The 144,179-nt window shown below is 39.1% G+C and overlaps 3 protein-coding genes and 1 pseudogene across 5 annotated transcripts; 3 read left to right on the forward strand and 1 right to left on the reverse strand.

Annotated features, from left to right (window-relative positions):
- The first annotated feature begins 24,844 nt into the window (after window positions 1–24,844).
- On the forward strand, window positions 24,845–85,697 carry LOC120779507. Of its 3 annotated transcripts, XM_040111815.1 has the most exons (5): window positions 24,845–25,024; window positions 78,141–79,586; window positions 80,556–80,770; window positions 80,846–84,409; window positions 84,471–84,612. In XM_040111815.1, exons 2-5 carry the CDS (start codon window positions 78,412–78,414, stop codon window positions 84,509–84,511), a joined length of 4,995 nt encoding a protein of 1,664 aa, XP_039967749.1. In that variant the 5' UTR covers window positions 24,845–25,024; window positions 78,141–78,411; the 3' UTR covers window positions 84,512–84,612. The 3 variants fall into 3 exon arrangements, with proteins under 3 accessions (XP_039967749.1, XP_039967747.1, XP_039967748.1); XM_040111813.1 differs by having other exon boundaries at window positions 80,846–85,697; XM_040111814.1 differs by having other exon boundaries at window positions 24,845–24,973; window positions 80,846–85,697.
- Window positions 29,043–29,614, reverse strand: LOC120779763. Its single transcript, XM_040112144.1, has 3 exons — window positions 29,360–29,614; window positions 29,123–29,299; window positions 29,043–29,069 (listed from the first exon to the last, which is right to left on the reverse strand). The coding sequence occupies exons 1-3, from the start codon at window positions 29,567–29,569 to the stop codon at window positions 29,043–29,045; spliced, it is 414 nt and encodes a 137-aa protein (XP_039968078.1). The 5' UTR covers window positions 29,570–29,614.
- A 16,444-nt stretch (window positions 85,698–102,141) lies between the features above and the next one.
- On the forward strand, window positions 102,142–124,814 carry LOC120779508 (protein yellow). The gene is made up of 3 exons (XM_040111817.1): window positions 102,142–102,637; window positions 123,413–124,088; window positions 124,153–124,814. Exons 1-3 carry the CDS (start codon window positions 102,213–102,215, stop codon window positions 124,636–124,638), a joined length of 1,587 nt encoding a protein of 528 aa, XP_039967751.1. The 5' UTR covers window positions 102,142–102,212; the 3' UTR covers window positions 124,639–124,814.
- A 12,245-nt stretch (window positions 124,815–137,059) lies between these two features.
- On the forward strand, window positions 137,060–138,401 carry LOC120779660 (annotated as a pseudogene).
- The last annotated feature ends 5,778 nt before the right edge of the window (window positions 138,402–144,179 follow it).

Raw genomic sequence — 144,179 nt, forward strand, 5'->3', positions numbered from 1 at the left:
TCGACTTTTCCCATTCTGTGGAGGTACTTTTTGAAGTATCCGTGGCCGGATAACAGCTGGGTTGTGTAAAAGTCTACCTCTCCGGAATTTACGACTTGTCCATAAATCTAGGTCTTTTATCAGCCTGGCCGTCCATGTGCCACGACTTTCATTCTCCCATCTTTGTTGCCATGATGTTATCGTATCTTTCTTTATTTGTTGTATTGCGCCCGTGTTATTGCCGGGTGATTTCTTTAGCTCCCACAGCTTTTTCCTTTCATATGCCAGTAGATCGATTGGAGCATTGCCGCTTATAACTAATATTGCGTCGCCTGACACTGTTCTGTAGGCTGATGCAACTCTGAGGGCTGCGGTGCGGTACACTCTGGCCACTGCCTTACGCCGATTTTCCTTTTTAAGCGCGTCTGCCCAGATTTCGGCTACGTATAATAGGACGCTGATTGTCGTCGACATTAGGAGGTTTCTCTTTTCTTGCCTGGGGCCTCCTATGTTAGCCATTAATCGGCTCAGTTGAGACGTGATCTTCGCTGCCTTGCCTGCGGCGTGCTGGATTTGTACCCAGAAGGTTAGTCTGGGGTCCAGTCTTACGCCTAGTTAACTGCCTTTTTTGTCTTAAGAATATCCGCAAAGTCGTGTGCATGTTTATCTCGAGAGGTATGTGCTTGTTTGTTAGCAGCAGTAGTTCAGTTTTCTCCGCCAGCGAGCTGCAGGCTGTGTGTCGAGCCATGCTTGGTGTCCGTATCATGACCTGGTTCAGCTTTCTTCGCGCTTCTTCTGTATCCCTTGCTGTGATTACTGCTTAATGCAATGTCCACGTAATAGCCAATTAAATACGATTCACCTGGCATTTCTAGTTTTTAATATTTCGTCATAACTAATCGTTCCACAGGTCTGGGCCTAGAATGGATCTCTTGTGCTTCCCTGACGTCACTGCTATCTGTCGTGATCCCTCTCTAGTTTCGTACAGCAGTTTCCTGTTACTGAGGTAGCTCCGCACCACAGCCCTGACGTAGTCAGGTATCTTGAAGCTATTTTCGAGGGTATCGATCATATCTGCCCGTCTAGCGCGGTTGAAGGCATTTCGGACATCTAAAGTCGCCAGCAATACTATTATTTTGTATTTATGCCATCTGCGCTGTGCTGCTTCTACGCTTTCTATGACGCACTTTATGGCTCCTATGGTTGATCTGCCGGGTCTAAAGCCGTGTTGTCTAGGGGACAGTCCTCCAGCTTCGTTGATAGCCGCTTCAAGTCTGGGTTTAAGTAGGCTTTCGTACAGCTTTCCCGCTGTGTCAAGCATGCATAATGGACGGTATGCTGATGGCGAATTGGGGTCTCCTTTTCCCTTACTGATTAGCACCAGCGGTTGCTTTTTCCAGGGTTCAGGAAATATTCCGGCTTCAAGGCACGCGTTGTACATATTCAGTAGTACTCCTGGGCGTTCTGCAGCGATTATTTTGAGGACTTCTGCTGGGATCCCGTCTGGGATAGCCGGTGGCTACTTGCAGCTCTTCAAGGGTGAACTGGGGGATTTCCGCAGTGCTTAGAGTTTGTTCTGGATCACTGGCCCTTGTTTCGTGTGTGGGGAATAGTGCGTTCACTGGCTTTGCTCGAGCGCCGAGTTTTTTCATCACTATTTTGTACCCTAGCCCCCAGGGGTCTCTGTTTATATCCTCCCGTAGTTCCTCCCATTTTTTCTTTTTGCTGTCGTCGATGGCGTGCTTCAGCTCCTTTTTTGCTGCTGTGTATTGCTCGGCTTCTTGGGGTGCGGCTCCTCTGCGCCTGGATCTCGTGTAAGATCTGCGGAGGTGGAGGCATGTGCGTCTGAGTTCGGCGATGTTTTCAGTCCACCAGTAAACTGCTGCTTTACGTTTGCTGTGGGTAGCCTTGGGCATTGATTTTTGGCAGGCTTTGGCTATATTCGCATTGTGTGCTCGACTGTTTTTCTTGCTGTAAGGGAGGGGTCGCTAGATGGGTTCTGCTCGTCTATTGCGGCGATTAATTTCGATGTGTCTAGTTTCGAAATATTCCACTTTCGTGTTCCGTTATTTTTGCTGAGCTGTTGAGAGTTTCTTCCAGTGTCGATCATGAAAGAGATGTAGTGATGATCGTTGCCAGTGTAGTCCTCCAGGACTTTCCAATTATTTATTGAGCCTGCCATACGTTCTGTTGATAGGGTGATGTCTGGTGTGGTTTCCTCGCATCCCGGTCTTCTGAACGTGGTTGCACTTCCCCTATTGAGCGCTATTAGACCTAGCCGCGCAGCCATTTCTAGAATTCGCTTTCCTCTCGAGTTGGTGTTTGGCATACCCCACTCTACGGCTCTGGAGTTTAGGTCTCCGGCGATGATCAATTGGTCTTCTATAGCCCTGGCTGTGTCCTCTATATTGTCGAGCTTTTCTTGGAATTCCTGTGTACTATCGCTTGGCGTCAAGTAGCAGCTAATTACTGTAAAAATTTCGCACTTGACCCCTTACAGTGGTGGCGTTACTCCCTGGTGGTAGCCATATGGCGGCGGTTGAGCTGCTATCTTCTAGCCATGTGCCTCTCTCTTTCTTTTTGTATTGCTCGCTTATAATGATTATCTCGTAGTCATTCTCCATCATCATTTGCGAGAGTAGTGCGTCAGCGGCCTTGCATCTATGCATGTTGGCTTGTAGGATCTTCATCTGTTTCGGTAATTCCTATATACCGAGCATTTTGCGGAGCCCGGAATGTAATCGGCTTTTTCGTGTTTTGCCTCTTCGCAAAGGCAGCATGAAGAAGGCTTTGTGCACTCTTTTAATTTGTGCCCTGGTTGGCCACATTTAATGCAGACACCTTGTCCTCTTCTATCGGGCCCTTTGCAGTCCCAGGTTAAGTGCCCTGGTCCAAAGCACTGGAAGCACCTTTTGGGGGTTTCTTTTAGCCGCAGTCGGCAATAAACCCATCCAATTTTGATGCGGGCCTTTCGCATCAGTGTGTCTGCCCTATCTTGGTCCAGCGTTATGTATGCCCTTTCCTGCTCTCTTGTGTTAGGAGCTGTTATATTAATTAATAAGTCTTCAGTGGGGTCCTGTGGCGCTTCTTTGACAGCCACTGCAACTTCCTCTTTTGTGGTGAGCGAGTCGAGGTCTCTGATTTCTATGGTAGCCTTAGTTTTAAAGTCGGCGACAGTTGCAGTCTCTTTAAGAGTGGACTTAAGTGCCTCACAGAAGCTGGCCTTTGTGGACTGTCCCTTCTCTAGCTCTAGTAATAGGGCCCCGGCTCTTGTTTTGCGGATCCCCTTGATCTTGACCTCTGCTTCTTTAAGATCTACTTTTTTACGGATATTCTTGAGGACTTCGGCGTAGCTATTCCCTTCTGCTGGTTTTATTATAACGGCCTCTATTTGCCGTTTAGGCCTATTATTCCCTTTCTGACTTGCAGCCATGTTGTTGCTTTGTTGCCTCTTGTTTGCGTTTTTGGGCGCTTCTTCGCTCGTTCCTTCGTTTGCGTGGGTCTTTCTGGGTTTTTTAGGCAAAACTCTTTGCCACTGGCCGTCGTTTTCATGTCGTGGTCGCACTGTTTCTCGCGGCTCCACAGGGCTTGTCGCACGGGGCTTCGAGGCTGCTGACTCGGGGGTCGTGATGCGTCTGCTTAAATGTGCTCGCCTTTTTTCGTTTTCTGCGGTGAGCCAGTTTCTGCGGTAGCTCTTTATGACGTCGAAGAGTTCGTCTAGCTGTGCCGTTCCATTCTTGACATCCATGCTGACGTTCTTTTGTTTTGCCAACGCCAATTTCATTTTTTGCACTATACCTTTGCACTTTTCTAGGGATTCCTCTTCTGCCCGTCTCATTTGGGAGATGTACTCTTGTTTCGGCGAGTTTTGGGTTCCTTCTTTAGCGACACTTGGGGTGCTCTTCCCTTCTCCTTGTTTTGCCGGTGCTGCTTGTGTGACCGGTGTCTCCCTTGAGACTGTCTTTTCTCCATTTTTGTCTGCCTGTTTTGGAGTGGCGATGAGTACTGGGACCTGAGTACCCTACTGCTTCTACGGAAGGCTGTCCCGTATTCATCTTCTTGGCCATCTTTGTTCTGTTGTTCTTTTTGTTGTGGATTTTGTTGTTGTTGCGGTGTGTTCATTTTTTTCTATTGGGTCTCCGCTTCAAGCCGCTATCTCCGCACGTTGTAACAGTCGCCCTTAATGAACCCCGTGGTTATCTATGCAAGCAGGGAGGCCACGCGAGGGTTGACACAAGTCCTTATGGGAGCTTGTGTTCAGAGCCAGGTTCGGGCGCGAATCAGAAGCTCGTCTCAACTGATCCTGTACGGCCAAAGAAATTTTGGCGACGTGCATTGAACGTACTTGAAGACCTGCCATGGTTTTAACGAGACGGAGGTGAGAGCAGTATTAGCCTGCCAGCCATTTCGATAAGATGTCACTCCTATCTACTGAGGTGGCAGAATACTGCCCTCCCCAGCCCTTTGTCTATCTGTTCCGTATCGGTTTTCCAGTACACCATAATCAGAATTTTACTGGTTTCAATTCTGATGGGCTTTTGCCCAGGGTTTTTCGTCGTCTTCTGTTCCCTCGTCGCTTTGTTGCCTCCCTCCCTTGGGTAGGTTCTCCCTCGGTGCAGCCCCGGTGGGGGTTGTGGACGCTTATTTTAAGGCGGCATCTTCTCGCCTCTTCGCGGGAGGTTCATTGGGCGCGTGAAGCGTTTTGAGCCAAGTCCTCCTCTCCTGCAGCTCTTGGTCGGGGGCTGCGTATTACTATTCGCAGCTAATCTACTTAGCGTAGGCCGTTCGGTACTCTTCCACAAGAATGTGAAATGAAATAGATTCTGATCATCATAAAATTTCTAATCAAAATAGAGTTACTATTACAAAATTCAGTTTAAAAAAGAGAAATATATAATAAAGTCCCAATTTTATGATGATTGTGTCACCAATATAATTAAGCGCAAAAATCTATTAAAATACTTTATCTTTACGTGGAATCAACGGCAACTACAACGATACAAAATTTTCTCAAATTAAAGTTTAATTAAAATAAAAACAAGCAATAACAATTTGATCTCGCTTTAACTGGTGCTTGACTTACGCTAAGTATTGCTATGCGTTCGTTGCATTGGAGGTTTATCTCCACACACCGACTTATAGCACAGACGTCTGCTTGGAATATGCTCGGAAAATCTCCCGTAGGTATGGAGAGTTTGGTCTGAAAACTCTTGTGCTGTCATTTGAAGCTAAGTATGTATGTTTGGTTACCTGACCGATTATTAAGTGAAGCAGTATGATTTCTAGCAAAACTTCAAGTGCTGCCGTCGGGCATATGCGCATCTTTGAGGCCACCGCTCCATATGGATAATCGGGCGCACGGTCATGGGAACAACCATCTGACAATACGCACGCAGCCCCAGGATTTACCAGCTATTCGATTGCACACCATTAGTACTTTAATATGCTACTTCCACCGCAGAGTGGAATCCAGCATGAGATCAAAATATTTGACCATATTAGTCATCTCTACCTATTTTCCAGCAATGGTTAGGTTTCTGTGGCCGGGCAAGGAGCTATGTCTCGTAAACGGGACGATGGTTGTCTTAGAGGGACTGAAGTTCAGCTCAGCTCTACTGCACCAACCTTTAGCCATGTTTGAAACATTTTGTATTAAGTCACAGAGAGTGTCCTCGAATTTGCTCCTGGCTAAAATAACAATGTCGTCCGCACATCCCAGCGAATCCCACTGTTAGTTAGCAAAACAAATAGGTCGTCCACGACAAGACTCCATAACAGGAGGGATAGCACTCCACCCTGTGGACAGCCTCTTGTAGTGCCGAGACGAATCCTGGTATCCCCTATTGTGGTTTCAGCTATTCTGGCGTGCAGTACGGCCTCCTTTCATCTGCGCACCGATTTCTCCAATGCTCTTGCTACGCGCACGTGAGTGTTGCCAAATAAACTTTCGATGTCTAGGAATGAGCACAACACTACTTCCTTCCTTCTAGCGATCTCTGCCTGCACTCATGCAGGATGCAGTTTTCAGTGCTTTCGACCTTATTTCATAATGCACGATCTTTTCCTTACATTTTAGTAAGAATAAAGTTAGACTAATTGGCCCGAAGGATTTTGCCAGTGAATAGTTCTACCTTTCTACCCTGGTATAAAGATCACCTTCGCGGTTCTCCATGGTTCAGGAATATACGCCAGCGCAAGGCTATCTCTCATCAGCCGAACAAGGTATGGCAGTAGAGCCTGCTCTCCATGTTGCAAAATTTATGAAAATATTCCGTCCGCCCTCGGAGACTTGAATTTCGCGAATGAAGCTATAGCCCACTTCAGGTAAAGCGAATAAAATTCTAAACGCCTTATCAAGAATGATGGCAAACAAAAGCTATGTGCGTCCCTGCCGATAATTTATACTGGCGAACGTATTGACATTGATTATATGCGGCAGTAAGAGTAATCAGTGCTTCTCGAACAATATCCAGCGAGGCGACTGATGTAAAATCCAGGGTGACGAATTCGCCCAATTATACAAGTATAAGAGCCATCAATAGGAGCCGACTCAAAAGAAATGTGGCAGAAACAATGACAAACATCACCCAAAGAACGGTAGCCCCACAGAATGATACCAGACGCGCAATCATGGATATAAAGACGACATGAGGATCTGGACCTCTACCTAATCTAAATACTAGTCAGACGTGAATGCTTTAGAAGCTATCTATAAGGTTCCATCATGACATTTGTTTAAACTGTCCGACGTGTACAGTGTACATAGAAGACGCTTGTATTGTTTTCACTTTTTAAAGCTTAGTACGCAGCTCTTAAGAAACGTAAAAACTTCATATAAAAAAACGCTTAAGAAACGGTCAAGAAATTTTCCTGCGATAAATTTACTTGTGCTAGTATGCAGCTCTAAAGAAATCTAGTACTAATTTTTAATACTTTTTTTCGATAAAATGCGAATATGGCAAACCTGGTTTTGCGAAGAAACATCAAATCAACAATTGTTTCTTGAAGGAAATTCAAAGTAATCGTTAAATTCATCCCAAAATAGTTAAAACCACTATTATGAAGTATAGTTACTTTTGAAATGTTGTATAAAACTTACCAGTCATTAACAACATTCCTTAAATCGCAATGAAAATATTTATGTTATTACACAAATACATACATGCATATTACACACAAAGTTTATTTTCTTTGTTTACTCTCTCTTGCTCTTCTAATGTAGATCATTCACAATGCGTAACCAGCTGTCAAAATTACTTGAAGAAATAATAGGGGTATTCGCTTGCTCTTGCAAGATTGCAGATTGCAAATATCCTATACCGAAATATATAGAACAAGGGCACGAGAGCAGCCATTGCAGAAACTTGTGATATGTGAACGGCTGATTCGGTCAATTTATTGTGAATGACTATTAGGCATGACTATTGTGAATTGGCGCACCTTCTGCATACATTTTTAACAAAAAAAAAAACTGTAACAAATCTTTATAATGTAAATAGAAATTATAAAATCTGTTTAAAACTTACCTTTCTCAACAATTTAACAACTTAATATGTCTTTATATAAAATGACAGCTAAAAAAGGGTTGCAATTATATTTTTGCGTGACATTGCACGCAAATATACATGGGTTTTGGTCTGACATATTTTACAGCCATTCCAAATAATTTTCTGCGTGTGTTTATTGTTGTGCCGGTGCTCCAAAAGGAAATATATGCAATTCTTGCACCGTGCAAGGGTTTTGCAAGAGCAAGAGAATATCCCTAATGTATTTTTTTCTTGAGCAATTACTTGAGGGCTGGATACGAACCTTTAGCGAAAACATTTCAACTGGAATGCAACTTTCTTGTGTAGCCATACATGCACATATACAGTCAGAGGTCCTTTGGACTCTCGCTTATCCACGTTTCTCACTAACCCGCGTGCAATAAAATAACAACTTTATTTAGTTCCACGCAATAAAATAGTAAAATTTTGACAAGAAAAAAATATAAATAATAATGGTAGGAAGTTCCACGAAAGATAAAAATGAGTCATAACAGATGCAGATGTTAAATTTGAAATTTGTTTTGTCGTTTGTTACTGTATGTGTGTATCTTTTATGTATGTATGTATTTTTATTGTAGCTAGAGTTCCTCCTAAATAATATACATAAATAAATAAAGTTCGACTGTCGCTTTTAGATGTTTGGTACAGATAAGTAGCAGTCTCACTTAAAGTGGCCATACACGACACACATGTGCGTTCGATCGGTATGTGTTCGATTGCGGTTTACTCGTATATGCGCTGGTGCTCATACTGATCCAACTTCGCGAAAATGTTTGATTTTTTACGATCGGTGTGCACACATGTATGTCATGTATGGCGCTGTGTGCACACAAAACCTCATTTCTCTCTTGTCGCCGAATAGGAAAGATTTTCTTCTTCTTAATTGGCGTAGACACCGCTTACGCGATTATAGCCGAGTTAACAACAGCGCGCCAGTCGTTTCTTCTTTTCGCTGCCTGGCGCCAATTGGATATTCCAAGCGAAGCCAGGTCCTTCTCCACTTGGTCCTTCCAACGGAGTGGAGGTCTTCCTCTTCCTCTGCTTCCCCCGGCGGGTACTGCGTCGAATACTTTCAGAGCTGGAGTGTTATCATCCATCCGGACAACATGACCTAGCCAGCGTAGCCGCTGTCTTTTAATTCGCTGAACTATGTCAATGTCGTCATATATCTCGTTCAGCTCATCGTTCCATAGGATGCGATATTCGCCGTGGCCAATGCGCAAAGGACCATAAATCTTTCGCAGAATTTTTCTCTCGAAAACTCGTAACGTCGACTCATCGGTTGCTGTCATCGCCCAAGCCTCTGCACCATATAGCAGGACGGGAATTATGAGCGACTTATAGAGTTTAGCTTTTGTTCGTCGAGAGAGGACTTTACTTTTCAATTGCCTACTCAGTCCGAAGTAGCACCTGTTGGCAAGAGCAATCTTGCGTTGGATTTCCAGGCTGACATTATTGGTGGTGTTAATGCTGGTTTCTAAATAGACGAAATTATCTACAACTTCAAAGTTATGACTGTCAACAGTGACGTGAGAGCCAAGTTGCGACTGCGACGACTGTTTGTTCGATGACAGGAGATATTTCGTTTTGCCCTCGTTCACTACCAGACCCATTTTCTCTGCTTCCTTGTCCAGCCTAGAGAAAGCAGAACTAACGGCGCGGATGTTGAAGTCGATGATATCAATATCGTCGGCATACGCCAGCAGCTGTACACTCTTATAGAAGATGGTACCTTCTCTGTTTAGTTGTGCAGCTCGAACTATTTTCTCCAGGAGCAGGTTGAAGAGGTCGCACGATAGGGAGTCGCCTTGTCTGAAACCTCGTTTGGTATCGAACGGCTCGGAGAGGTCCTTCCCGATCCTGACGGAGCTTTTCGTGTTGTTCAACGTCAGTTTACACAGCCGTATTAGTTTTGCGGGGATACCAAATTCAGACATCGCGGCATAAAGGCAGCTCCTTTTCGTGCTGTCGAAAGCAGCTTTGAAATCGACGAAGAGGTGGTGTGTGTCAATTCTCCTTTCACGGGTCTTTTCCAAGATTTGGCGCATGGTGAATATCTGGTCGGTTGTTGATTTTCCAGGTCTGAAGCCACACTGATAAGGTCCAATCAGTTTGTTGACGGTGGGCTTTAATCTTTCACAAAATACGCTCTATGGAACCTTATATGCGATGTTGAGGAGGCTAATCCCACGGTAGTTGGCGCAGATTGTGGGGTCTCCTTTTTTATGGATTGGGCATAGCACACTTAAATTCCAATCGTTGGGCATGCTCTCGTCCGACCATATTTTACAAAGAAGCTGATGCATGCTCCCTATTAGTTCTTCGCCGCCGTGTTTGAATAGCTCGGCCGGTAGTCCGTCGGCCCCTGCCGCTTTGTTGTTCTTGAGGCGGGCAATTGCTGTTCGAACTTCTTCATGGTCGGGTAATGGAACGTCTGCTCCATCGTCATCGATTGGGGAATCGGGTTCTCCTTCTCCTGGTGTTGTGCGTTCACTGCCATTCAGCAGGCTGGAGAAGTGTTCCCTCCATAATTTAACTATGCTCTGGGCATCAGTGACTAGATCACCTTTGGGGGTTCTACAAGAGTATGCTCCGGTCTTGAAACCTTCTGTAAGCCGCCGCATTTTTTCGTAGAATTTTCGAGCATTGCCCCTGTCGGCCAGCTTATCAAGCTCTTCATACTCACGCATTTCGGCCTCTTTCTTCTTCTGTCTGCAAATGCGTCTCGCTTCCCTCTTCAACTCTCGGTATCTATCCCATCCCGCACGTGTAGTGGTCGATCGTAACGTTGCAAGGTAGGCAGCTTGTTTTCTCTCCGCTGCGACACGGCACTCCTCGTCGTACCAGCTGTTCTTTTGCTCTTTCCGAAAACCAATGGTTTCGGTTGCAGCTGTACGTAAGGAATTTGAAATGCCGTCCCACAGTTCCCTTATACCAAGTTGTTGACTAGTGCTCTCAGAGAGCAGGAGTGCAAGCCGAGTAGAAAATCGTTCGGCTGTCTGTTGTGATTGCAGCTTCTCGACGTCAAACTTTCCTTGTGTTTGTTGGCGTGCGTTTTTTGCTGCACAGAGGCGAGTGCGAATCTTAGCTGCAACAAGATAGTGGTCCGAGTCGATGTTAGGACCTCGGAGCGCACGCACATCTAAAACACTGGAGACGTGTCTTCCATCTATCACAAAATGATCGATCTGGTTGGTAGTTTTTCGATCCGGAGACAGCCAGGTAGCTTGATGAATCTTCTTATGCTGGAATCTAGTACTACAGATAACCATATTTCGGGCCCCGGCGAAGTCAATCAGCCTCAACCCATTTGGGGATGTTTCGTCGTGGAGGCTGAATTTACCGACCGTAGTGCCAAATATACCTTCTTTTGTGGTGGTTTGGGCACCGAAAGCAGAGCAAACGACGGTAGCACTCAAACTATCGAAACTGCAAAGGCTCGCGTGCGTCTGTATGACAGGAGCTATGCGCACCTGCCCGACAGCTGCACCTGAGGCCCTGCTGGAGCTCACCCTGCAACACCTACTAATTGGTCAAGTCGCCAAGTACACTCTGCTTCAAATGACAGCAGAGAGGAATAGCAAAGGTAAAATAATCTCGTCCCAACGCATGGAAGAGCTAAGTGGCATCATACCACTGGCTCCTCTTCCAAGGGACGGCATTAACAAAAAGCTGAACTTCACTAAGAAGTTTAAGATCACCCTCGGCAGCAAGGCCGAATGGAGCGACTCCGCTCTCGAGCTGCTACTCAGGGATAGCTCGATCAGGTCGTACACCGACGGCTCGAAAACGTCGGAGGGAATTGGCTTAGGGGTCGCAGGTCCACGCACGAAACTCTCCATACCTTTGGGTAAGTTTCCGAGCATATTCCAAGCGGAGGTATTTGCTATAAGTCGGTGCGTAGAGTTAAACCTCCAACGCGGCTATCGCAACGAACGTATAGCTATACTAAGCGATAGCCAAGCGGCACTCAAGGCGATCTCGTCATACGAGTTAAAATCGCTATTGGTGCAGGAGTGTATAGACCGGCTCAATAGTCTTGCAGAATGCAACCAGGTGCACCTTATTTGGGTGCCAGGTCACAGAGGCATCGCCGGTAATGAACTGGCCGATAAGCTTGCCCACTCTGCAGCATCCACTAGCATGGTAGGACCAGAACCTTTCACAGCGGTGGGTCCCCACACCCTAAAGGAACAGCTCCGCAATGATGAAGCAGTGGGTAGGGAGATACATTGGCAACACCTTCCAGGCTTGCGGCACGCAAAGTTGCTGATGAATGGCTATAACCTCAAAAGGTTTAAAATCATAATCAATCTCCCAAGAGATAAAGTCGGGCTACTGATCGCCTTCTACACCGGCCATTGCAAACTCAAGAAGCACTTATTCAACATGGGCCTAGCTTCTTGAGCGAATTGCCGGTTCTGCGATTTGGAACCCGAAACTCCAGTACACCTGCTAATGGATTGCACTGCAATCTGTAGACGCAGGACCAAGGCCCTTGGATCCATGTTTCTAAATAGGGATCACATCGCCTCAATAGCACCTAGCAGTATATTGGAATTCATCAATTTGCTGAGGCTAGCTGAGACCCTGTGAGTCAGGAGAGGGCACAATAGACCCTAGCTCGCGGTGCAATCCTCATTAATTTATCTAATCTAATCTAATCTTGCCTACCCTGGCGTTAAAGTCGCCAAGCACGATTGTGACATCGTGGCGGAGGCAACCCTCATAAGAACGCTCCAAGCACTCATAAAAGGCATTTTTGGTCACATCGTCCTTCTCTTCCGTCGGGGTGTGGGCGCAAATCAGCGATATGTTGAAGAACCTCGCTTTGATGCGGATTGTGGCTAGTACTCGGCGACGGAGTCTCTCTCCCACCACGAATTCCACACCAAACTTGTGCTCCTTTATATGGCCACTGTAGTAAATGCCACAAGGACCTACTCGTCTCTGTCCTTGTCCCGTCCATCGCATTTCTTGGACGGCGGTGATGTTGGCCTTTATTTTTACGAGGACATCAACCAGCTGGGCAGCGGCACCTTCCCAATTAAGGGACCGAGCATTCCAGGTGCATGCCCTCAATTCGTAGTCCTTATTTCGTTTGCCATGGTCGTCATCAAGAGGGGGGTCTCTCCTCCGAAGCTGCTGTTGCTTTGTCATTGGAGTATTTTTTTTACGTGGCGGGTCCCAAACCCAGCGCACAACCCTATGCAGGGAATGTTTCGCCTTCTCACTTAACTCGCTTTCAAACGGATGTTCTTAGGCTACCCAGAGGATACTTGGTCAAAGGCCGGAAGTCGTGAGCTGCTTGAGTCATATGTAAAAGAATCGTTTCTGGCCACTCCCAAGTGAATGGCGATCAGAGAACTTTCCTCATTTGCGTGAACTTCTACACATGACTCCATCCCACATTTATTACGATTGCATATTATTATATATTGGACTTTTAATATATGGCGAAACTACTTTAATTATATTTTGTGATTTTATGGTATATTAAAACAACGGAATTTTGATCTTTCAGTACATAATAAGGTGAATTAATCCTGTTAGTTCTCAATTAATAAATGTTTTTAATCCTTGGTAATTGCAAATGATTTCTACTATGCATCACATCGCAAAACATTTTATGAAATATATTTAAATTTCGCATTTTCTTCAATTTTTTATTTTTTTAATTTTTTATTAGCGATCTTGAACGGCGGCAACAAATCCCTCCGTTCACATATATTTATGGTATAATATCGATCTGGCCATTCCAGTCATTCCAAGTGCGAAACGCCAAAACCTAACCAATCCAGTCAAATGTTAAAGTTCGGTAGGTGAGCGGCTCTAACATTTCCAGTGACAGAAGAGTTGGGGATCTCTTCATCTCTGGTTTGAAGGACGAACGGAAATTGGATTTGTATGTCGTGTATATCGAAACGATTTCATACAGATCGAACGCACATGTGTTTTGTGTATGGCCCCTTTGACTGTGGTCCATGAGGGAAAACCGACTCGCTCTTACAGAGGCTTCTGTTTCTCGCTAAAAGAGGTGTTGGGGTCCTGGCTATTACTCTCCCTTATACAGTTCTCACTTACCCATGTTTGACTCAACTAATGGAAACCTAAATGCGCCAAAGCATGTAAACTTTTATTTTCGTTTACATATTCAGAACTCCGCCATATTAAACAGAACCATGCAAAATATAAAAATATTGACACTGTTGGTTAAAAATATTGAATTGGGTCACAATAATCTTAGAAAGCTGATTTTTTACGTTTAGTGTGTATATGACTTTTTTGAGGCACTGCAATCCTCATCTTTTTCCGAGACACGTTCGAATAATCGTAACTATTGCCGAATTTTTTTACATTTACTCAAAAAAATTTTTACAAAACATTTCTCGAATGTCACCATGAAAGATTTCGAAATTTATTTTTAATTTGTGTTTGACACAGTCAAAGAAAATGAGTAATTAGTTTTGAAATGCTAGTAGTTGTATATTTAAAGATACATTTTATTATATTTATATGAGAAGATATAACGTAACGCTACTAACCAGCTTTCCTGTAAATAAATACATATATCAGAGATAATGGGATGCCCAACTTATTCCAGTGTGAGAGCGCCTCAAAATAAGCGTTTTTTTATAACATTTTCCATTATGGCCAGATCGAACAAACTAAGAATTTTTGGGCATTTTAAATTAAAACACCCAACATTTATTACGATTGCAAATTATTATATATTGGACTTTTAATATATGACGAAACTACTTAAATCCTTTTTTATGATTTTATGGTACATTAAAACAACTGACTTTTGATCTTTCAATACTTAAGGTGAACTAAGCCTGTTAGTTCTCAATTATTAAATGTTTTTAATCATTTGTAATTGAAAATTTATTTTATTATGCATCAAATTACAAAACATTTTATGAAATATATTTAAATTTCGCATTTTCTTTGATTTTCATTGTTTTAAATTTTTATTAGCGATCTTGAACAGCGGCAACAAATTCCTCCGTTCACATATATTTTTGGTATAATTTCAATCTGGCCGTTCCAGTCATTCCAATTGCAAAACGTCAAAACCTACCCAATCCAGTCAACTGTCAAAGTTCGGTAGGTGAGCGGTTCTCACATTTCCAGTGACAGGAGAGTTATGGATCTCTTTATCTCTGGTAGGTAGGGTCGAGCTGATGTAGCGCATGTTTAGAGCAGGAATAATGGGATGCCAAACTCCTCTCTCACCGGAAGTGAGAGAACAATTGCTAAACGTCAAACCACCTAAACTTTGACAGTTGTTGACTGGATTGAGGAGGTTTTGACGTTTAGCAATTGGAAAAGAGGGACGACCAGATTAAAATCCCGCCAAATTATTATTCGAATGGAGACATTTTTCATTTTTTTGTCTCCATTTGTAACGGCCATTATTTCGAAGAATACCGAATGCGAAACAGCACGCAGATTGAAAGCTGTAAGTATATTTCAATTTTTATTAAATAAACTTGCATTTATTTATTACTTTTTTATTTATTTCACAGATAAAATGCCGAAAGCAACCAGCTATTGGAGAAAACGTGTTGTTGGCTGCAACGAGGGAGGAATATCATTTAGTTTTCCAAACAGTGGAACGGACCTCGAACGGTGAGTGAAAAACCGATGAAACACCTAAACATATTTTTGCTTGTGAGCGGCATTTTTCGGCAAAAAATGAGCCATGAAAAGCGATTGTGTTCGGGTGCCGTTCCCGATATAAATTTAAAAGTTGAGCCTACATTTGACGTCCCAAATTCCGAATTAAAAAATACAATTTTATTGGATATTTTGTCTCAAATGCAAAAAATGACATTGAAGATGGAATTTTAGAGCCTCTTCCATTTTTTGAGGAGGATGTATCTTTTAATTTTGATAAGGCCACGCAAACAGGTAGGGGTCTGACCGCAGGTACAGAAAGGTAGGAGAAATTGAGGGAAGAGTATAGGGTTTTGAAAATAAAGTACCCATGGTCGGCGATATGACAATTTTTTGAAAACGATAGCTTTGGGTGTATTTTTTCTATCGCCAGTTGCTTATCGGCACTTAAAGACCAATTAGATTTTCCATCCGAAAGTACTTTGGAAAACTTTGTTACAGACTGGCACCGTTTCCCAGGTTGCACCCAAAGTAGCATAAAATCGTTAGAGATTAGGAGTAGGGGATTCACTTTCGAACAAAAGTTCGTGTCGGTTTCATGTGATGAAATGTCACTGAAATGTCATTTGCAGTATGATAGGAAATTCGATAGGGTGATAGGTATTGAGGATTATGGCGATGAAAATCGCACTACTATATTAGCAACAACTGCAATGACTATAATAGTGCAAGGTATAGGTGGAGAGCCTTGGTCTCACCCATCGGCTTATTTTTTCGTAAAAGGTTCCTGCAAAGGGATGTCCTCAAGAAATACATTCTTGAAGCCATTACCCAACTGCAAAATATAGGACTAATTCCTTGCCATTTTGTTTGCGACCAGGGCACCAATTTTCAGAATTTCACTAATTTGTTAGGTGTTTCAGCGTCACGGCCTTTTTTTAATGTTAATGGCAAGGAAGTGTATTTTTTGTACGATAGCCCCCATTTGATAAAAAGTGAGTCGTAAACTGTTTACAAAATTTAAAAAATACGGTTTTCTTTAAAAATTGTCGGGTGTGTTGGTCAGATATTGTTCATTTTTATGAAACCGACTCTAAGTCGAGTTATCGGTGTGCGCAGCATAAATTAACCGATGCTCATATTTATCCAAATACCTTCCAAAAAATTGAAGGTTAAATTCGCGTCTCAAGTATTGAGTAATACGGTCGCTTCTGGTATGTTGTCCCTATATAGCTCGGGAGCCTTAAGCTCGAATAGTAGCAGCTTTATTAATACCGCGGAATTCGTTTCGTTTTTTAATAAATTATTTGATATTTTAAATAGCAGTTTCATTGAGGCTGTTGTACCCACTAAAAAAGTGTTTGTAGGTTCCCCTGAACAGTTAGATTTTTTAAATGAGGCAAAAAAAATTCTAAAAACTATTCGGGTCGTAGACGATTTAGAAAGCAACACAACCAATAATTTTAGTTTTATAAAGAGGTGGGTGTTAAATATTAACAGTTTAATACGATTGTGGCGATTTTTGTCACACTCAGGTTTTCCGTACTTGAAGACGAGACGACTATGTCAGGACAGTTTAGAACATTTTTTTGGGCAGATTCGAAGCAGAGGAGGTACTAGAGTAACGCCCTATATGTTCTCTAGTTTGTTTAGGAAATCGTGGGGCTTACGTTACGTAAACGTCGTAACAAAAGGAAACTGTGAGCTGCCTTTAGAACCTGATGCCATAGTAATTTCGGGACATAGGGAATAATAGGCCTAAACGGCAAACAGAGGCCGTTATAATAAAACCAGCAGAAGGGAATAGCTACGCCGAAGTCCTCAAGAATATCCGTAAAAAAGTAGATCTTAAAGAAGCAGAGGTCAAGATCAAGGGGATCCGCAAAACAAGAGCCGGGGCCCTATTACTAGAGCTAGAGAAGGGACAGTCCACAAAGGCCAGCTTCTGTGAGGCACTTAAGTCCACTCTTAAAGAGACTGCAACTGTCGCCGACTTTAAAACTAAGGCTACCATAGAAATCAGAGACCTCGACTCGCTCACCACAAAAGAGGAAGTTGCAGTGGCTGTCAAAGAAGCGCCACAGGACCCCACTGAAGACTTATTAATTAATATAACAGCTCCTAACACAAGAAAGCAGGTAAGGGCATACATAACGCTGGACCAAGATAGGGCAGACACACTGATGCGAAAGGCCCGCATCAAAATTGGATGGGTTTATTGCCGACTGCGGCTAAAAGAAACCCCCAAAAGGTGCTTCCAGTGCTTTGGACCAGGGCACTTAACCTGGGACTGCAAAGGGCCCGATAGAAGAGGACAAGGTGTCTGCATTAAATGTGGCCAACCAGGGCACAAATTAAAAGAGTGCACAAAGCCTTCTTCATGCTGCCTTTGCGAAGAGGCAAAACACGAAAAAGCCGATCACATTCCGGGCTCCGCAAAATGCTCGGTATATAGGAATTACCGAAACAGATGAAGATCCTACAAGCCAACATGCATAGATGCAAGGCCGCTGACGCACTACTCTCGCAAATGATGATGGAGAATGACTACGAGATAATCATTATAAGCGAGCAATACAAAAAGAAAGAGAGAGGCACATGGCTAGAAGATATGCCTCAACCGCCGCCATATGGCTACCACCAGGGAGTAACGCCACCACTGTAAGGGGTCAAGTGCGAAATTTTTACAGTAATTAGCTGCTACTTGACGCCAAGCGATAGTACACAGGAATTCCTGCAAGAAAAGCTCGACAATATAGAGGACACAGCCAGGGCTATAGAAGACCAATTGATCATCGCGCCGGAGACCTAAACTCCCAGAGCCGTAGAGTGGGGTATGCCAAACACCAACTCGAGAGGAAAGCGAATTCTAGAAATGGCTGCGCGGCTAGGTCTAATAGCGCTCAATAGGGGAAGTGCAACCACGTTCAGAAGACCGGGATGCGAGGAAACCACACCAGACATCACCCTATCAACAGAACGTATGGCAGGCTCAATAAATAATTGGAAAGTCCTGGAGGATTACACTGGCAGCGATCATCACTACATCTCTTTCATGATCGACACTGGAAGAAACTCTCAACAGCTCAGCAAAAATAACGGAACACGAAAGTGGAATATTTCGAAACTAGACACATCGAAATTAATCGCCGCAATAGACGAGCAGAACCCATCTAGCGACCCCTCCCTTACAGCAAGAAAAACAGTCGAGCACACAATGCAAATATAGCCAAAGCCTGCCAAAAATCAATGCCCAAGGCTACCCACAGCAAACGTAAAGCAGCAGTTTACTGGTGGACTGAAAACATCGCCGAACTCAGACGCACATGCCTCCACCTCCGCAGATCTTACACGAGATCCAGGCGCAGAGGAGCCGCACCCCAAGAAGCCGAGCAATACAAAGCAGCAAAAAAGGAGCTGAAGCACGCCATCGACGACAGCAAAAAGAAAAAATGGGAGGAACTACGGGAGGATATAAACAGAGACCCCTGGGGGCTAGGGTACAAAATAGTGATGAAAAAACTCGGCGCTCGAGCAAAGCCAGTGAACCACTATTCCCCACACACGAAACAAGGGCCAGTGATCCAGAACAAACTCTAAGCACTGCGGAAATCCCCCAGTTCACCCTTGAAGAGCTGCAAGTAGCCACCGGCTATCCCAGACGGGATCCCAGCAGAAGTCCTCAAAATAATCGCTGCAGAACGCCCAGGAGTACTACTGAATATGTACAACGCGTGCCTTGAAGCCGGAATATTTCCTGAACCCTGGAAAAAGCAACCGCTGGTGCTAATCAGTAAGGGAAAAGGAGACCCCAATTCGCCATCAGCATACCGTCCATTATGCATGCTTGACTTAATAGCGGAAAGCTGTACGAAAGCCTACTTAAACCCAGACTTGAAGCGGCTATCAACGAAGCTGGAGTGGACTGTCCCCTAGACAACACGGCTTTAGACCCGGCAGATCAACCATAGGAGCCATAAAGTGCGTCATAGAAAGCGTAGAAGCAGCACAGCGCAGATGGCATAAATACAAAATAATAGTATTGCTGGCGACTTTAGATGTCCGAAATGCCTTCAACCGCGCTAGACGGGCAGATATGATCGATACCCTCGAAAATAGCTTCAAGATACCTGACTACGTCAGGGCTGTGGTGCGGAGCTACCTCAGTAACAGGAAACTGCTGTACGAAACTAGAGAGGGATCACGACAGATAGCAGTGACGTCAGGGGCAGCACAAGGATCCATTCTAGGCCCAGACCTGTGGAACATTAGTTATGACGAAATATTAAAACTAGAAATGCCAGATGAATCGTATTTAATTGGCTATGCGGACGACATTGCAGCAGTAATCACAGCAAGGGATACAGAAGAAGCGCGAAGAAAGCTGAACCAGGTCATGATACGGACGCAAGCATGGCTCGACACACACAGCCTGCAGCTCGCTACGGAGAAAACTGAACTACTGCTGCTAACAAACAAGCACATACCTCTCGAGATAAACATGCACACGACTGCGGATATTCTTAAGACAAAAAAGGCAGTTAACTAGGCGTAAGACTGGACCCCAGACTAACCTTCTGGGTACAAATCCAGCACGCCGCAGGCAAGGCAGCGAAGATCACGTCTCAACTGAGCCGATTAATGGCTAACATAGGAGGCCCCAGGCAAGAAAAGAGAAACCTCCTAATGTCGACGACAATCAGCGTCCTATTATACGTAGCCGAAAAGCGCTTAAAAAGGAAAATCGGCGTAAGGCAGTGGCCAGAGTGTACCGCACCGCAGCCCTCAGAGTTGCATCAGCCTACAGAACAGTGTCAGGCGACGCAATATTAGTTATAAGCGGCAATGCTCCAATCGATCTACTGGCATATGAAAGGAAAAAGCTGTGGGAGCTAAAGAAATCACCCGGCAATAACACGGGCGCAATACAACAAATAAAGAAAGATACGATAACATCATGGCAACAAAGATGGGAGAATGAAAGTCGTGGCACATGGACGGCCAGGCTGATAAAAGACCTAGATTTATGGACAAGTCGTAAATTCGGAGAGGTAGACTTTTACACAACCCAGCTGTTATCCGGCCACGGATACTTCAAAAAGTACCTCCACAGAATGGGAAAAGTCGAAGAGCCGTCATGCCTATACAACGACGCGACAGAGGACGACGCTGAACACACATTCTTTAAATGTGAGCGCTGGCAAGGACAACGCACCGTAGTAGAAGACCTGGTCGGGCCAATAAACGCCGACAATGTAATCAGCGTCATGTTGGAGAGCGAAAGAAACTGGGGGATTATCCAGAAATACGCAGCAATCGTGCTACGCATCAAAACGCGGGACCTGGACGCAGGTGCGCAGATGTAAATCTCTCAATGAGAAAAATGGAACGCCACCCTGAAGTAATGAAAACGCGGTCCCAGGGTGGGCGACGGTTCCTTAGAGGGGGGGGGGTTTTAGTGACCAGCAAGTGGCACATACCGCTGCTGTGACGATAGCACCGATGATGCGGAAGGCATTTTCCACCTCCTCACCCGCAAAAAAAAAAAATGTATGTATGTATGTTTATTATATTTTTGCAGGTAATATTTTTCAACGTGTATCGGTTGATCTAAACTCCATTGACCCATTTGAAAGAAATGATGACTTGGAGATTCTCAACAACGACGGACTTGAGAATTTGGCAGGGTACATCTGCCACAAACTCGGTAAAGACAACCCCAAAATTTGTGCCAATTCAGAAAATTGTTCGTCTTATACTTGGGTGGATCACCTTTCTGAAGGAGGACTCTCAAAACCAACAGATATGTTGTGCTCCATCAACATGTGAGACCCTTTGCAAGCAGATATTTGACGATGTAAATGGTGTTGATTTGCATATACATATGTATGTACATATGTACAAATTACGCCCCAGAAGCATTTAGATTTAAGTAATTTTGTAAATTGTAGCTCGAAAGTAAAAGAATTGTTTTTCAGAGCTAGAATGTATTTTAGGATTCGTTCCTTAAATAAAAACTTAATTGAACATACATATGTATGTATGTATAGCAAAAAAAAGAAAATTATATAAGACAATAAATTGATACTTGGTCACAAAATATTCCATCTTTTTATTTGCATAAATGTATATGGTTGAAACAAACATGGCAAAGAGACAAAATTAAATAATGCAATGAAAACACAATTACATAAATGAATATGTAGGTAAATGTTCACTATAAAATATTCACTTATATTGATATCTGTTATTAATATTCACTTATATTGATGTTAACTTTTGATGATATTCATGTTTTTGTATGCCTGCAATACAAAATTTCTTCTAATTGCAAAGAAAAACAAACAACTGAAAATCAGCGTACGTTGGTCAACCGTGACGTAGACGCGCAGAACGAACAAAATTTGAACTCGTCATTGCGCAATCTTGTTTCTTTCATTCTTGGTTTTTCATAACATTTTCTATTATAGCCAGACCGAGCAAAATAAGAATTTTTGGGCATTTTAACTTAAGACACCCAATATTTATTACGATTGCAAATTATTATATATTGGACTTTTGATAGATGACGAAACTACTTAAATCCTTTTTTATGATTTTATGGAATATTAAAACAACTGACTTTTGATCTTTCAATACTTAATAAGGTGAATTAAGCCAGTTAGTTCTCAATTAATAAATGTTTTAATAATTTGTAATTGAAAATTAATTCTATTTTGCATCAAATTACAAAACGTTTCAAGAAATATATTTAAATTTCACATTTTCTTTGATTTTCATTGTTTTAAATTTTTATTAGCGATCTTGAACGGCGGCAACGAATTCCACCGGTCACATATATTTTTGGTATAATTTCAATCTGGCCGTTCCAGTCATTCCAATTGCAAAACGTCAAAACCAACCCAATCCAGTCAACTGTCAAAGTTCGGTAGGTGAGCGGTTCTCACATTTCCAGTGACAGGAGAGTTGGGGATCTCTTTATCTCTGACATATATTCCTGCAAACCACCTATCGGTCACATCACCGTTTAATCGCCCAAAAGCCAAAAATTTCTGTTAAAGTCTCAATGACTTTCTTAGTGCCAACTTATGTACTAAGCACATAGAGAGCGACAGACTTTTAGCCAGATCTGTCAAATATTAATATACACACGTTCTTAAGGACACAGTTATGTAGTCATGTAGCTGTCTCATTAACTGTGTTGTGCTTAAGAACGAGTACATGCAGAGAACGTATAATATAGAGAAGGTTCAGGGCGTGCCGATTGTCATCACGTTCCTCTTTTTGGAGGGGTTGAGTTTTCTATTAGTGGATTTCACCACAAAAATATTATTAGCGGATTTCACCAATATTTAACATGAAGGGGTCGAAAATAGCAGAATTGAGCATTTTCAGTGTTAAATGAGAAAAATAATGCCAATTTCAATGTTTAGAAATGTACGCGTACAGATTCGCATATTTACAATGCGCAAGCAACTATGGATATAATTTATGGATATTCTCCATATATTTGATAACAAAGCTCAAATGTATATAAGTATGTATGTACATACATACATATATATGTAAGTGCAATTTGACCCCTTTAATGATGAATTCCAGATTTAACTGTTGAAATGTATAATTAAGTAAATTTGTAATATTAGTTAAATATTTAACTAATATAATTATAATTAATATATGTTTTTTAAGTTATATATTTATATACATACATATGTATTTATTTACTTTTGACATTTGAGGTTTTGATAAAATCTTAAGTCATATGCATATATGTAATTATGTGTGCATGTAAACAGATTTGAAAAAACCATGCGCATAATGCTCACATATTCACATATTTATGTATGTAATTTTGTGTTCATGTAAACCAATTTGAAAGAATCATTCGCATAATGTTTGTACTTTTGTCTACAAACAACTTTGTATGTAAATATATACAACCATTGTTTCATACAAAAACTCCGTTGTCACGGACAACCAATGAGCTGTGCCGAAAAAAATAAACGAATGGCCGCCGATTGTCACCGCTTTCCTTGTCGCTGTACAGCTCCGCCAACAAACCAGCGTAAATATGTATGTTTGTGCGTGAGCTTGCATACATATCGACGCAGCTGCGTAAAAATATTACAGAATTACAAAATATTTTTACATTCTTTGACAAATACAGTCAATCCCGGTTATGTACCACAATCAAATATACAGAATTTTGTGGTTTGATAAAAATAAAAATGTAATATCGCACATAAGGTAGTGCGGATACTTAAGCGAGTGGTCCTTAAAACAATAACTTCTATGTATTTCAAAAAAACAAACCGTGAGATGCAGCAAGATATAGTATAGGCTGTTAAGAGTGATGAGGGAGGGATTTGATTTTCATTTAAGCGGAGTACTACTTAACCGGGATTGACTGTACACAAAAATCAGAAGAATATTGAATATTTTCTTTGAAAAATTTCTAGACTTGAAATTCGACAAATAAACTATGTTGTCTATTTTATTCTAAAATCTTTTAATACTTATATTTGCGGGGTTGTGACTTTTTCCATTTCCAACTTCAGAAATATATTCAATTTATGATTTTTAGCTTTTGAAATCGTCGCGAAAATACGCTTGTAGGCAAGGCATGCTCGGGGAGATGTAATGGCCTGCTTTTATGAATGAACCGAATATGCTTTTTGAAAGTACGTTTGCGTTCATGAAATTTTGTTGTTGTGTAATTTACTACAAATTTTGACGTCGAAATTCGGCTGCCATATCGGTTTTCGATGCTTTTTCAAACGATTGTTGTTTTTGTAGAACAATATTTGTAATTTTTGCGGGTGGACATATCCACATGTGAACGCATGTAAGTATGTATGTTGTGTATGCATTGTTTGTGTGGGAATGTCATACGCATGTACATGTGTAAATATACAGAAGCGCGCTTTTTATATTACTGATAAATGATAATATCTTGATTTGAAATTGATTTGTACTTGCATACATATCTCCAGGATAGATGCGTATGAAAGTTTTTAATGATAAGAGGTACGATTTCATATATTATTATGGTAATATATTATGTTTTTAGGATATTACGATAATATTTCATATATGTATATAGCATATAAATGTACATGCATACGAAATTATATAATATTATCAAAGATAAGGAATGTTTAAAAAGTAGCTCATTTGCCCATTAACTACAAATATTATCATGAAAATAGCATGATTTAATAATAATGTTATCAATTTTGCATGAATTCACAAAAATTCGCAAAATTATATTCATATCAATTGATATGATAGCATGTAAACGTATAAAAATATAAGTCAAAAGGCCAACATGCGTCTGTAAAAGCAATATATATTTCTGAGCATAATTTTCATTCAATGCTCAGCTCTGTTCACTCATTTCTGTTAAAATTTCTCCTGCCGAGCCAAAAGTGGTGAAATCCACTAATAGAAAATTCATGGCTCTTGACAGTTCACACGCTTGTCCGTAGTTGAACCTTCTCTATTTTATACATTCTCTGGTACATGTTAGTATTTGACAGATGTCGCGGAAAGTCTGTCGTGCTCTATGTGTTCGGCACTTGAGTAAACCATTTTCAACTGTAGAAAATAGAGTACAAATACAACCATGTATCGAAATGAAACAGTTTGGTATTTGGAATTGGGTTAAACTACTTCTACTTAGATACCACGAATTTAGTGCAAATGGGAAAATGAAAAGTGTCGTGGCGTTGTGTTTTGTTCGGGAACACACCTTCAGTATCGTTAATATTTTCAAGATTAAAGACGTCTTATATTAAAATTGCAACATCTAATATTAATAAGTAAAACGTTGGCAAATGCGAATTTAAAATTTATTAATTTATTTGGAATCGGTAATGATAATATGATCGAAATTGTTAAGTGTGTGTTATTACTCTCTAGATATGAATGCGTTTGTGGTTTTGGTTTATATGTAGATGCATTTATAAATATGTATATGTGTACATATTTATATAAATTCCATGCATGTAGCAGTTGCATGACTACGATTGGTATCTATTTAGTGAAAGTATTCGTTTGGCTGTATATTTCTGTTGTGCTTTCATATTTATGAATTGTGTTTGCTACAAATGAAATATATAAGTATGTTCTTATATGTGTAATTAATCGAAGACAATTTAAAAGTAGTTTATGTGAATTCTCGGGGAGTATTTACGTTTTGAATACAATTGTTAATAAAAATGGCATAAACACTAGTTATATATTGTCGTTGTTAATAAAAGAAACAAACGGAATATTGTAGAAAGTCGTTGAATAGGTAGCCATTTTGTAAAGTGTGCCGTTCCATTGCATTTCGATGGAAACGACATCAGTGCAATAGATACCTGTGAAGTGCATCTAGCGAAATGTGGGAAAGAAACGAAAGTGAATAGATTTGTTTTGTAGATTGCACGTGTATGAGTGTAAATTGAAATAATACATATAAATGAAATAACACATTTGGCAATTATGTCTCATATATTTATATATACATACTTAGTTTTAAAGTATATCATGTTTAAACATTTTTTCTTGTTTAGTTGTCTGTTCTAAGTCATAAATTTGCATATTGAATGCCTGGTATAGTCTGATTACTTTTTTATACATATGTATAAGAAAACAACCGTCTTTCCAGACAATATCGAGGCTTTTCGACAAGCCATTTAAATTTAAGCAATATGTCAAATACATTGCCATTGAGGTTGATATGAAATATTCATTCTTGAAATGACGTTGGGTAGGTAGGTTTGAGCTGATCTCATGGATAAGATGATACGAAACTCTTTGATTCGAGAGAGATCTGTCAAAACTCAAATTTTTTATAACATTTGCCAATGAAGCCTCTGTTGAAAAATATTAGGCTGGGATTTAGAATAGCATCCCCGGATTTCGGGAATAAAATGGGTGGGTAACATTTAGATTAGCATCCCCGGATTTCGGGGATAAAATGGGTGTCACTGGAAAGGTGGCGTTCTCCAGATCACGAAAATATATACATTTAGTTGCCGCTGACTTATAGTTTTTAAGATATGTATTTGTATTTAAAGTTAAAAAATTCACAACTTTTAACTTGATAATTTGTATATTGTGAATGACTTTTTCACTTATAGTATGCACTTTTCACTTAGTAACACTTCAATATAACGTTTCTGTAATTAATTTTTTTAATATTTGTTGTAAATAAAGCTTTATTTTAATTATTTTATTTTAGTCAAATTCTCGGCATTTGCACAATAAGAAAAGGGTTGCATACTAGCAAATAAATGGTATTGCCATATCTGCCTATTTGTCAACGAAAGAAAATAAGCAAAAACTTTATACCCCAAATACATAAATGAAAAACGCAAAAATTTTTAGCAATTTTTTATAAAAGAAAAAAAGTTGTAGAAAGAAGTTCTACGCGAAAGAATTCTGAACACCCCGGTGTTGGATCGATTGAAGGTACCGTTGGAAAGACGAAGTCCTCCTGATTAAAAAATATATGGGGTTATAGGTACCGCAAACGCTTAGTTTACGAGATATTTGACCTTAAAATTCAAAAATTCGAACATTTCAAGAAGCTATTTCACCACGTTAAACCCACTTTATTCACATTATTCTCTTCAAGTTAATTAAATTACACTATAATCTTTTAAATAAATCCACATTTTACACTTTTAGCAGGTTTTTTATTTAAAAAATCTTTATTTTAAAAATTACATTTTACACTCGTTTGAACCTCATTTGTTTACCAAAAATTACGAAGAAATGGAGCGCTGCCATGTGATGACAAGGCAATTCGCTGAAATTCCTCTTTTTCGCAAAAATTCCTCTATTCATGCATATGGATATTTTCTTTTTTAAATTTATTAAGCAAATAAGTAATATTATATACATACATGTATCGGGTGATTTTTTAAGAGCTTGATAACTTTTTTTTAAAAAAAAACGCATAAAATTTGCAAAATCTCATCGGTTCTTTATTTGAAACGTTAGATTGGTTCATGACATTTACTTTTTGAAGATAATTTCATTTAAATGTTGACCGCGGCTGCGTCTTGGGGTAGTCCATTCGGAAAGTCCCAATTTTGGGCAACTTTTTCGAGCATTTCGGCCGGAATAGCCCGAATTTCTTCGGAAAATGTTATCATGCAAAAGCTGGAATAGTTGCTGGCTTATTTCTGTAGACTTTAGACTTGACGTAGCCCACACAAAAAATAGTCTAAAGGCGTTAAATCGCATGATCTTGGTGGCCAACTTACGGGTCCATTTCTTGAGATGAATTGTTCTCCGAAGTTTTCCCTCAAAATGGCCATAGAATCGCGAGCTGTGTGGCATGTAGCGCCATCTTGTTGAAACCACATGTCAACCAAGTTCAGTTCTTCCATTTTTGGCAACAAAAAGTTTGTTAGCAAAAAAAAAGTTGTGTAAAAAAAAGTTATCAAGCTCTTAAAAAATCACCCGATATTAGTAATATTATATAATAATGTTACGTAATAAAGTGTAAGGTTACAGTACAGTACGAAAACTCAAATTTTGTTTCAATAGGGGTATTCTCTTGCTCTTGCAAAACCCGGTGCACGGTGCAAGAATTGCAGATTTACAACGGCACAACAACAAACACACGCAGAAAAATATTTGCAAGGGCTGTAAAATATGTCAGACCAAAACCTATGTATATTTGGGTGCAATGTCACGCAAAAATATAATTGCAACCCTGTTGTAGTTGCCATTTTACATAAAGACATATTACGTCGTTAAATTGTTGAGGAAGATAAGTTTTAAATGGATTTCATTATTTCTATTTAAATTTTAAAGATATGTTACAATTTTTTTTCTTAAAAATGTATGCAGAAGGTGCGCCAATTCACAATAGCCATGCTTAATAGTCATTCACAACAAATGGACCGAATTAGCCATTCATATATCACTAGATTCTGTAATGGGTGCTCTCGTGCTCTTGTAAATTTCGGTATAGTATTTTTGCAATCTGCAATCTTGCAAGAGCAAGAGAATACCCCTAATATGTATGAGTACATGATAACCGTAAAATATAACCACTTTATATCCAAAACTCATATTTTAAATATAATAATATATATATCGTCCCCTAAAATACAAACCAATGTATCATAAAAAATAAATTGAAATCGCTGACATATAATAACCAAAATGTATAAATTTTATAACGAAAACTTAAATTTTGTTTGAATATTGGATATAAATTGGTTATATTTTTTGGTTATCATGCACTCATATTGGGTAAATGTTCAGCAGAGCGGCTTTTCCGAAAACGTGCACCAATTTTCATCTTAAAATACTCGTTTTTAGTTCTACTTTACGAATATGTTAGGCGCGTCCTTTAAAAACAATATTTTCTTTGTTTTAAAAGAAAAACATCGTATTTCCCGAAATCAAAAATTCGCTTTTGCACTTTACACGCCTTTAGATGTTAAAAATACATTTTCTATCAATTATATACACGTAATTATTGATGTTCTTTAATTAATAAATTAGAGAAATGGTTTTTATTGTTATTTTTATAAAAATATGTAAAACTTCACAATCACTTCACTTTTCACTTCCGCGCCGCGCTCCAAAAAAAATAACAATGGCAACCCTTTTCTTATTGTGCAAATGCAGAGAATTGTAACTAAAATAAAATACAGTGCAATCGCGATTGAGGGAACTAATTCGTGCAAGGCCTGTTCCCTCAATCAAGACTGTTGCTTCAACTCAGATTAAGATTTTATACACTTTCTTTTATTATTTTTTCAAAAAAGTTAAATAGATTTTATTCTTGAGATCATCTTTGTACATTCACAAAATAAGAAAGCAAAACTTTATTCTGCTGAAAAAAAATTAACAATTTTTGTTTGCTTTTTTTTCGTTTTAAGGCATTGCTTGACAGCCTCCTCCCTAAAATTTTTAAGAACCATTATATTAGGAAGAGAATTAGTGTATTCTTCTGCCCACTCTATAGCCTTGTTAAAGACTGAAACGGCTTCTGAAGCGGTTATATTGCATTTTTCATTTGGTTCTTCGTCTTCTTCTGAACCTAAAACGGCAACGTCATCCACTATATTCAAGTCTTCAATAGGGTCATCCGTTGAAACCCAAGCAACCAAATCTGCTGTATTAAACGTAACCTGTGGAAAATATTTCTTTGTTAAATTTAGTACTTTTACATATAAAAAATGAGGGCTTACTTCTGGAACTATGCTCTCCAGCAAATTATTTATTTCCGCATACTCTGTTGATTGTTGCTGAATTGTATTTGAACGTAAGACACTCAAGGGGATGTCGTCATCTTCGCTACAGTTTGCTCCTTCTTCATTAAAAACATCATCTTTTAAAAGCGGATGCCAGCATTTTTCCACGACGACAGGGCTTAATTGTTCCCATGCATGTGCCAACATACAAACAGCGTCTTTTAAATTTAAATTCTTTAAATATTCATCTGTGTTCGCTTTTCCAAACGCTGATCTCAATAAATTTGTCTTGTAATGTAACTTTGCCAATCTAATTACATTTTGGTCCATCGGTTGGATCAATGGCGTGACGTTTGGTGGCATGAAGATAGTAAAAATTGATCCACAATTTGAAGTCTTCTACTCCAGGGTGACAAGGAGCATTGTCTAAAATCAAAACTGCTTTTAATGGCAGCCCTTGTTTTTGCAAGAAACGTGTAACCTGCAAAATGTTAAAAAAAATTTCAAGTGTTACAAAATTGACAAAAAGTTAGAACCATAAAATTACCTGTGGCACAAAAGCATGATGAAACCATTCTTTGAAAATTGATGCAGTCATCCAAGCATTTTTAGAGTTTTTATACTCGACCGGTAGCTCAAAATTTTTAAATGATCGCGGTTTTTTTGCCTTGCCAATTACCAACGGTTTTAACTTGTGCACTCCACTTGCGTTTGTGCATGCCAAAAATGTCACTCGAGCTTTTTCAATTTTTCTGCCAGGAGCAGTTTTTTCAGAAAAACTTACGTAAGTTTTATCGGGTAAGGTTTTCCAGAACAAACCGGATTCATCCGCATTGTAAATTTGGTCGTCGCATAAACTAAGCTCAGCCTTTAGTTTTTTAAGTCTATTTTTGAACTCTGGGACTCCATCGGGATTTGATGATAATTTTTCACCACAGACTTTTAACAGACGAATTCCAAATCTTTTTTTAAATCCATTGAAATTGCTTCAACCGCAACTTGCATTGAATCTGTTGCTTGATCCGTACATTTCTTTTCGAACAATTGCTTCGCCTTTCTCATAGATATGTAGGAACTGCCTATTGGCACATGCTTACTTCTTTGTTTAATAAAACCAATCATACAGCTTTTTTCCATTCGTGGATATTCTCCAGCCTTAAAGGACTTTCTTTTGCGGTGCATTTTGGATGCTGCTTTCAAAATCTTTGACTTATTGTTTTTTATTCGGGTTATTGTGGACTTGGCGACTTTATATTCTTTTGCTAATTGCGAACATCCCGCCCCTTTTGAAATTTTCTCCAAAATTTCGGTTTTTGTGTTAAAAGTTAAAAACAACTTCGTTTTCTTTGCCATTTTGGAAGCGCACGTGTCAAAAATTTCAAACCAACTGATTTGGTATACGCATTTAAACACAAACATTACACGACCGCATGCTTTTATTGCATAGAAAAAAGCAAAAAAAAAAAAAACGGTACAAAACATATGCATTGTTATTTATTTTTTGTTTTTGTTTAGTTGTTTTTGGTCCAGTTCCCTCAACTGAGTACTAATGAAACTGAAAAGTTCCCTCTACAGAGTAGTCAATGAAAAAAATTACGTGTTCCCTCTACCGAGGTGTTCCCTCAATCGCGATTGCACTGTAATTAAAATAAAGCTTTATTTACAAGAAATATTAAAAAAATTAGGGGAAACTTTAGTATACCATCCCACGATTTTAGCGTTAAAAGTGGTATGGTAGGATAGAGCTGATGCTCCTGATTAAGAATATAGATAATTATTGCCGCCGCAAACTTATAGTTTTCGAGATATTTGCATTTAAAGTTGAAAATTTTGCAAATTTTATCTTGCAATTTCTCGATTTCTCTTAATTATTTATTTCATATTATGCACTTTTTATGCACTTACACTTCACTACATTGATTCAACATATTTTTTCCAAAAATTATTTAGTTATTTGCTTAAAATAAGCATTTTATATTTTACACAATTTTCATTCCATGCACAATAACAAAAGTATCCCTATTGACAGATAATAAGTGTTGCCATAATTACACATTTATCAAACGAATAAAAATTAATATAAAAACTCAAATGCAGAAAACAAATACCATCTGTATTTAATTGCATCTGATAATTTAACAAAAGGATCATCATGATTACTTGCGATATTTTTCCTCCAAATATATTCAAATATTAAATTAGAAAAATCTTCGCTATTATTGTAATTGCCCTTTATGAAAAAACGTTTAATTACGCGCCACTGGGACTCGATGCGTTGAGTATGGGTCCCGTCCTCGGCGACGAACGGATTATCGGGGTCGCTGTGATTAACCCGTCGGTGCGTCCAGCAATCAGTACATATAACACTGCCTTTTGCCACGTGGTTCTCTATCAAAGGTATGAGCACCTCAGCAGACCTGACATTGCCTGGACATACCTCCAGCCTAAGGTCGTCACTCCCATCCTCAACCATTCCAAGAACCCAGTGCCCCTCGACTCTCCGCCCTAAAAGAAGAAAAAATATTTATTTATTTAATAATTTAACGCCAATCGGCATTATACAGCATATATATAGAAATATAATGTAAATTGATTTAGAGGGGAAATATAAAATTATAATATAATTATTGCATAGAGATTATAGTACAGCAAGTAAAAGAAAATTAAATTTGTCTTGACTAGGGGAATTTAAATAGACGACGTTTTATATCAGGGATGAATGCGTTGAGTGAGCCGTTGTAGAAATCCACTTCAGTATGCAACGAGTTGACGAGCAACGCGATGCGATTGTGTGGGCCGTTGAACACGTAGTTTTTTGAGGTTTTTATGGTTTTTAGCAGGCGGTTGCGTCTTAAAAAGATACCCGTCGGTGCCAACTCGAAACAGCTGGTGATGTCCGGAGCATCAATTAATCCGTTCACGACTTTAAAGAAGAACATTAGGAATTATAGAATTAAATTTACATAGTTTCGCCTGAATTCTTTCAACCCGGTTGATTGCCACCTCAGTGAAAGGGGACACAAATTACAGTACTGGGAGGACCAGCGAGGAAAAAAGACGCAGAATGGAGTTTGGATTCTTAAAGTCTTTACTTGTCCGAGTTATAAAGCCAAGTGCCTTGAAAGCATGATGTAAGATCTTGTCGATGTGCTTGCTGAATGTCAATATGTTGTCGATGAGTATGCCTAGGTCCTTTTCCTGTTCAACTACGTTTATTGCCTCATTACTTAGGTAGTAATTAGGTGGAGTGCATGAGTGCGATCGTGAAAATGAAATGACAGCGCACTTTTTGATATTCAGATCAAGTTTATTCTTGTGGCGCCAGGTCGAGAGTGCATCCATGTCACTTTGGAGAATAATAGTATCTTGTTCGCAAGATATGGCTCTGAATAACTTTAGGCTTTGCTAAAATCTTTGTAGATGGAATGAATTACTTTATCGTTGTTTAGAGATTCAAGCAGGTAATTGACGTAAATGAACAGGTTGGAGGTAGTGGATCTCCCACCGACGAATCCATGTTCTTTACTGGTGATGATGTTTGAGAAGAAAGCAGTCAGTTGAAGAAGAACCATTTTTTTAAAGAGTTTAGCAAGAGCAGATTGAATGCAAATTGGTCTTTAGTTGGAGATATATGCCTTTGGGCCGTCTTTATGAATAGGACACACAAACGAGATCTTGCAATCAATTAGGAAAGTACCATTGTGAAGCGAGAAACTAAAGATATGTGTGAGATGTTCACTGAGGCTGGTGGCACAATTTTTGAGAAAGATGTTTGGTAGGCCATCAGGACCAGCACCTTTCTTGATATTCAGAGACATTAGATATTTGCGGACTTCATTGATACTGACAGCAAACTCCTCTAAGATATTAATAGCTGCAGGCTCATTATTGGGTGATGAAGAGCTCTGGCATTGATCCTGAATGTATACACTTTTGAAGAACGATGCGAACATATTGCTGATCTCCAAGCCTGAGGTGGCTGTACAATTGTTCCAGGACATGGTTGATGGGAAATCGCTGCTGCATCTTCTTTTGTTCCTGACAAAATGCCAGAAAGCATCAGTGTCCTCTTGGACACGTAGTTCAACTTTGTTTATGTAGTTGTTGTAGCATTCAGCGCTGAGTTGCTTGCATTCACGCCTGAGCCCACTAAACTTAATATAGTTCGGACTAGTGTTGTGTTTCTTATAGGTAGCGTGAGCTTTTTTCTTGAGTAGCGTTTTATGTTTTAGTTCACTTGAAAACCAACGAGGAAAAAGATTGTCTTTCGGTATACCAGCAGGAACATGGGTTGAGATACCAACGTGTATTATGTCGTAGAGAACTTTGATTTTGCTGCCCATGGAGGACGATAAGTAAAGATTAGACCAATCTGTGTTTAGATAAAAATTGTTGAGATTGACATAGTCAGCATTCTAGAAGTCTAAGTAAGGTGACAATGTAGGCTTAAGACTCGGTTGAAGCTCAATTGATATACCCAAAGCTGGATGATACCGATCTATAATAGTAATTTCCTGGGTACGCTCAATATGTACGTGTAGGTCACTGAAACAAAGATCAAGTAAGTTATTATTGTCCATTAAGATTTTGTTGAATTGTATGCATTCCATTAGAGAGAAACCTTCATAAAGTAGATTTTCGCAATCTGAACGTGGTGAATTACCAGGAAGATTGAAATCTCCAGTGATAAGAAAGTTGGCGTCCCTGTGATTATCCTTCAAGTAGTAAAGCGTATCAAGATAAATCTGGTATACGTTGAGTGAAGCTCAGGGGCAATGTAAACACACCCCACGATGATATTACAGTTATTGCACTTAATTTTCACATATATTTGTTCTAGGCTATCATCGGGGATGTGGATGCACTCAGCATGGAAATATTTTTTTTTAATGCTATGAGGATACCACCACTGCGTTCGCTGATACTTGTTGAATTATTTCTATCTTGCCTGAAAATGTTAAATGTGTCGTCAATTACCTCCCCGTCGTGAATAGCTGGATGAAGTCATGTCTCAGAAATACAGAAGGTATCGATGCTGCTAGTTGACGTTGCCGTGATAAAATCTCTGAGCTTGGTTCGAAGACCTCTTACGTTCTGGTAATGGACTTGCAGACTATGTTGGGTTTCCCTTATCGATGATCGAGCGAAAATTTTTATCTACTAATTTAGGAACACCATTGACATACTTTATTGTCTTAGATGTATCACCATTTTTCGTTAAGGTATCTAACTGCGCCCGGAAGTTCTTGAGGTGGTTTAGGTGAGAGGGAGTGAGATCAGATTTAAAGATCACTTTATTAGATCCAGCAGCGGGTTCCAGCAGTTTAGATTTGAGTATTGCACGCGCTACAGTTGGAGATGGAGTTACAACGAGAAGTGGACGAGTGCGAACGCGCGATGGGTGGCCCAAACGACGAATCTTAAAATGGTCAACGTTACAAGTCAAGTCCCGAGGCAGAACTGAGAGGATATTAGCTCTGTCCTCTTCAAGACGGTCTTTACCGTCTGCTTTCGTTGATTCAGTGACTTTTAACAAGACGACGTTCGATTCACTTCTCTTACGTTCAGCGAATTCAGCGAAGGCATCTGCTGCTGGAGCAGGAACATTAGAGAAGGTTTTGAGCTTACCTTCAATAGTTCTCAGTCTGCTTTCAAGCCCAGTACATATGTCATTCGTATGCTTGTGCTTCTTGGTTAGGTTCGAGACATCCTTCCTGATGTCAACAATATTCTTTTCGATGGAGGACTTAAAACTATTAAATTTGCTATCGAACGAGGCATCAAGTTTAGAGTATTGAGCATCAAGCAGACTTTTTAGCTTACACATAGTTACATTATCATCATCGCTATCGGATTCAGGGTCGTCATCGGCGACAACACTAACCTCTAATTTACAGCGGTCACATTTCCATTGGAAGCCTTGCAACTTGATATTATTAGCTAGTTCAGTGAATTCAGGTCTAGTGAGCCCAGTGCATTTAGAATGAGTCCATATACGGCAACCAGTACATAATACACTTGCTGATTTAGCATGAACTATGGAATTGCATTTGCCACATATGTGCGTCGGCTTTGTGCTTCCTTTAGGAGGCATGTTGGGCATAAAAACTTGAAATTTCAGTAAATATCAGTTTACAGAGTATATTGTGGGTAGTTTTTTTTTCATTCGCATGAACTTTTTTACAATCACATTTCTTATTTGTAGGTCCTTAGTTAAAGGTCCTATAAGTTTTTGGTTGGTTTTGATATATATTTTATTCTTTGTAAAATTTTCTTTAATCTTTACGAAAAAATTGCGACTTTAAACACGTGTCTTTCCACTCAGCGTTGACACATATAAATATATATTAATTATATAAAAAAAAATATATTTTTATTATTACCTTTGTTGTATTTTCTCTTCCCAAATTTACTTTCATCTATTTGAACAGTTTTACCAGGGCCACCAATTTTACCTACCGCTACCTGATGGTAATACGACGGCTTCGCGGCAGTAATTATACCAGTCACATATAGTTGCGCTAGATAAAACTAGTTCCAACTGCGACCAATGAGATGCATATGCATACATTAGATAAAATACCTGCGGAAGTGGGATTTTCACATAGATAGATAGATAGATAAATTAAATAGGATTGCACCGCGACCTAGGGTCTATTGTGCCCTTTCTTGACTCACAGCGTCTCAGCTAGCCCCAGCAATTTGATGAACTCCAATATACTGCTAGGTGCTATTGAGGCGATGTGATCCCTATTTAGAAACATGGATCCAAGGGCCTTTTCCCTGCGCCTACAGATTGCCGTGCAATCCATTAGGTGTTCAGGAGTTTCGGGTTCCAAATCGCAGAACCGGCAATTTGCACAAGAAGCTAGGCCCATGTTGAATACGTGCTTCTTCAGTTTGCAATGGCCGGTGTAGAAGGCGATCAGTAGCCTGACTTTATTTCTTGGGAGATTGATTATGCATTTAAACCTTTTGAGGTTATAACCCTTCATCAGCAACTTTGTGTGCCGCAAGCCTGGAAGGTGTTGCCAATGTATCTCCCTACCCACTGCTACATCATTGTGGACCTGTTCCTTTATGGTGTGGGGACCCACCGCTATGAAAGGTTCCGGTCCTACCATGCTGGTGGATGCTGCAGAGCGGGCAAGCTCATCGGCCAGTTCATTACCGGCGATGCCTCTGTGGCCTGGCACCCAAATAAGGTGCACCTGGTTGCAATCTGCAAGACTGTTGAGCCGGTCTATACACTCCTGCACCAATAGCGATTTTAACTCGTATCACGAGATCGCCTTGAGTGCCGCTTGGCTATCGCTTAGTATAGCTATACGTTCGTTGCGATAGCCGCGTTGGAGGTTTAACTCTACGCACCGACTTATAGCAAATACCTCCGCTTGGAATATGCTCGGAAACTTACCCATAGGTATGGAGAGTCTTGTGCGAGCGGTCCTGCGACCCCTGCGCCAATTCTCCCCGACGTTTTCGAGCCGTCGGTGTACCACCTGATCGAGCTATCCCTGAATAGCAGCTCGAATGCGGAGTCACTCCATTCGGCCTTGCTGCCGAGGGTGATTTTAAACTTCTTAGTGAAGCTCAGCTGGCTCAACGGCTGTTAATGCCGTCCCTTGGAAGAGGAGCCAGTGGTATGATGCCACTTAGCTCTTCCATGCGTTGGGACGAGATTATTTTACCTTTGCCAGTCCCCTCTGCTGTCATTTGAAGCAGAGTGTACTTGGCGACTTGACCAATTAGTAGGTGTAGCAGGGTGAGCTCCAGCAGGGCCTCAAGTGCAGCTGTCGGGCAGGTGCGCATAGCTCCTGTCATACAGACGCACGCGAGCCTTTGCAGTTTCGATAGTTTGAGTGCTACCGTCGTTTGCTCTGCTTTCGGTGTCCAAACCACCGCCCCGTAAGTGACAATTGGACGCACTATCATAGTGTACAACCATCTGATGATCCTTGGTTTGCACCCCCAGGATCTACCAGCCAGCCGGTTGCACACCATCAGTGCCTTAGTAGCTTTGACCATGCAGGTCAATGTGCTGCTTCCATCTTAACGTGGAATCCAGCGTGAGACCTAGGTATTTGACCATGTTTGTCATCTCTATCTCCCTGCCTCCGAGTGTTAAGTTTCTCAGGCCAGGCAGAAACCTGCGCCTCGTAAATGGGACGATGGTCGTTTTCAAGGGGTTGATGTTTAGTCCAACACTGTTGCACCAACCCTTGGCTAGACCTAGCCCCCTTTGTACGATATCGCAGAGAGTACTCACAAATTTGCCTCTAGCTATGATAACAATGTCGTCCGCATATCCTTGACAGCGGATTCCATTGTTTGTTAGCAGCACCAGTAGTTCGTCCACGACTAGGCTCCACAACAGGGGGGATAGCACTCCTCCCTGTGGGCAGCTCTTTTTAGTACCGAGAGGGATAGTGGTACCTTCTGATGTGATTTCAGCTATTCTGGTGCGCAGTACAGCCTCTATCCACCTGCGCACTGTAGGTGCCACATTCCTTTTCTCCAGTGCCCTTGCCACCCTCCCGTGGGACGCATTGTCAAAGGCACCTTCGATGTCTAGGAAGGCGCATAGCGTCACCTCCCCCGTATCCAGCGAGCTCTGCATCTCCGAGGTTAGCTGGTACAGGGCGGTATTCGTCGATCTGCCCGCTCTGTACGCGTGCTGATTTGCATGCAGGGGTGCAGTTTCAAGAGCCTTCGATCTTATTTCCTAGTCTAGGATCTTTTCCATACTTTTCAGTAAGAAGGAGGTTAGACTAATCGGTCCAAAGGATTTAGCCAGCGAATAGTCTTTCCTTCCCACTTTCGGTATAAAGATCACTTTTGCTGTCCTCCAAGGTTCAGGGAAATACGCCAGCGCCAGACTATCTCTCATCAGCTGTACAAGGTGTGGCAGTAGGATCTGCTCACCTTGTTGCAGAAGCGCCGGAAAGATGCCGTCCGCACCCGGAGACTTGAATTTGGCGAACGAGGCCGTGGCCCACCTGACTGAGTCCGCAGTAAACAATTTTCTTGCAAGCACCCAGTCCAGCCGAGACGGCTTGTGCTCTGCGACAGGTAGGCACAGGTCCACCTCAACCGTCTCCGCAAAATTCCTACGTAGGAGTACCGTAGCCCTCTCCTCCGCATTTGTCGTATAAGTGCCATCGCCTTTTTGAATCGCTAATTCTGTGTTCGTCTTTCTCTTGGCCAGAGCTTTGTGCAGTCCAGCTGCTTCTGGTACTGAGGAGACGTTCTCACAGAAATTCCTGAAATTTTCTTGTTTTGCAGACCTAATCTCTTTATTATAAGCAGTTAGGCTGCTTTTGTAAGTTCCAGTTCCCAGTACGCTTGGCTTTATTGAAAAGCTTACGTACATTCGATCGGAGATCCTAGAGTTTACTAGACCACCAGGGGCATTTACGCCCCTTGGTGATCGTCTTTAGGGGGCAGCTGCAGTGATACGCGTTTGTAATGGCCTGGTTCAGCGCAGATATCCTGCTCTCCAAACCCAGGGCTGATGTACCTCTGACCGACTTCCCCTCCCCTAACAGATTCCGTTCTAACGCATCCCGATAAACAGTCCATTTGGTGTTCTTGGGAATGGGTTTAGGGGGAATTTTCATGACCTCCACCCCTAGCCCGAATCTCAAGATCCTGTGGTCTGACATTGAAGGTTCTGACGATACCCTCCACTGCGATACCACCCCTGACATGAGCTCGTTGCTTAGGGTGATGTCCAGAACCTCCCTCCTATTGCTTGTGACGAATGTGGGTTCGCACCCAACATTTTCAGTACTTAGATTATTGCTAATGATAAATTCTAGGAGAGACTCACCTCGTACATTGCAGTCCGTACTTCCCCATTCTGTGTGATGCGCATTCGCGTCACACCCCAGAACCAGGGGCAGCTTATTCCTCCTGCAGTAGTCTACCAGGCCCTGCACCGCCTCCGGGGGCGCAGTAGATGTGTCACCTGGTAGATAGGCCGTAGCCAAAACGAAGTCCGCTCCCTCCCCTTCTCTGACCTGCATCGCAACTAGGACCTAGTGTTAGGAATTCTGAAATACATAATACATCAATATTTCTCCTAGTTACTATGCAGGCTCGGGGTCTCTTACTAGAAAGATCCCAGATTACCTTGTTGTTGTCCACATTGAGGCCTCTGACTTCACCTCTGTGGACCCATGGCTCCTGTATTAACAGGATGCCCAGGTTATCCGCCGAGAACCTGCTCGCGATTACAGCGGATGCTGACGCCGCGTGATGCAGGTTCACCTGGGCTACTCCTATGCCTGCGACCACTGTAGGATCGGTTCGATGAGGAAGTGGTCCTCATCTGCCCCGTCCCCCGCAGTACATCTTCAAGTCCCTCCAAGAGCTCCTTCGTAGAGGATAGCTCCCTCTCTTCCGTGGTCGGCTTCACTGCTGGGACTTCCGCTGTGGTTCTCGCAGTTGCAGCCTGCTCGACTGTCATGGTGCTGGGACGAGTAGATTCCTCGTCCACCTGCATCTTCTCGACTTCTTTTTCTGTAGTCTTCGGTTTGTAGGGCTTTATGACTACCTCACTATTCCGATAGCTCAGGCGGAAGCCCTTTTTTCGGATGACTTTGTAGGACTCGTCGTCCACGCACAGGTTTAACCTCCATCCGGCACCCTCCATTTTGCTGTCGACAACTCGCCAGGCCGAGGTATTGATCCCTCTGTTTTGATTCCTGAGGAGGCCCAGAGCAAATTCAAAGTGTTTCCCCTCGCATCTTGGGAGGAGTACCGTCATACTGTGCATGATCAGGATGTCCTCCATCCTCCTGACGCATAGAATGGGGCCTTTCCAGCCAGTCAGCTTGGAAGCGATCTCCCTTAGCCAGTTGACGCTATCTTCATTCCTGCAGTCGAGCTGCATAAATTCGCCCTTGAAGTGCACCTCAAGGAAGCGTACTGGGTCCCTGCAACCCCTGTACACCTCCTCCATGAGGAGATTTTGTAGAGCGGTAAGCTCCGCTGCTTTTAGAATCTCCGCCTGGTAGTTCAGGGGCAGCACAGCCATCCGTATGCCCTTTAAGGCATCCGCATATCTGCGCTGTCCCTCAGCTGCCCGCGATGGATTCGGTGCAGAGAGCTGGCCCCCAGCTACCTGGGCGTAGCTGCCCCGTTGTCTCTTGGAGTTTGATGGCTCCTGTGGCGTAATTTGGCTGCTCTTGCGTTTGGCTGCCGGGGTTGCTATCCTGACACTACCAGTCCTAGCGGTTGGATTTGCGTTGACTCGACCGCTGCCCCGAATCCCGCTGCTCCCCTTACTGTTGGATGCGGTGTTTGCGCCCTTACGCACCTTCGAGGTCGGGGAGGCACTGTTGCCTCTGACTCTGTTCCTTGCTAGTTTTTCGGCCTCCTCAGGAGTTCTTCCCTCCAGGAGGTGCCTAAGGTCCCATTTTAGGCTGGCACCACTCATACCCCGCCTACGGGGGTCATCGTTCCCACTCGGACGACCTCATGGTGGTAGAGGGGGCAGTCTTCCCCTGCGCCTCCTTTTCCTTTTGCGCGTGCCTCCTGCTACGCAACTCACACCCCGCCTACGGGGGTCATCGTTCCCACCCGGACGACCTCATGGTGGTAGAGGGGGCAGTCTTCCCCTGCGCCTCCTTTTCCTTTTGCGCGTGCCTCCTGCTGCGCAAGATTATTGCGACTCCTCTGGGCTGATCCTGCTTTGAGGAGTTGCGGAGTGGTCCGCTGCGCTGTTAGCGGGTGCAGTGGATGTCACCTGTTGAGTACTGCTGCATGAGGGCATGTCATCATCATCATCTCTCGCATGCTCCTCAAACAGCGCTCGCTCATCAGGCGATAGGGCGTCCAGGAAGCTGAACTTACGTTTAGCCCCTGAGCCTCCCTTGCCTGCAACAGTACCGCTGTTGTTGCCGTTGTCCATTGTCGCCTGCTTTGTTCGTTGCCGTGTCATGGTTGTCGTTGAGTTATTAGTGGTTGTTGTTGTTGTTTCGTTCATCCTTTTCGTACGACCCTTGGCTCAACGAGATGAGCTGTCGGGTCTATGTGTTTTTAGGGGAACTCAAAGGTCCGCCGCGCCAGAGCCCCATGCCGCGGTAAGGCCACCGTTACTTCCCAATTCTGCCCGGTGTTGGGAAGGCTCCGTTAAAATACAGCCGAATTTACCTCCTGGCTGCAAATCATCCAATGGGCACGGGAGTCGCTTAACACCCTGGATTAGGAGGTGGTAGCTCTTGGTTGCCGCACGCATGCGGCACCCGACAACTTGCATGGGCTGTGCCCAGCTGACACCACCCACACCGGTTGGGGGGTGCCGAGTATGCCTTGCGACTTAATCCCCTGCACCACGACAAGGTGCCTACCATTCGCAGAGGAATAAAACACATTGTCGAACCAAGTATCGCTCGACCTTGCTAACGCAGTTCTGTTCCGACAAACCCCTTTCCGGCATCGAAACACCCCAACAGTGCTACTTTTATATAACGACAGCGTCATTGGCACTTTATGCGTCCGGCAAATTTTACCTTTTAGAATCAATCCTTGTTCTTCGGCAAAGGAAATACACTTCTCTTTAGAGTCAAATGTTTGGATTATTTTTCCAATATTCCACTTTGACTTTACTTCGGACGCTTTAAGCACATTGCTTCGCTTAACGATACCACGGCTTTTTGACGCTCCGACGCTCTATTTAAATACCTTAAGTTATATTTTTATCAATTTAAAACTTATATTACTTACCTGATGAATTTGCACGCACTCGCTTTATGACACCTCGGCTGGTTGACGCTCCGACACAATCTATTTAAATACCTTAAGTTATATTTTTATCAATTTAAAACTTATATTACTTACCTGATGAATTTGAACTCATTTTTTAAAATGTAACTTTTAATAATTATATATGTATTTATATATAATTTAAACTTTATACACCTGTATCCAATCGCGGAATTAAAATGAAATAAATATGAAACTTATTATAAACGGGAAAAAAGAAACGGTATATTGTTTAATTGTAACAATACCCGTTATAGAAAATGTAGTTTAAAAAGGCGAAACGCGGAATTGATAAATGTGAAGATAATGACAAAACGGACAACAAAAAGAACGGTACTTTGTTTAGTTTTAACAATATCCGTTATAGAAAATGTAGTTTAAAGAGGATGATATACATTATTTAACATAACTTTTAGATTACCTTTGCGCATTGGCAGCCTTCGGCCACGCTTAAAAAACCCTGGCCGATCCAACACCAGGATAAACATTAGTCCATTCGCGTCCCACTTCTTTCTGCATTGGCGGCCTTCGGCCGATCCAACACCGGGGAGTGTCAGGATTTTTTTGAGTAAAACTCCTTTTTGCATTTTGCGGCAATAATTTATGTATTTGGGGTATAAACCTATTTTTTATTCGTTTGATAAATGTGTAATTATGGCAACACTTACTATCTGTCAACACGGAATACTTTTGTTATTGTTGAAGGAATGAAATTTGAGTAAAATATAAAATGCTTATTTTAAGCAAATACCTAAATAATTTTTGGAAAAAAATATGTTGAAACAATGTAGTGAAGTGTAAGTGCATAAAAAGTGCATAATATGAAATAAATAATTAAGAGAAATCGAGAAATTGCAAGATAAAATTTGCAAAATTTTCAACTTTAAATGCAAATATCTCGAAAACTATAAGTTTGCGGCGGCAATAATTATCTATATTCTTAATCAGGAGCATCCTCTCTATCCAACCATACCACTAAACCCTGAAATCATGGGATGGTATACTAAAGCCAACCCCATTATTGCTAAGTGGGTTTAATTTATTCCCTTTTGTTCGTGCTTTCTCGGTAATTTGACAGTAGGCAGTCATTTTGGTTTTTCGTATTATTGAACTCAATGCAGAAAAAGGTGTATTTTATTTAAAGATTTACAAAGAAATTAACAATCAAAAGTAATTAAAAACATTACTAGTGGTTTTTATAATTCATAAGTAATATATGTGCGTGAAAATGTATGTTTGGTACAATGCACAACTGATGAAAATACACTGGCATATATTTAGAAATTTGCAAAAAATAGCATTTTTTAAAGTGAACTTGTGGATCGATTTTTATAAAATATGTTTTAAAATAAAGTTCGATAATTTAAGCATACATGCGTGTTTAAAATTTTCAATTTGGTTCTCTCGTTGAGGTACAGTGAGCCAAAATTAACCGGCGCGATACTAAACCCAACCCTCTTAAACAGTAAATATGTAGGATTTTTAACAATTTTTCTTTGTTTGCTTTTTCGCGTGATTCTTTTTCTTTATTAACTATAAGAAAAAATACTTTCTCCATATGTATATGTGGAATATCTAATTCATGTGACTGAAGTACTTTCGCGTAGTACTCCTTTCTGCGTTGGCGGCCTTCGGCCGCGCTTTAAAAAAATAACCCTGGTCGAGCGAATACCCAGGGGTGACTGACGTACTTTCGCGTAGTACTCCTTTCTGCGTTAAAATAAAAAAAAAATATATTGAGTTTCGTTATAAAGTGGTTATAGTTTTTGGTTATCTTGCACTGATATTGAAACAAAATTTGAGTTTTCGTTATAAAATGGTTAAATTTTGGTTATTATATCTGTCAGCGCTTTCTATTTATTTTTGATAATACGTTATTTTGTATATTACGTGACAATATACTATATAATATTATTATATAATACAAATGGCAACCCTTTGTTATGGTGTGAACAAAAATAATTGAACAAAAGTTAAATATTGAAGAAAATTAATAAAAATTGCTCATTAGTAGTTAATTATTGTTTAGTGCAGTGCTCAGCAAAATAAACGCAAATTTTTTTGTATCGTATGATATATGACGCAAAATGCCGCCTAAAAAAATCAATCAGCCGCAGCTTACTTGTGCCGTTTGTAAAACGGTCGCAAATTCACCAAGTGTCATGTGCACAAATTGCCGTACATGGATTCATTCCAAATGTGCGAAACTTAATAGAACGGAATTCACCGAGCTAGCAAATAAAATAAAGCATCAAGGTTATCAATGGAAATGTGGAACATGCCGTTTGGAGGTTAGTATCATCACTCAGGATGATCTTGACTCTGAAAGTGATAACGATGGTAACATCACCATGCTTAAACTTAAACGTCTGCTTGATGACCAGTACTCAAAGCTCACAACAACTTTTGAAATTGAATTTGAAGAAGTTATTGCAGAGTTTTCCGAACACAAAAAACGGGAATCGAACGTTGTTATGTTGAATGTTCAAGAGTTAAGCAGAGCAGATGGCAAAGACCGTCTTGAGGAAGACAGAGCTACCGTCCAGTCCATCTTGCCAATCGATTTACCTGTCAGTTTAGATGAATTGAAACTCCGACGACTGGGTCGCCCAACTGTTGGCCGTAATCGCCCGCTGCTAGTTGAAACAACTTCCCCATCTGTTGCTCGTGCTATATTAAAGTCCAAACCACCGGAACCTGTTGACGGATCATCCAAAGTCATATTTAAATCAGATCTCACCCCCGCTCAGTTGGCGCACCTCAAGACCCTTCGCACACAGCTGGATTCTCTGGTGAAGAATGGCGATTCCTCCAAGACAATAAAATAATTAATGGCGTCCCGAAATTAGTCAATAAGAATTTTCGCTCGTTCAACGAAAAGGGAAATTCAAACAATCTTGTACATCCATTATCAGAATGTGAGGGGGCTACGTACCAAGCTCGGCAGCTTTCTCACAGCAGCAGCGATTAGCAGCATTGATGTTTTCTGCATCACTGAGTCATGGCTTCACCCAGCTATCCAGGATGGGGAAGTTATAGATGATTCTTTTAATATTTACAGGAAGGATAGAAACAATATCACAAGTAATAGTAATCGAGGTGGGGGTGTTTCCATCGCAATAAAGAAGTTTGTGCACGCTGAATGTATTCCAGTCATCGATGATAGTATTGAACACATCTACGTAAAAATCAAGTGCAATAGTTCAGACATCATTATTGGTTGTGTCTACATTCCTCCGAGAGCATCACTAGCCGCTTACCAAGCGTTTCTCGAAACACTCCAGTTCCTGAAAGAAAAGCACAAAGATACCAACTTCCTCATCACGGGGGATTTCAACCTTCCAAGTAGCTCGCCTCATTTAGACTGAAAATTCACACTATGAAGGCTTCTCTCTGTTAGAATGCCGCCAATTTAATAACATTAAAGCTGATAATCATAATTTACTTGATCTTTGTTTCAGTAATCAGCATATACATGTTGATCACACGCAGGCAATTACCACAATGGATCGATACCATCCAGCCCTTGATATCACGATCGAACTCCAGCTCAGCCTCAAACCAGTAACTTTACCTTTCAATGATTTCAAAAGTGCTGACTACGAAAGCCTTAATGCATTTTTTCTAAACGTCGATTGGTCGAGCCTGTATTCATCCTCTACCATAGTCAGCAAAGTTGAAGTCTTATATGACATTATTCAAAGAGGTATATCTGCCTATGTGCCTGTCCGTTCACTAAATAACAACTTTTCGTACTGGTTTTCAAGCGAACTAAAACACAAAATGATACTTAAGAAGGAAGCACATACTACATACAAGAAGTGCAATTGCAAAAAGTATTATAGAAAGTTTAGCGAAATCAGGAGAGAATGTAAAATTTTAAATAAACAGTGCTATAAGAATTACATAGATAAAATTGAACGACAAGTACAGAATGACGCTAATGCTTTCTGGAAATTTGTCAAACATAAAAAAAGAGGTAATGGTGACATCCCGTCCACCATGTCCTAGGATAATTTGACGGCAGACTCAGGTATCGATATCAGCAATATGTTTGCATCCTTTTTCAATAGTGTGTACACTAGTAGATAGTGTGTTAAGGTAAGGTACAACCAAAATTCTCACCAGTGTTCACCGTCAACTGAAGTAGAACCAACCCCGACTGTCACCATGGATGAATTTGGCGTTAACATCAATGATGTCCATAAAATGTTGTCGACACTGAACTTGAAGAAACGTGCTGGTCCGGACGGCCTACCAAATACATTTCTTGAAAACTGTGCAATCAGCCTTAGCGAACATATCACACACTTAATCAGTTACTCACTACAAAATGGTGTTTTCCCAACTATATGGAAATCATCCTACATCTGTCCGATCCACAAGGACGGACCAAAGTCAAAGGTCGTTAACTACAGGCCAGTTTGCATCCAATCAGCTCTGGCTAAGCTTTTCGAGAAGATAGTTCTTCCACAACTCACTGCATTCTTCACAAATATTATCACCAACAAGCAGCATGGTTTCGTCGGCGGAAGGTCGACTTCCTCTAACCTGTTTATCTACGTAAAATAACTGCTAGATGCCCTAAACAATGGCCACTCAGCTCACACCATCTACACCGAATTCAGCAAGGCTTTTGATAGGGTGGATCATACTATTCTGGGAAACAAACTTATAAGATACGGTATAAGCGGTAATCCACTGTGTTGGATTCAATCATATCTAACAGGAAGACACTTTCAAGTCAAAGTAGACGGATACCTGTCTGCTAAGCATAATGTCACCTCAGGAGTACCTCAGGGGTCACATCTGGGGCCTATTCTCTTTAATATCTTCGTAAACGATATTGGCGACAACTTTCAATCAGAATTTTTGATTTATGCAGACGATTTGAAGATCTTCAGAATAATAAACAGTGAGCAAGACCTTCGAGTTCTTCAGAATGACATAGACAAGCTGGTGCCGATTAAACAAATTAGACTTGAATGTCAGAAAATGTGTAACTGTATCCTACTCACGGTCACATATCAGAATACCAGCTAATTATCTAAACGATGAGTTGTTAAGTGAAGTGGATCATGTAAAGGACCTGGGTATCATCATAGACAATAAACTGACGTTTAACAAGCATATCGAGAAGATCACTCTCCAGGCTTTTAAGGTTCTGCGATTCATTACTAGAACTAGTAAGGATTTCACGAATCCCATTTCACTGCTACGCCCTTTTTCATCGATGGTTCTGCCAATTTTAGAATATGGCTCTGTAATTTGGTAGCCTTATACCGATGCTGCTACTAGTCGTATTGAAAAAATACAATCAAAGCTGTGTAAATGTCTTGGCTATCGATATGGTATTCCTGGTGGTTACAACAGTGTCTGATGTCTATAGATACTATAACATCAACAGCCTGCAAGAACGTCGTCAAGTAGCTGACATGATATTTTTCTTTAAAGTCGTGAACGGCCTTATCGATGCGCCAGACATCATCAGCATTTTCGAATTTACATCTGTGGGTCCCTCACTGAGACGTAACCGCCTCCTGAAGACTATGAAAACTACCAAGAGCTACGTTTTCAATGATCCTCACAACCGACTGGCCAGGCTCGTCAACTCATTACATAGTGATGTGGACTTCTACAGCGGATCACTCAGTGCCTTCATCCCGGATATCAAGTCACGTTTACTGCAATATCCCTTCTTCTTCTTCTTAATTGGCGTAGAAACCGCTTAAGCGATTATAGCCGAGTTAACAACAGCGCGCCAGTCGTTTCTTCTTTTCGCTACGTGGCGCCAATTGGATATTCCAAGCGAAGCCAGGTCCTTCTCCACTTGGTCCTTCCAACGGAGTGGAGGTCTTCCTCTTCCTCTGCTTCCCCCGGCGGTACTGCGTCGAATATTTTCAGAGCTGGAGTGTTTTCGTCCATCCGGACAAGCATGACCTATGCCAGCGTAGCCGCTGTCTTTTAATTCGCTGAACTATGTCGATGTCGTCGTATATCTCGTACAGCTCATCGTTCCATCGAATGCGGTATTCGCCGTGGCTAACGCGCAAAGGACCATAAATCTTTCGCAGAACTTTTCTCTCGAAAACTCGCAACGTCGACTCATCCGTTGTTGACATCGTCCAAGACTCTGCACCATATAGCAGGACGGGAATTATGAGCGACTTATAGAGTTTGGCTTTTGTTCGTCGAGAGAGGACTTTACTTTTCAATTGCCTACTCAGTCCGAAATAGCACCTGTTGGCAAGAGTTATCCTGCGTTGGATTTCTAGGTTGTCATTGTTGGTGGTGTTTACGCTGGTTCCAAGATAGACGAAATTATCTACGACTTCAAAGTTATGACTGTCAACAGTGACGAGAGCCAAGTCGCGAGTGCGACGACTGTTTGTTTGATGACAGGAGATATTTCGTCTTGCCCTCGTTCACTGCCAGACCCATTTTCTGTGCTTCCTTGTCCAGCCTGGAGAAAGCAGAACTAACGGCGCGGGTGTTGAGGCCGATGATATCAATATCGTCGGCATACGCCAACAGCTGTACACTCTTATAGAAGATGGTACCTTCTCTGTTTAGTTCTGCAGCTCGTACTATTTTCTCCAGAAGCAGGTTGAAGAAGTCGCACGATAGGGAGTCGCCTTGTTGATTGTTGATTTTCCAGGTCTGAAGCCACACTGATAAGGTCCAATCAGTTTGTTGACGGTGGGCTTTAATCTTTCACACAATACGCTCGATAGAACCTTATATGCGATGTTGAGGAGGCTAATCCCACGGTAGTTGGCGCAGATTGTGGGGTCTCCTTTTTTATGGATTGGGCATAGCACACTTAAATTCCAATCGTTGGCCATGCTCTCGTCCGACCATATTTTACAAAGAAGCTGATGCATGCACCTTATCAGTTCTTCGCCGCCGTGTTTGAATAGCTCGGCCGGCAATCCGTCGGCCCCTGCCGCATTGTTGTTCTTCAGGCGGGCAATTGCTATTCGAACTTCTTCATGGTCGGGTAATGAAACGTCTGCTCCATCGTCATCGATTGGGGAATCGGGTTCGCCTTCTCCTGGCGTTGTGCGTTCACTACCATTCAGCAGGCTGGAGAAGTGTTCCCGCCGTAATTTAACTATGCTCTGGGCATCGCACCGCATTTTTTCGTAGAATTTTCGAGCATTTCCCCTGTCGGCCAGCTTATCAAGCTCTTCGTACTCACGCATTTCAGCCTCTTTCTTCTTCTGTCTACAAATGCGTCTCGCTTCCCTCTTCAACTCTCGGTATCTATCCCATCCCGCACGTGTAGTGGTCGATCGTAACGTTGCGAGGTAGGCAGCCTGTTTTCTCTCCGCTGCGACACGGCACTCCTCGTCGTACCAGCTGTTCTTTTGCACTTTGCGAAAACCAATGGTTTCGGTTGCAGCTGTACGTAAGGAGTTTTAAATGCCGTCCCACAGTTCCCTTATATCGAGTTGTTGACGAGTGCTCTCAGAGAGCAGGAGTGCAAGCCGAGTAGAAAATCGTTCTGCTGTCTGTTGTGATTGCAGCTTCTCGACGTCGAACTTTCCTTGTGTTTGGTGGCGCGCGTTTTTTGCTGCACAGAGGCGGGTGCGAATCTTGGCTGCAACAAGATAGTGGTCCGAGTCGATGTTAGAACCTCGGAGGGTACGCATGTCTAGAACATTGGAGAGGTGTCTTCCGTCTATCACAACATGGTCGATCTGGTTGGTAGTTTTTCGATCCGGAGACAGCCAGGTAGCTTGATGAATCTTCTTATGCTGGAATCTAGTACTACAGATAACCATATTTCGGGCCCCGGCGAAGTCAATCAGCCTCAACCCATTTGGGGATGTTTCGTCGTGGAGGCTGAATTTACCGACCATAGTGCCAAATATACCTTCTTTGCCCACCCTGGCGTTAAAGTCGCCAAGCACGATTTTGACATCGTGGCGGGGGCAGCGCTCGCGCTCATAAGCGCGCTCCAAGCGCTCATAGAAGGCATCTTTGGTCACATCGTCCTACTCTTCCGTCGGGGCGTGGGCGCAAATCAGCGATATGTTGAAGAACCTCGCTTTGATGCGGATTGTGGCTAGACGTTCATTCACCGCAGTGAATGATAGTACTCGGCGACGGAGTCTCTCTCCCACCACGAATCCTACACCAAACTTGCGCTCCTTTATATCGCCACTGTAGTAAATGTCACAAGGACCTACTCGTCTCTGTCCTTGTCCCGTCCATCGCATTTCTTGGGCGGCGGTGATGTCAGCCTTTGTCTTTACGAGGACATCAACCAGCTGGGCAGCGGCACCTTCCCAATTAAGGGACCGGACATTCCAGGTGCATGCCCTCAATTCGTAGTCCTTATTTCGTTTGCTATGGTCGTCATCAAAAGGGGGGTCTCTCATCCGAGGCTGGTTGTAGCTCTTCACTGGGGGTGTTTTTTACGTGGCGGGTCCCAAACCCAGCGCACAACCCTTGTAGGGAATGTTTCGCCTTCTCACTTTAGCTCGCCTTCGAACGGATGTTCTTAGGCTACCCAGAGGATACTTGGTCAAAGACCGGAAGTAGTGAGCTGCTTGAGCCATGTGTAAAAGAATCGTTTCTGGCCACTCCCAAGTGAATGGCGATCAGAGAACTTTCCTCACTTGCGTGAACTTCTACACATGACTCCATCCTCCAACTACAATATCCCTAGTCACACCTTTTTCACTTTCTCTTTCCTAATTACAATTTTAGTTCAATTTATAGCTTTATTTATACTAGTATTAAATACTATTAATCCCTCCCTCGTAATTACTTAACAAATATTACATAAATTATAATTTTTTAGTTGCATAATGCCGTTTGGCGTATGTATACTTAAATAAATAAATAATTATATAAATAAATAATATTACTATAATATATAATATTGCTTATTTGTTTATTAAATTAAATAAAGAACATATACATGTGCATGGATAGAGGAATTTTTGGGAAAAGAGGAATTTCGGTGAATTTCCTTATTATCACATGGCAGCGCTCCATTTCGTCGTATCGTGGCAAGGCTCGTTTTCCTCATAATTGTAAACAATCTAACCTTTTCAACGATGAGTGTGCTAAGTGATTTTTAAATTACTAAATTTAGGTAAAATAAAAGTGAAATGTGAACTTATTTCAATGTTTAGAGTGTAAATTTAAATATATAGAGTGAAAATCGTGAAAAAATTTAGTGAAACTTAGAGAAATACCATGTGTTATTAGTGCACATTTTTGAACTTTTAATCGTGCATATTTAAAAAAGTTAAAGTTATTTTTATATTATTTTTGGAAATTTCTTCTCTGGAGAAGCTCCCCTATCCGCACATACCCCATATACATATACCGAAATTCGGTTTTATACCCCTCCGCCAAAGTAATCGGAATCGTGCCACTTTTGGGTATTTTGCAATTTTCACACTATTATATTAATAAACATGAGAAACAAAAACAATTCACAAAAAATATCACGATTTGTATGCTAGTACTAATAAGTACGTAGATAAGTAAATATATTTTTTATAATTAAGGTAACAATTTGAAATAATAAATAAACAGCAAAACAAAACAATTCATAAAAACAATTACATATTCAAGAGAAATGTATTCAATAAGGTCAAGGTTTGTTACTTCGCCGATATCACTTTAAGTTGGACACAGAGGAGAACCATCAGCTATTTTGGAGACTTTTTTGGTGCCGCGAAAAATTGCTTATATTACATTAGCCTAAAAGTATACAAAAATTTTTGATTGATGCAACAGTGGCGTCGAGTAAGCATATGTGCTCCAAGATTATAAGGGGAAGCTCAGGAAGTATAAGCTGCAATAGTTGTAAGAATTGGTTCCACAAAAAGTGCAGCGACTTGAGTGACGATGGTTTCAAGAAAATTGCTGCTGCGTTTGGGAAAACTGGTCGTATTGACTGGCGGTGCTCTGGCTGCCACTCAGAGGTCAGTATTATTGAGGCAATCAATGACAGTGATGAGGACGACAATGATTAGCCGTTATCAACAAGCAAATCGGAGTTGGAGAATATGTTCGAGAAATACTTAACACCGTTCATGAAAACAATTGAAAATATTCAGACCAGCGTTGCAGGGATCCGGCTGGACTTGAACAAATTGGCAGAGAGCAACAGGGCAATCTCGCAGCATTATAAGCAATTAGAAAAGAGGGTCGGCGCTGTTGAGAATAAATTAACATCGTTCGATGCATTTAATGTGGATCCCAACATTATAAGCGTTAAAGAGAGGTTATTGCTTTGAACGTGCCGGAGTCTGAGAAGCCGGTAGGCAATGATCGACGTCTGGATGATTTGGAGAAGGTTGTCGCATTACCACAGGAGATGTCAGAGGTGGGTCCGAAACTCGATCTCCGTAGACTCGCCGTCCTGTGGTAGGTAAGATTCGTCCGCTATTACTAACTACGGAGTCTGTAGCAGATGCTAGGAGTCTATTGCGTATCAAGACAGCTGGTGAGTCTGGCATCTAATTTTAGGCGAACCTAACTCAAGCTCAGCAAGAGCATCTCAGGAATCTACGTACGGAGCTTGATAATCTAACTAAGGGCGGAGATAACAGCAAGACAATTAGATACATTAATGGGGTACCGAGGTTCGTGCGCCAAAAGAAAAGCCTTAAAATTCGTAAGCTAGATATATACTATCAAAATACTCGAGGGTTAAGAATAAAATTAAAAGAGTTCTTAATCTCATCAGCAGGGCATCAATGTTATTTGATTTGTGTTAGCGAGTCATGGCTTCATGAATCAATATCAGATAGTCAAGTGGTAGATGATACGTATTTAATATTTAGGAAAGATAGAGACAACCAAACAAGCAATTGCACGAGAGGTGGAGGTGTTTTCATAGCGGTGAAGCGTAGTATTAATGCTGAACTACTGCCAACTAACTGTAGTAGTGTCGAGCAAATCTTTATTAAAGTAAAATGTGCCGAGGGCGATCTAGTGGTTGGATGTGTGTATCTCCCACCACTGTCGTCGTTGGATAAGTATGCGAGTCATATGTCAACAATTTCGTATTTGAAGGAAAAATATCCCAACTGTGCATTGATTATTGTTGGCGACTATAATCTCCCCAGTAGCTGTCTTTAAGATGAATGTGCAAATATGGTATACAGTGAGATGAGTGTGGCTAACTGTCAACAGTATAATCAAATTCGTAACATAAATGATCCTACGCTTGATTTATGCTTTAGCAGCATTGAAATATATGTGGACAGTGCCGAGGCTATTATTGAGGAAGATAAGCACCACCCGGCTATAAGTATACGTGGATTGAATTACTTCTTTTTGAGGATTAACTGGATTGAACTGTATAAATTGGTATCACTGGGTGACAAGGTAAACTGCCTATACGATAGAATTAACGATGGAATTGTGCAATTTGTTCCTGTCCATACGAACAGGAAAAGCGACTATCCATGCTGGTTTTCTAGGGAGCTGATAGGAAAAATACAGCAGAAAAAAGATGCGCATGCAACATACAAAATATTAAAAACCAGTTACGCCTACAATGTCTTTCGTCGGTTGCGATCGGAATGCAAAAGAATCGGCAAATCGGTGTTAGAGCGCATACACGTCCAGGATAGAAATTCATCAAAAGCAGGAGACGGAACAATATGGATATTCCATCCGCCGTGTCGTGGAAAGATAGTGTAGCTACGACGGGTGAGGAAGTGAGCAATCTTTTTGCGTCGTTCTTTGGTAGCATTTATGCGGGGAAACTTAATGACAATGGGGAACCAATGCCCACAGCTCAAGCTGCGGAAACATTAACTACTTCCGATGTGAAACTATCGGAACTCACCATCCGCTTCGATGAAGTGTACGAGCAAATATGCAAACTAGATGGAAAGAAGGGAGCCGGACCAGATGGAATACCAAATATATTACTGAAGAGCTGTGCAGTCGGACTAGCCGAACCAATAACCCACATCTTTAGTAAATCACTGGAGATGGGTATTTTGCCGTCGGCGTGGAAACGCTCGTATATTTGTCCAATTTACAGGGCAGGGTCGAGATCTGAGGTGTCCAACTACAGGCCAATATGCATACAACCGGCAATGGCTAAGTTGTTTGAGAAACTAGTTTTGCCGCAGGTGAATTTCGCCTTCAAGAATACGATCTCGACCAAGCAACATGGGTTCTTTGGCGGCAGGTCTACGACTACAAACATTTACCTGTATGTCGACCACGTACTGAGAGCGTTGCACAAGGGTGAAACAGTTCACACTATCTACACGGACTTCAGGAAAGCCTTCGACATGGTGGATCATGAGCTCTTAATAGAAAAGATGGATCGGTACGGAGTGGCAGGAAACGTATTGAGTTGGTTCAACTCGTACTTGAATGGGAGATCAATGCAGGTGCGAGTCAATGGCTATGTGTCGTCCGTGTTTAAAGTGTCGTCCGGGGTTCCACAGGGTTCCCCAGGGTTCCCATCTGGGGCCAGTGCTGTTTAGCATATTTGTAAACGACATTGGGACCAAAATGTCGTCGGACTTTCTACTTTATGCTGATGTCCTCAAGATCTACAGAAAGATAAGCACTGTGGATGATGTTAGCGCATTACAGCAAGACCTCGATAGGCTTGAGGAGTGGTGCGACGAAAATAAATTAAGTTTGAATTTAAAAAAGTGCATGGTGATGTTATTGTCACGGTCCTTGAGTCGTCGTACAGCTGTTTACCATATTGCTGATCATCAGCTATAAGAAGTCACAGTTGTAAAAAATCTTGGTGTCATGATCGACAATGCACTACATTTCACCGGGCACATTGACAAAATTACATCACAGGCATATAGGACACTTGGGTTCATTTTCAGATGTGGTGATGACTTCAGGAATGCTGATTGGTTGGTGCGTCCGATGTTAGAGTACTGTTCAGTGGTTTGGTCTCCCCATACCGACTGCCTCATTGACAAAGTGGAGAGAGTGCAGAAGAAACTCTGTAAATATGAATTAATAATAATTAACAATACTGTATCATTAATGTGTGATTTGCCTAGGCATGGGTATGCCTTCTTTTTTTTTTTTTTTTTTTCTTATTTTTGTTACACTTTTCTGTACAAAGCCGATTGGCGTGAATTAATAAATAAATAAACACTTCGAAAATGCATATATAAATTTTAAAATGCAAAATCATTAATTAATTTACATAAACATTTCTTTTATCAAAATATGTTCACACCGTTCATTGAAATTTCATTTCACACTGATTTTGTCAATTAATTATAGCGGTTTATTTATGGCATCCCGCCTTTTCTTATATCAGCTGTTCGAAATTCCCTGATTAACATCGCTGTTAAATAATCAGGGAACGCGTTTGAGAGAAAAATGCGAGCGAGAGTTTCGTATCATTTTATCCATGCTGATCTAGCGCATGCTTTGAGCTCTTGAACCGTTAAAAATTTTGGTAAATGGTCAGGAGAGCGGCTTTTCTGAAAACATGGACAAATTTTCACGGGAAATGTCTTAAAATTTTGGTTTTAATTCTACTTCCAAGATATTTATGCCGCATCCTTTCTAAAAAAAGTATTTTTTTTGTTTTTAAAGAAAAAATTCCATGTTTCGCGGTGTTCAGTATACGTTCCATCATTCACTTAAATTTTTTTTTGCCTGCGATTTAGGGGTAACTTTTAGAATAGCATCCCCGGATTTCGGGGTTAAGATGGATATGTACGGATAGAGGAGGTCCTCCAGATTAAGAAAATATATACATACATATAGTTTCCGCTGACTTATGGTTTTTGGGATATTTGCATTCAAAGTTCAAAAAGTCAACTATTTAAAATGCGTGTTTCTCCCATTTATAATGAATTTTATAGTTATATTTTTAACTTTTATATCCACTAACACTTCACTAATTCGTTTCCAACCATTTATTTTATATTAAATAATCCAAAATTAACTTTTATTCAACGTTTAACTTTTGTTCAATTATTTTTGTTCACACAATAACAAAAGGGTTGCATTCTAACTAAGAATCAGTGCTACCTTACATTCATATTTTACAGAAAAACCAAAAAAAATAAACAAATAATACCCTAAAGACAGGAAATATATAACACTTAGTTTTCCGCATATAATTCCTTTCTGCATTGGCGGCCTTCGGCCGCACTTTAAAACAATAACCCTCGGTCAAACCAACACCTGGGCGAGCTCAGTTCTTTTGCGTTGAACTACTTTTTGCGTTGGCGCCCATCAACCGCGCTTCAAAAAAATAACCCTCGGTCGGACCAACACCTGGGCGTGCTCATTTCATTTATGTTGAACTCCTTTTCCCGTTAGCGGCCTTCGGCCGCGCTTCAAAAAAAAAAAATAACTCTGGCCAATCCAACACCGGGATTTATCAAGATAATGAGAATTCTGAAAGGTTTTACATTACTCATCACACGATAATGAATTTAGTATGACGTCATAATCTTTCTTTTTTCTCTTTTAGTTGCCGCTGACTTATGGTTTTTGAGATATTTGCATTTAAAGTTCAAAAAATTAACTATTTAAAATGCGTGTTTCTCCGATTTATAATGCATTTTACACTTATATTTTTAACTTTTATATCCACAAACACTTCACTAATTCGTTTCTATGTAGTCATTTATTTTATAATAAATAGTGCAAAAATAACTTTAATTCTATATCAAACTTTAGTTAAAATCCATTTATACATAAAATAAGGAAATGGTTGTAAACAAGCAAAAAATTTGAGTTACCATATGTTGTAATGGAATAAAAATAAGAAAAGGAAAAATAATGACGTCATAACTGAATTCATTGCCGTGTAATTAGTGCAAAATCCTTCAGAATTCTCATTATCTTGATAAATCCCGGTGTTGGATCGGCCAGGGTTATTTCTTTTGATGGGCGGGCGAAGGCTGCCAATGCAAAAAGGAATTAGGGTGAATTTTAGAATAGCATCACTGGATTTCGGGATTAAAATGGGTATCAATGGAAAGGTGACGTTCTCCAAATCACGAAAATATATATATGTATATAGTTGCCGCTGACTTATAGTTTTTAAGATATTTGCATTTAAAGCTAAAAACTTCATAACTTTTATCTTGATAATTTGAATATTGTGAATGACTTTTTCACTTATATTATGCACTTTTCACTTAGTAACACTTCACTATAACGTTTCTGTATATTCACTTTTTTATTATTTATTATATATAGAGCTTTATTTTAATTATTTTGTTTTAGTAAAATTCTCTGCATTTATACCCCAAATACCTGAAAAAATTTGAATATAAAAAATATTTTGTAATTAAATAAAACCAAAAACAAATTTAAGGTTCATATGCATGTTTTATTGCTTGCAAAAGCTTTACAAAAGGGGGTTCACGTTTTCTTTGTATGGATTTACGCCACAGATACTCAACAATCATATCAGTAAATTTTTGTTGGTTACAGTAATTGTCCTTTAAAAATAATCTTTTGATAATACGCCGCTGTGACTCAATCCCTTGAGTGTGTGTCCCGTCTGGGGCGACAAAGGGATTTTCGGAATCACTATGATTGACCCTTCGGTGCTCATACCCATGATCGGAAAGGCAGTTATATGCCCTCCAAAAGTCGGTACATATAATTGACCCTTCCTCCACGTGCTTGATAATTGGTATGAGCACCTCAGCAGATCTAACGTTCTTTGGACACACTCGCAATCTAAAGTCCTCGCTCCCATGTTGTTGTTTGTTGTTTTAACGGAAATTCAATCCCCATTGGGATGGTAAATGTCATTTGTGTTGTCGTCGATGTCATCTAACGGTAGGCCCAAGGAACGTGCTGTTTCGACGGGGTCGGACCAAAGGGAGGAGGGTGTTAGATGGGTGGCGTTTATGGGGCATGCAAAGAGGTGGTCAGTGTCATGCGGAGACTCGTTGCATGCAGGACATACGTCGGGTAAGTCAGGGTCTATTCTGGATAAGTAGGAGTTTAACCTGCTACAGTATCCAGAACGAAGTTGCGCAAGGGTCACACGCGTTTCTCGCGGCAGCTGGAGCTCTTCGTCTGCGATGGGTGGTGGTTTTACTCCAAGAACGCCATTCACGGGAAGGGAGTCGGTGAAGGTGTTAATGGCTCCGCTGTGAATGGCGGTCAGTACCTGTCTAAAGTTAGTTGCGTCCGAAGTCCGGTCGGCGTACTGTACGACGTCGTCGACGTAATCCAGGAATGACCTTTTGATGCTCCTAGGAGGCGGTTCCGCTCCAAGCAGATGGCTGCAGGGGTGATTTCTGCGAAAGCAGTAGTAGTTTCCTCATCTGCGTGCCACTGCATCCAGGCGACCATATGGGCTTTTCCCCATGTGCTGCCGGCTAGCGACTTGAGGATTTTGTTGCGGCTCTGTACTTTGGCGATATTCGCGGTCGTATGAGGAGAGAAGGAGCATAGACTGTCGAATGTTACACCTAAAATCTTAGGATTATTGACAGTCGGAATTTTGACGCCGTCGACTGCAATGTTAAGCTCAAGTCTATACTCCTTCGTCCAGTTGGTGAATATGGTCGCTGTGGATTTGGTGGGGGAGAGTGTGAGATTTCGTGCAGTGAGGAAACGAGAAAGGTCGGAGAGGCAGCTGTTTACCTTCGAACACATGCCATCGATTCCATTGCCCGACGCCAAAATCGTGCAGTCATCAGCGTACTCCTGGTGGTTGTGGGAGTTTCGAGATGTAGAAGTTAAACAGTAGTGGGGAGAGGACAGCACCCTGCGGAACCCCCTGTTTACCTCGAAATAGTACGGATGACTGGCGAGCGCTCAGATAGTTCATGGTCCACCTCTTTAACCCTGGAGGGAGCGTTGTTTTTTCGATGTCCTGCAGTAGCGTTGTGTGATTGACCGTGTCAAAAGCTTTTGACAGGTCCAACGCTACGAGGATCGTTCTTTCGCAGGGTGGTTTCTGGTTGAGGCCACGAACTATCTGGGCGTTTATGACGCTAAGTGCTGTGGTGGTGCTGTGCACTTTTCAGAATCCATGCTGGTGGCTGGCTAGGCTCAAGTGGTGAGTGAAGGTCGGGAGTAGCAAGGCCTCAAGTGTCTTCACTACTGGGGAGAGGAGAGTTATCGGACGATAAGATTCCCCTTTGTTGGCGGGTTTCCCAGGTTTCAGTAGTGGGACCACTCTTCCGACTTTCCACACATCGGGTATTTGAAGAGTGGTCAGCGACAAATTGAGGACCTTGGTGAGATATCCTACTCCCGTCAAGCCTAGATGCCTTAGCATTAGCATGTTGACTCCATCAGGGCCAATGGATTTAGATGATTTTGCTTTTTTGATGGCACCCTGAACCTCCTCATCGGTGAAAGTAAGTGGCGCGCCTTCGTTTGGCATTTTGCGCAGCCGTCGGTTAACACATCGTTTAGCTTTGTCTACCGAAGGGTGCAGTGTGAATTGCCGGCTAAAATAGCTCGCGCTTTTCTTCGGGTCCGAAGAGGCATGACCATTGAATTGAACTTCAGCTCGGTCGTCATGTCTCTTCGGGTTAGACAGAGCTTTGACAGTAGCTCAAAGCTTACTCACTCCGGTGAAGAGGTGAAGAGGATTTCAGGTGCTCTATCCATTTCGTCCGCTTATGTTGGTTTACCATTCGCCGAATCTCCAAATTGAGATCCCTTATTCGGGGATCTCCGGGATCGGCGTAAGGTGTCGCGCTCATTAGCTAAAACGGCTGCTTCGGCTGGGAAATTGGGGCGGATTTCCGCGATTCTTCTAGCAGGAATGAAGCGAGCGGTAGCTGCTGCGATCACCTTGCGGAATTGACGTTCGCCAACGCATACGTCCATAGGAATGGGTAGAGCGTTGAAGGTGCTCTCAGTAAATTCTGTGAAGCTGACCCAATTAGCTTTGTTGAAGTTAAAGTAGGTGCGGTTGTCCACAGAAACAAAATCGGGAGGCTTCTCGATCGAAATAATTATGGGCAGATGGTCTGATGCGAGAGTTAGCATAGGTCGCCAGGTTATGCTGTTTATCAGACCACTGCTAGCAATGGTAATATCCGGCGAGCTATTACAGGTGCCCATAACTCTGGTGGGGGCTTCGACAGACATTCATTGTGCAGAATGTCGAATCGTCAATCTTTTCCGCCAGCTCCATCCCCCTACGGTCATTTGACAGGCAGGAATGCCAAAGATCGTGGTGCGCGTTAAAGTCGCCTAGTACCAAGCGGTTTCCACCACGAAGTAGCGCACCTATATTCGGGTGATATCCTGTTGGGCAACATGTGAATGGAGGGATGTATATATTAAATATTTCGAGCTCAACATCGCCTGACCGGATAGCTATACCCTGAAATTCTAGGGTAGTATCCCTGGGGTCGATGTCTACATCGATTAGACAAAACTGTACGGTGTTGTGCAATATGAAAGCTAGGCCACCACCATTATCTCGCTCGCGATCTTTACGTATAACGTTGAAACCTGCACAACTCAGAAGATCTGAGCGGCTATTTAACTTGGTTTCTTGCACCGCAGCTATCGATAGACCTTCCCGATTCATAAGTGCAACTATCTCCTCGATCTTGCTCTGGAGTCCGTTGCAGTTAAATTGGAATAGCCGGGTTTGTCGCGGGTGTCCGTGGGTGATCCTGGGGGTGAGGGAGTGACGTGTGGGTGGAAGTTGTTGCAGCTGTAGTACCCGCAGGGGCGGTTGTCGCGCTGGGGTGTTGATAGGCGACGCCACTGTTGTGAGTTGCGGGAGCAGACTCCTGCAGCATGGGGCAACGTACGAGTCACTCCACTCACGTGTGGTGCGCAGGCCGGAACACGTCGAAAAGCGACACCAGCCAGTACAAGAATTGCACTTGACGGATGTCACGTTCCGACATATGACGGTCTGACACACGGAACAGACTGTGCGAGGGACCAAGAGCTGCTGGTTGGTTCTCGCACGAGGATTGGAGCGGGATGAAGGTTGGGGGGGACAAGTCAGAAGGGAGCTATGTTGCCTGATTGAGCTTCTAGGGACCGTAGAGGTCCTCTGTTGGCCACTCGAATTGGGTGGCGGCGCGGCGCGCGGACTATGTGCGGATTGCACAGCCGTAGAGGCTTGGGTCGCAGTATTGCGCAGGCAACATGGGGCCACGTAACGCGTGGTCCACTCCCTATGAGTCTTAAGGCCTGAACAGGTCTTAAGATGGCTCCATCCATTGCATGTGTTACACCTGACCTAGATGGAGTTTGGATGGAGCCGTTTTGCGCACACGCAGCAGAAAAATTTCTCCGGGCCCGGGTTGGACTCAATGCCAGCGCGAGTCAGGAGGATACGGAGCAACCCTGCTGCAAGGCATTGCTCTAGTGACGACAAACACAAATTAACACTTACCGATCCAAACGGTGTTAGATCAACCCTTGGTCGGATGAAATCCGAGTCAATTCCGGTGCGTAGAACCGGCTGTCGTGGGAATTGTCCTCGCTCCCATCCTCTACCATGCCCAGTACCCAGTGACCTTCAACTCTTCTACCTGAAGTATGAGAAAATAAGTGAGTACGTAAAATTTTATATATATAAGTTTTATTACCTTTATTGTATTTCCCCATATTCCTAACTTGCTTTCATCAATTTGAAGAATTTTTCCGAGATCACCAATTTTCCCCACAGCCTCTTCATGGTCTATTTGAACAAAACAACGACTTCTCGACAATAGCTGTACCAATCGCAGATGGTAGCTGTTGACAAAATAGCTATAAAACTTTTTTTTGGGACTTCTGTCTGACACCAATGAGAATGGTATGCAAACATCAGATAAAATATCTGAGGCAATGGTATCTTCGCATTTTCAAACCAAGTTCCTTTGGCCCTCGATACAGCAGCCAGCGAACGGTAACTACGTCTGCGGCATCTAAAAAACCCCACCGTATTATTCTCCGATAGAGTTGGGATCATGGGCGTTTTATGCTTGCGGCACAATTTATTGCTTAAAATTAAGCCCTCTTGTTCCGCAATTGCAATGCACTTCTCTCTTGTGCTAAACGTCTCCACAACTTTGGTTATGTTCCACATTTTACTTAGTTCTGCAACGGTGAGAACATTTGATGCACTTTTACGTACACCGCGGTTGGTGGAAGGTTCTTCGAAATCTACAGAGAATACTTAATTAAAAATTTGGAAGTATTTGATAACATACCTGATCGTTGTGCACTAGGGCGGTTCAAAATTTTAAAACTTTGAAATGTTGAAGTGCTCTTTGATTTTTTGGATCCTTTTGGTGAGAAAATAACTGAAAAAAAATTTGAGCTCATTCGGATAAGATTTAGAACTGCCTCAACGAACTCAAAATTCACTAAAATATGCTGAATCAAAAAAAAAATTTAATAAAATTTGTACATACATATGTCTTATTTTACTTTAAAATCAATGGTAAATACAATTTTAATTATATAATTCATATTATTTCATTTTTTGTTACATATTTTCACATTCAAATATTTTGAAACAAAGTGCTTTTATTACAATTAGGGAAGTTTTTACGATGACTCTCCAGAACTTGTAATAGAAATTGCTTTTCGCTCTCGTTTGTCGTTAAAGAGTGATTAAAATTTGTTGCTAGAGCAATTGCTCTTTCAGCACTATCATTTACGTTTTTCAAAGCCATTATATATTTTTTTGCTTCATTAAAAGATTTGCTTTGATTCCACGAGTATATGTCTTCATTTAGAAAAGTGACATCCAATTTCAATATTTCAAATAAAGTATGAGAAGCAGGACCAATGAAAAAGGTTATTGTTTTATCACTCAGATCTTCTGTACCAATATATTTAACAAATCTTTTAACAGGCTTTTGCATTTGAACTCATTTATTCGAGTCACCATCAAACTTTTTTCATTGTTTTAGGTACCAAATCTGAGAAAAGGCAATTGGAGCTAGTTCTTCGCTTAAATACCATAAGTGTCGACTAAATGCAGCTGTTGCGGTCTCTGATATTATTTTTGATATGGTGCTATACTCAGAAAAATATTTTATTAGATTTAAGTCATTATAAGGTGCGTCACAGGCATTTGGACTTTGTATCCAAGCTTTTACGTATATTAATGTAATAAATATACCGAACTCAACACAAGCCTTTTGCTGGGGTTCATCAAGATGGAATTGACTTCGTAAAAGGCAAATTTTTAGAACATAGAGCAAAATTGACATCCAACGCGCGTGATGAAATGCGCCAGGAGTACGAAAACTGATACCGCGTGGAGGAGTTTCCCCCTAGAATATCAACGTTAGTTCTAATAATTCACGGTAATCTTCTCTTAACAATTGCCCTGAATTTTTCTTTAAAATATCGCTTGCAAAAGCTATTGTTTCCATTTTAAATGAGAGTAATTCATTACTTATTCGACTATCAGGACATTTCTCGTATTCGCTTCGATTAATGTTTGGCCAAAATTCCCGAAATGAACTAAATATTTTTACGCCGGGGCCAGATGTTGAACCAAATAATGCTTTAAAAACATCTCCGCAAATTACTTCAAAGATGTGGTGCCGACAACCTAGCCAAAGTAATTTTTTTTCAGTTTCAAAGCATCATGATGAGCTATGTCAAAGATTAAATTAATGTTTTCCATAAACGTATTTTCTTTAGCAATCTGCACATAACTTCTGCGATTTTTATTCCGGCAGCTATTGCGATATTCCAATATTGATGTCATTTTTCTTATAATATTCCGCCCCTCAACACAAATGCTATTTTCACGCTATCTCTTTGAGATTTATTAAGTTCTGAATGATGGAAAAAATAAACTTGTAAAGTATTAAGAACCGTTGGTAACAGCCTGCCATCAAAGCAAGGTTTGGATTTGCCAATCAGATGAATTGTACTTTTAGATCGCGTTGAAGTCATATTATTACATATTAGTCAAATTATTACAAGATTATAACAAATTATTACAAAATAATTTATTATTTACAGCAATTTAAACGTACAGAGTGCTTCTGTTTGAGTGCAAATCAAAACTGACAAAATACACTTATTCCGCAGTCGACGCCAATTTTTACGTTAAAGTACCGCTATTTTTGCATTTTGCTTTGCTTTGCTATTTCTTCTCGCTCTTTGGAACACGCTCTTTAAAGCCAAAGAGAAAAAAAACTAAGATTGATATGTTCAAAACAAATATTGATAAAAAAAATGCAATAGCAAATCACTAAATTGAATAACATAACCAGTGGTAAAATTTTACGTCGTTGAGGCAGTTCTAAATCTTATCCGAATGAGCTCAAATTTTTTTTCAGTTATTTTCTCACCAAAAGGATCCAAAAAATCAAAGAGCGCTACAATATTTTCACCATGGATTTTTTTTTCTATGAAACTTGAATCGCCCTATTGTGCACACATTTTATAATTTTTTTATACTCTCGCAACAAAGTTGCTAAGGAGAGTATTATAGTTTTGTTCACATAACGGTTGTTTGTAAGTCCTAAAACTAAAAGAGTCAGATATAGGGTTATATATACCAAAGTGATCAGGGTGACGAGTAGAGTTGAAATCCGGATGTCTGTCTGTCCGTGCGTCCGTCCATCCGTGCAAGCTGTAACTTGAGTAAAAATTGTGATATCATGATGAAACTTGGTACACGTATTTCTTGGCTCCATAAGAAGGTTAAGTTCGAAGGTGGGCAAAATCGGCCCACTGCCACGCCCACAAAATGGCGGAAACCGAAAACCTATAAAGTGTGATAACTAAGCCATAAATAAAGATATTAAAGTGAAATTCGGCACAAAGGATCGCATTAGGGTGGGGCATATTTGGATGTAATCTTTTTGGAAAAGTGGGCGTGGCCCCGCCCCCCCCTAAGTTTTTTGTACATATCTCGGAAACTACTATAGCTATGTCAACCAAAATCTATAGAGTCGTTTCCTTCAGACATTTCCATATGCAGTTCGAAAATGGAAGAAATCGGATAATAACCACGCCCACCTCCCATACAAAGGTTATGTTGAAAATCACTAAAAGTGCGTTAACCGACTAACAAAAAACGTCAGAAACACTAAATTTTACGGAAGAAGTGGCAGAAAAAAACTGCCCCCAGGCTTTTTTTTAAAAATTGAAAATGGGCGTGGCGCCGCCCACTTATGGACCAAAAACCATATCTCAGGAACTACTCAACCGATTTCAATGAAATTCGGTACATAATATTTTCTTAACACCCTGATGACACATACGAAATATGGGTGAAATCGTTTCACAACCACGCCTTTTTCCAATATAACGCTATTTTGAATACCATCTGATGCCTTCTCTGTATAATATATACATTAGGAAATTAAAATACAATTCAATACTCAAAGTACACAAATTGATCTAATCTAATTAATTTTACAGCAAAATAAAAAAACATGTAAATTATTATCACTTTATCATGCGAGAGTATAAAATGTTCGGTGACACCCGAACTTAGCCCTTCCTTACTTGTTTCTTTTTAATAAAAATCAAATTAGATGAAATTAAATTATTTAAAAATCACTGACTAAAAACTTGCTTAATTGCTTCGCCAAATTTAAAAGTAAAAGCGAAACAATAAAAAGAAACAGTACTTAGTTTGAAAATTAACAGTACAATTGTTGCTAGAACTATTCCCGTTAAAGAAAATGAAGTGTTAAAAAGGGAGTTATACCCTTCACGGTATTACAATTTTTTATCCAAGATTTAAAAAATTCTAATTGACCGAATTCTGTGGAATCCTTCATCGCCGATCCAACACCGGGGTGTACAGAGTTCTTTCGCGTAGAACTCCTTTCTGCACTTGCGGTCTTCGGCCGCGCTTCAAAAAATAACCCTCAGTCGGACCAACTATGTGTCTCTCATTTTTATCAATTCTCGTTCAGTCTCGAATATCGAGAGTATCTATATTTCGAAACCGATCACTGCTTGTATCACTAGTGCCCAATTGAATTTCGAACAGTGGTGCCATGTATAGCTTAAATATCGTGCAAAATCATAATATTTTTTATTGTTTTATTACAAAAAAACATAACAATAGGTAATGCGCCTTATATATTCGTCAATTGGAATTAAAAACAAGAATTTGATGACATTTCCCGTGAAAATTGGTGCACGTTTTCGGAAAAGCCGCTCTCTTGAACATTTACCAAAATTTTTATAAGAGAAAATTTATGCGGAGAATGAAAAAAACGCACACTTTAGAATAGTATCCCTTGGTTTCGGGGTTAAACAAGGTATATACGAACAGCGGAAGTCCTAAAGGTCCAAAAAAAGTTATACATATATACATAGTTGCCGCTGACTTAAATATTTAGTAAAAGTTATTTTTGAACTATTTACGGGTAAATTTTAGAATAGCATCCCCCGATTTCGGGGTTAAAATGGGTATGTACGGATAGAGCAGGTCCTCCAGATTAAGAAAAAAAATATGTATATATACATATGTATATAGTTGCCGCTGACTTATAGTTTTGGAGATATTTGCATTTAAAGTTCAAAAATTCAGCTATTTAAAACGAGTGTTTTCCCGATTTATAATGAATTTTACATTTAAATTTTTAACTTTTATATCCACTAACACTTCACTAATTCGTTTCTAATCATTTGTTTTATATTATATAGTGCAAAAATAACATGTATTCAATATTTAACTTTTGTTCAATTATTTTTGTTCACACAATAACAAAAGGGTCGCATTCTAACTAATAACACAAGCCAACACTCAATTTGCTTTTTTGAATTTATCAACTGATTCTAGTTACTTTGGGTGCGCTGAATTCAAATTTTTAATCAGTTTGTCTCTAACAGCTCTAGTTTTCATGATAAAGCTTTTTAATACCCTCCACTTATGACCGTTTGTCAGTTTTTTCAAATTTTTTTTTTTAATCAAAATTTCTTATTTACAGCTATAGTCATTGCCAAAAAAAAACATTTTTTCGGAAAAAAATTGTTCACCCAAATTTTTTTTTTTTATTTCTTTTTCATCACAATTTTTTATTTGCTGTTATAGTTCTTCTTCTTAATTGGCGTAGACACTGCTTACACGATTATAGCCGAGTTAACAACAGCGCGCCAGTCGTTTCTTCTTTTCGCTACGTGGCGCCAATTGGATATTCCAAGCGAAGTCAGGTCCTTCTCCACTTGGTCCTTCCAACGGAGTGGAGGTCTTCCTCTTCCTCTGCTTTCCCCGGCGGCTACTGCGTTGAATACTTTCACAGCTGGAGTGTTTTCGTCCATTCGGACATGACCTATCCAGCGTAGCCGCTGTCTTTTAATTCGCTGAACTATGTCAATGTCGTCGTATATCTCGTACAGCTCATCGTTCCATCGAATGCAATATTCGCCGTGGCCAACGCGCAAAGGACCATAAATCTTTCGCAGAACCTTTCTCTTGAAAACTCGTAACGTCGACTCATCGGTTGCTGTCATCGTCCAAGCCTCTGCACCATATAGCAGGACGGGAATTATGAGCGACTTATAGAGTTGGGCTTTTGTTCGTCGAGAGAAGACTTTACTTTTCAACTGCCTATTCAGTCCATAGTAGCACCTGTTGGCAAGAGCAATCCTGCGTTGGATTTCCAGGCTGACATTGTTGGTGGTGTTAATACTGGTACCTAAATAAACGAAATTATCTACAACTTCAAAGTTATGACTGTCAACAGTGACGTGCGAGCCAGGCGACGACTGTTTGTTTGATGACAGGAGATACTTGAATATCTGGTCGGTTGTTGATTTGCCAGGTCTAAAGCCACACTGATAAGGTCCAATCAGTTTGTTCACGGTGGGCTTTAATCTTTCACACAATACGCGATGTTGAGGAGGCTTATCTCACGTTAGTTGGCGCAGATTGTGGCGTCTCCATTTTTATGGATTGGGCAGAGCACACTTAAATTCCAATCGTTGGGCATGCTTTCGTCCCACCATATTTTACAAAGAAGGTGATGCATGCTCCTTATCAGCTCTTCGCCGCCGTGTTTGAATAGCTTGGCCGGCAATCCATCGGCCCCCGTCGCTTTGTTCTTCAGGCGGGTAATTGCTATTCGAACTTCTTCATGGTTGGGCAATGGAGCGTCTGCTCAATCGTCATCGATTGGGGAATCGGGTTTGCCTTCTTCAGGTGTTGTTCACTGCCATTCATCAGACTCTAGAAGTGTTCCCTCCATTATTTAAGTATGCTCTGGGCATCAGTGACTAGATCACCTTTGGGGGTTCTACAAGAGTATGCTCCGGTCTTGAAACCTTCTGTTAGCCGCCGGAGTTTTTCGTAGAATCTTCGAGCAGTACCCCTGTCGGCCAGCTTATCAAGCTCTTCGTACTCACGCATTTCAGCCTCTTTCTTCTTCTGTCTGCAAATGCGTCTCGCTTCCCTCTTCAACTCTCGGTATCTATCCCATCCCGCACGTGTTGTGGTCGATAGTAACGTTGCAAGGTAGGCAGTCTGTTTTTTCTCCGCTGCAACACGGCATTCCTCGTTGTACCAGCTGTTCTTTTGCATTCTCCGAAAACCAATGGTTTCGGTTGCAGCTGTACGTAAGGAGTTTGAAATGCCGTCCCACAGTTCCCTTATATCGAGTTGTTGACGAGTGCTCTCAGAGAGCAGGAGCGCAAGTCGAGCAAAAAATCGCTCGGCCGTCTGTTGTGATTGCACCTTCTCGAGTCAAACCTTCCCTGTGTTTGTTGACGTACATATTTTGCTGCACAGAGGCGGGTGCGAATCCTGGTTGCACCAAGATAGTGGTCCGAGTCGGTGTTAGGACCTCGGAGCGTACGCACGTCTGGAACACTGGAGACGTGTCTTCCGTCTATCACAACATGATCGGTCTGGTTTTGGCTTTTCGATCCGGAGACAGCCAGGTAGCTTGATGTATCTTCTTGTGCTGGAATCTAGTACAAGAGATATTTCGGGCCCCGGCGAAGTCTATCAGCCTCAACCCATTTGGGGATGTTTCGTCGTGGAGGCTGAATTTACCGACCGTAGTGCCAATATACCTTCTTTGCCCACCCTGGCGTTAAAGTCGCCAAGCACGATTTTGACATCGTGGCGGGGGCAGCGCTCATAAGCGCGCTCCAAGCGCTCATAGAAGGCATCTTTGGTCACATCGTCCTTCTCTTCTGTCGGGGCGTGGGCGCAAATCAGCGATATGTTGAAGAACATCGCTTTGATGCGGATTGTGGCTAAACGTTCATTCACCGGAGTGAATGATAGTACTCGGCGACGGTGTCTCTCTCCCACCACGAATCCCACACCAAACTTGCGCTCCTTTATATGGCCACTGTAGTAAATGTCACAAGGTACTACTCGTCTCTGTCCTTGTCCCACCCATCGCATTTCTTGGACGGCGGTAATGTCAGCCTTTATTTTCGCGAGGACATCAACCAGCTGGGCATGGGCACCTTCCCAATGAAGGGTCCGGACATTCCAGGTGCATGCCTTGATATCGTAGTCCTTATTTCGTACGGAATTATGGACGGGTGGATTTGTTTGTTACATTCACTTGCAATGCAAAATGGCTATAGATTACAGAAATTTTGAATCGCAACCAATCAGCAGGATCGCCACAATGTCACAGCTACATTGTTTGATGGACTTTATCTTGAAGCAACGTATGTATATATGATGCTGGATGTACTCTGTTGAGGTGCAAAAAAGAGGTTTGTCGCACGCACACATTCGTCTTTGGGTGGTGGATGGTGACCAGATGAAATTGATGAAATCATTTCTGCGGAAATTCCTGATTCGGGGAAACTTTAGTATACCATCCCACGATTTCAGGGTTAAAAATGGTATGGTTGGATAGGGCTGATGCTCCAGATTAAGAAAATATTTAGATTTGCATTTTAAGTTGAAAATTTCGCTAATTTCTCCATTTATAGTAACTTTTTCTTTCATATTATGCACTTTTTATACAGTTACACTTCACTGAAATATTTCTACATATTTATTTTATATTTATTATTTAGATATTTGCTTAAAATAAGCATTTTATATTTTACATAAATATTATTACACGCACCATAACAATAAGTGTTGTGTGTTGTCAAATAATAAGTGTTACCATATCCCAAACCATTGAAAACAATAAAAATAAATAAAAAAGACTTATGCAGGAAAAAAATAACCCTGGTTGATCCAACACCGGGGTATGTCAAGTTTTTTTCGAGTAAAACTCTTTTTTTTAGCTTTCTTTCTATTGCATTTTTGTTAGTTAAAATATATTAGTATGGTAACTCTGATTATTTGACAGTTTGTAGCTCTTTCGGTATTGTTAAGTAAATAGATTTGAACAATATGTCAAATAAAACAATTTTAGCACCATATAAAATGACTGTGTACAAACGAATGAGTGAAGTGCTAGTGGATATAAAATTGCAAACTATATGTGTAATATTAGTTTTGAATCGACAAAATACGTAATTTAAATAGTGGTAATTATCAACTTTAAACGCAAATATCTCGAAAACTATAAGTTTCCTGCGGCTATAACTATATACAGTGGACTAATAAAGTTTACATACACCTACTTAGTTCTATTAAATTACGACACGTTTATTTGATATAAAATGAATAAATTTTGTAATTTTTTTCTATCCATTTCAAAACATGTATATTTAACATTAAATTTAGTATATCAAAATATTTTTTTTTTTACACAAACAAAAAAAATTAATGCTAAAGCTTAAAATGAGCATAATTTATATCAAAAAAGTTTACGTACAGTAATGATTATTTATATAAATCAAAAGTAGTTACAATAGTTTTAGCGGTTTTTGGCCTATATTTTGTTGCTATTATTGTCCCTAGACATCGATGTATGCTCCCCACTCACTTTCTAGTATTATTTCCGGATATTTTGACCCACTAAGTCCATGATCCAGCTTTTTGGCCTTATTTTGATGAAATTCGATGTTTTCGAATACGATTTCCCAAAAAGTTCCAGGTATTTTGAATAGGATTAATGTATGGTGATTGCGGGACTTATGGAGTTATTTTTAATTTGTCTTTTTCTTTATTGAAACGGAAGAAAGGGATGATTTTACATTTCATTGAAATTGCAACTAGTGATAAATGTAAACTAACAAGCCACTAAACAACTTATGAAGTAAAACAATAAAAGATACAAGCTTTTTTCTTTTTTAAACGAATAATAACTAAATTTACTTTAACTTTCTTGTTTAAACGAATAATAACTAAATAATTAATACCTAAATATTATGATATTTGTTATTTTCTTAGGTTCTTAATAGATCATCGGGCTTCAATGTTTACGTGATTTTGTAACCTTTTGCTTGTTTCGATGCCGCGCCAATGTATAATTTCGCAGCGCATTCCCATAGTTGAATTGTCCGTATGTCCAAATAGGTTTCAAAGTTTGATTGTAGACCACGATTTTATTTGATTTTGTTAAGGGTGATTTCTTGTCGATCAACCAGTTTATTTTTTGGTATTTTGTTTTTAGTTCTGAAACTTTTTTTGTGTATGATCCTTCCAATTCAACTATGCATCCAACGTCATACCAAGATATTTCACAGAGGTGGAGTACGGAATTACTTCATTTCCAATATGTAAGGGGATATACGTAGCACTTTTGTTAGTGAAGTTTATATGGATAGATTTTAACTTGTTTAAAGTAATGTACTATTTCTGTGTCAATTCTACAATTTGATTTGGTGAAGATTGCGTTCTGTGCGGCGACTCAACTTCATTTCTGCCGGTCGTAATGATGAAGGTATCATTTACAAATGTGGCGATTGCGCAGTTTGGCGGCGTCGGCATGTCGCTAGTAAACAAAATGTATAAGAGTGGTTCCAGGACACTTCCTAGGGGTACACCGGTTTTTGTCGGCTGTAACGTAGCATATGATTGTCCCTGACATACCAAATGTATATCCTGCATGCAACGAGTCTCCGCATGATACTGGCGACCTCTTTGCATGCCCAACGAACCCTACTCATCTAACACCCTGCTCCCTCTGGTCCGACCCCGTCGAAACAGCACGTTTTTTGGGCCTTCCGTTAGATGACGTCGACGACAACACAAGTGACCCTTACCATCCTAATGGGGATTAGATATTCCGTTAAAACAACGACAACAATATGATTGTCCCTGCTTGATTCTGAAGTAGCGGTTGCTCAGGTAAAAGTCAACTAGATCGGTTAGATACTCTGGAAAGTGAAGTTTTAATTTATGTAGTGAGCCATGGTGCCATACTCTATCGAAGGCCTGGAATACGTCAAGAAAAACAGCTGTGCAATTGTGCTTTTTCCCATCGCATCTTCGATTATGTTCGTTAATCGATGAACTTAATCGATTGAGGAATGTTGAGATCTAAATCCAAATTGATGAATTGGTATAAGTCTCTTTTCTTCAATTATGTTCTGAAGTCTTCTATAGTCATACATCTGAAAATAGACAACAGTGAGATTAGACGATATAACGAGGCCTCATGTGCGCTTTTGCCAGGTTTTTGTACCATAATGATTTCAGATACTCCCTATGACAATGGGAGTTGCTGAGATTTTAGCAAGCGTTTATTATCGTCGTAAGCTTTGCTATTGCTTTTCGCGTTAAATTTTTTAGTACATCATCAGTAACCAAGTCGAAGCCGGGAGCCCTTTTTGGTTTAAATATACTTTTAATGATATTTTCCACTTCTTTATTTGTTGCTGGTTGGATTTCACACACGTATTGCGATTCTTCCAGCTGCGGTAAAGTACCATCGAGCGCAACAGGACTCTGAAAAAACTACCGCTTTTTCTTGGTCGCTTTGGCCCAGGATCCGTTTGGCTTTCTGAGGGGTGTATTCGACAGAATTGGTTTCCTAACATTATTTACAGCTTTCCAAAGGGAATAACATGTATTTTTGTATGGCGTTAATTTATTAATATAATTAGAAATGTTGTGGTTTGTAAATTACTTTATTTTGGTGCTGAGAAGCTTAGTTAAATTGCTTAATTCTGTTTTGTATTGAGGTTTAAGTCGCGTGATTTGCCTTTTTTTACGTAGTTTTCTCTTTTTCTTTATGAGTTCTAAAATATTGGAAGGATATTTAGTATAAAAGTTTTTTTGTTTAGGAACAATAGTACTTTTCCAAGCCGATTCTTGAATAGTTTTCCTAAATGTATGAACTTCATCTTCTAAAATATCTTTAAATCTAAACTTTGAAATACTTCCAATTCGTATGTCTATTAGAGAGATAAGGTGGGATGTCGATTTCTTTTAGGTGGCCATTTAGGATTAGATATACTGGCGAATGGTCCGAATTTAAGTCCAACCCATTTCCCATGGTAATGAACGTCTTAGATATTTGTCGGGTGATGAAAAGTCGATCAAGTCAAGTAATTTTCTTGTGTCGGAAGGGTGACTGTCTGTCTGTCCGTCCGTAACTTGAGTAAAAGTTTAGATATCTTGAGGAATTTTGGTACGCAGGTTTTTTAGTACAAAAAAGTTGAAGTTCGTAGATAGGCGTAATCAGACCACTGCACCGCCCACAAAACGCTCGTTAATCGAAAACTTATAAAGTGTCATAACTAAGGACTAAATTAAGTATAAAACTCTAATTTGGCAATAATCTAACAAACAAAAATTTTAAAAAAGTGTGCGTGGCCGGCCCCTCCCTATAATAAGTTTAATCTACATATCTTCTAAATCTGTAAAGCTAGAACCACCAAATTCGCGGAGCCCAAATATTATAAGAACTTCTACAGACAGTGTGAAAATAGATGAAATCGGAAGATAGCCCCATTCACTCCCCATTATGGGAGCCGGTGTGAAAATCGGACGATGGCCGTGGCACCGCCAACTTATTGGTGAAACTCCATATCTCGGGACAGGAGCACTCCTCTTACATTCCTATACAATAGTACGAAAATGGAGGAAATCGGACAACATCCACGCCTATATAATAGTACGAAAATGGAGGAAATCGGATAACATCCACGCCTACTTCCATATAACGAAAACTTATAAAGTGTCATAACTAAGGATTAAATTAAGATATAAAACTCTAATTTGGCAAAAATCTAACATACAAAAAAATTTTAAAAAGTGGGCGCGGCCGGCCCTTCTCTCTAATAAGATTAATTTACATATCTTCTAAACCTGTAAAGCTAGAACCACCAAATTCGCGAAGCCCAAATATTATAAGAACTTCTACCGACAGTATGAAAATAGATGAAATCGGAAGATAGCCTTGCTCACTCCCCATATAACGGCACTGTTGAAAAGTACTAAAGGTGCAATAAATCCATAACTAAATACGCCAGACATTAAATTTTACCTCCGAGGTAGCACAAAAAGGCTTTATGGGAGCCGGTGCGAAAATCGGACCATGGCCGTGGCACCGCCCACTTATTGGTAAAACTCCATATCTCGGGACCGGAGCACTCTTCTTACATTCCTATATAATAGTACAAAAATGGAGGAAATCGGACATCATCCACGCCTACTTCCATATAACACAATTTTAAATTTCCCTTCATTCTTTAATTTTCCAGTACACAAATCAAGAAGCAATTAAAAAAACGGGATTAAACTTTTCACAAATGATCAATTCTTCAATTAGCCCCCAATATGCTTAATATAAAGATTTTCAAACTTCCAGTTGACTTTGTACCGCATGTACCGACTAATGTGTAAGTTATCTCAATGAAAATATGAGAGCGTGTTTTACTAAGATTTACTGATCTAAACGGGGCTAGATTTTGAAATAACTGCTTTTGACCTCATCAGTTCCGGTGCGTAGAACCAACTGGAACAACTACAATAAAACAAACGTGTTTTGCTCATAACTGTGTATCTTTATGCCTAAATTAGATTTCAGCGAAAACTTGACCTAGCCCCTATATAACTAATATAAGGATTTTTTAACTTCTGGCTGACTTTACCCTATATGATTGGTTTTTTAGACATGTTAATAGAATCTGGTATTGGAAAAATAGATATAATTAGGTCGATTCTACCCCAACTCCCTTATCCTACATATAATGATTTTCGTTATTCTAACAAACCTTATGTGTCTGTTAGTGTATGAGCTAAATATAGTATATGTACAATTATTATTACAATTGTATATATATAAAATTACTTGGATTTCGGTCTCTGGGTTGGATTCGTAGAAGTTGCAAGAGTATAAAATGTTCGGTTTAAAATTAATTTTACTCTTATATTTTACATTTTTATGTTCACTAAAACTGCACTAATTCGTTTGTACACATTTATTTTACATTATATAACGCAAACATAGTTTTATGTCAATATTTAACTTATTGTTTAATTCTAATTATTTAGCAATAACAAAAGAGTTACGAACTGTCAAATAATCAAAGTTACCATACTAATATATTTTGCAAACGAACAAACAAAAATAAAATAGAAAGTAAAACTATACCCCAAATGCATAAAACATCTTTCAGTATTTTTCTTTACTTGAGAAATCCCGGTGTTGGATTCAACAAAGTTGCCAAAGCAGCCAAAAGGCATTCTACGCCAGAAAAAAACTTGATACACCCCGGTGCTGGATCAACCAGGGTTATGTTTTTGAAACGCCGTCAACGCAAAAGGACTTCTACGCGAAGAAACACACCCGGTTAATAAAACGATATTTGGCGAATGACAACGGCAATAATGCCGGAAACTTTGCTATTTTAATATTCGTTTGGCGTAAAAATATTGCCAATAAAAATATACGTATAAGCAAATGAAAAAGGGATGAAACCCTTTTGTTCTATTAAATTGGAGTAATTTGTTTATATTCTATTCGATTCCTACTTAGATAACCACTTCTTGAAAGTAACACGTTAGATATTTCGGATAGTGCAAAACTGGCTTTAATTCAAAATTTAACTTATTGTTCAATATGATTTATATAAACAAATAAATAAGTTTCCCGTAGGAGAAACTCCTCTATCCGCCCATATCCATAATCCTCGAAATCCTGGGACTGTATTCTAAGGTTTTCCCGATATTTCATTGCACATAGCATCCAGGTCCTTTTTTAATCCAGAGTAATTTTTAAGGTCGATTACCATTTAGAATGAAAATGATAAATATGAAATTATAAGATGATATTCTCCAATTTAAAACTAATTTTCATAAAGGTTAAATATTGAATTAAAGTTGTTTTGCACTACTTAATAATACGTTAAGTATTCTTTTGGCGACGCGATCTGACAGTGTGAGCGGATAGCGGAGGTCCTTAGGATTATTAAATGTGTATTTGTGTTCCAGAGTTTTCTCTTGAAAACTCATAAACAGCTGCTCACTCTTGTAGGAGATGGTACCTTCTCTGTTCTACAGCTCGAATTATTTTCTCCAATAGTAGATTGAAGAAGTCAGCGGGAGCGGGAGTCGCCCTGTCTGAAACCTTGCTTAGTATCGAATGGCTCGGAGAGGTCCTTCCCGATCCTGACGGAGCTTTTGGTACTGCCCAACGTCAGTTTATACAGCCGTATTAGTTTTGCGGGGATACCAAATTCAGACATCGCGGTATAAAGGCAGCTCCTTTTCGTGCTGTCAAAAGCAGCTTTGAAATCGACGAAGAGGTGGTGTGGTCGATTCTCTTTTAACGGGTCTTTTCCAAAATTTGGCGCATGGTGAATATCAGGTCAGTTGTTGATTTTCTATGTCTAAAGCTACACTGATAAGGTCTAATCAGTTTGTTGACGGTGGGCTTTAATCATTCACACAATACGCTCGACAGAACCTAATACTATGGGATATTGAGGAGGCTTATCCCACGGTAGTTGGCACAGATTGTGGAGTCTCCTTTTTTATGGATTGGGCAGAACACACTTAAATTCCAATCGTTGGGCATGCTTTCGTCCGACCATAATTTTACATAGAAGCTGATGCATGCTACTTATCAGTTCTTCGTCGCCGTGTTTGAATAGCTCGGCCGGCAATACATCAGCCCCCACTGCTTTGTTGTTCTCCAGACGAGTAATTGCTATTCGAACTTAACAACACTTACCGACCCAAACGGGTTTAGATCGCCGAAAAAACAGCCCTTGGTCGGATAAAATCCGAGTCAATTCTGGTGCGTAGAACCGGCTGTCGTGGGAAGTGGCTATTCGAACTTCTTCATGGTCGGGCAATGGAACGTCCCCTCCAACGTCATCTATTGAGGAATCGGGTTCACCATCTCCTGATGTTAAGCTTTCACTGTCATGCAGCAGGTTGGAGAAGTGTTCTCTCCATAATTTTAGTTTGCTCTTTGCATCGGTTACTAGATCACCTCTGGGGGTTCTTCAAGAGTGTGCTCCAGTCTTAAAACCTTCTGTTAGTCGCCGCATCTTTTCGTAGAATTTTCGAGCATTACCTCTCTCGGGCAGCTTGTCGAGCTCCTTATACTCGATCAGCTTATACAAGGTGAAAATGTCACGCTACTCTGTATGAAAGCGCAGCACTAAGATGGCTCAGCCATGTAACGAGAATGGACAACAAGAGAACGCAGAAGATAATTTTAGAGACCACAACATTCATCACTAAAGCAAGGAGAAGACAGCGATCAAGATGTATTGTTTAACTTAAAGAAGACATGAGGATGTTTGGCATACATAATTATAAAGAAACGACAAACTACCGAAAACCCCACCTCCCGGGTTGCCTCTATTTACTTTCGAAAGTGCAGGGGATCTACCCAATTTCGTTACTATAGTTCTATCGCAGACGAGACTGCGGGTGATGTATGTGAGGCTTATCTCGAACCCAACCTTATCCAACGCTCTGATAACCTTCCCTAGCCTTATGATTATATAAGCCCGCTTTATATCGAGAAAAGTATAAAAAAAATAGCCTTTACACAAGTGCTCCTTCCAGTCAGCGTAAGCACCATTTATAAATTCATTATATGCATAGAACTCTAATTCGTTTCAAATATTGGAAACAGCTTTTAGGTGAAAAAATTATATTGTGCATAAGTATAAAAATAAGCAAATAATTTGTAAAATTTCTCGTAGAGGCATTTTATTTATACTTAAGCGGTACATAATAAATAAAAAAACGTTCCATGAAATATAGAAGCAAACAATTAAATGTAAATTACCACATTTTTCGCAGATTACATTAGCTGAAAGAATGTATATTAAAGTCACTCAAAGTAAGCTGAACATTACATCATCAAAACTATTATTCGGATTTAATCGCCTGGCCGGCAACACTACAAGACGAACTTTAATCCCAGCTAAAAGTTATTTGGTCCAGTGGTTATGTCACATAACAAGCTCATTAGATAGCTTTGTAAAAATATTTGCGTGAATGTCACGTGACAAACATTTTCAGATACATTATTACAAATAATAAATTAATATTAGTGCTGAAAACATATGCTATGAGGAAAAGAATGATATTATCTTCGACTGTGAATGTGTTTGAGTCACCCTGCGAACATACGACTAAAAATCTTAAATTAAATGATCAAACAAGTTCAGAGTCTAAAATAGCTTTTGTCAGCGCCACTGAACGTAGTAGCGGACGACGAGACATCGAATGCAGCTATGCTCGCTACAATAAAAACAAAAGGAAAGTTTATGAACATTGCAATTTTTGCTATGATAACTCAAGGCTTCAGGCTGACTCTTTCTTCCCGATAATTCGATTAAAATTGCCCAAAAATCATCTAATTAATGGGACATGGCAGGAATCAATTCAACCAGAAATTGCAACCAACAGCTCACATATAACACAAAATCCACGTTGCTGTCCACAACATACAGAAACTGATGTTCATTCCGGTATTGTTGAGCTGGTAGATCATGATAACACTTGTATTATCAAATCGAGACTATTTTTGCCAGATTTTCAAAGTTTGAAATTCTCAAATGAATTTACTTCAGTATATAATGAAGCAATAAGCACAAATTGGAGATATGATTATAATAGCAATATCAATAGGTTCCATGCATTAGACGAAAATGCTAATGCAAACAAACAAACTTGTGCCAATGATGTGTCTTCTGGTGGTTTACATCAAATCTGTTGTTATTCGTTAGTTTCTGGAAAAGCCGAAGTCAGCAGCGGTAAAACAAACGAAATTAACAGTAAAAATTTAAGAAAAATACGAACTGGTGTAGCAGGTGCGAATGGAATACTTAACAGCAATACTATTCATTATATACTGTTGATATTATTATCACTGTCACAAGTTCGTTGGACGCATGCTCTACTATTAGTTGAATCGAAATATGTGAACCCTACTGATGACGATTACGTAGCTGATAGTAGCAATAATAATCCATATATGAACGCTAGCATTCCTGGCGAAAGCAGTAATCGGATTAGAGTAAAGCATGGAATGGCCGTTGGAGGAGTTATTGGTGGTATTTCGGCATTGGGCGCCAGTGGTTATATGGATAAAATGAAAATGAACAATTTGGAAAGGAGCGTTGCTGCAGTGTTAAAAAAAGTTGCCTACGGTACAACGTCAACTACAAAGCGCAGCATTCCTGACAAAAGTTACTTGCCACGTTTAACAACGATTGCCACACCATTGTTGACGACTTTACGGTAAGTGCTTACATACAGTGTCTTGTATATATTATGCAAACCAAATTTTCTTGAAGAAATGTAAATAATTAAGGCGATAAATTGACTTTAATGCAAGGTTGCAAATAATGCATCAACAAATTAGTGGATTAAAAATAATAACAATATATTGGGTAGTCGAAAAAGTCTTTTCGTATTTCTAATCAAACTTCAACTTATTTTTTTATATTTATGCTTATAAATAAATTAACTAATATGTACCATTATTCCGTCAATGTAAATCGAAATTTCCAGAACGGAAGCAAGCGAACCATTGTTGTGCTACTGATACAGCATCGTCTCCGTAAACTACAAATTTCATTGGTGGCTTGCGTGGCATTCTTCCCTTTTTATACAAAAATTTCAAAATATACCGAATTTCTTCATTATTTTCATTCACTCATTCATTTTTGAACAGCTGTGACTTTTTTTGAACTTTCCCGAATTTAATTTTTTTTGGTTAAATGAAGCTTAAAACTCACCTTTCCAATACTATATGGTATGACGCAATGTGATTGGTAGTACTGGAGATATACGACTGCAACCACATCATTTATTTTTAATTTTAGTCCAAAATTCTGAACTAAAAAATAATATTTTTAATCCCAAGAATATAATTTATTAAACAAAAAATATTTGTTTATAAAATTATATTTTTTTCGTTCTATCATTTTGAATTAGAGCTCGCACAGAGCCATAATATTTAATAGTCTAGAGTAATAGTCGTCTCACTGTCACATTTAAACGATTTACTTTGTAATTCTTAATATTAAGTTTTATATATTTATAATTTTTTAACATCAAACATACCGGATTTTGAATCTTTTAATATCAAGAAATAAAATAAAGAAAGCAGATTTACTTTCTGATCGAAGATGTTGAAAAAATTTTCAATCCAATAATTGTGAGTAAAAATTTCGCCCTGGTTTACTGCAGTATAATATTTTGCAGGTATACCGAAAAGTCATCGCAGCAACAACAAATAAATCATCATCATAGAAACTATGAGTTGGATTTGGAACGTGACCATGCATTACCCACTTCGGCGCCCAATGCGGACATATTGAAAAGTAACAGTAATCCAACTTATCCTAATCCTAATAGGCATCACAACCATGAACGTGAGCGCCATAGACATGTGATGAACTCTACTCCTTCGCCCTCAAGTAATTATTACTAACATTTCTTTTTTTCGTTTTATCGAATTTTCTAAATGTATTTTTTATTAATCGTAATTACAGTACCGAACATCCCAAAGAAAAATAATGGTCAGTTACCCTCCATACCAATGTATCCAGGCGATATGCCGTCTTATTCTCCGCCAGCACGTTCATTTTTTACTCCGCCATTGCCACCAGAATATCAGAATCCTTTTGCTGATAAACCAACGCTACGTGGTACTAACAACGAAGGAATTATACCTAATACAGGGGCTTATATAAATAGACGTCCTATACCACCCCCAAGTTTAATGCCTGGTCATGAACGTATACCATTTCGTCCACCCGATTTAGCGGCATCTACTGGGAACAATTCACCGGACGTATCTGTAGATCTTGTGCAAACTGGTAATAGCAGTGGTACTACCATACCTCTTGACACGAATGCAGATGCAGATCGCAAGAAAGCACTGAATACGCCATCTCGTGGGAGCGCTGTTAATAATAATGCAAATGTTGACAATATTAATGTTGGCGGTGTTATACATACAATGACAAGTGATGCAACCAAAAACTTTTATGATAGTTCTAATTCACAAGAGTTGCCATTGCAAAATAACAATTCCGAGCGACTGCACGGTAACCGTCAAGAAGTTTTGCCAAGTATACGACGAATTTTAAGTGGTGCTAATGGTAAAGGGGATATTCCAGAAGTACTATTAAAACAAGCCACATCTCGCCCGATTGTTAACTACAATCAACCGCCATCTTCACCGGGTGTTCTTTTGGATGGTAGTAATGTAGCGCAACATCTTGATAGTGTTGAAGAAAGTGGAATATCGAGTAGCTCAAACATCAACGAAAGCAAGAATAGTCCAACATTGAACAGAGATACGGAGATATATGATTCGCCAAAAGTGGAATCTAGCGAGCATAAATATTCTTTCAAGACCAACGCGTTCAATGAGAAACCATATGGTGGAACCATTGGTAGTAGTAATGGCAACAGAAATGGTAGCACTTCCACCCCTTCAACAGCGGCAGCTATTGGTGGACAACTTGTTGTGAATACTGCAGCTGCCACTTCTACAACATCGACGATCATTAGCGGGACGGTTGGAAAGTATCCGACATTGTCAGCAACAATTGGTAGCAGTAAAAGTGCCAGTGATCCGGTATCCTCGTCAACAGCGGCTGCTGCCTCACCTCACTTCACGTGGGCGGTCGCATGGAATATTCATGTCTATTTTTCCGTTGTACTATTCACCATTTTGGCAGTTTACTCCTTATACAAAGTGCTTACTTACAATAAGTTGACGCATCTTTTTTCACAGTCGTATTTTATGTGTATCAATCTGGTTTTGATAGTTATTTGTTCTGCTCGTATTTTCTATCTATGCTATGATGCTTATAATATTCATGCTACGTTCAACTTATTCATTTCCGAATTATTGTTAAATTTGCCTGCCACGTTGTTGACCATTTCATTTTCAGTTCTGATCTTGTATCTCTTTCTGAAAGCTTTGAACCATAAAAATAACCGTTATTCTGCCCTTATACGGCCGCTTACGGTTGTGGTTGGTTGTGGCGTACATGTCCTACTCTGCATTACACTACATTATGTAGAATCATATACACTGCAGAACCAACAGCAACAACATCTATTATATCAACAACAGCAACAACAGCTACATTATAGACGGCAGCAACAACTTTTGCATCAACATCATTATCAACACCAGCAGCAACAATTTATTTCGGCAGCTACAACACATTTGTTGGTATCCGCAGCTGGGTTTAATAGCCATTCGGCTCTCTTTCTTCAATCAGCTGCAGCACCAACATCCAACACATCGATAGGCAACACATCAGCGCCAAAAGTTCTTTCGCTCATATGTCAAATTATATATATATTTGTGTGTCTATTTCTTGGTCTGCTGTACCTCTATTTGTATCGTATTTTGAAGCGAATACTCCGTAGTAAATCTCAAAATTATATACATGGCTATCAGAATCTTTCTTATGCTATACATATCACCATAGCGACAGCTTTGTTATTTGTTTTGTTGGCTGCCTTACAAATATTTGGCGCCATTAGTATATCTACAACTCGACCATTAATACAGCAGCTAACAGCTGAGATCGATTGGTTGCAGTGGGGTTACCAGTTTTCTTTGCGATTGATTGAAATTGCTATAATAACTTTACTTTCTTGGGTCGCCGGTTTGAAAACTAGTGCCGGCAGTGGTGGAGTGGGTGTAAGCGTTAATGCATCGGCTAACGTGGATGCTCGCTATGGGGTAGCCGGAGAAAATGGTGGTGGTAATGTCGTTTTTGGAAGTGGAACAGCTAATCATAATCGCGAGAAACATGGTCACCACCACTTCCATCACAATCATTCTAATATGGCAGGTTTTTTTCTGCCATGTACATCCAGCTCGAGTCAAGAGCAGATAGATACTGACTACCCAGCAGTTTGTAACGCAAATACAAATCTTCACACTTACACAATGCGTACAGGCAAATTAATATATGACGATAGCTTTGCGTTGAACTCTTTGTCAGGGAATGGGCAGTCCCAATTGAACGGTGTTGGTAATAGTGCTACTCCAGCTGGCAATCGAAATGTAAGTGAATTTCAGTTACAGACTCAACCGACATATCAGAGACCATATGACTCGGGGTCTATTAACAGCGCAATTGTCGACGAATATGGAACGCAGAGTACGTTAGCTGGCGGAGGTGGTGGTGCATGTGGGCGCTATAGCCATGAGGTGCCACAGTATACTGATTATTTGACGGATGTCACTACTGATCATTATGAAAACCCAAACTTTGATTTGTGTGGTTCTGTAAGCGGTTCAGGATTTGGAGTATCTTCAGCAACCCCTAGTGGAGTACAAAAATTTACCAAAACTTCAACCACTTCCACAACAGCAAGTAGTAGTGGAGGTTCAGGCTCTTCCGCAACCTCGCAGCAGCAAATGTTGCTTCTGCAGAGTGATAGTTGCTATTCGGAACCTTTACAACCTGCTCACACACCCAGTTACGAATTCAATAATTTGGAAAGACCACATTTGGGAAAAGCCGGCGCTGGACCATCTTCAGATTGTTGGTCCGATCTCCACACAGGGCAACCACTATCGCGTATTATCGATAATTATAAAAGTAAACGTGAAAAGAAAATGCATACTACTTCAGATCGTGATGCTTATGATAATCCTGAGCGGCGTAGTTCAAACTCCACACATTCTTGTGCCTCTAGCCGCTATGGTGGTTACAACTCTTTTGATCGTGGCTTATACAACGGTATTCGCAAAAGTGGTACGCTGAACAATATTGTTGGTAATGGGAATGGAGGTGGTCATATGTCTGGGATAGGTATTATGCATGGTCGAAATTCATCCTCTTCATCAGCGGCGTCTTCGAATACATCAGCTCAGCGTGCATCAGGGGCACAAACGACAGCTCTGTCATCTGAAAAACATCTTCAGCAGCGCAATGGTCGAGGAAATATATCAGGTGTGGTACGTGATCCTAATCAAGATGGCGAAAACGAACAGTTATTTAGTCGTTCGTCTCTAGATCGTAACAGCACTCACCCGCAACACCAATATCAAAATCCTGATGATACAATGTTACCAGGTAGTAATGTAGAGCGCTCTAATTTAATCAATAATGTAGATGGTTCTTGTATTACAAAAAGTAACAGCACAATATCCTTTTGCGGTGGGCATAGCCAATTGAATGATACCAACGTAGGAAATAGTAAAGCAAGTAGCCTATCATTCGTCCAAAGTAATCAGAAAAATAACACACATTCCAACCAATTCATGTTGCAAAAAAGCTATCACAACCATCAGCAACAACTCCCTGTTGCAGCAAACACTACGAAGCAACAGAAGAGACAGGAAGTTTCACTATCCACTGCAAATTCTAATTTGAGTTCATCTGAGTCAGGTGCACATAATTCTGGGACTTCTAATACATCCGTCACATCGTCGACTGCCTCCGAAAGCTCAAGTAGCCGCAGTAACGACTCGGCTATGCTTGTTGCTGAACGCGGATTCGTACGCTTTCGCGCTATTGACGACATAAACAATGCACAAGGCGTAGGTATACATAATGCATCACTACGCAATTAAGGCCGTCACTTTCTCTATTACCATCACGTACTTAGAGAGAAATATTTATGATATTGCCCTAAACCCAATGTTTTTAAATTAAAATTTAAGCAATAAATAGTTGATAGCTGTGAGTATTTTCTTTATCTCTATGTCTTTGATACACAATAGAGCAGACATTTATCGAAATTCAGCATTGTTTTAATGTAGATGTAGTGGTTGCGTAATAACTATTCTCGTAGCCTCATAACCTCGTTATTATTTTTGAAGTTTTGTTATAATATATTTCACAGTGACAAAACGCTTTTGTGATACCTACTTATAAAAATGATAATTGACTACGTGACTATGGAAATCTCAAGGTAGCTAATTAATAATAAATTTTATTTGATTAGTTTATAATTATGTATTACATTTCTGAATTTTAATTACTACTATTACTATTATGTATAACAATATAAACAAACAATATTATCTATTTTAAAATTGCCTAATTTAGAAAACGAAGTATTTTAAATAAACCGTGTATTCAATATTATTTACATTTATTACGATTTTCGAAAACCGATTTACATAATTGCAAAATGTATATTTAACGAAAATACAAACAAAATGGTTTACTGTATATACATATGTATTTTGTTTACTAAACAATATAAAACAAAAAGTTACACATTTCTCTGAGAATCGATTGCACGGTTTGTACTAAAATAAGTAATACATTATATGTAAATTATGTTTGGCATTATATTAGATTGGCTGTCATATATGTATATGTTTCCCTAAACAAAATACACACGAAAATGTAATTTGCGCAAAACAACTGATTGAAGGAAAATGAAAAGAATGCCTATCAATTTACTGACATTCACGAAAGTTAAGGTTTGATAGCCGAAACAGCCAAAAACGTAGACCCGTGGCCCGTGTACAACCTATCTTACGGGCGCGCAATATAAGTGAACAGCGAAAAACGCTACTCCTCTCTTTGCCGTAGAAATCCACGGCATTTGGATTTTTGCCGTAGAAACGTGTCAGCTGATTGCTCTCTCACCACGGCAGGGTTGCCAATCTAGATATACTGTAGTAATTATAAATAAAAGTTGCCTTCAATATGTTTGAAATTTTCTTAAACTAACGCAAAATCAGAGTCGAATGCTATTATTTATAAATATATAAACTATTTTTTAATAGTTTGTTATCAGATTTGATATTTTATATTATGAAAAATTGTAATTTAAAAGTTAGATGTGTACAAAACTATATATGCGTATTGAGCAATGGCAACATTGTTCAAATGAAAACAAACAAAGATGGCTGATTTCTGCGTTTTTACCACGGGCTCAACTTTTGACACATTTTGCTCGCTACGGAGGGAAAAGGAAGGAAGGGAGTAGCGTTTTTGACTGTTTCTGCTATAAGGAAGGCAAAGGAAGGAAGGGAGTAGCGTTTTTGGTTGTTTCGGCTATGAAGGGTAAATAATTCTGTGCCGTATTGTCCTTTTGAATTTTGCGATATATTGTTTATCGGATTTATCAGTCTTATAGAGGTTTGCAACCAAAGTACTAATAACATAAACAAATTCAAGAAGATTAGAAAGATTCACTAAAAAATGTGATGAGTTGATAGTTACAGGGGATGTTCGAGTAAGCAATGATGTTTTTTTTTTTGCAGATACTCAGCTGATATTTAAACAAATATTTTGCGCGGCGTGCAGGTGCAATGAAGAAGTGAAGTTTAAGAAGTCTTAAAAATGAATATTTAATCAATTTAACAGTGGATAACTTGGTGGATAGTGAGTGTAGTTTGCTTCTTAAATACAAAAAAGCAAGGAAACAAAGTTTTTTGCGTAAAAAAGTGGCTTATGACCGAAATTTTAAAGAAGAGGGCAATAGTAAAATCGCAAAACTTCTTTAAAACAATTCGATTTTATCCTCCAGATATATATTTATCACATTTTCGGATGTCTCGTGAAACACAGTTAATGATAATAATTAGTTATAAACAAAAATAAAGAGCGATTTCGCTTGCCTCATTTTTTGCATCACAAATGTTTTGGATGCCGATTTTGTCACTTTTGCGAGCAAGAAATGTCGAAATTTGAGTTGCTCGAACGTTTGACATTTGCAAAAGTTGCTACATTTTTACGTCGAATATGATGCTTTGCAATATTACCGCAGTGATTGAGACTCGAACATCCCCACACTGACAAGATTTATTTAAATAATTGTAGACATAACCCAAAAACTCATAATTTCATGCTAAACAGAACAATTCTCGAAAAAACATTACATGTAATGACTGTTCGTTACAAATTTCAGCTCTTTGAGATCCTCAAATCACCTTTACAGTACATTTATAAACACATGAAACGAGTATTAGCAAATACAGAATATACTTAATACGTTTAACTTGAAGAAACGTTTATAATATATTCATAAATGGCATTATATTGTTAATCTCAAATCATATAACACCCTAAGAATAGCATTAAGACAGATACCACAATTGTATAACATACATACATATGTAGGTAGATAAACTTGCGTGCGTAGATAGTTTATCCTTTAAACAGTTTACCAGTAGTATTTAGCTGGTTGATATATTTTCCAATTCCATTCGTAATTATTTCACGGTAAAGCTGCTCAAGTAAACACCAACAATTTCAGTTCTTATGCGCATTTAAAACTAGATATGTGGTTCTATATTAAAGGCAAGAACAATAATAAAAAAAATTATTAAGATTTGAACTGATTAATATAGGCTTATCAATTTGTTTTTGTCGCATGTAATATATACAACAAAACATAGTTTATATATAAAGATATAAATATGCATATAAATCTCAATTTTTGAGCATTTATTATCGATTTATATAAGTATATATTAGCAGAAGGTACCAACGCAAATAAGGGTTTAAATTAATATGAAAAACCTTAGTTTACTGCATAAATAAAACACATAAATGTTTCTAAATGAAATTTCACATTATGTTCATCTGTAAATGTAGTTAATAGAATATTTTGAAATGCACATATATTTATAATATATGAATATAAACTAAAATGAATAAGCTAAAAGTATATTAGCGATGCACATTTGCAGACTTTAGCACTAAGTGAAATATGCTTCGACTAGGCAAGCAAAAAAAAACCTTAAAAGTATTTAAATAATTTTATATATATACACGTATAAAATATAAATTCTTTAATTATAGTAAATAATGTCTACTCAATTGTGTTGTTGTTTTCTTTGCTTTGTTATGAAGCTCAATCGGTAACGCCGTTTTCAAAAATTCCATGATAATTAACATATTTTAACTTTTTGCTCTGAAGTATTGAGACGAATATTGTTGAATAAAAAAAACGAAAAACTTTTTTTGTCACATGAAAATTCATCAAACTTTGAATGTACTAGGGCTACTGAACAATAATATGTGAATCAAAAAAAACATAAATTTTCCGATTGATTACAAGCATCAGCTACAGCTGGAAAAATGCTTAATTGCTTTCGCCATGCCGATCCCTGTGATCTCTGAATTAGGGGCCTCAATTTTAAAATTCGGCAATGGCTTATCGGCATAAGCTGAGAGCAGCTGAACTCTTGTAAACTCTCTTCTTGCGTGAGTGAGCTTAGGACTACTGTAAAGGCCTTGTCAAATCTGAAGAGATATGACGACTGGGTTGAAATTCAATTCAGTGACCATGCCTTCGCGGACCCGAAGAAGTGCACCGCCTTGGGTTTATTCGAGATTTCAACCACGAAAGCAGTGTTGCACACTGTCAAAGTATCACGTTGTGCCATCATAACATAACATTTAAGCAACATTAAATTGTTGTTTGCACATCAGCAGAGTATCAGCAAATATGGAACTCAGTTGTTGTGGTGCTGTAATTTTAACGTAGCTCGAACATACCCCTATTTTAACCAAGGTTTTTAACGTGGCTGAACACTCTTAAAACACCCGATGTGTAGAAAATCGGAAAAGTACTCGGCACTTAGTGTAATAAACAGATAGTCCATGTCATAAATCAGAAGCCATCCTGTGAGAGGACGAGTTTCGTAGTATTGACCTTGGCAACCACACAACGTTACTTGAGGAAATGGAACAATCTACGCCACCATGAACTATCTGAGCGGTCGCCAATCATTCGTACTGTTTCAAGGCTAAAACTCCAAATTAAGAAAAACTGGGTCCATATTACGGTTTCAACCCAACATTTGGGTTGGAGTTTTGGAATTGTGGTTTTAAACTCAACCGGTCAACTAGAACGTACATAAGTTATTAACAAATTTGAAACTCTTTGAATTTGTATTTTCCGATAGAAATTGCGATCTGCATACTGCCCGCCGTCCGACAAATGTACATGCGAGATGCATCGGGCAATTGCTTCCCCAAGACAGAATATCAAAGATTTCGTATCCAAAAAATTTTCGGATGACGTTTTAATAGATAACTGTAAACCCTAGAAATTTCGCTTTAATCAATTATTTCCTTCGCTCCTAAAAACCTCAAGAAATCAATTTTTTGAAGCCTATAAAGCAGACTCCCTCCTTAAATATCTGCATTTTTTTCCAAAACTCAATAATTTAGACATTTCGTGTTTTATTTTTATGTTTTCTCCTATCGAAATAAAGATAAATTAATTCATAAAAATAAAATAACTTGATTTCTTAACTTACATTACAAATCTGTCAGCGACTATCTTCTTGCTTTGTTTCTGATAGCAAAACCGATAAAATTGGTTTCCGTGATACCCAAATGCGTCTTTATTCATTCAATAAATGTTATCTCTTAAAATCTTTCTTTAATTCGGAGCTCATTAAAAACTTTAATAGGATTGCTGATTCGAATATTGGTTTTGCGTATGTTCGAAAAGACGAAAAACCAAACAGATTCTGTGACACCATTAAAAATCAGAATTGGTTTGCACTTCTGACAGCTAAACAATTCTGTCTTGGATTCCACAATACCCCTGATATTCTGTTTCGAACATCAAACCAATAATATCTGAGTTCATGACACCTACTAACTGTTTTTGATCGGTTTCAATTCTGATTCCGATAAGTATCAGATTCCACAATACCCCTGATTAAAATAAAATTAAGGGTCACGACGAGTGTTTTGAACATAAAGAGTCGATAAAATCTACTATTTCTAGGAATGTAGTTTTTGAGCTAAATTAAATTTCTGATGCGTTTTGATTCAGTCATTGGTGTTTTGCGGTGTCCACAGCGTACAAATATGGTGTTCATAACGTTTAAAAGAGGTTTTGTTAGAACTACAGATATAGAAGATTGCTTCAGTCAAAAGTTAAAACTATTTAAAACGCATTCTTAATAACTAGCGGCAGCAATGTAATAAACAGTTTGTGGCAACGTTCCTTCATCTCATTTTGTAAAAAACCAATTGATTCCTCATTTGAACGGAAATTACTTACGGATCTGCAATAAACATTAGTTAAAAGCCATTTATTAGTCAATAAAATTTCGGCTTACTTGCTGTTTGCCCTGGATGGGTATCGATATTTTGCTGCTATTTGGAAATCACGATGACAGTTATTCCAATCGACTAACAAATCACGTCCAGGGTTAAGAAGGTCGAATGGATTTCTGTAATCACAAAGAGGGTTTCTTGTGCGCAGCAAATTAGTTTTGACCCTAACAATTTTGTCATCGTAATATAAATCAAAACTAATGTCTATTTTAATAGTCGTTCACGTTTGTGCAAGCAATAACTTAATTAAATTGTTTTTATCTTTCGTTTCAAAATTTTTTGGACGGATGAGTACAGATTTCTTCTTAACATTACAGTCGATGGCGTTAAAATTCTGACTGTCAATAATACCAAGATTGTAAAGTACCATTCGACATCCAGTGTTCCTCCTCATACGACCGCGATAACTGATGAAGTACATAGGTCGCAACAAAATCGTCAAGTCGATAGCCGGCAGTTCATGGAAAAAAACGTTGTTGGTTTTCTCCCAGCCGTCCATAAACTACTTCGCACCGATATGGTCGCCTGGATGAAGGGAAACGCGAACGAAGAAGCTTCAGTCGTATCAGAACACTGAACTCCGAATTACCACAGAATGCCACCATGTCTCTGGTTGAACACTTGCATAGCGAGGCCCGCATGCTTTCAATTAAGGAATACAGTGAGATCCTCTCCAAGCAATTTCTGCTGAGAAACCATTCATCCTGCTTGAAGCGGAAGCGCTAGCCGAATATAGAGTGATCCTTGCGCACCTATCATCCGCAACATCCACAATTCTGTAGCATGTGAAATCCTTCTTTTCTATAATCGGCCGCCATAAGCCAAGTATTTTTCCAGCGTGAGTTAGAATTATATTCAGTATTTAAAAATAAAAAATCCAAGACAGATTTGCTTAGCTGTCGGTGTCACAGAATCTGTTTGGATTTTCGTCTTTTCGAACATATGAAAGAAAAACCAATATTCGAAACAGCTGTTTACTAATGTGACAAATCTTGTGATAGCAATTCTAATAAAATTTACAATGCGCTCGGCAATTTTAACTTTTCTTTTATTAGAAGAAGAAAAAAAAACGAAAAAGAATTAAGAGGAAAATATTAAAAGATCACAGTGACCCACTTTATGCCCCAGGAGTAAGTGGAATTTAGCTGTATTTATTTTTGTGTTACTTTCTTAGGTTTTCCTCTGTCAAAATTCAGTTAAATAATTCGTACCAATAAAATAAATAAATTTCTTAAATTACATTTTTTTAACCGCCTAACAGCACACAGAAATAACAATTGAAGCATTTCCGCTTCAATTTACCTTCAAAACGCTTCATTAAGGAAATGGATCGAGATGACAATCACGATAGGAGTAGAACTTGTCAAAGTATCACGTACTGAGGGAATTTTTGGCAACACTTGCCACAGAATCACGGCGTTTCTTATGCGCAATTTATGCAAAAACTGTTTTTTTTTCTTAACTGGCGTAGACACCGCTTGCGCGAGTTAATAACAGCGCGCCAGCTGTTTCTTCTTTTTGCAATGTGGCGGCAATTGGAGATTCCAAGCGAAGTCAGGTCCTTCTCCACCTGGACTTTCCAACGAAGTGGAGGTCTTCATACTTTCAGAACTTGAGTGTTTTCATTCGGACGACATGACCAAGCCAGAGTAGCCATTGTCTTTTAATTCGCTGAACTATGTCAATATTTCATACAGCTCATCGTTCCATCGAATGCGATATTCGCCGTGACCAATGAGCAAAGAACATACATCTTTCGCTGGAACACTTGTAAAGTCGACTCATTAGGTGTTATCATCGTACGTGCCTCTGCACCATATAGCAGGACGGGAATAATGTTAAAATGTTATCATGTTTAGTCCAGGTGTGCTTAAGTTAAATACTTTGTATTTACCTTCACTCTTTTATTCCATTTACTACAAGTATATATCTGTATACATATGTAAAATAAAGTTGTGTTAGTTGCAACATTTATAATTTAATAACCGCTGAACCGATTTGGCTGAAAATTGTGATTAGTAGTGATTAGTCTGAATTAAATGAATAGAGAATTTGCGTTGATAATTAAAGTAGTTCACCGAATATTAGATGTGCACAGAATTAATGTTTGGAATATTTTCCGATGCGCACGGAAACACAGAAAACATAACAGTGGGCTTCATCAAACTTTTCTTAGGTAATCAAAATCGGCATATGTTTTCATTCAAATTGTCTTTTTTAGACCAAAATACCCAAAACGACGGTAAATAATTTCGAAATTATGAGTTCCATATGGAATATCATTACGGATTGAACATGTAAATAGACGGAAATGGAAACAAGGGTAAGATTTTATTATAGAAATAATTTTTTAAAAAAATAATGGCAGCGTTAAACTAGATGCTATAATTCTATTAAAGGGACCTAGGGGAATAATATGAACATAATATAGTAATATGAAATTACTAAGTCATTTAAAAAAATGTAAACTAATAGTTGTAGGCCTCAACTGGTGGTTATTAATTTCATTCTGAAAAAATTTTAGTTCATCAAAGTATTCCACCAAAATTTAGTTATTCACACAATAAACCTTTGGAACATAACAACAAATTTCATCGAAATAAACTCACCTCTGTGAAAGCACTTTTCGTTGGGAACCGTATCCTTTGCGAAATTTCTTGGATCATCTGAAACTTAAGCTTTGAAATTAAAGTCACGTTTTTTTACCTTATACATATTTAGATAATCTTATTCACTTTTCATATAAATTGTCTTCCTCAGACTGAAATACCTACAACGAAGGAAATGGAAACTACGGTAAGATATATTTTTAAATATATCTCCAATGGAATTATAAATATATTTCACCTTCTTCTTCTTAATTGGCGTAGACACCGCTTACGCGATTATAGCCGAGTTAACAACAGCGCGCCAGTCGTTTCTTCTTTTCGCTACGTGGCGCCAATTGGATATTCCAAGCGAATCCAGCCCCTTCTCCACTTGGTTCTTTCATCGGAGTGGAGGTTTTCCCTTTCCTCTGCTTCCCCCAGCGGGTACTGCCTCCAATACTTTCAGAGCTGGAGTGTTTTCATCCATCCGGACAACATGACCTAGCCAGCGTAGCCGCTGTCTTTTAATTCGCTGAACTATGTCAATGTCGTCGTATATCTCGTACAGCTCATCGTTCCATCAAATGCGATATTCGCCGTGGCCAATGCGCAAAGGACCATAAATCTTTCGCAGAACCTTTTTCTCGAAAACTCGTAACGTCGACTCATCGGTTGCTGTCATCGTCCAAGCTTCTGCACTATAGAGCAGAACGGGAATTATGAGCGACTTATAGAGTTTGGCTTTTGTTCGTCGAGAGAGGACTTTACTTCTTAATTGCCTACTCAGTCCGAAGTAGCACCTGTTGGCAAGAGATATTCTGCGTTGGATTTCGAGGCTGACGTTGTTGTTAGTGTTATTAATGATTCCAAGATAGACGAAATTACCTACGACTTCAATATTATGACTATCAACAATGACGGTAGAGCCAAGTCGTATGTGCGACGACTCTTTGTTTGACGGCAGGAGATATTTCGTCTTGCCTACGTTCACCACTATACCCACTTGCTTTGCTTCCTTTTCCAGTCTGAAGAAAACAGAACTAACGTCGCGATTATTGAGGCCAATGATATCAATATCATCGGCGTACGCCAGCAGCTGTACAGCCTTATTGAAGATTGTACCTTCTCTATTTAGTTCTGAAACTCGAGATATTTTCTTCTTTTATTTTGAAGAAGTCGCACAAAAGGGAGTCGCTGAAACCTCGTTTGGTACCGAACGGTTCAGAGACGTCCTCCCCGATCCTGACGGAGCTTTTGATATTGCTCAATGTCGGGGGGCTCAAAGGGGATACCAAATTCAGACATCGCGGCATAAAAGCAGCTCCTTTTCCTGTTGGCAAAAGCAGCTTTGAAATCGACGAAATGGTGGTGCGTGTCAATTCTCTTTTCACGGGTCTTTTCCAAGATTTGGTGCATGGTGAATATCAGGTCAGTTGTTTTCTAAGCCCAAAGTCACACTGATAAGACCCAATCAGTTTGTTGACGGTGGGCCATAATCTTTCACACAATACGTTCGATAGAACCTTATATGCGATGTTGAGGAGGGTTATCCCACGGTAGTTGGCGAAGATTGTAGAGTCTCCCGTTTTGTGGATTGGGCAGAGCACACTTAAATTCCAATCGTCGGGAATGCTTTCGTCCGACCATATTCTACAAAGAAGCTGATGCATGCTCCTTGTCAGTTCCTCGCCGCCGTATTTGAATAGCTCGACCGGCAATCCATCGACCCCCGCTGTTTTGTTGTTCTTCAGACGGACAATTGCTTTTCGCACTTTTTCATGGTCGGACAAAGGAACGTCAGTTCCATCGTCATCAATTGGGGAAACGGGTTTACCATCTCTTGATGTTAAGATTTCACTGCCAGACAGGAGGCTGGGGAAGTGTTCCCTGCATAATTTTAGCATGCTTTGGGCATCAGTCACTATATCACCTCTGGGGGCTCTAAAAGAGTATGCTCCGGCCTTGAAACCTTTTTTTAGTCGCCGCATCTTTTTGTAGAATGTTTCAGCATTATCCCTGTCGGCCAGCTTGTCAAGCTCTTCGTACTCACGTATTTTGGCCTTTCTCCTTTTTTGTCTGCAAATGCGTCTCTTTTTCCTTTTCAACTTTCGGTATCAGTCTGTCTTGTCTCAATTGCGACATAGCACTCCTCGTCGTACCTGCTGTTCTTTTGCATTTTCCGATAACCGGAGTTCCCTTATACCTAGTAGACAAGTGTTCTCAGAGAGTAGGAGTATAAGACCTCGTGCTCGCATTTGGCTACCCCTTCTAGAGGATCCGGGCGAAAAACTCCTGAGATCAAGCTGCAGAACAAAGCTGTACCTAGTATAGATGAGTGGCAGCTGATCAAGGAGAAAAAATCCAATAAAGCAAGCAGACCAATTCTGGTGGCCATTTTCGATGAGTCCATAGAGGCTCTTAAGAAGACTGATTGCAAAATCAGCTTCGGCATTCGCAAGGGCAGGCTAAAAATCTTCCAGAGCGACAAAGCGGCTGACGAAGACGACACGGGAGGGGTCGATGACGCCAGCCAGCTGCTAAGGAATGTTGACATCGAGTAAATCTGAGTTGCCTAATAACCTAAGATGCGTAGAGATTAACCTGCAGCACTCAAAGTGTGCTACAGCGAATCTGACAACCCTCATAAACGAGAGGGGCATCTACATCAGTCTAATATAGGAGCCCTGGGTTAATGAAGGCACCATCAAAGGGCTAAACAGCAGTAACTGTAACATTTTTTACACACGAAACAAAGGTAAACCAAGGACATGCACTCTTATCAATAGAAGTATAAATGCATTCCTTTGTCCTAATTACAGCACAGCAGATATCACAGGTGGAACAAAAGGAAAATCATTTCTTCTTGGTTTCGGCCTACATGACCCACGACGTGGAAATACCACCGGCACCACTTATAAGACTAGTAGAGGGCAACAAGAAGAAGAAAGACGTCCTATTAGAGTGTGATGCAAAACAAGGCACACAGTATGGGGTAGCTCCAGTATAAACAGCAGAGATGAGTCACTCTTACAGTATATTTTGAATAGCAATTTAAGTATATGCATCAAGGGTAGGGTTACCATATTTCCTGATTTGTCAGGGAATTCCTTAATTTTGACCTTTGGTACTGATTCCCTGATTTTCGTGAAAAATGCACTGATTCCCTGGTTTCCTCCTGAATCGGCGATTTTTTTTTAATTATTATTTTTTTTGTTGACATGTGCAACGGGACTGATTTTGACTGAGATCGATATGGTAACCCTAAGCTCTGATAGGTTTCCGGGGAGGGAGGATGTGCTGGACCTCACGCTATCAACAGACATAGACAGTCTCGTTGTGGATAACTGGAGTGTGTCCGATGAGCCTTCCATGTCGGATCACTTCTGGATACTCTCCAGAATGCGCGAGAAATACAGTACTGCAGAGTTTTCTCAAATATCGGAATCCTAGAAGAACAGCATGGAAAAAATTCACCAGTATAGCAACAAAATGCCTTGAAAAAGGAGGAAATAAGAGTATCAGTAATCCTCTGGAACTAGATTCAGAAGTAGAGAAGTTAGTAAAAATCTTAACTACAACTTTCAATAAATCCACTCCGCTAACAGTTCTGAAAAAAGAGAAAGTTCCTTCTTTGATGGAACAGTGAGCTCAAGAATTTGGGAACGCAACTAAGGAAAGCTTTCAATGAGAGTTTTAGAACCAGAGTCTGGCTATCATATAAAGATACAAAAAAGCTCATGGCGACCTTTCTGCACATCGATAGAGAGTTGCAGAACAACCGCAAGAAAGTCTCCTCCTTGGTGATAGAAAGTTGCAGAGAATGCGCTCTAGGCTGAGTAAAATGCTATCCAAAGAACATACTAATACTGCCTACATTAAGGCGGAAGGAAATGATCTGACCTCCTCTGGAAAATAATCTCTGGAGGTACTTATTAAAACCCACTTCCCTGGCAGTCAGCAAACGCCTATAACGAGAGTTCAACTAGAACCATTGGCAAACGCAGCTGAGTGCCGAGGCCAGATAGAAGACAAAAGCAAAATCAAATATGCCATAAATAGTTTCTCACCAGCGGCAATAGTTTTAAAGCGGCAGGTCCAGACGGGATTATGCCCATAATGCTGCAAAAGCTGGAAGAACCAATGGTTCTAAGGCTTGAAAAAATATATATATGTATATATACAAAGCTAGCCTTACATCCCAAGAAGTTGGAAATGAGTTAAAGTGGTGTTCCTTCCAAAACCAGGCGAAAGAACACACGATAATGCCAAGGATTTTAGACCTATAAGCCTCACCTCATTTATGCAGGAGGTACAACACTCTCTCTATCCCCCACAGCTAAATACTTGGGGGTGGAGATTGACACCAAACTGTCCTGGAAAATAAATATAGAAAAAAGAGTAAATAAAGAATATATGGCCTACTATACTTGCAAGAGATTCGTCAGCAAGAGTTGGGGCCTTAAACCTAGTATAATCATGTAGGATGTATACGGTTGTCATAAGACCTATACTTACATATGGAGCTCTAGTATGGTGGCCAGAGCTAAACAAATACAAAATTAGAAAATTACAGGTGTTACTGGTGCAAACAATGCTCAATGTGGTCCTGCATCAACTCCCCATAGACATCTTTATTGTCAAAACAGTAGCATGTTCTGCTATAAAAATAAAAGAATTGGGTGATTGGAATCAGCAGAACTATGGACATAGTGGACAAGTCCAATGTTAATAAACTACGTTCTTTCAATGCTGGATTTCAATAGACACTTCCAGGTGAGGATACCCTCTAGACGAGAATAGAGAAGACCATCTCCATCTCAGTCTATACCGACGGGTCCGAAATGGACTGTAGAGTAGGCATGGAGGTATTTTCCGTTGATCTAGACATTTCTCTCTCTATCCGTCTACCGAACTCGGCTAGTATCTTCCAAGCGGAAGTACTGGCATAGAAAAGGCCCGCGAAGCTCTATTGACAAATTCCAGTACAGTCCACAATTGCAAGAAAGCACTGAGCTCAATAAAAGACAAGCTCCACCTAGACTTGACCTGGGTTTCCGGCCCCAGAAACATTTTCGTCAACGAAAAAGCAGACGAGTTGACAAAGGCAGGAGCTTTCCTTAACGAATCCGAGGCGGAGCTAATACCAAGCCCGCTAGGATCGATAAAAGAGAGATCAATAGACAAATTCAACAAGTTGCAAATAACAGGTGGAAAAACATAACAAAATGTATCATAACTAAACAATTATGGCCAACATATGACAAAAAAAGAACTAACGACTTATTAAATAGGTTTGGTAAAGGATCTATAGAATAACAGCTAATAGCTAGTAACAGGGCACTGGAAATTTGGAGAACATGCGTCCAAAATGGGTATGCCCTACAAAAACATCTGCCGAGGCTGTGGAACAGCAGGGAACAAGGAAACAATTTTCCACTTTCTCTGTGAATGCCCAGCCCTATCACATATCCGACACAGGACACTTGGAATCCATCAAGCACCAAACCTTGAGAGACCACAGTGGGAGATAAAACTATTCGTCTCGGCACAACAAGAGGCTGCCCACAGGGGGGGGTGTGTTATCACCCCTGCTGTGGAGTCTTGTCGTAAACGACCTGTTAGCAATGATAACGGACAATGGGATCCGCTGCCAAGGGTATGCGGACCATATTGTTTTTATAGCCAAAGGCAAATATGAGGACACTATCTGCGACCTGATACAAAGAGGTCTAAACCTGGTAAAGGGGTGGTGCAGGAGGGTTGAATTGAACATCAACCCCTCCAAGACGACCATTGTTCTGTTCACGAGGCGCAGGTCCCTACCCGGTCTCAGGAACCTCACACTAGGAGGCAGAGTGATAGAGATGACCAATAAGGTCAAATACCTTGGTCTCACGTTAGACTCTACTTTTCGGTGGAAGCAGCATGTGGACCTGACCTTGGTCAAAGCAACAAAGGCATTAATGGTGTGCAATCGGCTCGCGGGTAAGTCCTGGGGCTGTAAGCCAAGGATTGTTAGGTGGTTGTACACCATGATAGTGCGACCGGTAATCACGTACGGGGTGGTAGCCTGGGCCTCAATAGCGTCGCAGACTTCGGTAGGAATTAAATTATCGAAGCTGCAGCGGCTAGCCTGCGTCTGCATGACGGGCGCAATGCGCACCTGCCCAACGGCAGCTATGGAGGCCCTGCTTGAACTCACACCGCTTCACTTGGTCATCGGCCAAGTAGCCAAGAGCACGCTTCTGCAAATAACGGCAGAGGGGTTTGGTAAAGGAAAGGTAATCTCGTCCCAGAGGATGGAAAAGATAAGTGGCAATATACCAATCGCCCTCCTCCCGAAGGACAGCACTACCAAAACGGTTAACTTCACTAAAAAGTTTAAGGTCACCCTCGGAAGCAAGGATGAGTTGAACAACTCCACCCTTGAGCTGCTGCTGAGGAACAGCACATTGAGGCGGTACACCGACGGCTCAAAAATGTCGGAGGGAATTGGTGCAGGGATCGCGGGTCCACGCTCCAAGCTCTCCATACCTATGGGGGAGTTTCCGAGCATTTTCCAGGCGGAAGTCTTTGCCATAAGTCGGTGCATAGAGATAAACCTCCATCGCAACTATCGCAATGAGCGGATAGCCATACTTAGTGATAGTCAAGGAGCACTAAAAGCGATCTCCTCCTACGAGATCAGGTCGCTGCTAGTGCAGGAGTGCAGAGAAAGGCTGAACAGCCTTGCGGAAAGAAACCAGGTGCACCTAATTTGGGTGCCAGGTCACTAAGGAATAGCCGGTAACGAACTGGCAGACGAGCTCGCTCGCTCCGCAGCCTCCACCAAAATGGTAGGTCCTGAACCCTTTACAGGGGTGGGTCCCCATACCATAAAGGAGCTACTTCGCAAAGAAGAGGGATTGGCAACGAACTCACGGCATGCGGCATGCCAGGTTGCTAATGGGAGGGTACAACATGAGCAGGTTCAAAGTCGTAATCAATCTCCCCAGGAATAAACTTAGGCTATTGGTCGCATTTTATACTGGCCACTGCAAGTTAAATAGGCATTTATATAACATGGGCTTATCTTCTTGCACTAACTGCCGGTTCTGCAACATGGAGCCTGAAACACCGGAACACCTGCTGATCGACTGCACAGCAGTCTGCAGACGCAGGATTAAGGCCCTCGGATCCATGTTTCCGAACAGGGATTGCATCGACTCATTAGAACCCAGTAGAATATTGGAATTTATCGATGTGCTCGGGCTAAGTGAGTTCATGTGATTTAGGAGAGGGCACAATAGACCAAGGATCGCGGTGCATTCTTCATAAATAAATCTAATCTGGATTTCTACTAAAAGCATATCGGACATAAGTAGCTTCATCGAAACCTCAAAATGGTTTGAAAGAGAAGGTGAAACGTGATAGCAGATATAAAAGGTCTACGAATAGTGCATCAAAATGGCACAGCCAGTGCTAATTGAGCCCGAAAGATAACAGGGCTGCACTCCTACCTAGCTGCGGTTGCACTGAAGCTGTAATACCCTTCACAAATAGAAATGATTCCATACAAGAACTTGATTTTAATCCATCAGTTTATATGGCAGCTATATGCTATAATGGTCCAATCTGAACAATTTCTTCGGATATTGTAGCGTTGCCTTGGATAATAATTCGCGCAAAATTTAGGGAAGATATTTCGACAAATATATATGTAAGTTCCTAAGACATCTCCACAAATAGAAAGGTTTCTTACAAGGAGGCTCAAAGTATTTCAAATAATTAAATTAGCAAGAAACGACATCAATTGCTTTAGAAAATGTATTTATCATAAGCTCAAAAAATTCAATTTCAGAAATCCACATGTCCATTAATTGGGCGTTGTCATATCTTGATTTTATCCGTTTTGATTTTATTTATGTGGGGGCGCAATTTTCAAATGCTGTATGAAATTCTGGACATGAACATGGTTCATTTCAGCACATTTGTATATCGAGTCTTCTAATCTGCAGAATTACTATTTTTAAGGTGAGTGCGAGCATAAGTCATTCTTTGGCATACCCAAAATTTGGGTCATCTAAATTAGCTAAATAATATCTGCTGCACTGGTTAAAAGCTAATTACCGGTTATTGTATTTAAACAGGTACACACAATATATACATATTTGTATATATGTGTGTACAGATCTCAATTTTTTACAACTGTTCAAATATACATTAGAGTGCGTCAAACAAAAATTAAACTTAATGAGTTAAATTGAGCCTACTATGTATCTATATACAGAGAAAAAAGGCAGAATTTTTAGTTTTATTCTAGAAAGTGTGGATGAGCATAGAAAGTTTTAAATTTAAATAATACGTAAAACATCGAGTTTCATTAAAAATACCATAAATTTTGTGTTTAACATGAAAACTTTTAATCAAAAAACAATAAAATTTCAACTTCTAGTTCTTTAATTTTTCAAAGGTCTTAAGTACATATGTACAAGAAAATTTCCTGAAGTAGATTATTAAGGTAATTTTATGGTCGAAAAAAATCGATGATTAAAGGACTTATATATTAAAAGCATTTAGATATAAAGAACATGCGATGTGTGCATAATGAGTTCGCTATACCTGAGTTAGCTTTAGGTACCAACCGCAACAGTTTAATTTTTTCATACAATTATGTGTTTTATTCTCTATAAGAATCCGCAAATTAAAATATCTTATCTTTAATGTTTCATTTTTAAAGATGAAAGGTTTTTTTTTACTAGTTATTTAAATGTAAAACCTTAAATGCTCTTCGGCACCTTTTAAAATGAAGCTAAATATTTGGCCTTGCAGGAATTTTCTATATATATATATATATATATTGTATATATGTATATTCTTCATTTAAACTCAAAAATTGTGGCTCGCCTTATTATACATGCTATATTTACCATTTACGTATACGTATACTCGTCATATGTGAGATTTAGCTTTGAGTACAACCGGACCAGTTTTTTTATGTAATTACGTAAGTTTTCGCACAAGTTTTGCTCATTCGCTTTACTTTAAATCATTTTGCAAAAATTTGAAAGTTTCAGCAAATCTATTATTTTATCATGTTGAAAAAATGGGCGGATTTATCTTACCTGTAACGTTCAATAACCATAAGCTCAGCTTAACTGATTGCCATTACTTACCCAGGACGTTAAACGCGTTTCAGACTTTGTATACGATAGCCGTACAGTTAATTTATTTTTTAACAAAAATATTTTGTATTTGTCCAAATGTATGCTTTTTTTCGTTGCTTTACATTAGTATGTCTAGTGATCAATGTGCTTATTACTTTAACTTTGACTGAGATTGAGTCAACTGGTGCCCGTGAATATACGGTATTTCCAATCAAAGCGACATTTCAATTGGCTACTGCTAGTAGCAATGGGCTCAAACTGTCCTCTGGTGTACAAAACTTGCCTTCGGTAATTTTACCGCCAGCAGTAGCACAAATCCACGTGGACTACACGCATCAAATGCATCCATTCTATCAAAATGTTGTAGGTAGCGATGTTAGTAAAAGTTTTGGGCGAAATTACGTCGATGAGATGCCAATGACAGCGGATGCAAATAAATCATTTCAAATTGTAAATGAGTGGAAGTATTTAGATTTTGAATATCCGACTTATGCACAGCGCCAACAAGCCATCGCAAATCGGTGAGTTTCGTGTTAAGATCTTACTCAATTGTTCAGTTTGGTGATGTCCTCATATTCCAATTTATATCAGAATAAAAGCACATCATATACATATTTATGTACTGTGTAAAAATATGTAGAATAGATGCTTTCTTTACCTCTGCTACTCTAATTATTGCTGTCCCTACAGATATTAAATTGTTCAGTTGAAATTCAGAGAGAATCTTTCCATGATAATGATGTGACTAACCGTGCGATTCTGTACTGTGATACAGTCTCCAGTCCCTAAATTTAAGATTTTAAGTTAGAGACAATTTTTGAGACTTGAAACGATTTTGCTATTCTGTAAGTGACAGTCACAAAATCTATTACATTTCATTATTCAGAGATGTTTTTACACTTGAATAGAAATAAATATGTCGATAACAAATATTAAATTTTCTGTAACATAGTCAAAAAACATAATTATCAATAAAAATAAAAATATATGTTGACTTTGTTTCATAATATTTACGAAATTTATGTAAAATTGATTTATTTTTAACCTTTTCGTGTTTGATTTGCTTACAAAATATAAAAAACGACAATCGATTAATATCTAAGATGATCTCTATTTTTTAGTTTTGTGACCTGCTAACTATCAGGTCTCAAATTTGAGTCAATATTTTGAGACTAACGCTAGAGACTGTTTAATAAATAGCAAATAGTCACAAATTGAGACTTTACCTCAAAATGTCTCAAATAGAGACTAGAGACTGGTTACAGAATCCCGCTATTATGTTATACGTACAACCGTTAGGTGAACAAAACTATTTTACTGTGTAGCAACAGGTTGCAAAAATATAAAAAAAATCACGTTGGTTCAATGGTATAAAAATTAAATGAATTATCCACAAAAATTGAAATAACACACTTTCCACTTCGGTAAAAAATAAAAATAATAAAAGATAAAAGATGTACATACTATAAGTAGCTCCTACATAGATCCTTAGATTGAGACATAGCATTATCAATAAGGTAAGGAAGCGCTAATTTAGAGTGTAATGGAACATTTCATACTTTTGTCAGGATCAAAACCAGAAATAAATTTCAGGTGCATCAGGTTGATTATATTGGGTCCATAGCAAGGTCTCACCCGATTTGATCCATTTAGCAGAAAAGATGCACCGTTGTTAGAAAAAAATGTTTCCTCAATTTTTTTTTTTTATTTTTTTTTATTTTATAAAAGCTTACATAATAATACAATTATTATACAAACTTAAGAAAATACGCAGCACTAGCATCATGGGCTATCGGCCGACTGGTTATGTTATATGCGTCGAAGAAGGTCGCTGTCTTTCAAAAAGTTGTAGATTTTCGAAATGTTGTTGTTGAGTGGATCCATCAATAAAATTATTGGATCAGCATTATTGAAGTTTGACAGTCTATGAGTTTGAAGTGCTGGACAATGTTGCAGAAGATGCAATAGATTTAAATCTGAATCACAAAATGGGCATTGGTTGATCTGAGTGCCATTTAGTATGTGAGCGTGTGTGATAATGGAGTGGCCAATGCGAAGTCTGATATATGGAATGATATAATTAGATGAAAGCGATGACGGAAAGGATGGTTTGATACGATTTGAATTTATTCTAGAGTAGTGGTGTTCTGTAATTCATCCAATCAAGCGCCAACTTAGTGGATCTTTTTGTTGAATAATAAGTTGCTTTATATCACTCTTAACAAACAAGGCAGATGTAGTTGTTGGGAGTGATGCACACCTCTTAGCCACCGAGTCCGCAAAAGTATTTCCAATGATTCCAGAGTGACCGGGTATCCACATTATTTTTAGTCTATGTGCTAACGAAAACAACAGCGATCTAATGCCAATAATGACGTCATTGTAGTTACTGCGGTTTTTTAAAGCTTGAAAACACGATAGACTATCTGTACAGATGATGAATTTACCAAGGTTTTGTTGGGCATACTTGGACAGCTTTGAGAATACCCGTAGCTTCAGCGGTAAAAATTGAACAAAATGGAAATAATAAACCATACGATATTCTTTGTTGGTTATCATCAACTACAGCAAAAGATGTATGCGACGATTTGGAGCCATCAGTATATATAAACTGCCAACCAAAAGATTTGAAGTGCGCAGATAATTCCAAAAATCGAGATTTATACACAGTGCTTGGAGTGATGGATTTGCGAAGAAAAGTAAGATCACTAATGAAAGAAGATTCATTTACTTTCCACGGTGGAATATATTTACTGCAAGGCAGCAATATTTTAAGCGGCAACTCATTGGTTTTAGCAAACAAAGCACTTTTAAAAATAGAAGACGGTATTTTAGGAGACCTCTTTCTGCAAAGTGATGATTGAAAGTCCTTTTTTATAGTAAAGTTCGTGCTGAGTATGAGTTTTGAATAAAGCTTATTTAAGCTTATCTTCCACTGCATCTTTTAGAGAAGGTAGGCCAGCTTCCGTCAGTATGTTTTTAATTGGCGATGTTGGAAACACTCGAAGAGAACAACGAACTGAAGAATGATAGATGATTCTTAGAATGATGTCCATAAATTTCCAAGCCATAATTAATTACAGATGAGATGAGGGCTTTAGTGACGTTGACCAGTAAAGCCGAGCCGATGAGTGAGCGCTTACATGAGAGGTATTTAATAATATTTAAATTAACAAAAAGTCTTTTTCTTATATACTGACAATGTTTCTTAAATGAATACTTAGAGTCTAATACAATACCAAGAAACTTAATACTATCTGTACACAAAATGTTTGTATTATCAAATGTGAGCGTTGGGATAGTACATTGATGTTTTTTACAAATATGAAAAAGTTTCGATTTAGGAAAAGATATTGATGTGCCTGAAGTAGAGGACCAACGAGAAAGACGCAATAAAATTTCAGAGAAAGTAATTGTTACTGAAATCACATTTGAAGTTTTTGAGAATAAAATTAAATCGTCAGCATAAATCTGATGCCGGATAGTAACAAAATCTGATAGAATGGTACTGATTTCATCAAATGCAATAGTAAATAGGATCACCGAGAGCGGTGACCTCATGTGGGGTACCATTATCTAATGGTAGAACAGAGGATGAAACATTGGATATGATAACACTTAATTTACGGTTGATAGGAAAGATTTGACAAAGTTAAAAATACGAGAACCCACTCTCCACCTACTAAGCTGTCTTAACACTACATGAATCCCAATCCTGTCAAATGCTTTTAGGAAATCTAAAGAAAGAATAGAAACATGATTTTTGTGGGACAGAGTATCAGAGATAAAGTGATCAAGGTGCAGGAGAGCATCCAACGTACTCCTGCTCCTCTTGAACGCAACTTGGTTGTGCGAAATGAGATTAGATTGAGCATACCAGGCGAGTCTAGTAGCAATTAATCTTTTCAATAATTTACCAAGGCAAGGAAGAAGGGAAATGGGACGATAATTGCTGACCACACCAGGAGGTTTACCAGGTTTTAAAATAGGAATAATCGCGCTAGTCTTCCAGAGGACAGGGTAGTTGCCACTGAGAAAAATACTATTGTAAAGTTTGACTAGACGGGATATAAGAAATGGAGGAAGGTGCTTGATGATAAGGTAAGAGATTTTATCAATGCCAGGAGTTTTGCCCTTGACTGACGAGAGGGCTAAATTAAAATCAAGTTCAGATATATCGGCATCTAAATATTCAGCTGATTGAGATAAGGTGGAAGGAGGAAGGTAAGGAGAGCAAAGAGAAGAAAGTTTACTAGAGGAAAAATCAGAAGAGAAATTGGAGTCCAAAGAAATATTGGAAAAGTGGGTGGCAAACTCTAAGGCTATATCTTTGGGATATAGTAGAGTGCCCCGAGGAGTATTTAAATAAGTGATAGGAGAAGAAGGTGATAAACCAGCCAGTCTTTTCATATCAGTCCAGATTTTTCTAGAATCCGAAGAAGAAGTGATATTATTCGTAAATTCTTGGAAACAATGAACCTTAGCAGCCTTAGCTTTATGGCGCAAAAGTGCATTGGATTTTTTGTAAGCTATTAAGTTTGCACTAGAACGTAAACGTTTAAATTGATGCCATGCGATCTGTTTCAGATTTCTTAGTGCAGAAAGCTCATTATTCCACCAAAGAGGAGCAAGCTTGACTGGTTTAGAAGAAGAAAGGGGAAAAGAATAGTTAGAAGCAGAACGTATAATTTTTTGGATTCTAGAAGCCTCTTGATTTATATTGGAAGAAAAGGGGAAATAACGTGAATGCGAAAAACAGGCTTCTTCAAACCTATCCCAATCAGCCGAATCAGTTTTAAACCGAATCCTGGGCTTAAAAAAAGAATGAGGGCGAGAAGTAGATATTTTGGAAAGGATGGGAAAATGATCACTGCCATGGAGATCATCACAACACCAGGATATTTTTGAGGAGAGGGAGGCAGAACATATGGAAAGATCAATATTAGTGAAGGTAGAGTGAGTGGAAAATGGGTGGGGGAACCATCATTTAAAACAATGCAGTTGGATCTTAGTAAGGCATCCTCAATGCTACGTCCCTTGGAGTTAGCCGAAGCAGAGTTCCCAAAGGGGACTCCAAGCATTGAAGTCACCACACAAGATAAAAGGATTTGAACCGGAAGGAATAAGATTTAAAAATTCAGTAGTAGAAAATGATTGATCAGGAGGGGAATAAGCACAGATGATTGAAATTTTGATAGTATGAGGATCTCAATAGCTACAGAAGAAAAAATTGAAAGGGGTATGGGAAGTAATACGTGAGGTAGATTTCTTTTAACTAGGATGGCAACTCCCTGCTTGTTGGTGGTGTTATGTGGGAGATTAATAAAATATCCCACATAAGCCCTAGGGGTAAAAGCTGAGGCATTATAAGATAGGTGAGTTTCATTCAATAGGATAATAGATGGATTGTACGATCCCATAAGTAACTCTAAGTTAATATATTTATTAACATAACCGTTAATGTTCCATTGAAGAAGTGTAATCATATCATATGTAAACTTATAAAAGAAAAAAGTTAAGCTACGAATATTTTATTTAAACTAAATGTCTTCATTGTAAGAAGGAAAATTGAGTAATGCAAGAGGATCTTGCGAGCAGGAGAGGGTGGGGGAGGGTGTGATAGGACAGGAGGAAAGGATATTGAGAGGAGAGTCAGAGATGGATAAAGGGGAAAAGAGAGGGGAAGGAGAAGTGACAGAAGAGGAGGTAGGATGGGTTGGAAGGGATTGTTTAGATGAATTGATGTCTGTAGTTGTTGTTAGATTAGTTTTGGTAGGATTGTTGGATTTGTTATTAGGTGTTGTTTCATTATTGATTTGATTAGTATTGTTAGAAATTTTAGCTATAGAGGCAAAAGAGTTTGCATTAGAAGTTGTATGAGAAAATTGAATTTTATACTTGGTAACAGCTTCACGCATACTACATTTATAAATAGTTTTAATTTTTAATATTTCTTTGGATTGTTGATATTTAGGGCAAGTATTAGATGATGCCGGGTGGTCGCCCGAGCAATTTGCACACATTATTCTCTCTTTACATTCAGTAGGTGGGGGTATGACTCGGAAGGGAGGTTGCATGAGACATTGTCAAGAAGGTGAATTACGGCAGTATTTTGCTGTGTGGCCACTGACTTGACATTGCTTACAACGCATAGGATTAGGGTAATACGGACGGACAGTGAGGTTCCTCCAGGCAACATCAATTCTTTCAGGAAGTTTGTATTTATCAAAAGTTAATAAAACTACACCTCGTAGGATTACGGGAGCCGTCAGCAAGTACTCAGTGAAAACTTATGTACAGCAGAAACACCCTGCTCCTTAAGACCATCAACAATATCTTCTTCTGATAAGTTATTCAGGAATGGGGCGTATATGGTGCCTTTAACCGTATTCAAAGTATTATGAAGCTTGACATTGATATGACCTCCGCCAGGTAAAATTTTTGCAGAAAGAAATTTGCTAGCTGTTTTGTTGTTGTTTACAAAGAGCAGTAGGCTACCATCACGTAGCTCAGTAACTTTACTTACTTCCTTACTGATTGCTTGAATACCTTTATACGTAGCGAAGCATGATAACGAATTAAGTGGCTTGTTGTCGTCCAGCGATGACATGACCAAAAATTTTGGATCATCCGTGTTTTTGAGACTGGTAATTCTGGAAATTGGTCTAACGGGATCGGATTTGGTTTTTTTCTTTTCTTTTTCATTATTGGAGATAATAGGGAAAACCTATTATCCCCTAATTTGGTGGCCCCAGGGGCCATAGTAAACGCGAATTTTAGTTTAACAAATTAAGAAATTAAGTGATTGAAAAGATATAAAACGATAAAAAATTAATTCACAAACAAAGCACGAGCGTAATATAAACGCAGAACAAACCGTTATACCGTTTTAACAAACTCAATAAGCACAGAGCGAAAAGCAACCGGCTACGATGACAGTTCGACGGTGTATGCCAGAACACTTTATTTGCAACAATTATAGTCAGAATTTGAGCAATTAAGTTACAAATAGACTGTCAATACATATTACGTATTTTCCTGTGTTATTCCATGTAAACGAGCATGTCTTTGGTATGGCTAAAGCCTTGTTTAATATACCATAAAATAAAAACAGATTTAAATAGTTTCGCGGTATATTAGAAGTACAATATAAAATACTTTTTAATTGTATACAATGTTCGCTGTTTTAATTTTAATGCCCAAAAATCATTATTTTGCTCGCTCTGTCTACGATGGAAAATTATTTAAAAAACGCTTATTTTGAGGCGCTCTTACACTGGAATAAATGGGCATTTCTATATCCCTGCCCATAGTGTACTACATGCCTTGAAGTCGCCATTGAAAATTAAAGGTGTTTTCAAATTAATTAAGGGGTTCAGTAAATCGTTTACGGAAAAATTTTAACAGGGAGGAATTTACGTATTTATTATTGTTATTTTTGTGCGTAAATCTATTTGATGAGCGTCACATAAAATGTTTGCTTTTGCTGGAATCTGTTTGTGTGGAATTTGGCGCTTTACTAAGATACCACTTCCTTGTTTGTATGTTGAATTATAATTTAGATTTTTAAAATAACCAGTACTTGGTTTTCGAATGATAATGTTGTTACTGTTGTATGGTATGTGTGTTTCCTGAATACTGATAACATCTGGGTTTCTTCTTTAATTAGTAAAATAAGCTTTTGATAGTTGGTAATGTATCCTTTCATATTCCATAGACTAAGAGTTAGGTTCTCTCATTGATTTGTCCAATTTCTTTGTGTATTATTCGTTAGAAATTCAACGGCTGGTGGAAGACAGGTAATTTACCGAAAGAATGTTTTGAATGCTTGTTGGGCACAATTCCGATTTCTTTGGCGCCGCGATTTGAAGGTACCGTTGGAAAGAGGAAGTCCTCCTGATTAAAAAATATATAGGGTTATAGGTGATATATTCGACCTTAAAGTTCAAAAATTCCCAAAATTCGAACATTTCAACAATTCAATCATTTTACTCACATTTTTCATTTCAAATTAATTAAATTAAACTATAAACTTTTAAATAAATCCACATTTTACACTTTAATAATCTTTTTACGGAAGAAATCTTTATTTTAAAAATTACATTTTACACTCGTAGTGTACATCATGTGTGTGCTTAAAATTACGACGAAATTTAGCGCTGCCATGTGATAATAAGGAAATTCGCTGGAATGCCTTTTTTCCCAAAAATTCCTCAATCCATTCATGTGGATATGCCCTTTTTTTAATTTAATAAACAAATAAGTAATATTATATAGTAATATTATATAATCATATTATATATATTGTCACCTAATATACAAAAAAACGTATAATAACCAAAATTTAACCATTTTATAACGAAAACTCAAATTTTGTTTCAATATCAGTGCAAGATAACCAAAAAATATAACCACTTTATAACGAAACTCAATATATTTTTTTTGTATTTTAACGCAGAAAGGAGTACTATGCGAAAGTACTTCAGTCACCCCGGGTATTCGCTCGACCAGGGTTATTTTTTTAAAGTGCGGCCGAAGGCCGCCAACGCAGAAAGGAGTACTATGCGAAAGTACTACAGTCACCCCGGGTATTCGCTCGACCAGGGTTATTTTTTTAAAGCGCGGCCGAAGGCCGCCAACGCAGAAAGGAGTACTATGCGAAAGTACGTCAGTCACCCCGGGTATTCGCTCGACCAGGGTTACTTTTTCAAAGCGCGGCCGAAGGCCGCCAACGCAGAAAAGAGTACTACGCGATAGTACTTCAGTCACCCCGGATATTCGCTCGGCCAGGGTTATTTTTTTAGAGTGCGGCCGAAAGCCGCCAACGCATAAAGGAGTACTACGCGAAAGTACTTCAGTGACCCCGGGTATTCGCTCGACCAGGGTTATTTTTTTAAAGTGCGGCCGAAGGCCACCAACGCAGAAAGAAGTACTACGTGAAAGTACTACAGTCACCCCTGGTATTCGCCTGACCAGGTTATTTTTTTAAAGCGCGGCCGAAGGCCACCAACGCAGAAAGAAGTACTACGTGAAAGTATTTCACAGTCACCCCTGGTATTCGCCTGACCAGGTTATTTTAAAGCGCGGCCGAAGGCCGCCAACGCAGAAAGGAGTACTAAGCGAAAGTACTTTAGTCACCCCGCGTATTCGCTCGACCAGGGTTATTTTTTTAAAGCGTGGCCAAAGGCCGCCGACGCAGAAAGGAGTACTACGCGAAAGTACTACAGACACCCCGGGTATTCGCTCGACCAGGGTTATTTTTTTAAAGCGCGGCCGAAAGCCGCCAACGCAGAAAGGAGTACTACGCGAAAGTACTACAGTCACCCCTGGTATTCGCTCGACCAGGGTTATTTTTTTAAAGCGCGGCCGAAGGCCGCCAACGCAGAAAGGAGTACTACGTGAAAGTACTACAGTCACCCCTGGTATTCGCTCGACCAGGGTTATTTTTTTAAAGCGCGGCCGAAGGCCGCCAACGCAGAAAGGAGTACTACGCGATAGTACTTCAGTCACCCCGGATATTCGCTCGGCCAGGGTTATTTTTTTAGAGTGCGGCCGAAAGCCGCCAACGCAGAAAGGAGTACTACGCGAAAGTACTTCAGTGACCCCGGGTATTCGCTCGAACAGTGTTAGTTTTTTAGAGCGCGGCCGAAGGCCGCCAGCGCAGAAAGGAATACTACGCGAAAGTACTTCAGTGACCCCGGGTATTCGCTCGACCAGGGTTATTTTTTTAAAGCGCGGCCGAAGGCCACCAACGCAGAAAGAAGTACTACGTGAAAGTACTACAGTCACCCCTGGTATTCGCTCGACCAGGGTTATTTTTTTAAAGCGCGGCCGAAGGCCACCAACGCAGAAAGAAGTACTACGTGAAAGTACTACAGTCACCCCTGGTATTCGCTCGACCAGGGTTATTTTTTTAAAGCGCGGCCGAAGGCCACCAACGCAGAAAGAAGTACTACGTGAAAGTACTACAGTCACCCCTGGTATTCGCTCGACCAGGGTTATTTTTTTCTAAATAGCGCGGTGAAGGCCACCAACGCAGAAAGGAGTACTTACGCGAAAGTACTACAGTCACCCTGGGGTATTCGCTCTGACCAGGGTTATTTTTTAAAGCGGCGTACCGAAGGCCACCAACGCAGAAAGAAGTACTACGTGAAAGTACTACAGTCACCCTGGTATTCGCTCGACCAGGGTTATTTTTTTTTTAAAGCGCGGCCGAAGGCCACCAACGCAGAAAGAAGTACTACGTGAAAGTACTACAGTCACCCCTGGTATTCGCTCGACCAGGGTTATTTTTTTAAAGCGCGGCCGAAGGCCGCCAACGCAGAAAGGAGTACTACGCGAAAGTACTACAGTCACCCCAGGTATTTGCTCGACCAGGGTTATTTTTTTCAGGGCGCGGCCGAAGGTCACCAACGCAGAAAGGAGTACTACGCGAAAGTACTTCGGTCACCTTGGGTATTCGCTCGACCAGGGTTATTTTCTTAAAGAGCGGCCGAAGGGCGCCAATGCAAAAGGAGTACTATGCGAAAGTACTTCAGTCACCCCGGATATTCGCTCGGCCAGGGTTGTTTTTCAGAGCGCGGCCGAAGGCCGCCAACGCATAAAGGAGTACTACGCGAAAGTACTTCATTCACCCCGGGTATTCGCTCGGCCAGGGTTATTTTTTTAGAGCGCGGGCGAAGGCCGCCAACGCAGAAAGGAGTACTACGCGAAAGTACTTCAGTCACATAAATCACATATTACACATAGACATATGTAGAAAGAATTTTTTTATAGTTAATATAGAAAAAAGAATCACGCGAAAAAGCAAACAAAGAAAAATTGTTAAAAATCCTACATATTTGCTGTTTAAGATGTGGCAAGGCTTGTTTTCCTCATAATTGTAAACAATCTAACCTTTTCAACGATGAGTGTGCTAAGTGTTTTTTAAATTAATAAATTTAGGTAAAATATACCAAAATAAAAGTGAAATGTGAACTTATTTCAATATTTAGAGTGTATATTTAAATATACAGAGTGAAAAACGTGAAAAAATTTAGTGAAACATCGAGAAATACCTTGTGTTGTTAGTGCAAATTTTTGGACTTTTACTCGTGAATATTTTAAAAAATAAAAGTTATTTTTATATTATTTTTGGATATTTCTTCTCTGGAGAAGCTCCCCTATCCGCACATACCCCATTTATACGGAAATTCGATTTTTTTACCCCTCCGCCAAAGTAATTGGAATCGTGCGCTTGTTGGATTTTTAATTTCGTTGCTTTCGTTTTCGTTTTGGTGTTTATTTTCCATTGTTGGGTTATTGAGTGTGAAGTGCTGAACACATAGACAGCGACACGTCATGACTGCACGACAGTGAACTGTAAATAGCGTCGTGAATTCTGTTACCTGAACATTTGTTCGAAGCCGAGAGTACCTTTCTACAGTTTGGAAACTGTGATTGCGACCAGTTATTTGGATACTAAGGTAAAAAATTACAATTTACCCATATAGTTTGATGCTTACAGTGTTTCACCGTATGGCCTAACAATTTACAATTTTTGCAACGCATTGGGTTTGGGATGTATTCTCATACCTTCACAATATTCACAGAAATAAAAAGTTTGCTGGGGAGTGTGTATAGGTCAAATGTTATAAGAACAACACCATTGGGCTTATGTTTGTGTACCATCTATGATTCTGTTGAATTTGTAAACCGAGGTAACGTGTTGTGCTTTTCGTTCACTGACAATCTCTTCTAGTATGTTTTTGAGAAAAGGCGCGTAAATGGTACCTTTGATGTTATTGAAGGATTCATGTAGTTTACACGTGATATCACAGATTCCAGGTATCTGTTTGGTTTTCAAGAATTTTGGCCACCTCTTTGCTTTTGACAAACGTGACTTCCATCGCGTAACGTGTCTTTGGAGGTTATTTCCTTACTAACGAGTTGAATTGCTCTATGGACGACAAAGTAAGTAGTACTCATGTTATGAGTTTTACTGTATTTTTTGCGGAAAGAGTTAAATTTTTTGGGTTTTGTGTTTGCACGACGGGAAGATGTGTGAACTCAATGAAAGTTTTTTGATATTGTCTCTTTTTTGGCTTTCACTTAACAGAGAAAAGATTTTTCTCTTAGGTCGGGTGGCCCCGGGGCCATGATTTCTTAATATATCTGTTTTTGTTTATTTGAGAATAAGACACTTATAAAGAACCAAAATGTAATAAAGCAAAAACGTGAGAACAATTGAGTAAGCGAATTTATCACCGATGACGTTCGTTCACGCGGAGTATTAGTCGAAGACTGATGCCTAAACTAATTAACCTTGGTATATTATCATTTACTTCAATCGGATCATCTCTTGTTTTTTCTTCGATAGGAAAAGGACAAACATTGTGTATTGCTCTTTTTGATGTACCATTGCTTGTCCTTACGTCTACCATTCTACATTTGCCATCTTGGCCTAAAATAACGTTTTCAATACGTCCTCTTCGCCACTGTAATGGTGGGATATTTTCTTCTTTAAGAAGTACCAAGGTACCAGTTTTGATATTTTCAAAAGGAACTTGCCATTTATTTCTTTTTTGCAGTTCATTTAAATATTCATTGGACCATCGCTTCCAGAATTCTTTTGAATTCTTTTCGACCGATTTCCAATGGTCCTCCTAACCCTTGGTAACTTTGGTTTTAGTTCGTGTCAACGATAGTTGATAATGGTTCTCCTACCAAAAAATGGCCTGGTGTTAATACCTGGAGATCATTTGGATTGTTTGATAATACGGGGTAATAGGTCTTGAATTAAGTACGGCTTCTATTTGTGTCATGAGTGTGGACATTTCTTTCAAAAGTCATTATACCTTCAACTACTCGGAAAAAATGTTTTTTAACAGATTTAACAGCCGCTTCCCACAATCCTCCTACATGTGGAGATCTTGCTGGTATGTTTATCCAGGTTATTTCTCTTTGATTACAAAAATTCTGATAATTCTGTTTTATGTGAGTCTTTCTGAAATAACTTAAAAACTTCAATGAAGACTATTGGCTGCTCCAATATAATTGGTCCCGTTATCTGAATAGATTTTTATGTGGGGCAACTACCTCCTCACCTATAAAAGCTGCTGAAGAAAGATCTGAAACTACTTCTAAGTGTACTGCCTTCGTGGAAAAGCACACGAAGACACAGACGTAAGCTTTATCAGCCTTTTTTCCACGTATTTTATGATGTATCCAAATTGGACCTAGGAAGTCCATTCCTACTATATAAAATGGACGCGTTCCTATTAGTCTATCTTGCGGTAAGTTTCGCATTAACTGATGTAGGGGCCGAGGGTTTGCTTTAAAGCATCTATAACATTATTTACAACTTTGCTTGCTAATTGTCTACCTCTCAAAATCCAAAACTTTTGCCTGGTTATTGCTAGTAAACCCTGTGGTCCAATGTGTAGATGTTTAGGAGTCAAAATTTCTCAAGTGTACCAACATTTTTTTGACGGTCGAGCTTTTAACGTTGAATAAACGTTTTTCAGTTCACAACAATAAATAAAAAATACAACTTGAACAATTTTCCAAAATTTCAATTATTTTTCAAGTTATTGTTATAAAATTTTTTTTGCATCAGGATGGATAGCATCGATCTTGCTCATTTTTAAAACAGCTATCGTTAATGACTTTCTCTTCCTATTTCAATTTTTTATTGACAGGAAAAACGTTATTTAAAAAAGTTATAAACAATTGTTATAAACAAATTGAAATAATTTAAACTTCTCAATCGATTTACAATATCGCTTCAATTTAATATTGTTGTACATTTTATAACACGTTTTTGACAAAAAGAAAAACATGAAAACTTGCAACGCAACCGAAGTTATATTGTTTTTGCTCCTGATGTGTAATGCGTGAAGCGCGTGTCACAAGCTTCGGGCGCGATGCCGGGTTTGCGAGCTCGCCGCGACATGTTTCGACACGAAGCTATTCACGCGTGCTCTGTTTTTTCTCGGTGTTTACGATTTGTTATTTGTTTAGTTGCATATAGAGGAGCAATAAGCGACGTTTTCTCGTGTTCTACTACACTGAGTGTACGATTCAGCATGCCAAGAGCGAATTCTTGTTGCAATCCTCTCGGCAAGAAAGGCCACAAGTGTGTTTTCAAGAATGTTGCTTTAGTGAGTATAAATTGGAATGCGAAATTTTCCAATTTTGTAGGGCAGTACATGTGCAGATCATGTCAAACACAAATTAACAGAGCTTCTAGTGGGAATTTGCCACAAAGCTGCGCATTAACGAATGTTACAAAAGAAAATTCAACTGTCGTACTCGATGAATCGTCAGAAAGTGACTGCGAGGTTGACGATAATGAACGTAAAGATCCAAATTATGAAAATCCCGAAATTCCTCCATTCAAAAAACGGCAATCCACAGATTTTCTATGCGACAATAATCCAAACGAGGAAAATTCTATTGGGGATAATTGGATTAATAATCTAAAAAGAGCTCTTGCCAATCAAAATTCTCGAAATGAAAAAATTGCACTTCTGACTACAGTGCCTCTTAAATGGAGTGTTCAAATATTGAAAATTAAAATTTTTTTAGGTGCGAATTGATACTGCAGACTCTACCAACTGAACAGTTTCTGGAACTTCTTAGAGATGACTTGCCCGCAGTTGTGAAACATGATTTCTCAGCAAAGGCCCAAAGTGCTTATTTTGATCAGATAAAAAATACAGCAAACGAAGGAGAGTTCATAATAACTTTGGATTTTGCTGAAAATTATACATGCCAAGTACAAAATGCCATTCCATCTCAACATTGGGCTAATGTTCAAGCGACGTTGCACCCTTTCATTATTTACTACAGGGAAAATTCCGTTTTGAAAAATGTGAATTACGTCATCATTTCAGAACATTTACTTCACAATGCAAATGCAGTGCATTTTTTTATTTCGAAACTGATAGCTCATTTAAAAAATGAATTTGGTTCTGACAAAATAAAAAAAATTTCGTATTTCTCGGACGGCGCTGCTTCGCAGTATAAGAACAAATTTAATTTGATCAATTTGATGAAGCACGAAGAAGACTTTGGTGTCAAAGTTGAATGGCATTTTTTCGCTACTTCCCATGGTAAAAGCGCATGCAACGGCATTGGTGGTACCGTAAAAAGGCATGCCTACAGGTCCAGTTTGCAAGATGAGGACATCACTTCCCCAAAACTCTTATATCAATGGGCAAAAAAGTTTTTCAAGAAAATCGAGTTCAGTTATTCCACAATAGAAGAGCACACGACGCATAACAAGATTTTGGAAGCAAGATATCAAATGGCAAAAACTGCAAAAGACACTCGATCTTATCATTGTTTCTATCCACTTAATGCCGAACTTGCATGCAAAATATATTCTGCTTCAGAAAAATTTGTAACTGCAAGTGTTTTCAAAAAGGCTTAATAAAAAAATAATGTGGATTATATTATTGAAATAATCATATACACTTTATGTATATTTCAATATAAGCAATAAACAAGAACATGTGTCCGACTTATAACTCGTTTCCAAAGATTATTTTTCAGCGTAACATTGCGCTTACAAAGCTCGTGACACGCGCTTCACGCATTACACATCAGGAGCAAAAACAATATAACTTCGGTTGCGTTGCAAGTTTTCATGTTTTTCTTTTTGTCAATAACGTGTTATAAAATGTACAACAATATTAAATTGAAGCGATATTGTAAATCAATTGAGAAGTTTAAATTATTTCAATTTGTTTATAACAATTGTTTATAACTTTTTTAAATAACGTTTTTCCTGTCAATAAAAAATTGAAATAGGAAGAGAAAGTCATTAACGATAGCTGTTTTAAAAATGAGCAAGATCGATGCTATCCATCCTGAGAAAATAAATAAATTGTAAGGTCATGCAAAAAAAAGTTTATAACAATAACTTGAAAAATAATTGAAATTTTGGAAAATTGTTCAAGTTGTATTTTTTATTTATTGTTGTGAACTGAAAAACGTTTATTCAACGTTAAAAGCTCGACTGTCAAAAAAATGTTGGTACACTTGAGAAATTTTGACTCATAACCAATTGTAAACTAGGCAAAGCTAGAAATATTTTTTTAGGGTGATCTATGACTTAAAAATCGGTGGTTCAGCAAAATTTGTTTGCAAAGCAACCCACCTCAAGATGCAATTATTAATGAAATTTTGTTCTTAATCGAGTATTGATCCGTCACTCTGTCTGATTCTGTCAGTTCGATTCATGTCCACGAATTGAACCGTTCTATCAGCGATAGAGAACAACTTTGAATCACTTACGATCAGCTTATACATGATTTGGTTATGAACGTTCGTTTTAGCAGAAAATAACCGTAAATTATTCAAACTCATACTTAAATGATTGAAATGTTAGGCAACGTTCGGGTTGTATATCATCTCCTATACACTGATTTACTCGTGCACTTCTGTTCTATTTCAAATACACACATATGTATGCACACATATAATATGCTGACAGATGTTTTTACGCATCGAAAATTTGTAACATGCGCACTTGTTCAAAGCTCATACATGTTTTGCCACACATGATTCAAATCAATCTAGCAGAAAATTTGCCGTACTCGTAGCTTGAACACAGTCACACATTCGTTAGATTCAAGCAATCGTCGCAACGCTATGAACTGACATGATACGATTTGAATCGAAGTCAGCCATAACGTTTACTCGATCGTGCGTCACATCAGTTGACGCTGTTCGGTACTCAAACTGATCAACAATGTTGTCTACGATGAACTGAATTGATTTGATTGTGTTTTTGGAACGACTGTTTGTTGTGATTGATCATACTCGCTGCAGCTCTCTGAAGCTAAGGCAGCATTACATACCCACAAAAGATCAAATGATGACCACGAAAGAAATTTTGATAATTAAAGTAAACATAGCGGAATTAAGTAAAAGAGTAAAAGAAATGGTAGATAATATAACAAAATATAGTGCACTAAGAGAAAATAATGAGGCTATGAAAATTTTTTTTCGGGGATGCTAATTCAGCAAATAAAACAATTCGCGGCAGAGACATGTGCATATACAGTGCAATCGATTATATCATTGACAGAAATGACGAATGAAATTTATGAGTTTACTGGATTAGATGAAGGCCATCTAAATCCTCATCTAAAACTAGAGGAAAACAACTTTTAGGTTCATACCAGAAATAATAGTGTGAACATTAAAAATTCTCATTCGGGACAAAGGGAACATGGAAATATTTTTTATCAAAACAGACCAGTTTCAGGGCAATGTCGGCCACAACGAAATCAAAGTTTTCAGGACGATAACGTTCACAAAATCAAAATTCCTCAGGACAACAGTATCGTTCACAATATAGACAACGTCAAATGAGTTTCTATGGACAACAATATAACCAAGCAAGACAGCCATCGGGACATAGTCATCCAAATTATTCAAGACAAATTCAAGCAAATCAAAACTTTTTTAATTACTCGAGACAGCAAATAGCTTCGAAAATAGTAGACAACAACCACAGAGAAGGGAACCAGAACCCATGGATGTTGAAAAAGTGAGTAGAACAGGTGAACTACAAGAATCAAATACGAACGAGGAGTTTCTTACAAACTAGCTTCGGAATCTTGGGAAGATAAAATTATAATTGTATTAACAATTTTCAGCAACATCCTTATGCTCTGGTTGACTCAGGCTCAAGAAATAAGCATAATGCCAAAAAATAATAATAATTCCAGTGCTTGAAAGTGAAAGCTTTCACTTTAAACTAAATACTTCAAACGGAATAATTAAAACACCAAATATGAAAGTAAATAGTCCTTGTTCAAAAGAATTCAAATATCGGGAAAACGCCACAATGAGATGGTTATTAATGGATTTTAATAAATCGAAAAGATGACTATAATTTAAAAAAATGGTGCGAATCTTCCATTTCACATGAAAACATTAAAGGAGTAAGTTTATTCATTGGATATAAGCGAAGGTAAGAACATCAACCTTGATAATTTAAAATAAAATAAGAAAAAAGTCACTGAAAAATTATTGAAAACTTTAAGAAACTTATTTACAAAGAAGGGGGCATGCTCTCAACTGCAAAAGCAGTGGTGTACGAAATAAAACCAGTAACGGATCAACAAATAAATTCAAGAATATACTGTAGTAAGATTCCCTCCCAAACATGAAGAAGAAGAAAAACGACAATCTTTTGAATTAGAAGTGCAAGGAATAGTTTGAAAAAGTCATAATGGATATATCTCACCAATCTTAAAAACACCAAAGAAGAAATTCAGACTAGTAGTCAGTTGATTGACTTCGCCGGGCCCCGAAATATCATCCATTCTACCAAGTTAAATTATGAAATTATGCTAAATATTAATTCTCCAGTCTGCTGAATGGCAGTGAAAACATATCGCCAGAAGATGGTGAACTCAATTCCCAATCGATGACGATGAAGCAGACGTTGTATTGACCGACAATGAAGATATTCAATTAGCAACTATCCGTCTGAAGAAAAACAAAGCGGCGGTGGTCGATGGATTGCCGCCCAGCTATGCAATTACGGCGGCGAAGAACTGATAAGCAGCATGCAACAGCTTCTTTGTGAAATATGGTCGGACGAAAGAATGCTCGACGATTGGGAATACACCAAAAGCGACACAATCTCCAACCCAACTACCGTGTTATAAGCTTCCTTAACATTGCATATAAGGTTCTATCAACGTCAACGAACTGATTGGCTTTAAAAAAGATCAACAAACACCACCTCTTCGTCGATTTCGAAGCTGCTTTAGACAGCACGGAAAGGAGATGCCTTTATATGATATATCTGAATTTGGTATCCCCGCAAAGCTAGCACGGCTGTGTAAGCTGAAGTTGATCAAACCAAAAGCGACGTCAAGTTCGGGAAGGACCTATCCGAGCCTTTCGATACCAAACGAGGTTTCAGGCAAGGCGACTCCTTTTCGTGCGAGTTCCACAATCTGATCTTGGAGAAAATAGGTCGAGGTGCAGAACTAAAAAGGTAATGTACTGTCTGTGTACAACTGCTGGCGTATGCCGATGATATTGATATCATCGGCCTCAACACCTGCGCCGTTAGTTTTGCTTTCTCCAGACTGGACAAGTGGGTCTGGTAATGAAAGAGGGCAAGCCCTCACGTCACTGTTGACAGTCATATATTCGAAGTCGTAGATAATTTCGTCTATCTTGGAACCAGTTTGAACACCAACAATAATGTTAACCACGAAAGCCAACGCAGAATAACTCTTGCCGACAGGTGCTACTTCGAACTGAGTAGACAGTTGAGAAATTAAGCGTTTTTTATAACATTTTCCATTATGGCCAGATTGAACAAAATAATAATTTGTGGGCATTTAAATTGAAACACCCAACATTTAGTACGAATAAAAATTACAATATAGTGATTATTTATTATATGGAGAAACTATTTAAATCTTTTTGAAGTATGTATATTAGAACAACTGACTTTTGACCTTTCAATACCCAATAAAAGAATTTAGGCTTGTTAGCTTTCAATCATTAAATGTTTTTAATCATTTTCCATTGAAAATAATACCATGATGCTTCCAATTACAAAACGTTTCATCAAATACCTTTAAATTTCACAAATTTATTTAATTTTCATTGTTTTACATTTTTTATAAGTGGTCTTGAACGATGCAACAAATCCCTCCATTTACATATTTTTTTGGTAAGATTTCAATCTGGCCATCGCTCGTTTTCAATTGATAAACGTCAAAACCTACTGAACTCGATTAGCTGTCAAAGTTCAGAGGTTTTGACGTTTAGCAATTGCTATCTCACGTCCAGTGGGAGAGGAGTTGGACATCTCTTTATTTCTGGCATTAGCCAGGAATAAATGGATGCCCAACTTATTCCAGTGTGAGAGCGCCTCAAAATAAGCGTTTTTTATATAATTTTCCACTGTAGCCAGATCGGGCAAAATAATGATTTTTGGGAATTTAAATTAAAATACCCAACACAATTAAAGATTATTTTATATTGTACTTCTTATATATCGCGAAACTATTAAAATATTTTTTTATGATTTTATGATATATTAAAACAACTGACTTTTGAACTTTCAATACCTTGTAAGGTGAATTAAGCCCGCTAGTTTTCAGTTAATAAATGTTATTAATCATTGGTAATTGAAAATTAATATTACTATGCATCTCATTGCAAAACGTTTTAAGAAATATATTTAAATTTCGCATTTTCTTTAGTTTTCATTGTTCTACATTTTTTTATTAGCGATCTTGAACTGTAGCAACAAATCCTTCCGTTCACATATATTTTCGGTATAATTTCGATCTGGCCGTTCTAGTCATTCCAATTGCAAAACGTCAAAACTTACCAGATCCAGACAACTGTCAAACTTCTGTAGGTGAGCGGTTCACACATTTCCAGTGACAGGAGAGATGGGCATCTCTTTATCTTTGGTATTAGTCGAAGACTGAATGACGTGAAAAAGTTATCTCGAATATACTTGAGTCATGGCAAGCTGATGTAGTGATATTTGTTTTACTTAAGGGGTCCCGGTGGTCTAGAACCCTCAAATTAAGTGTGTTTTCTGGATTTTTTTAAGGTTTAAAAAAAGAGCAAACGATTTAATATTTTTACAGTTTATTTATACACTTATGAAAAGTACAAAAATTTTTTTTGTTAAATAAAAAAATTGTTTAACAATATTAAAAATGGAGTCCAAAAAAAGCTACCTTAAAATATGACTACCTGCTAAAACGGCTGTAGAAGCTAAAATAATGTGAATATCCTTCCAAAAATTGTACAGTATATTCTTAAAGGACTATACTTTCGAACTATCAAACAAAAAAAAGCGATTTTTTGAAAATTCAAGACCACCGGGATCCCTTAATATGTGCGAAAATTTAATGGAATTAAATTAATACATCTTCCTAAATATGATGTGGGTTAAAGGCACTGGATATGAATAAAATAGGTATACATCTCATATTTCTTATAAACTATACCTAAACTTAAGTTATTTAGGTTGTTTTTAATAAAATATCTCGAGCACAAAGCAAAATGTACATAGTAGCGAATCTAAGTGAGTATATGATCTTTAGTATGTATTAAGAAGATATTTTTATGTAATTGTTGTGCATTTACAGTTCCGCCAAAAAGGAATGTTGAATTTTTACTCAACATTTTTGTTTTGTCAACACCTGAATGTATTTATCCGGCTTTGATACTTGCAAATTTTGGGAATATAATACAATTGGTTACACTAAAACTCAGGACTTCTTTACTTGTTTTGTCCTATTTTTTAGCGATTTTGTTCCAGAAAATAATTTGCCATTGGGCATTGATGTTTATCGTGACCGTATGTTTATTACCACACCTCGTTGGAAGGACGGAGTACCATCAAGTCTCAACTATTTGCCGTATCCGCCCAAAGAACGCAGTCCAGCCTTACGCCCCTATCCAGATTGGAGCGTCCATAGCAGTGTCAAGGAACTTAACTGTGGTAAACTTATTTCGGTATATCGTTCCTCAATAGACTCTTGTGGTCGCTTGTGGGTTATTGATTCGGGCATAGTTAATGCAACAGTTAAATTAAACCAGATTTGTCCACCAAAAATTGTGGCTTTTGATTTAGCTACCGATAAAATGATTGTAAGCTTTACGCTGCCGACGGACCAAGTAAAAGAAGATTCTTTGCATTCGAATATTTTGGCCGATATTCAAGACAATCAGTGCGAAGATGCCTACATTTATGTAACAGATGTGTGGCGCTTTGGTATTGTCGTATACAGTTTGTCTAAAAATATTAGTTGGCGTGTAACTAATTACAACTTCAATCCCAACCCTATAGCATCCGATTTTAATGTTTATGGATTAAATTTTCAATGGTTGGATGGCGTTTTTGGCATGAGCCTTTCGAATCAAGCAACGTCTTCGTGTGGTGATCGCATATTATATTTCCATCCAATGGCGAGTTTTAAGGTAAAAATATATACGGTTTACTTTTTTGATACTAAATTACTGATTTTATATTTATTTTTTGAAGGAATTTGCTATTTCGACCAGATTGTTGCGTGACGAAAAACTATGGCCAACAAGCGCTCAAAAACTATCAAAATACTTCGTTGAAGTTGGCGATCGCGGAGATCTTGGACAGTCATCTGCAGCAGGTATTGCACGCAATGGGATAATGTTTTATACGCAGGTTCATCGGGATAATGTAGCTTGTTGGGATACCACTAAGCCGTATGTGCGTGGCAATTTGGCGATGTTGTTAAGTAGAGGACAAAAACTGATACAATTTCCCAATGATTTGAAAGTAGACCAAGAAGAAGAGCAAGGAGTATGGGTGATGAGTAATAATCTGCCGATCTATTTGTATGGACAGTTGGATTACAGTGATGTTAACTTTCGTATTTTGCGAGGTGGTGTAAATGATATTGTTCGCGGCACTATATGTGACACACAAGTGCAAGAGGCACATTCTAAGATCCCTGTTCTAATCCAGTTACAAGAAGGAGAATGTTATTAAGAGTTCAATGACGTTATTATGTCCATAACTATGAATGACAACCAGAAGTATGTCTCTGTTTCGCAATTTTTGACTCTATTATTTGATACGATACTATTAATAACGTAAATTAGATGAAATACATACCAATGTAAATAATGGTATTAAAATAAAGTCATTTAGCTATGTCTAAGTAAGCATGTGCCTCAGTATTTAAATATATATACTTCCTGGGTTTCGTTGCTCCCAAATAGTACAGCATCCAGTTAGGGAGTCTTAGTATGGTTGATTTTACAGACAGGACTGAATCAAGGTGTCAAGCGACCCGTGCCTGGGGTCTCGAACGGTGCTTAGGGATTAAAATATCCTTACATGCGTAGCGGAGGCTATGTGCAAGCGGACATACTTTCCCTTACACTCCTGGGTCTAAAATGTTAGCCAAAACAATAAAAAATATGTACTTAAAGGAGTCCGGATCTCCAGTATAAAAGCCGAAGGGAGCTAATTATTCCCAGAAGCGAACAGCGTTTCCTTCGAGTTCAAGAACGGCCAGGGCAAAGACGGAAGCGAAACTTGGTTTAAGAGGTAAGGCTCAAACCAACAAGAGAGTTGAAGCCAATGCTAGCTCCAGGAAAGCAACAGCACCAGCGGCAGCCGGTTTCAAACCCTGAAGCCAAAGTTTGGCTGCTAAGTAGTGAGAGGAGGAGATGCAAAAAGTGCTGCTGTTAGGAGTGCGTTTGCCGTATAATGGCCGCTTAATACCCAGCGAAGGCATGGTATGCCGTTTCTCGTTATCGTCTATCTGGGAGGGGCTAACGAAGGAGCTTCAAGTATCCACTGAGTGTGAGAGAGCAATCCTGCCAAATTTTATACTTGAACCGCCCGCAGTGGCAGACAAGCGGCAGAGGTCATTTGAAGAGGTTGATCCGTAAGGCAAAAGACCATAGCCCAATGCAAATGGGTGCAAGCTGCGGTGTTTAATATAGCGTTGGAGGCACTATTAAGTAATGCAGTTTCGCTACCGTCATGCACATATGCCGGATGGTACCTGAGCTAAATCAAGATGATATCTTGTGATGACGAGCGATCGATCCAACTGTACAAGGCCACAATAGACGATCTCGTTGAAGATCCCATGGAGACCTCTAGCGACGTAGGAAACACTGAACAAGATGATTGTTCTTCGGGGTCTGAGAATGCAGACAGACTAACTGAGAGTGAGCTTCTGAGCGACTCTCAATAAGATGCAAATAAGACAATAATTAACGGGTCTTCTTCAAATTAATCTTCACCATTGCAAATTAGATTCACTATCCCTAGCTAACCGCATGGCGTAGCCTGATTTCGTCCTCAATCAGGAGTATTGGGTTTATGGAGAGTAGGGTGGGTCGATTCCGGACTTTTTTCGATTCGGGATTTCTAATAATGCGGAAAAGTTGCCTTAGTACTTCCTGATTCCAATGCAACTTTTTGTTTTGAGATTCTTCAACCCCAACTCCGGCCTTGAAATTTCGGAAATTCGCCTAAAGTCATGAAATTGTCTACCTAGCGCCTGAAATACGCATCTCATGGCAAAACGTATAAAACAAAAGTTATTTGTCACGTCATTTGCTACCGAAATGGCATATGTGATCATGGCCGTAGGACGAACCGTTCCCGAGATACGAGCGAAAAGGCGGCGCGCCACAGCGCAAGGTGAAAATTGTTGCAGCTCTCAGCTAACCTGTATTGGTCACCCAGAACCCATCGCGTGAAAGTGGCTGCTCTTCGGGTTCCTCCCAAGCTCAACCCAACCAACCAACCATATGCCAGGCTTGTTTTAGTCTGAATCTGTGTCAAATTTATTGATAAAATCAGATTTTGTACTAAACTTTGGCACTTGTTGCCTAGATTAAAGTATAGAGCGTATAAAACGATCACGAGATTGGAGGCCAATAACTTTAGAAGATGCCTCTGTCACCAGTTTGCCGGTTCTCTCGACTTCCACGGTGTGAGAGGGGAATTCACTAAATTTCCATACCTCTGCAGTGTCTCCCGACAGCCCTTTTATGAGTTCTTCGTTAGAAACTGAACAAAGAACTGGTGGAACAGTCAAGGTAATAGTCTTCCAGGTAATCATATCGTAATAATTATTAGCTTTGAAATTCAGCTTTGGCACTTTATTACATCTAACCCTTAGATTTACAGTGTCAGACTCTGCTTCTCTGGCTGCCAGAAGACGGTCAAGGGCCAACTTTCTGACTTCTATCCGTTCGTCAGTCACCATACTAAGGAGAATGTTTTCTGGAAGAGCAAAGAAAGCATTCTGTTGAATGGATGAAGCGATAACCTTGCGCAGTTTAGCAGGTAAGTATCTCGACCTTTGAGTTACAGCATAGAGATGGCGCGAGCCATCTTTGATTGAACTGTTGAATCTTATTGAGAACCACAAAGGTGAGTAAACTGTAAGTATGTCCTTGACCAAAATCTTTATTTCTTTTGTTGGTTTGTCAGTAGAAATGTATAATCTCAGAATTCTATTTGCACTGGTGAGCTAGCGAGATTTGCACATGTTACCTGGATGCATCGACGCTAAATCTGAGGAACATTGACCGGAAATAACAGCTTCTGATATTTTATAGAGATAAGCTTGGTATGTGCTAAGTTGGGTCGGATTAATAACCTCAGAAGGTAATTGGCAGGATGGAAAACTTTCAAATTTGACAACAGGCAACTTCTCACAATCAGGGAGCAGTTTACCTATGTCGCCAGGGAATGTATTTGGATTCTTTGAGACACCATCTATGTGTTCGAAAAGAGCACGAAATGGAAGTTCGTTGAAATGTAGAAGACAAACAACCCACTGTAATGACCTACCCATTCTTTCTTCTAGTTTCCGAATGATTCCACCTTTTCAACCTGTGTTCGTGTTGGTGCCATCAGCATCGACAACTTCTAGATGTTCCACATCAACTGAATTGTCTTGTAAATGTTGCCACATAGCTTGCGTCTCATCCTCAGCTGACCCGGAAGGAGAGGTGACGTGGCCAAAGTAATGACAACCAGGTTCCGCTATAAGAGAAATATGTTCCTCTTTGACAGTGTCGCGGTAGTACTTTGCGGCCGTCAAAATACAGCCCATATACAGAGTCAATACTTTCGGTGTTTTGGAGCTTAACTCCAACACTTTTTTTTGCCCGACTAATCTTGCATTTGTCAGTGACAAAGCTAGCCGGATCCTTTGTCATCAAACCTGTTTTTTTGGCATCCAGAAAAGCAGATGAAACAATCAAGGCCGCTGCTCTATAACTTACTCCAAAACTTTGGACAGCTAAAGCAGTGTGTTCTAATACTAGTCTGTTTTGTTTGGTTTTAGAGGATGGAAGAGAAAATTCATCATCAGCATCGTTTTTGGAAGAATCCATGTGCGACGCACCTATATTGTTGTCTTCTGTATGAGAGTCTGGCTGATCTGAAGGGTCACGTGTTCTAGCTGATACTTTTCTGGTAAGTGTTGATGTTGAATGACGTTTTGAAAGCTCTTCTTTACGTTCATTTTTCTTTGTAATCTTTTTTGTTTCAGGTAGATCAACATTTCCAATGCGACCAATTCTTCTGGTTCTCTGGTCCAAGAGAAATGGTTGTTCATTGATAGGAACTTTCCTTTCCTTTGGACAAGTGCAAGAAGAAAAATAAATGCATTTACAAGCAGCGATGTCAAATAATTTTCCGGCAGAAGAGACAAAGTCGTCTCTTTTAGAGCTCAAACCTATTGGGTTCCTTAAAAACATTTGTTTAAGAGTCAGAAATTTCTTATGGTATGGGGTGAGCATTTGTACAACTCTGGTGTGTGAAACTGATAACACAAAAGAACATCCTGGTAAGTAGGTAACTGGGACTCAGAGAGATTGTACGGATATATGCCAAACACAGGACATTTCTGTCTAAATTTAAATTTAGATACAGACATTTTGAGTTCTGTGTTCTGTTGAGAGAATATAAGTGATAGCACTCGGCGAAATCAACGACAAGAGTGAAGGAACTCGATGAAAAAATATTTATGTGGAGACCAGTCCGAACGTGTCGTATGGCGCAGGGAAATGAATGTAAGTGATAGAACGCGGCGAAATCACCGACAAGAGTGAAGGAACTCGATGAAAAAATATTTATGTGGAGACCTATCCGAACGTGTCCTTTGGCGTAGGTGAATGAATCTGAGTGATAGCACTCGGCGAAATCAACGTCAAGCAGTGTGGCCGCAAGCCGATTTTCACCTTGCGCTGTGGCGCGCCGCATTTTCGCTCGTATCTCGGGAACGGTTCGTCCTACGGCCATGATCACATATGCCATTTCGGTAGCAAATGACGTGACAAATAACTTTTGTTTTATACATTTTGCCATGAGATACGTATTTCAGGCGCTAGGTAGACAATTTCATGATTTAAGGCGAATTTCCGAAATTTCAAGGCCGGAGTTGGGGTTGAAGATGCAATCCGATCTCAAAACAAAAAGTTGCATTGGAATCAGGAAGTACTAAGGCAACTTTTCCGCACTATTAGAAATCCCGAATAGAAAAAAGTCCGGAACCGATCCACCCTAATGGAGAGCATGTTTGCGGATTGAGGACATCAGGTTATAATTTATGGCAAATTTGGACATGTACAATGGCTAATAAAAAACTAAAAAAGCACTAGCAACTGATGACATGCTATTTGCCATCGGAACTGAAAAAGAACTGGTACGGGACAGTAAATCTTTCAAGTGATTGATTATATTCGGATGCGAATCAAATTCGCACCACACAGTATGGAGCAGATCGGATATCAACCAAGAGAGCTATTACATGAAGCAACTTTTGTTGCTAATTCTCGGGCGATTCTCTTTTGCTGTCGCCCATTACCTTCACACGGGTAACTTGTGTTGCGCAACTCTGTTCGAGTTTTTTTCTCATTCCCTTTCACTTTACTTTAACCCATTGTCGTATCGTTTTCCTTATAGGTTTTTGGGCCACTCTATCACTTATATTAATCAGCTCTGTCAATTAAGAAATACATTTTATTTATTAAAACAAAGATTTATCATCCTTTTTACTATCGTCTAAATCAATTTGTATGGCTTCATCCATACATTTCACAATATCTTTAATTAATTCGATTTTTTCGTAATACTCCATTTTCTAAAATATTTATATTATATTATGTATATTTGCATACATATTTGCAAATTACTTACCAAAAGATTAAGTTAAATTTTTTAAATATATTCAAAATATTAATTTCAAAAAAAAGATACGCAAATGCAACTATGTACTACGAAAGAAAGAACACGAATGCCGAAAAACGTCGCAGCGAACTGTTACGAATAAGAACACAAAGCGAGTTGCTGAACACTGGAAACTCGGCGCGATTCCCCTCTCCTCGTCGCCCCCTCGCCTATAAACCAAGAGTTGCCGCAACAAAAGTTGCTTCGTGTAATAGCGCTCCAAAGGGGTGAGTTGCTCTTTAACTACTTAACGGGTACTAGGCTTTTGTTTTGTAACAGAGGTAATATGACAACATTCATAACAAGAAACCAGCGGAAAATATTAGATACTCATATCAAAAAATTAATACGGAGAACTCTTGAAAAACACTTTTCTTCGGATCACCGCTACATTGAATGTATAATTAAAGAAAATGTAGACAAGATAGAAAGTTAAGGAATAAAGTACACCTGAGTATCCTCGTTAAACAGTCCACAAACTCCTGCCGATAAGCATTAGATATGGCTTGTCCAATAACTCGTAGTAGGGGAGGAATTAAGCCCTCTTACACATAAGAAGCAACCTAAACCCAGAAAAATGGCATTTTCGCAGCATGCGTGTTCTAAGGGAAAATCTATAGAAATTGCACCAAGCTCAGTGTTAACAGAGATCGAAAAATCTATGGAGAGAACACCCTACTAATTTTCCTAGGTATATGTAGGAGACGCTTTCAATAGCATCTATCCTATGATCATTCTAAGCGCGTGTTCTAAGGGAAAATTCACAGAAACAGCACCAAGTTCAGTGGTAGCAGAGCTCGAAAAATCTATGGATAGAAATAATACTTTTATAGCTTTCCTAGATATAAAAGGAGGTCTCAACAGCATCCAGCATATGACCATACTGAGCGGCCTCAATGAGCATCTCTGAGCCTCTCGGCAGGTCAATAATTTCAACGCTGGGAGCTTGAAGGATATGTGCAGATCTGTCTGAAAGGGTACATCCCAAGAAGGCGTGTCATCTCCACTTATCTGAAATCCGAGTACCCTCGCTAAACTTATATACACAATATAAAATGATATTAATCGATGGACTGTATCGTGCGAACTGAACTTTAATGCTAGCAAGACAGAGGTAGTGTGGTTTATTAGGAAACACAATTGTAAAGTAAAAACGACGCGAAGGGTTTAAGATTAAAACAGTACGCAGCTCTGGTTGCCCAGAGCTCCTTTATTTATAGATTTTCTTATACTAATTACTGTATGCACCACATGCAGAGTACATACACATATCTTAATACTAATCTACTGTACATACCGACAGTATGTACTCATATCTTAAACATACATACAGTCGACCAATAAAGTTTACATACACCCAGTTCTATTAAATTTCGACACGTTTATTTGTTTCAAAATGGATAAATTTTGTGGTTTTTTTCTATCCATTTCATGATATATGTATTTAGCATTAAATATAGCATATCAAAATATTTTTTTTTTTACACAAATAAAAAAAATTAAGTTAAAGCTTAAAATGAGCATAATTTATATCAAAAAAGTTTACGTACACTTATGATTGTTTACATAAAACAAAAGTAATTACAATACTTTTAACGGGTTTTGGCCTACATTTTGTTGCTATTAGTGTCCCTAAACATCGTTTTCCAAAAAGTTACAGATATTTTGAATAGGATTAATGTCTAGTGATTGCGGGACCTATGGAGTTATTTTTATTTCCATAACAACCATTCATGTACAAGATAAGACATGTATTTTGGGTCGGTATCCTGTTGGAAATTGGTTTTGCTGCTATTAACAGTCGATTTAAGCACACTTAAAATTTAAATTTTTTTCCTAAAATGTTAAATTTTAAGTGTGCTTAAATCAGCTGTTAATAGCAGCCATTTCTATTTACCACAGGATAACGACCCAAAACACACAACTTATCTTGTACGTGAATGGTTGTTATGGAAATAAAAATAACTCTATAGGTCCCGCAATCGCTAGACATTAATCCTATTCAAAATATCTGTAACTTTTTGGAAAACCATATTCGAAAACATCGAATTTCATCAAAATAAGGCCAAAATGCTGGATCATGGACTTAATGGGTCAAAACATCCGGAAATAATACTAGAAATTGAGTGGGGAGCATACAACGATGTCTAGGGACACTAATAGCAACAAAATGTAGGCCAAAACCCGTTAAAAGTATTGTAATTACTTTTGTTTTATGTAAACAATCATAAGTGTACGTAAACTTTTTTGATATACATTATGCTCATTTTAAGCTTTAACTTTAATTTTTTTTATTTGTGTAAAAAAAAAATATTTTGATATGATATGTTTAATGTTAAATATACATATCTTGAAATGGATAGAAAAAAACCACAAAAATTAATGGAATTAGGTGTATGTAAACTTTATTGGCCCACTGTAAGTGTTCTCAACGGTATACACAACTATTTCTTATCTAATATTAGTTTAGGATCATTTGCGATCCTTTACATTGCATACATTAAATACTACAGTTTCTAATCAATATACCCGAAATGAACATTTATTACACTGTTGATAGAAATGGGTATTTGTAAATACATATCTACGTTTGAGACTAGAATCGTATGCGCTGGCAATAATGAACATAAATATTTGTAACATTATATTTGTTTCTATACAGATTTACAAAAATATCTTATCTGCAATTGTAGCCTTTAAGAACTGTTCAGAAATCTGAACAACAATATGCCAGAAATTGCGACGATATTGTTAAATGAATTCTGAAAGAAGGCAGCTACAGCACTTTACACGTGTAAAAGAATGGAGGTGCTCAAATGAGGATTAACGCCTCGAGTAGCTTACTGGCTCTACGCAGCAGTGGTAAAACCGGTTTTGACTTACGGTATATTGGTATGGTAGCCAATAACGGAAAAGAAATACGCCGTAAGACGTAAGAAAAGCACTTAAAGAGCAGCTAGTATTTGCATCAATGGAGCTCTCGGAACAACGCCAAGCCAGGCACATAACGTAATTTTACATTTACTACCAGTCAGCGTCTAGCACTCAAAGTGTTTGGTCGTGTTAAGTTCGCTATCATAGTGATTTCAGTGCGGTCTCAGTTCCGTTATTCTCTTTTGCCTCTATTCGTTGATTAGTGTAAAGCTTTGCTTCATATTTATCATTCACTGAATATTTTTTATTCAGGCTTGGTGAGTTTGTTCAAATTGTGAAATGCCCCTAGGGGCAAGTGCTAGTAGGGTGAATCGTTTTGCACTACTTGCAGAAACGATTACCCACGCAAAAAGAAAAACTTTCTAATGGTTCGCCTATTAATATTTTCCCCGAACTACCAAACGTCGTTGTGGCAGACCCAAAATTTCTTATTCTAGCATGTGATGATGTTAATAAAAAATTTCAGACTTCTCATGTTTTGCGGTGCACAAAGCCATACAAATTATCAGCAAAGATGTTATTTCCATATCTGAGCTTAGAGACGGAAACCTTCTGCTTCTAGTAAAAGATATAAAAATTGCCCAAAAATTTCTGGCTACTACGCAACTACATGGTGTATGCTCTGTCAAATTTTCATTTCATGCCTCGCTGAACACAACAAAGGGAACAATATATGCTCCTTACCTCAATAAAGTAAGTGATGAGGAAATTGTAAAAGAATTAAGCAGCCAAGGCGTTACTTCAATTCATAAATTCAACAAAGTAGTTGACGGTAAGGCAACTCCCAGTGGGGTTGTTCTCCTGTCCTTCGACTCATACAAACTCCCCAGCAAAATAGATATTTCGTGGCACTCCGTAAAGGTTAGGGAGTACATTCCCAACCCTATGAGGTGCAGATCGTGCCAATTGCTAGGGCACACCGCAAACTGGTGCAAAAATAGTCCGACATGTGTAACATGCTCCTTTCCTCCCCATCACCCAAACGACTGCACTCGAGTTAAGTGTGCCAATTGTTCTGAGCCACATCCGTCATCCTCAAGTGAGTGTAAAAGGTTTAAGCAAGCTAAAGAAATTTTAACTATAAAAACCAGAAATAAATGCTCGATGAAGGAAGCCAAAAATATATATCTAAAGCAAGTCACATTACCCCCAGCTAACCCCATAATTTCCTACGCCACTGTGCTTTCGTCTCCAGCAAACGCACGTGCTAATACTACTGCACCAAGTACCGGTTCCTCACAAACGGTAATTAATGAGAACAAGGAGAATTCTAGCACCAATTCATCAACTATCATTCATAAATCACCTTCAAATCCAAAAGTCTCCAGCGACCAAACACAAATTTTCTCAAGCAATAGTCTTACTAATCAACAGCCCAATAATCAAAATAACTCTCTTCAAAATTCTACTCAAATCACAGCTAACTACCAAAAAACTCTCCACTCTGATCTCAGCCCAACTAAACAGAAATCAGCTAACCAACAATCAAAGCGAATGCTCTCTAATAAGCAAACCACTCTCCACTCAAATAATAGCTCAGATGATGAATGCTATAACCATGCTAGTACTTCTCTCGAAGACCACCGTAAACTTAAATAGTGCAGCGTCACTCAATAAAGCACAAAAATACTCAACTACTGATACTATGAATAACAACTTTACCACTGATGACAGTTTTTCGGCAATTGTTTTCTCTCCACCTGCATCAATTAACAGAGTTCTTTCTCTTACACAATTACAGAAAATGTCTGATGATTCGGACAGTTAATGCTCTTCAGTTTTCCGTATATATCAATATAATAATTACTTTCAGCTTCTAATTCCAGCCTTTAAATATGTTAACTTTTTTACAATGGAATATAAATGGTTTATTTAATAATTATCATGAGCTTCAGTTACTTATTACTGAATTTAAACCAGATCTTATTGCTCTGCAAGAGACCAATATTGGATATGGGAATACATTTTTAGCACCTTCTCCATACGTAGCATATTTCCACAATACGAATCAAACTAATATTCACGGCGTTGGTTTGCTGATTAAAAAAAACATTTGCCTCAAACGTATTCAGATCGAAACTAACTTAAATATAATTGCCCTCCAAATCAAAGCTATGTTAACTTTCACGGTGATCTCAGTTTATTTTCCGCCAAGCAGTGCTATTGATTTCCACGAGCTGAAAAGTATTTTGATTTCTCTACCTAAACCACTCATCTTTTGTGGGGATTTTAACGCGTGGAGCCTGCTTTGGGGCTCCCCTATCCAAAACCGTAGAGGCAAAAGCTTTGAGGAACTCATTTGTTCACTTGACTTATCTGTCCTAAATAATAAAACACCTACGCACTTCTCTACACACAAAACATTTACTCATGTATATGTTTCATTATCATCAACGAATATTTACCCACTCTTTTCTTGGAAAGTCTTGGATGATCTCTGTGGCAGTGATCATTATCCAATAATTTTTTACTTAAATTGTAACAAAGCAAATATGATCAAGCATGCTCCCAAATTCTTAACTGAAAAGGCCAATTGGAAAAAGTACCATAACTTATGTGAGAAAATTAATAACCTTTATCCCGCCAGCAACAACATCAACAAGGAAGCCGCTCAAGTTAAAAAGGTTATCCTTACTGCAGCTTCTTCATCTATACCCCAAAGCAGGCCATATTTCTCGAAAAAATGTGTCCTTTGGTGGAATAAGGAAATCGCTGAATTGCGAGCCATAAAGCAATCTGCCTGGTATATCTACAAACGTGTACGATCTAACCAAAACCTTCTGTCTTATAAAGCAGCAAACGCCAAATTCAAGTTAGCGGCAAAAAAGGCAAAAAAAGAAGCCTTTAGCAATATTACTAGCTCTATTAATCCTACAACTTCACCCAAAGAAATATGGAAAAACCTTAAAAAGTTATCGGGGTCTTATAGTATTTCCAATTTTCCCCACCTTGTGGTAGGCAATAACCCCTCACCATCTGCTAAGGAAGCTGCAAATTTGTTTGCTAAGGACTGGTCTGGTTATTCAAACGATACAAATTTTTCTCAAACTTTTGTAGCTGACAAAACTCGCCTGTTAAGCGAAATATATTTTCCCCCTCCTAATCTCCTTCTATCTGCAAAAGAAATTGATAATCCAATCACGAAGGAGGAATTTAACAATTTCGTTAACAGGGTTAAGGGCTCCTCTCCAGGACACGACCGCATTACTTACGTAATGATCAAAAATCTCCCCGATTCATTTAAAATGAGACTGATAAACCTATATAACAGCATTTTTTCATCTGGTATTTTTCCTCAAAGTTGGAAGTGCGCTTTTGTATCTCCCATCCACAAGCCAAACAAACCAGCGGATAATATATCAAGTTTTCGGCCCATATCCCTACTTGTATGTAATAGTAAAGTTCTGGAGAAAATAATTGCCCACAGGTTGATGTGGTTTGCTTCTAGAAACAAATTGTTAAGCTCTACTCAAGTTGGGTTTAAAAGCGGTCATAGTACCATCGATTCCCTATTAACTTTCGATCATTTCTGTTCGAATGCTTTATCCAGTAAAAAACACATCACAGCTCTTTCCCTTGACTTCCAAAAGGCTTTTGACCGCATTGGAGCACACGTAGTTTTAAGGCAACTAAGAAAGTGGAAAGTGGGTGGCAGAATGTATAACTTTGTCAAAAACTTTCTAACGAATAGAAAATTTATAGTCAGAGTAAATGGCGTTTCATCCGAGATATATGATTTGCAAAATGGGATTCCTCAAGGTTCTCCTCTTTCGGTAGTGTTATTTATTATTGCATTTGACGAAATAAGTCAAATTATAGATAAGTACAAAGTAAGTTACGGGATTTATGCTGATGACGTTTTAATATATACTAAAGAGGACAGCCTTGAAACGGTTCAGGCGATTTTTTGTAAAGTCCTTAATGACATTACTGTCTGGTCGGCTCAGTCAGGAGCGATTATATCATATGAGAAGTGCAATACCTTGCATATCTGTCGGAAAAAATGCTGCCCAAATATAAAACTATGTCATAACAATGTGTATGTAAGCAATGTCAGCAGTTTGAAAATATTAGGCGTTTTATTTGATTGTAAATAAACTTTTAGGTTTCACTGTAATTATATTAGAAATAAACTTATCAAACGCCTCAATATTATGAATTATTTTTCGTCTAAAAAATCATTTGTTCATACTACTACACTTTGTAATATTGTTAAAGCATTATTTTAAACTGTAATTGACTACGCGCTGCCAATCTATGGAACCTGTGCTAAAAGCACTTTAAATCTTCTCTGTGCTCCATATTACGCAGCGGTGCGGATAAGCTTACGGGCCTTCACCACCACCCCCGTCGACAATATGCTAACTGAATCTGGACTCCCTAGCATAAATGAGAGAATCGAATACATGACTGCAAGCCTTACATACAAAATTTTATGCTGCAATAACAGCCACATCTTTGACGAAATACTTAAAGCTTCCAATCGAAAGTATCTTCCAAAGCGGCTCTCAGCGATACACCGTGTACTGATCACTGCCAAGAAATTAAATGTATCAGTTAAACCAACTCGGAAAGTGTATCCAAACTACCCGCCTTGGCTGCTGTCAGACTTATCAATTGAAACCCGTTTACAAACATTTCAGAAGCAAAACACCTGTCCACAACTTTACGCGCAAAATTTTCTGGAATATAAAGCTGAGCTAAGTCAAAAAGCATTCAACTTTATTTTTACCGATGGTTCGAAAACCAAATTTTCAACCTCATTTGCAGTAGTCTCTGAAAACCTTGATGTTTTAAGAAAAGGTATCCTGCCTAATCATTGCTCCATCTACACCAGTGAAATCTTTGCTATCTATCAAGCCGCCTTAATTGCATCGAAAACCAAGGGCAATTTCTGCATTTGTACTGTGACAGTCGGTCTGCCATTGATGCCCTCTGGAAATTCAAAAAGGACAGCGTTCTAGTAACCCACACCAGGGATTTGCTAATTAAACACAAAAACGAAATTAAATTGATGTGGATTCCTGGCCATTGTGGCATCCAAGGCAATGAACTAGCTGACTCTGTTGCGAAGAGTCTTCATAATGACCCAGTTATCTGTTTTGACACTTTTGAAAAGGCCGATTTGTCGAGGCATGTACGGCAGTATATTAACAATAAATCCTTACTAAAGTGGAAAGAATATGTTCACCATTATGCAGATATTAATCCAACAAAAATTAGCCCTACTTTTCTTTCGGATGCTAAACAGTCAAACATTCTCGTTTTCACAAGACTTCGTTTGGGCCACACGCAGATCACTCACGGACATCTTCTTAGTCATGGAGTATCATTATGCAACGTGTGCGGGGCAATGAGCACATCTGTGAAGCATATCTTGGGCATCTGCCCTCGATTTTCTATTCAAAGGCAACGGATTTTTGGCTTGACTGTTCCATCACAACTTCTTTCCGACACTGCAGCACTTAACATAAGCAAGATATCTAGTTTTATAGCCTCATGCAACCTATCTCATTTAATTTAGTTAACCTTAACTGTATAATATTTGTAATCCATAAACGAAATGTAAATTAGTATTCTTTTGTAAAACCAGCTGATGGCCTCGAGCTAGTGCTGTTTTTTTTTCTCTTGTTTTCTGCATATTTATTGTGCATGAAATAAATAAATATCTATCTATCTACATTTACTACCATCGAATATGTTCTATATAAAATTGAAAGCTGGGCCAGCTCTTAGACTGAGGGAACTCTTCCTTTTAGAAATAAGGTCCATTCTATGAAATTTAAAGAGTTCCCGTTTCTTCCCATTAAGACGGATTTTCTAAATCATACAGAGTTGAAACTAAATCCGATTTTCAATATTGCCAGCTTATCCAGAGAGGAGTATTAAAAGGGTGATTTAACAAGGGCGTGGGGTTATGCATCTGTATGGATGGATCAAAACTAGAAAACCGAGTGGGGAGTGGTGTCCTTTCTGCTAAACTAAATACCAAAATCACCTTCCATCTACCAGACCACTGTTGTTCATACATATATGAACTTGAAAGTTTTATAACATTAAGATTAAATTATATATAGAGAATTATATTTGTGACACAAATACATTAATTACACGCATAAACTATAAATTAAATAAAAAGTATATTCAGTAAACTTAATGTCAAGTACGATGGTAAGCTACAAAATTGTAATGTGCAGCTTGCTCATAAAAATTAAAAAATCATTGCCCATCGAAGAAAAACTCATAATTCAATGTTCACTCATTCTGACAATGTTCACCAAAAGGAATATATGTATCTATCTATATGTACATATAGCCATGCAGCTTTAAGATCACTAAAGTTAAAACGGGCACCACCCTACAATAAGACTCTGGAAAAGACTCCGACTATTGTTGAATCTATGACGATGTAGAAGAAGAAGCGATTTTAAAGTTCTGTATAAAAAAGCTGAAATTCTTGGTATAAAATATTGTTTTCAGTAAGCTAAATTGCAAAGATAGAAGATTAGAAAAGATGTTGAGGATCATCAACGAACTAATAACATAGTAGAGATGGATTATTTAAGTACTACAGCACCATAATTTAATATGAATAAAAATAGTTTATGGAGCTCATACAAAGAAAAAATAATTTTAATAATTTTGTATAAAACTGAAGGAATTCTGTAGGTATTTTTCAATAGCCTTTTTTTGACAGATGACGCGTGAGCTGTGTCACGCGGTCATGTTATTTTTGTATTGTTTAGCATTTCATCATGGAAAGACTAACGCCTGAACAGCGTATCTTCTTCTTCTTTACTGGCGTATTCGCCGCTTAGGCGGTTAAAGTCGAGTTAACAAAAGCGTTAGTCATTTCTTCTTTTCGCTACGTGGCACCAATTGGAGATTCCAAGCGAAGCCAGGTCCTTCTTCATCTGGTCCTTCGAGCGGAGTGCAGGTCTTCCTCTTCCTCTGCCTCTGCTTCCACCGGCGGGTACTGCGTCGAATACTTTGAGAGCTGGTGTGTTTTCGTCCCTTCGGACAACATAACCTAGCCAGCGTAGCCACTGTCTTTTGGCTTGGAATCTCCAATTGGCGCCACGTAGCGAAAAGAAGAAAATACTAAGGCTGTTGTTAACTTGCCTATAATCGCATAAGCGGCGTCTACGCCAGTAGAGAAGAATGCGTTTCGCTTCCCTCTTCAACTTTTGGTATCTTGTTGCGATGTAGACAGTCTGTTTCTCTGCACTGCGACACGACATTCCTCATCGTACAAGCAGTTTCTTTGGTTTTTCGAAAACCAATGATTTCGCTTGCATCTGTACTTAAGGAGTTTGAAATGCCGTCCCACAGTTCTCTTATACCGAGTTGCTGACGAGTGCTCTCAGAGAGCAGGAGTACAAGTCGAGTAGAAAATCGTTCGGCTGTCTTTTGTGATTACAGCTTTTCGACGACGAACGTTCCTTGTGCATGTAGATGTTCGGTTTTTGATGCACAGAGGCGGGTGCATATCTTGGCTGCAACAAGTCTGAGTGTATGTTAGGACATCGGAGCGTACGCACGTCTAAAACGCTGGAGACGTGTATTCCGTCTATCGCAACATAATCGATCGGGTTGGTGACGTTTCGATCCGGAGACACCTGGCTTGGTGAATTTTCCTGTGCCGGAATCGATTACTACAGATAACCATATTTGGGGCCCCGGCGAAGTGGATCAGCCTCAACCCATTTGGGGATATTTCATCATGGAGGCTGAATTCATCAACCGTTGTACCAAAGATACCTTTGAAGAACGTTTTCGATTTCAATATTTGCCAATTTCATTGTTTTTTGTATTCGTCGGATGAACGTTCTGTTCAATTCGGTAATACGGTTGATCTTAATGCCAAACTCTTTTGTAATTATTTTTTGAACCTTCTTCTTTTGTTTCTACATAGCATTCCCTCTCTTTGCTCCTTTGTTTATAATGTTTCTTTTGAACGTTTACATTTGCATCTTCAAAACGTTGGAAGACCTCTTGCCATTCGGGATGTGCATTTAATGGTAGAATGGTACCGATCGTTATAATTTCCTACAACGACCTGCATTCTCATCTCTTTTGTAAGATCAGAGTCCTAATTTCCTGTTAGTTTTTCCAACAAGGTTGAGTGCAATCTCTTATCGCCGCATTTCCGTATAACTATTTGGTTTTATGAGATGAACCTGTAATCCTTCATCCCGAAGGTATGCCAATAATCGTTCTGCCTTAAATTCGTTACCCATAACGACTTTTTTGGTTTACCGAATTTCGAAAAATGGTCAAACATTATCGCTTTCTTTGCGGGCCAGTTTCTATTTGTTGTTTTATAGGCTATCGCTAATTTTGTGAGCCTATCTAATGCTGTTACAAAGGATTGATTTGAAATGAAAAATATCTATGTGAACTATTTCATTTTTATTTTCATGGATTTCTAATAATTGAAATTTTTTGTTTTATTGGATGCCTATCATATTTGATTTGTTGGCATTTTTGGTAGTTGTTTATTAGTAATTGAATATGTTCCTTAAATTAAGGGAAAATTTTATCTTTTAGTGAATTATACGTTTACCACTATGCATAAATTCTTTTGTATGGTAAAATGATATTTGCTTACGTAATTCCTCTTCTTCTTCTATTTCCGAGCCTGTTTTTATGCATTTTACAATTTTTAAATTCCTATCTTGATCAAAAATTTTAATGAGTAATTTCTGCATATTATGGTAATCCGCTTCAAATACTTCGGAAAATAGTCCCACTATTCCGTTTCCTATTTTTTATCTTTTTAATGTTTCCTTGTTCTCTTGTTCTGTATTTATTGGGTTTATTTCCATTATTTTTCTTCCATGGAATCTTTTCATTTGTACTTTATTTACACTTCTTCTTTGATTGGGAAGTGCGCATGCATTTCTTAATCTGCTGAATTAATTATTTGTGACAACTCCAATTTTGATTCATTGTCGTCCTTCTTTTATTTTTGGTTGAGTATTTTTGCTCGTGATTATTAAGTGTTCTTGAAATGTAACACACTGGTTGGCCTTGCTGTGAAAGTACTGCTCCAATGGCATAGTCACTAGTATCAGAACATTTTAAAATTGGGTGAGACGAACTTAGTGCTTTTAATTTCTCAAAGCTTTCAATATATTGTGGGTTTTTGGTATTTATTTTATTGCATTTTTTCAATTATTTTATAATGGGATAAGCTATTTGTGAATAATCTTTCATGAATTTCTATAGTAACCTGTTGCTCTAAAAATCCTTCTAATTGTTTCACTCATTGGTTTAGGTTCCTTTTAAGTATTAATTTTGTTTTAATTAAGTATATTCGTTTTATACGACCGAAAACCGGAAAAAGGTTTCTTTTCCGAAAGCCGACTGCGCCATGTTACGATTTCAGTTAATTTACAGAAATATGTATGTATTCCTTTGAATAAAAATGCCACGATTTGCCGTACCGAGCAGTTTGTCATCTGCTCTTACAGCCCTATTCTACCGCCCTCACAAAAATCACCACCCTTGTGAGATTTTTGTTATTTATGAGTATGCTAAGGTTATTTAGAGAGCAAAAAATGCTCACAATTACCTCACGAATTTGTGATGTCTGAAAGCAAACTTTACAATGCAAAATCGGTTGTGTTTGTTAAGTAAATTTCAATATTTTTAAAGAAGCTTGCAATTATTTTATTGAATTATAATGAAGAAACTGGTTATCTACTATAAATATAAGGATTTATCTATTATAATAAAAAATTTGTGGTCTTTGAACATTTTACTTCCTTCTGAGTATGAAGAAAAAAACATTTACATATTTATGTTTAAATATTTCGGCCAAGATTTTATTTTTAAATGTGTACATAAGTATGTATTTAATACATGTGCGAATAAAAAGACATTTCTTCTTCTTAATTGTCGTAGACACCGCTTACGCGATTATAGCCGAGTTAACAACAGCGCGACAGTCGTTTCTTCTTTTCGCTACGTGGCGCCAATTGTATATTCCAAGCGAAGTCAGGTCCTTCTCCACTTGGTCCTTCCAACGGAGTGGAGGTCTTCCTCTTCCTCTGCTTCCCCCGGCGGGTACTGCGTCGAATACTTTCAGAGTTGGAGTGTTTTCATCCATCCGGACAACATGATCTAGCCAGCGTAGCCGCTGTCTTTTAATTCGCTGGACTGTGTCAATGTCGTCGTATATCTCGTACAGCTCATCGTTCCTTCGAAAATCTAAACTTTCGCAGAATTTTTCTTTCGACAAATCGTAACGTCGACTCATCGGTTGTTGTCATCGCCTAAGCCTCTGCACCATACAGCAGGACGGGAATTATAAGCGACTTATAGAGTTTAGCTTTTGTTCGTCGAGAGAGGACTTTACTTTTCAATTGCCTACTCAGTCCGAAGTAGCACCTGAGCAAAGACATTTATGTTTAAATAATATACTGTATCGCTGCAGCTGCTCCTGAGTTGTTCTCTCATATATTGACATTCTAAAAAATAAATGAAATTATTATATATGAACCAAAATTAACAGATTTGCAAAATTACCCACTTTTTTGGTTGACCATTTTTTTATTTTGTCTTGTTTGTTTAGGTATTGGACGAAGGAGAAGCCAAAAAAAGAAAATAGTATTTTGGCAGACGTTTTCACAACAAAACGAGTTTTGGTAAACATTTCTGAATATTGATTTGTTTTTAATTGTAATTAAACAAAAAATTCTACATTCAAGGCCCTGTTGAGTAGTTCGTGAAAGTCGGCGTTTAAAGTGACTATAAAGCTGATTTCGTGCGCTACTTTTCACTATTCGGATCAACTTGGGATTTTAGGACAATATTCTAGGGATGTTATAGAATTAAATAAGACAACAATATTTTTTGAAGCCGTGAAACTCATGTAACGACTTAATTATAGGCTGGATACCGGAAAAAAAACTGAATAGGCTGTTGTATGGGAGATATATGTTATAGTCGTCCGACGTGATGATTCCAACTAATGATCATGCAAACATCAAAGAACATTTTATAATAACTTAAAAAACGTTTCCTTGAAAGCGAAGATAAACCAATTGCCTCGTAAGCAGAATGGTTCAGTATGATTCGTAGTACTTTTTCAGCATATGCAATTTTACGCAAAACAAGAAAAAACGTTAACTTCGGCTGCACCGAAGCTAATATACCCTTCACAGGTGCATTTCTTTTAGTAACTATGTGTCTAGTTTGTATGGAAGCTACATGCTATAGTAATCCGATCTGAACAAATTTTTCGGAGATTATATTATTACCTTAAGCAGTAATCCATATCAAATTTCGTCAAGATACCACGTCAAATGCGTAAGTTTTCCATGCAAGAACTTTTTTCCGATCGTTCAGTTTGTATGGCAGCTATATGATCTTAGAAAATA

The sequence above is a fragment of the Bactrocera tryoni genome, unplaced genomic scaffold (assembly GCF_016617805.1).
Source record: "Bactrocera tryoni isolate S06 unplaced genomic scaffold, CSIRO_BtryS06_freeze2 scaffold_11, whole genome shotgun sequence".
Lineage (NCBI taxonomy): Eukaryota > Metazoa > Arthropoda > Insecta > Diptera > Tephritidae > Bactrocera > Bactrocera tryoni.

Coding starts and splice junctions, on each gene's coding strand:
- LOC120779763 (XM_040112144.1), bottom strand. CDS start 29,569: ATGTTGGCACATGCATGGGAACAATTAAGCCCTGTCGTCGTGGAAAAA. Junction 29,300..29,359: donor TGGAGAGCATAGTTCCAGAA/GTAAGCCCTCAT, acceptor TATTTTCCACAG/GTTACGTTTAATACAGCAGA. Junction 29,070..29,122: donor TTAACAAGGCTATAGAGTGG/GCAGAAGAATAC, acceptor TAAAAATTTTAG/GGAGGAGGCTGTCAAGCAAT.
- LOC120779507 (XM_040111813.1), top strand. CDS start 78,412: ATGAGGAAAAGAATGATATTATCTTCGACTGTGAATGTGTTTGAGTCA. Junction 79,587..80,555: donor CCATTGTTGACGACTTTACG/GTAAGTGCTTAC, acceptor AATATTTTGCAG/GTATACCGAAAAGTCATCGC. Junction 80,771..80,845: donor CTCTACTCCTTCGCCCTCAA/GTAATTATTACT, acceptor TCGTAATTACAG/TACCGAACATCCCAAAGAAA.
- LOC120779508 (XM_040111817.1), top strand. CDS start 102,213: ATGTATGCTTTTTTTCGTTGCTTTACATTAGTATGTCTAGTGATCAAT. Junction 102,638..123,412: donor CAACAAGCCATCGCAAATCG/GTGAGTTTCGTG, acceptor CCTATTTTTTAG/CGATTTTGTTCCAGAAAATA. Junction 124,089..124,152: donor ATCCAATGGCGAGTTTTAAG/GTAAAAATATAT, acceptor TATTTTTTGAAG/GAATTTGCTATTTCGACCAG.